The sequence below is a fragment of the Coturnix japonica genome, chromosome 1, assembly GCF_001577835.2.
Source record: "Coturnix japonica isolate 7356 chromosome 1, Coturnix japonica 2.1, whole genome shotgun sequence".
NCBI lineage: Eukaryota > Metazoa > Chordata > Aves > Galliformes > Phasianidae > Coturnix > Coturnix japonica.
In genome coordinates, this window is record NC_029516.1 from 34,465,358 (window position 1) to 34,609,536 (window position 144,179).

The window sequence follows — 144,179 nt, forward strand, 5'->3', positions numbered from 1 at the left end:
AACCATGTGTCCCATTTTGCAAGATTCATAACCTGGGCTGGAGCACCTTCCCTATGAAGATGGGCTGAGGGAGCTGGGCTTGTTCAGCCTCGAGAAGAGAAGGTTGCAGGGTGACCTCATTGCAGCCTTTCAATACCTGAAGAGAGCCTACAAACAGGAGAGGAGTCAACTCTTTGGAAGAGCAGACAACAGCAGGAAAAGGGGAAATGGTTCTAAGTTGAAGGAGTTAAGATTTAGGTTGGATGCCAGAGAGAAGTTCTTTACAGAGAGAGTGGTGCGGAGCTGACACAGGCTGCCCAGTGATGCTGTGAATGCCCCGTCCCTGGAGGTGTTCAAGGCCAGGTTGGATGGTGCCCTGAGCAGCCTGGTCCAGTATTAAATGTGGAGGTTGGTGGCCCTGCCTGTGACGGGGGGGGTTGGAGCTTTATGATCCTTGAGGTCCCTTCTAACCCAAGCCATTCTATGATTCAGTAAGTTTCAGAAGAACAAAAATGTTTTCTTTCTGGTGTGAGAAGCAAAGATCAAGGAGAGCAACTACAAGTGTTTGAGTTACAAGTGAAGTGAGACGTGATGGTGGAAGGAAAAGGTGGTGAAAGGGGTAGTACGTAGATGAATGAAGAAAATATAGATGAAAAGCCAGAAAACAATGTGAGGGTGAAAATAAAAGAGAAAACTGATATCTAGTTTATCTGGCTGGATTACAATTAATTCAAACATAGCGATAAACAAACAAACAAAAAAACAGATTCTGTCTTTAGTAGCTTAAATTTGGGCTTCTTAGAGGTTATACCTGGCTACTGAATAGCACTAAGCTGCTGATGAGCAAAAAATGGGGCCTGCTGTTGCCAGTGTAAAAGCTCTTTATGAGATCCACTTAGCCACTAGGCCTTGGTGCAGATGGGACTCCTGGTGGGGTGAGCCAGACAAGGTGTTGACTCTTGCTGGTGCAGGAAGGATCCTCAGTGCAAAGGTTTTATCTTCATTCCCAATTCAACAGCAGAGACACTCCAGGGGAATGCTCACACCACAAACCCTCTCTCCTCTGCCCAGAACAACACAGCTCTTTGGGAAGGGGTGTTCATGGCCTGAAGACTCTCTCAGCCCAAAGCCCCAGGGATCAGAGGGTCATTAGGAGTGAATCTCCCCCCAGGCATTCAAGGCAAACACATAACTTGTTTATGGGGAGTAGGAGGGAATGAGTTGCCTTCACTTTGAATTTAGATACTATTCAATGTGTTTTTTTAATTTAATATGATTTAAGCAGGGTTTGGAAAGCCAAGTCCCTAAATATTTCAGTTTTTAATTAAAAAACAGTTGACAGGAACGGGGGTTGTGGGAAGGAGATGTGGTACCTGCTTCTGCTCAAAGGAACATCCTATCCTGGAAAGGATGCAGAAATCAAAAGCCTCCTAATTATATAATGGAATTCATGGCCTTATGTGAGATCTAAAGAAAGGTAGGAAGAAGGATTTGCAATAGAACTATTCAAGAAAAAAACTGGAGCAACTGAAATAAAATGGGCATTCAGCCCTTAAAGTCAGGATATCATCACACTGAGCAGGTCCTTCCTTTAAACTCTCACAGGTCACTGCTTTTGCTATTCACTCATGTTTCTTCAGATCTTTTTCATACCTTGTCAATGGAAAAAAAGTTCTGTTACATAATTGTCCACAGCCACACAGTGTCTGAAAATTAAGTACAGAGAAAGCTATTGGATTTCAGGTTTTGTTTATGTTCCTTTTTTTACAGCTGCATATCCACATGTCCCCACATGAGAAACCACTTCCAGTGTGGGATCCTCAATGCAAGCGGCTTGCACAGTCTGTCCACTCTTATAGGAGGAAACTTCAACAAGATGAGCTGCAGGAGTAACATCTATCTGGAGAAACAACAAAGAACTAAGGAAGGAAGGAAGGAAGGAAGGAAGGAAGGAAGGAAGGAAGGAAGGAAGGAAGGAAGGATAGGAAAGGAGGGGAGAGGGGGAAGAGGAGAAGGAAAAGGAGCTATATGAAAGTACGTCATACAATCTCCTACGTGTGATATTCATGTCAGTTATTTTACATCTTCATTAGCAGGATCTCTAATGTTAGGGAAATTATCCAGACACCCTTAGCCTCTATTCTGTAGGAGCTCATACTTATGAGCTCATGCTTTTTGTCTGCCTTCCTACCAGTCTGTTTCTTGCCTGTGCCACTCCTCCCACTCCATGCTGTAAGCCACTGGTGGATTTCGGCTTAGTTGAAAGTAAAGAGGAGAACAAAAAATGCTGAATAGTTCCTACCAGCTTTGTAAACCAGACACAAGGGCACATAAGCAAGACCAGGGAAAGAGCCATCTCTCAGATCAGGTAAGGTAGCATCCCAAGTAGAAGAGAGCTTGGGAATGATTATGTTTTGAGACAACCTTCAGCGAGTGCCTGCAGTTACAGTGAGTCCATAGGAAACCAAGCTCCTCAAGGTCAGCGTTAACTTTACTGGTTCAGAAATCCTCCTTCAAATTCCTGTATAATATAGACAAAATTGTAATGTGTAGATTTGATATTGTAACTGTATTTTGATGGCAGTGACATGCATTGTTTTGATTTCCTTATCTGTCTCTTACTCCCTTCATTCTCTTCCCTCCTGTTTTCTCTGCTCGTGGCACATATCAGTTCACACACAAATACACCTCAAAACCATGGCAGATTTTAGTTGTGGAGTCTTAAAGCTGGGAGTAACAGAGCTTTAGCAGACAGGAAGACTAAGTGGGTATTTTAGCAATGGGATGGGACTCAAATAGTCAAGATTTAATTTTGCATGCTCTGCAACCTTCTGGGCTTTTTTTTTCCTTGTCTCTGTAATGGAGATGATTAAATTTCCCTTCTTCCACCTTTCCTTCATCTAGACTGTAATGGCTAAGATTTCTCAGACTCAGTAAGTCTTATGAGGTCTGATTCCAAGTAAACAGTGGGAAAAATCCTCTCTGGCAAGAAGGAGTAGAAAGGTGAGTCATTTGGCTCTGCTGTCCTTATCCAGGCAATGGTCAGACCCAGAGGAAACACAGCAGCAGGACTCCCAGGTAAGAACCCAACTCTTTTCCCCATGTACAAGCATCACATGCCTCTCCTTGTGCTAGTACACCATCACACATTGCATGCTGTTGCTATAAATTATTGCTATAAGTGAGCAAATTCTATCTTCCTTTTTTTTGCTTCATTTCATCCATTCAATGACCAGAATCGGATGGTGCATTAAAAAAACATGCTTCCAGCTCTGTGCAGGCAGCGCTTGCAGCAACCGTAGAGATCTTTGTGTCCCCATTCCCTCTTAGACTGCCACTTCTATACATACTCCCAAAGAAGAAAGAAACTGTTTGCAACACCATGATCTGTTTACTTATAACTTGCCAAACGTTTAGATGGAAGCATCCCAATCACATCTCACAAGATAAATAAAGAGAGAGAAAATATATTTGGAATGTTGTATTTGAATTCAATAGACATCCCAGAATTTCTTCACCAGGTTTTTTTTTTCTCTACTGAGAGAAAGAAAAACTCAAAAAGAACCTGATAAATTATTCTGTTAGTAACAACATACTTGTCTCTCATATTTGGAACTATTCTTGAATGGAAGTTCTTACTAAAAAGGGTTTAATTTTAGCATGTTGATGGGAAGTGAGGATACCAGTTCTGCACTTAGCTCTCCCACTCACCACCCCCATTTACATCCTCAGCAGAATTTAGAGCTCAGAAGAAGTGCCAGACTGGCAGCACTGGAAACTCTGTTTTTCTGAAGGCTGCTGCATTTTCATCACTACTGCATATGATTGTGTAGGGAAAGTTCATGGGTGGCAGGGCACCATAAGCATTAGACATTTACAAAGGGCATCTTGGATTAAGTGAGGACTGTTTCCCCCTGCCAAATCTCTGGCCAAAGAGGCACAGAATCATAGAATTACCCAGGTTGGAAAAGACCTCAAGGATCATCAAGTCCAACAACAACCCAACCATAGTACCCTAACTCTAACAACCCTCTGCTAAATCATATCCCTGAGCACCACATACAAACGGCTCTTTAAACACATCCCAGGAATGGCGATTCAACCACTCCCTGGGACTATTATGAATACTTGACTACCATAGTTTGTAAAGAAGTGTTCCTAAATTCATACTAAAACTTACCCTGGTGCAACTTTGATGGCGCATTTCCCTCCTGTTACTTAGTCACGAGTGATGAAGAGACTTGCCTCTCTCACTGTAACATCGACTTTCAGGTACTAGAAAGAGAGCAAATAAAGTTCTGCCCCTCAGCCCTCTTCCCAGACAACAGCCCCAGCCTCCTCGCCTCTCCTCATAGGGTGATTTTTCACAAGCCTTCAAAAGCTCGTTGCCTTCTCTTGGTCTGCTCCAGTACTCCGTCGTCCTTGTTTGTACTGAGGTGCCAAAACTGAACACAGTATGGAATCATGAGAATCCAAAGGTTGGATAAAGACCACTCCAAGATCATCCAGTCCAACCAATTCACCTATCCGCCAGTATTTCCCCACAAAACCATGTCCCTCAGTACTGTATATAAACATTTCTTGAACACTCTGGGGCAGAGGCAGAATGGGGAGGAGGCAAGAAAGCAATAATCCTTAGTGAAGCTCCACTGAATTTTGCCGCCTTGATGTGGCGGTGAGTTTCCAAAGTGAGAAGGCATTCAGAAGCACTCTTTTTTGTCCTGTCTCGGCTTTATATATAATGCATGCTTCTCAGCAGGACAAATTAATGTGATCCAAGTGCCATGTTGTAGTGGCTAGACTGCTTCCTGCCAGCTTGGTCTGCTGTAGCTCACCGAGCCCCACTGCTCTGTCCCCACATGTGCTGATACCTGATGGCATGACAGAACAGCTGTAGAAAAGATGGAGTTTTCTCCCCAGAAATTTGCATCTCAGAAGGACAAAGCTGTCAGAACCACCGCTGTTGTTTCTTATTCTGCACTCACACAAGAATTACGTCAGGAGCTATCTGTAGATGAGAATGAGAGAAACAAACTGCTCTGTGAGAAACTTGCAGAGGAGGAGACACTGAGGGGCACAGGAATATCAGACTGCACATATGGGACTAAAGTATTGGGCACTATTCCAACATATCTGATACGAGGCAGTTTGGTTTTAGAAATAGCCCACCTTTTTAGGTTTGTTTGTTCCTTTTTTCCTTATCATACCACATATGGAATCCATGCTGCAGCTTACAGTGCAACATACAAACATGAAAACAAAGGTAGGAATAGGAGATGGCAGTTCGTTTTGGTCAGTGTGGTGCAAACGTTTGCTTCGCTACAGATTTAAGTGACTATTGTTCAGAAATTGCTTTTTATCCCTGGGAGAAAAATACATTTTGACATTTCAGGAATGAGAAAGAGCACTGCTGTCCTGGGCAGCAGCATAGCGGGCACAGAAGGCCTCAGAGGCAAGGGCTTTTTAACAGCTAATACAACCTGGCAAGCAAGCAAATAGGAAAGGCAAAATGTGGGCTGCTCAAAGAAGTACAGCATGTGAACTAAAAGCCTTTTTATGAAAATATTCATCTCCTTGGACCTCAGTTCTAAACATCTCCTTTTCCCTGGGAGGCAAACCCCTACATTTCTTACACTGCTGGCTGACCTGCTCAGCGCTGCAGCCCTCAGCTCACAGGCAGAAGCATCAGGGCCCACCCAGACCTGCGAGCACACAGCTGAATGTGCTCCCTACAGAATTACCCTGGGAGTGGGGGGAAAGATAAATTGTCCTTGCTGGATAAATAGATGTTATATCTTTGCCTCACCCCAGGCGTGGATGAGTCAGCCAGGTGTCGTGTTCCTTGCCTGTATTTCCAAGAGCTGGACCTGACCTGTAAAGTCAGAATCCTGATCCTTATGTCCTCACTTGATCTTACCCAAACAAACTACCAGCCTCGTGCAGGGCTGTCTTGACACATTTTTTGTCTGGGCTGTTTTGAAGAGCCCAGTTCTAATACAGCTTCACTGTACAAAATACCTCACCTCATTGCTTATTTCTTTGTGTCACTGTATGGTTAACATTTTAACCTTTGGTGAGCAAACTTCAGTTTTAGTTCACACTGTGCCCTTGCCTCCCAGGATTTACTCTTCCATTTTTATGTCTCTGTATGAGTACAAAAATGCGAGACCCTCCAGGTCTTCCTTCCCACAGATATCTCAGAAGGCATTGCAGCAGCTCAGATAATAAACACTGCCTCTATCTTTGTATTGACAAAGTAAAATAGGCCAACGCTCTTTTAGTAGCTGCATAAACTGCAAAAGATGCTGACACTGGATAGAAGAAGGAAATAGGACCTAGAAGTGGAGAGGAGCCATAGGAACAATGTACGTGGATGATTCATTGAGGCCAACAGGCCTTGGCTAAAGCAGAGCCGTGACTGTACAGTATCAGAAGCAGCCACAGCACCTGGTGAGGGGCTGCGCTACAGCAGCTACAGGAAAGAAACACAGGGGGTCTGAGGTTACTGGGTGTACTGGGAAAAGCACCTGGGTCTCTGCATCCCCCTCTGTTGGGGTGGCTCCGAGCAGCAGTGCCTGTATAGGGCAGACCTTCCCCAGGTCTATGTGCTTTGCTGAGGACAGAGCGGGTGCTTTCTCTGGCTGCATATTCTGCCTCATTTTTACAAGCGCATTCTGGAAAAAGAAAAATAGTGCTTTTCCTGCAAAAGTGCTTTGCTTTTGATTCTGACCCAGATCTTTCCAAACCGTCGCAGCTCCAGAGATAAGTGGAATGGAGCAACATTCTCACCTAGCTCAGAGGAGGCTGGTGCCCACTGCACAAACAGGGAAGGTTCTGAGGTTGTGAAAGACATCCTTCAAAAATGCCACATTCTTCAATACCTAAATTTGCATTTATATATTACCTTCATGTGGGAATTTCCCTATACGAGCTGACCGTGCTAAAACCCAGCGATATGTTCTGAGCCAAAGATTCGCTGCAGGATACTGGTTGAAGGCAAAGATTGTCTTCATTCTCTCATGCATTGTCCAAACACGACTTGAGAAACACAACAGAATGGGAGGGGTGGAAAGAACCAGTGACCTTACCCAAGGACTGACCTCCCCTGCGCTGTGAGGCAAAGGTTTGGTACCAAAACGGGTATTTCAAAGAGACACCCAGGTGAAATCCTAACCCAGTTGAAATAGATAGGAGCTTTGATCAGTAGATTTCCATTTGTTTGTGTACTATCGCAGCTGAGGTGGAGCTATAGCATGTGTTCACATTTCAAAAGCTGCAGCCAAACAGTTAGCAAAGTCTAATAATAAATAAAAGCAGGACCTTGAGGACAGCACAATCAAGTTCTGTTTCCAGTTGTACTCGAGAGTGCTTGTACGACCTTGACAAAACTTGGCGTAGAAACTCTTTGAGGCTGCACCAGAGGGACAGAAGAGCAGAGCTGAAACTTGCAGGAGGCAGCTGCTGGGGGATGGAGGTGGAGGCAAAGGGTCCATGCAAGGGCAGGCAGTGGGAGGTGGAGAGGGGCTGCTTAGAGGTACTGATGGTTTGCGGAGCTTAGCAAGAAAACAGCAGGTAAAAACGGATAGATGAAAGGAGAGGAGGAATGTTCTCCTGCCCCAATCCAGCAAAATCTGTGCCTACTTTGACTTCAAATCCCTGCTGAATGCACAGAGCTCCACCAAGGCTAGTAAACAATATGTGGGTCTACAAGTAGGATTACACTATTATTATTTTATAGTGTTCCCAGTTGTGAGAGCAAAGGGAGGATCCTTCCTTGAGTAAGCACTGGTTTTATTCTATTTTTCTCAATCACAAAGAAACTTTCAGTAAAATCATTCCCATCTAAGTGTCTGATTTTATTAGGGCTGAATGTACTGAAGGAAAACCTCAAATTTACAGAAAACCATACTAAAATCAAGTGCTTCATCTGGTCACAAGAGAGAGAAGAGAAAGAAATAGCAGAGGTTTGTCCTTACTGAACACTGGAGAATCAGGAGTTGTTTGTTGAAATAGCTTTTCCTAGTGGTTATTATGCTCTCAGAATAGGGGGAAAAGCCAAAGTATTAAAAGAGGCTGAATAGAAAAGTGGCTATTTCCATTTCACTAACCGTGATGAATTTTGAGAAGACGTTTCATCTTCAGAGCAAGACTGAATTACAGGCAGGATGACAGATGGGTTCTGGGCTGAGCACAAGGCTGCAAATCACGTCAATGGCTCTGCTAACATCAGACTGCGGGGATGCTACCTGCTTAGAAACGTAGAGAAGCTACTATCAAAACATCATTTATTTATTAGTTTGCATAGAAAATGTAGTTTGATAAAATGCCCTTTCTCTATGGCTGAAGCGTGTGAGATCTCCTCATCAATGCTGAAAAGGGCTTAAATGAATGAAATGATTTAAACCTTGCCCTGGCAGTGCAGCTGCTCTGCCTCTCCTCCTGTGGTATCCCAGCTGTGCTCCCACCTGAACCCCTCACTCCTTGACATGCTGTTCTCTTCCATGCTGGAGAAAACCTTATGCTGGGCCATGCCATGAGCCCATCCTATGTAACATATTAAGTTCCTGGCTGAGGCCAGAGCACCAGGAGGAGCCTTCTTGCTGTGTTGAGCGTGAGGCTCTGAGGCCCAAAGCCGACGGCAGATCCCACAGGCAGCTGAGCCCGGTGTGTGGTGTTGTGGGCTGGGAGATGAAACCTGAGGACAGCACATGCTTCTGCTTCCACGGGACTCTGAGTCAAGAGATAACTATATGGGTGAACAGGACTGGAGAGTTTGGTGTCCCCCAGACAGCCTTAGTGCTATTTTCAGAAGGCCCTGTGCCAGACAGGTCCTGTCGTCATGTTGTTCTATCAGAGCTTGCTTCTCGCTGCCCCGTTTCCTGCTGTCCGTCTCTTTCCCACAATAAGGCCTGGAAATTACCTTGTTTTCCTGATTATTCTAACAACCCCACTGCCGTGAAACCTGAATGGTTCCTTCAAAGGAAGAAACCCGATGCTCCTTCCTGCTTTTGTATAGCAAGGCATCCTCAGTGCCCCAGCACAGAGAGCTGCAGGGCTGCCAGAGGCTGTTCCTCAGTGTGAGGTGAGATCACAGGCCCCGGTTACATTTGGGTAAACAAGGACCTGCTTCGTGTTTATCAAAAGCCTGCAGCATTTTGCTTCATCATCCATCAGTTATTCTATTCATAATAGAAACATGAATAGAGGACAGCGATACACAGCATGTTATCTAATGTTTTAATGGCACTAGACAGAAATCCGTCAGTGGTCCCTGCACCTTCAGCTCTGTCGCCATTCACCCTGAGGGTCTTTTTGTTTTCAGATGCTGGCAATTTCAGAGGAGCTCAGGGCACAAATAAAGAAGCTGAGTTAGTGTGGAAATGCTCTGCTTCTGAGGGACCGGTTTAAGAAATGCAGCCCGATGATGAAGACGTTATTTTAGGAAATCAATTCTGCGCCATGTTCAGGTTCATAGATATTCCAGATGAAAAAGACCTATTAGGTCATTTGTCTGTCATTCCTGCCAAGGAAGGATTATGGCAGCCATTGATAGCTGAATTTTTCTCAGTCTTTCCAGGTTCCCTCTATGCAGAAGCACGAATGTTGGCTGCAGGTCGTTCCTGCCTGTCAGCTTCTGAAGCACAATCCTGTTAGCAGTGCTTAGGATGCCCATGGAAGCAGGGATGCAGATTTCCAAGGATCAGGGCAAATCTGTGGGCAATAATTTTCATTCCTCCTAATGGGACTTTTATATTCCTGGAAGACAATGAGAAATGAGAATGGCCTAAGGGGTGACAGCTTTGTGCTTCATTATCTTCCTGGTGCCTGCAAGGCAAATCAGGTTTTTCCTGATGTTGGGAGGGGATGTGTTGGACTCAGTTCTTGATTTTCTTATCCAAGACTGATTTCCTGAACTTTTAATTCCATCCCTGCAATTTGACAGGGGAGCAGCTATCTTGCCTTCACACGCTTAAATATCATTGCCTCCTGGGTACTGGCAGTGCCTGTTGGATGATTCTTAAATTCAGTTCTGAAATTGCTTTCAGGAAGTACACAGGTAGAGCTCAAATTGCAGAACGAAGTGTTTGCTTTGTAATGCAAATACTCAGATTAGAACAGACAGAAGCAAGAAGATACTTGGAAGCTTCTTTACACCCCTGTACATGCTTCATTGGAGACTGTGAGGGTTAACCTGATGCAAGGCTGCTGGGCAGAAGACAAACAGGCCCCAGCAGCACACTGTTCTTCTCTTTCACTGCTGAGTCTCATTTCCTTGTGCCATTTTCTCCTTGCTGGTAGCTAACTTCTCTTCCAGATACTTCTAATGTTTCTCTAGCAAGAGAACCACTGGCTCCTGACAGAGGTCACTAGAAAGCTTATTGCAAGTGCGGCATCCTTCCTTCCCATTGAGGAGCTAAACTGGGTGTGGATCTACTCCCTTCAGCTAACAGTGGTGGGTTGTAAAGCTGCATAAAATATCCCAGTGCGAGGGACAGGAGGACATCCAGAGAGACCTGGAAAGGCTTGAGCACTGGGACTGCAAGAATCTCATGAGGTTCAACAAATCCAAGTGCAAGGTATTTCACCTGTGATATGACAATTCCCACTATTAGTATAAGCTGGGGGATGTAAGGATAGAGCGCAGCCATGCTGAAAGGGACCTGGGGGTACCGGTGGACGGGAAGCTGAACATGAGCCTGCAATGTGCCTTCACAGGCCAGAAAGCCAAATGTATGCTGGGCTGCATCAAAAGCGGGTTGAGGGAGGTGATCCTGCCCCTCTGCTCTGCTCTGGTTAGACCTCACCTGGAGTGTTGCATCCAGATGTGGAGTCCTCAGTAAATGAGAGACATGAAGCTGTTGGAGTGCATCCAGAGGAGGGCCACAAAAATGATGCAGGGGTTGGAAGACCTCCCTACAAGGACAGGCTGAGAGAGCTGGAAATGTTCAACTTGGAGAAGAAAAGGCTCTGGGAGACCTGAGAACGTCCTTTCAATATCTAAAGAGGGGCTGTCAGAGAGATGGGGACAAACCCTTTAGCAGGGACTGTTGTGACTGGACAAGGGGAAATGGTTTCAAACAAAAGGAGGGGAGATGTAGACTGGATATAAGGAAAAAGTTTTTTATGGTAAGGTTGCTGAGACCTGCGAACAGGTCACACAGAGAGGTGCTGGGTGCCCCATCCCTGGAGATACTCAAGGTCAGGCTTGACCAATCTCCGAACAGTTTGATCTAGCTGTAGGTGTCCCTGTTCATTGCAGGGGAGTTGGACTACATGATCTTTAAGTGTCCCATCTCATGATGCTAGCTCCTGTGCAGCACCGCCTCCACTGAGGTGAGCAGGGGTCAGCCATGCAGGTGTTTCTGGACAAGCATCTTGCAACGTGTTGCTGGGGTTATCAATAATGCTCTTGGACCAAAAAACAAGGGTGAGAGGAGCACAAAAAGCTGACCAATAGCATGGACTTTTCCCAAAAGGCAAAGGCTCCTTTCTTTAATGCAATATTCCTTTAAATTGTCGCTCGGTTTATTCAGCCAGCCAAACATGATAGCAGATGGAGTCCTTGTTTCTTCTCCCAGTGTGTTCACAGCTGGAATGTGCAAATCCTTCATCTCTATTTATAGGAATATTAGTAAATATATTTGCATTCTGTGATGACATGGAGTCTGAATGGTAAACAATGATGATCTCGATATATTAAGGTTGACGACACAGTGTGAGTAATCTGGGTTCCAATATCTTTCTGTAATGCTGTAATAGAGGGAGATTTCTTTAGGAAAAAACCCATTTGGTGCATCAATATCTATGACAAAATATAGCATTTCACCAGCATCGTCCTGCTATATAATCCTGAGTTCTTTTAAACAAGAACAGTTCATGATACGATCCTTTCAGCGTCACTGTTCCCAGGAAGATATTTCAGGAGGGAGCAGGGAAATGTGAGGCAGTGGCTATCTGCAGGTGCCATAATTGCTCAATACAAGGGATTATGAATACAATAAATATTGCAGATTATCAATGCACTGAGGTTGAATGTTGCCTCTAGAGAGTTGCTCCTGGCATGGCCATCACCGCAGCAGAGCACTGAGGTCAAAGGGCCTCCTCTTCCCATATGGGCTTTTCCTCACATGCCTTCAGGGACAACCCTGCACCATCACGGCCTGACCCCACCAGCTGAAAGGAGCAGGTGTTCGGGGAGCTGCAGTCCAGCTGATCCATGTCAGCCAGCTGCTCTGGGAGGAGACACAGCATGACCTGGAACTTCACACCAGCACCAGGCAGCCACATCTGCTCGGGTGGCTCCCAGCCTGCAGCTCAGCCATGCACACGTCGCTCCGCTGACTGCAGGAAGATTTTGCTCCACAGGCACATTCCCCTGCATGGATAATGGCTGGGATTCAATATAAAGAAGTATTTCAAAAATTCTATTTACTTTTTTGGGGGAGGAATTATTTACTTAGTTATATTTTTGTTCGGTGTTACTTGGTAGGTTTGAAGGGTGAATTTACCGTGTTTGGATCTTCAAACTGCAAATATCAGCTGAAATGCTGGTTCATTTAAATATTGTTGCAGGAAGCTCGTGGGGAACTGCATTTCTTTCAAAACAAACAAAACTATAGTGAAGGTTTTCATTGTTTGGTTGGTTTTTACACTTACTTGTAGAAAACTGAGAGTTAATAAAAGTAGTAGTAGTAATAATAATAATAATAATAATAATAATAATAATAATAATAATAATAATAATAATAATAATAATGAAGAGATTTGTAGCTCTGACCCAAATTAGCAAGCTGGATTGAAGTTTCTGAGAATCTCAGACTCAGATCTTGGATCTCACTTTATCATCAAATGGCCTGTGTTGAAAAGGACCACAATGATCATGGGGTTTCAACCCCCCTGCCATGTGCAGGGCCGCCAGCCACCAGACCAGGCTGCCCAGAGCCACATCCAGCCTGGCCTTGAATGTCTACAGGGATGGGGCATCCACAGCCTCCTTGAGCAACCTGTTCCAGTGCATCACCGCCCTCTGTGTGAAAAACTTCCTCCTAATATCTAACCTAAACCTCCCCTGTCTCAGTTTAAAACCATTCCCCCTTGCCCTATCACTGTCCACCCTCACTGTTTATACACTCCCTTCAAGTATTGGAAGACCACAATGAGTTCTCCCTGGAGCCTTCTCTTCTCCAAGCTAAACAAGCCCAACTTCCTCAACCTTTCTTCACAGGAGAGGTGCTCCAGCCCTCTGATCATCTTAGTGGTTCTCCTCTGGACCTGTTCCAAGAGCTCTGCATCTTTCTTGCCTGACATCTTCCTTGTCAGTATAGGTATGACTGGGGAAAAGCCAGATTTTTACATCAGGATTGGATTTCCATCAGTCTTGGATCCACACGAGCTACAGGAAATCTGGTTGCTGTTTCATCTGTCTCTTATAAGGGATGAAAATCCTGATTCTGACAGAAGGTTCAGTACCCATGTGCAGTGCTGAAGTGATGTTGCCCCTCAGTGAACTGGAAGTCAGGTTCTCACCTACAGGTAAATTCCCCATAGTAAGCAAATCTTATGCACTGATGGCAGTGTCCTCCTTCCCCCCCCCAATCAGAGCAGGTAGTCCCCTTTTGGCATAGGTAATCCCCAGGTGCTGGAGAAGTCCTGCTGACATGCATGGACTGTTTGTGCAATTGGGCAGATTGCTCTGGAAAATTTTGTTATCAAAAGAAAGGCAGCTCTCCGGATCCCTATTTTCCATATTCATGAAAGACAGTGGAGCTGCAGAAGAATGGAAGTAAACACCATGCATAATTTAACAAATATTCACTGCAGAAATATTTCAAAGATTACCTGAAGTAGTCCCAGAAAAGCATAAATAATGGATGTCATGAAGTGTGGAAACCAACGGAGCCCCTCACAGCATTCCTGTGCTGCCTGCCCAACAGAACTGCTCTCATGTCACTACAGTGGACACTGCTGCAGTGGTGATCTCAGTGTGATTGTGGTGACCAGGCTCACTAGCTGGCCTTCAGCAGTATCACAGACACCAGGATGCCGGCATTTCAGTCTGGTATGTCACTTGTTGGATGCTCCTAGGCTTTCAGGGTGGTGAAAACACGTGCTTGTTGTGAAATGAAGGCAAATAAAAGCAAGAAAACCAGGATCTAGCAGTGGGAGCACCACTCCACGCTGCAAGGGAAAGCTGTGCTGAGCAGCCATGGCAAGGCTGGGGGCACTGGGCAGACCTGGGGCCTGCTCCCCTCCTGCAGCACTGAGATACCTGAGCATAGTGGGGAAGTGTCAAAAGATGGAGACGAGCTTGTTTTGCTGGAAAGAGTCATCGATCCACAGCAAATAGAAGGTTGTTGTTGTGCTGACAGGACTGAACAACGTCCCTCTGGTGACACAGGAGGTGAAAGAACAGAGCTGTTGTACTCTTAGAGAGGTGCAGCCGTCCTGGGCTGATTCTCTCTTCCAAGAGAGACATTAGAAACATCGGTTACACTTAAGTGCTGAGGAGACCGGGCTTTTCTATTTGCTTTATTGAAGCACGGGGCACTCCAGTTGTCAGAAGAATGTGGAAGTAGCTGTGGGACTTGTAGGAAATTTGATCTTACAAGAGACTCCTTTCAGTAATGCTGACGGTAAATCCTCCTGAGCACCTTTAATGAAATGATCATAGCCAGGAATTATTTTGCACTGGATGCCAGATGCATTTAAAGGAGAGATGCTGAATCGCGAGGGCTCCACAGAACGGTGAACAAAAACTCCCTGATTACTTGAAAATCGCTTTGAGTTACACAGATGCAATTAGAATTTCATTTCAGTTAAAAAAAAAAAATCATTCTTCATTTCCAAAGAGCTATTTTGCTATTTTTTAATTAGAAAAATCCAGTTTCTGCTTAACGCATTTAAGAACTGGGCTGAGTAGAATGAAGTGTGACAGATTCCAAACATGAAATCTCTCCCTCCGGTGTTTCTGGGCTGTGTGGGCTCTGGATGCAGAAGGCAATGCCACACCTCCATGCACCTTCCTGCTGGGAGCTTGCAAGCCCTTTGCAGATGCAACTTGTTATCTGGGAGCATGATCCTCGGGTACTATTAGTGCTGCTGGCTTGCAAGTAGCACAGAGGACAAAAGGGTTCAGGGTTGAGTCCCACACCCCCTCTATGCTGTGCATAGGGCTCACAGAAACCCAGCTGCCAACCAAAGCACAGGACATTACCCACACAGATCAGAAGGGTAAAGGAGGACTCTTCCCTCCTAAAAATGTTTTGCTCTGAAGAAACCATTCCTGCTGCAAGTTTCTGTTGGGGAGATACACCTGAGCTCCCGATGGTGATGAGCAGAGCCCCTCTGGGAAAAGACATTTTCTGTAATTCCCACATCATCCTTGTTTTTCTTCCAGCCTCTATTCACAGTTAATTATTGTTTCAGGCTCTACCCAGCTCTCCTGTCTTTTTCCCCAGGCAATTGCTGCAAGGTACTTGAAGGTTAATGGGCTGGCGTGCTTATTTTTAGCTCCGCATCTCTTTAACACGGGAGAACCTGGCTGTTGGCAAAATAAGTTTCTCCAGCCAGCAAGAGCCATTTCTGCCCCCAGTGCCCTTCCAGATATTATTTCATGTTGTTTTTTTTCATTGAAGTGATGGCAAATACCCAGTGACCTGCTGTGTGAGGCAAAACACATTGGCTCTCATATGTCTCTGGCAGGAACTTCGAGGTACAGGCAGCCTGTGAGGAGCTGTGAGGAGCCCCTGCTGCAGGTATGCAGAAACAGCAGAAACTGGGGCTTCTTGAGGGGAAAATATTCCTAAAAAGAAACCATTTTGCTATAGAAACCAATTCATATGTAATCTATTGCTCTTCTGCCCACAGCAGGCTCTTCCATATAGCAGCTCTAGTTAAGCTATCAAGGAAAATACATGGAGTAGAGAGAGAAGGCTGGGAGAGCAAGGATGGCAGAGATGCCTCACGTGGGGAGCTGTGCCTTGGCCGGTGCAGGCAGAGACCCTGACATGCTGTACAGCTGAACTTCAACCACTGATCAAAACACACCTTTTGCAAATTCTTTGAGTGGCTTTTAAATGCACTGTGATATCAGGAGAAAAAGCAGCCCCCAGCACTCCCTCCTCCAGAGGCACAGGCTGTGAGGGTACGTGCTTTGGTGTCATAGGGGGTGGTAGGAAAAGGAGATCAAATCCCACCTGTGTGCTGCTGAATGGTGTCTTTTCCGTTCCAGAAGAACATCAGACATCACTGCACATCTCTGTGCACGGACAGCTTTGCCACGGGAGACAACATCTCTCCAATATAACTTTTATGTTGTTTTCAGCAGCCCAGGCCTCACCCAATGAACTGTTCTTATGCTTTAGTTTTTCTGTGATCCGTGATACTTTTGAGGGCAGTTATGGTAGCGTTGGTAACATTTTGAAAAGGGGAGCACAATTAGGGGCTCCCTGCTGATAGAGAGAGATGTGGTGGGCTGCAGTAATGCCAGGAATGCAATGTTGTATGATGAGACACGGGTCTGCAAAACATTGTTGCAGCGGTTACCAGTGAGTGGCTGAGATGGCACATTCCTTTTCCTGCTATGTGCATGGAAAGCTGTCAGTCCTAAAAGGGAGGTTTTTTGGAGGTATTTCGTTGTTCAAAGGAGCTACAAGAAAATATGTTACAGAGATTGAATCCATGCTGTGGGAAAGGCTGCACCAGCTGCTTGTTTTCCCCCAGCTGATAAAGGCAAGGTGTTTTGGCTGGGGCTACAGTGGGGGTGTCGCAGCCATGTCCTACACCTGCCCCTTCTGCTGGGGAGAGCTCCTGGCCACCTGCTTCATGGACACAGTGCAGAGATGGATGCTTCAGGTTGTTCAGGCAGCAGGGCTCAACCTGTGCTCTGTGGGCCTGAGGAATGGCCACAAGGAAAAGAGCTTTCTGGTGAGCTGCCACTTTGCTCAGCTGCTCCACAGCCTTATCTTCTGTTGTGAAGGACTCTGACAAGGAAAAACACCACCTGTGGCTGCAGTAATGCTGGCTCCCTGTTAGGTTCCCTCAGTCTCCCTTCAAACATCAAAGGCAGAGAAGGCGATGGCTGCCTCCCCTTTTTGATAGGTGTCAGTAGTGAAGGAGAGAGAGGATCAGGAGGCAGAGGATGGAGCCCAGGAAGAACTGGATCTGCAGAGGGCCCTTCCAACCTCAGCTGTTCTGTGATCTGTGATAGGAGAATGAACCCAGCCTTGCAGGGACTGGTTTCATCCACAGCAAAGGACCTGCCTGGGCTTTGCCCAGGGTTAGATCATGTGCAGTGTGCCCTTCTCAGCACATGTTTTGTCATGTAGCTATGCGAGTCCTCTCTGTGTAGGCATAGGCAGGACAGGCAGCATGGGTTTGTGCCCCCAGGGGTGCAGGTTTAGGCTCAGCTGGCACCTCTGGAGCCAGGTGGGTGGCAGGGACCAGGGCAGGGTGTTAGGAACATAGGCTGGGGTAGAGTTGCTGAGATGTAAAAATATGGAGATGCCAAGTGTGGTGATGTTAATATGCAGTGATGCAGGGATATGAAGATGCAGAGGTCCTGCCTGGGAGCTGGAAGAGGAGATGTGAACAATTCCCATCCGTTTTTGTTCCTTCAGATTTGGGGTTTTAATAATGCATGATGCAGGAAAGTGCTACAGTTATTACTCATAAACTCTGTCCAACTCATGGGCAAATGAAGACCTAAATATTAAATTTGCCCTTAGCCCTTAATAAGGAGCGAGTTAAGTCCCATTTGGATCATTGATTTCAAGTGAAAATTCAATAACAAAATGCTTTTGGCATATTTGCCAGCTCTGTAGTTTGCAGAAGTTATCTGCTGCCACTGCATTTCCAGCTTATTTTCTGACTCCAAGGGCAGAGTTGACAGGTGTGATCTCCAGGAGGGGCAGCTGGCCACTGAGGCAGGCCTCTGGGATGGCCAGGTCACACAGCCAGCTCCAAAAAGCCCAGGGACTCACAGGAGAGGGCAGGGATTTACCCACTCCTGTCAGCTCCACCCCATTTTGCCAGGAGCCCAGAGGACCTGAGTGTTCAGACTGCAGCTACACTGATAGAACGTGAGGTTGAACACAAAGCCTTTCTCTGCTGGGGGAGTTACTTCACAGAACTAGAAGGTTTTTGATCACAGTCTGGTCCATACGTCCCCATTAGCTTGTGGATCCTGAGCCCTTCCTAAGCTGGAAGCTCTTTCCTGGTGGAGACCAGCTCACTCTATGAAAGTTGCTTTGCAAATGTTCCAGTGTTTTATTCCTTTTTGCATTTTTTGAATCAGGAGAGCTCCACCACAGATGCTCCTCCATTTTACTGTTTCCTTTCCCTGCTGCTGACGGTGATACAGATCAACTGAGGTCGGAAAAACCACACAAGAATGTAGATTTTGAAACGTCATGGTTGGTAATTAAATGAAGGTAGCACGGATATTAGACAATTTCCTGTGATTAATACCACACTATAAGCTTTATTCATGAGCATTTCAACCAAGGAATGTATTTCCTAAATCCGCCCGCTTTTAGTTCCTTGTCCTATCCTCATCTGAATGTGTAAAAAGTCAGACTCCCTCCTCTCTATTAGCTTCCTCCAAGCACTGGAGGACCACAGTGAGGTCTCCTCAGAGGCTTCTCTTCTCCAGACCAAACAAGTCAGTTTCCCCATTGGCCTTTCTTCCTTTTCCCTTCCCCACAGCCCGGTTCTTTGCCACCCTTCCAGTAGAAACGAGTGTTACTTAAGCAGTCCGGAGGTGCTATAAGGTAATTCCCACAAAGCTGGGAGGCAGATGCTGAACAGCACTCACTGATGAATAAATGATGTGACAAAAAGGAACAGAGTGCGTCCCCATCTCTCACACACAGCACGCTTGCTTGCACAGCACAGCTTTTCCATGCCAGCTCTTCACGGCCTTGTTCTTCTTTACCCATTCTACTTTACACTCATGCAGCCCCCCTTGGTTCTCCTACAGCCCTTTACCAAAACACGTTGTGCAGGCTGACCCATCTTCCAGGCAATTCATTTGCGCTCTTTCTTTGAGTTCTGGTCCCAGCACTAATTACTCGGTGCCTGCTTTTCCACCGCTGCCACAACAGGAGGGGCCCAGCACTGCTCTGACAGCCCTCAGACACACAACTAATCCCGCTGCCTTTGTGTAAGTGAAAGCGGCAGGAGCAGGCTTTTAAGGGCTAGAAAGTATTCCACTCAGGGTAACGTTCATTCATTCTCATTTGGCAGCTGAGCTTGCCTGCTGAGAAATAACTGCTGGGGAAGAGCATAGGGGGAGTGGAGAATTCAGCCTTTATCAGTGTCAGTGTGCACACTTCGGGAAAACAGCCATGTGGACATCAGTGTCCCCATCTGATTTTCCTGCTCAGCTCACAGACTGCTTGGGGTCATTGCCTGGACACAGCTCTGTTATAGGCCTGGAGACAGCCCAGTACCAACTGGAGATCTTCGCTGTCCTTGTAGCTTGTTGCTGGATGCTCACCCTCTGGGTGAATCATTGCACATGGTCTCAGCATGGCTTTTTTTTACAGAATTCCTTCTTAAGTTCAGTTTTATATATATATATATATATATATATATATATATATATATATAATATATATATATAATATATATATATATATATATATATTTGGTTGTGGGTTTTTTTTTTGTTGTTGTTGTTGTTTTTTTTTGAGACAATCTGTAGAGAAAGAAGAGCTGAATGAATGTGTCACCAACTTGCCACTTTCCTATTTCTCTCCCTGTCTTTGCCCTTCCTTTAATAGTCTGAACCAATTTTAGAAGAGTCTCTGATGCCCCTGATGATGCATTGCCTTGGAGTCCCAGACAGCAGCCCACGTGGGCACGTTGCTCGCCGCAGGCACTGCCGATGGAAGAGTGATGCCAGCACAGGCAGCACCGGTGAGGGGCTGGGTCTGTGTTGTACAGCTGCTCAAGAAATCCCACTTTTAGTCCTTTTATTTTTATCCAGAATAAACTGACACCCCGCTGATGGATCCCACACCTTTCAAGAGACATTTCAGGCTACACCGAATGCAGCTGTCATGTACAGAAGTGCAGAATGCATGATGGGAGGAGGGTGCATTTCAAGTCCCCAGTGCTTGAAAGGAGAGCCGGGGGAAGTCCTCACCCAACCCCCTGCTGCGGCAGCATCGATGCCGATGGGAGGTCAGGTCAGTACTTTTGTCTCTTCCATCAGCTTCCATGAGAGCGCGGGATCAAAAGGGCAAATCCGCAAAATCCCAGGATTCAGTTTCCTGTGGATTACAGCCATGGAGGAGTCAAGAGCAAAAAAAACAGCACATGAAATTTAACAAGGACTGAAAGCTCGACACAAGCCCACAGTGTTCTCTTGCAGCCCAGACAGCCAACTGGGTCCTGAGCTGCATCAAAATAGGGGAGGCCAGCAGGGAGGTGGAGGGAATTGTCCCCATCTGCTCTGCCCTCTGAGGCCCCATCTGTAGTACTGCGTCCAGACCTGGGGCCCCCTGCAAGGAAGGATCCAGAGGAGGGGCACAGCCACAGTCAGAGGGCTGGGGTACCTCTCCTATGGAGACAGGCTGAGGGAGCTGGGCTTGTTCAGCCTGCAGGGCTCTGGGGAGACTTCTTTGTGGCCCTCCACAACCATGGCAGGAGAGAGGCATCACTTGGCTGCAGGCTGCTCTAGCACCGTGCTCAATATTGTCTGCTGTAAGCAGCTCATTTCCAAGATGCATACTGAGAGGTGTTTCTCGGGCCTCATCGCTGCAGGCTGCTATCAGGATGCAGCAGGAGAACCATGCAGTGCAAACCTTGCAGTAACATCACACCCTTTCTGGGGCGTTTCTACTAAAGCACCCACACAGAGCACTTCTGGCATGCAGGGCAGGAGATACTACTAGTGAAACTTTGTTTTTATATGAGAGATAAAATAGGTTGGTGGTGGCTAATAGAAAACAGTGAGGAAGCAGAGAGATGCTGTCAGTGTCACATCAGTGTTGTTCCTGCTGGTTTGTCAGGTCATTGATCCTCTGTATAACGCTCCTGCTTAGAGCTCGCTTGTTGTGTCAGGACAAAACGCTGCAAACCAAGCACTTCTGTTGGATGTTAATGCGATCTGAACATGACCAAACCCACCTTGTACAAGTATTTTAAGCAAACAGCTCCAACATTGTGCAAAGCTGATGTGGAGACACTTGTGGCAGCCATCAAGCTCCGTGCAAGAAATCTTAATGTATTCCACTTGGGGAATTTCACTGGCAGGATGACACAGCCCAATGCACTTTGTTCAAGTGTCCTTGAAAACACATTCTTTTTGCATCGCTTTCATGTCAGCAAAATGCTGAGAGTGCTGCTGGAACCATTCCAGCATCCAACCTGCTTCCCTGCCAGCGTACGGGAGTGCGGCAGAAACCTTGATTGTTGTTTTAATATTTGCATACAGATCCTCATCGGAAACCCTGATGGATGTGCTCAGACACACCGTGAGATCTGCACGGGCTGTGGTCAGCCAGCAGTTGTAAAATAATCCCTGTGAGCGGATATGCAGCATTTTAGCTCTGGGCTTGTGGATTTTACATCACCATGCCCCAACCTGGCCTAGGATTTGATATTAGCGGTGTTTTCCTACAGAAACATGCATCTTACTGCCTCATGGCAGCTCGCAAACACAACACTGCATCTCCAAGCAACAACAGTGTCTGCCGGGCATGGGGTGACTGCGGGTCTGTGCTGGTCCAAGAGAACAAAACAGGCTTGGATGGGGATGCTCCAGTTGTTCAGGCTTAACACTGCTCACTTCAGAGCAGGAACAGAGCCACTATCAGGGACAAAAATAAACACCAGTTGTTGTTCAAAGCCTTCAAAACAAGAGCAGGAGCAGAGCACAGTGGGTGCCCTTCTCTTTTGACAGCCATCTCCCCCAGGAAGCAGGAGAAAGGCAGAGGCATATTTGGGTTTTATTCCTTAATTTCACACAGTGGCGTTCCCCTCCGTCCCAGCCAGTCCTCTCCAGAGGGTGTTTGCCCACATTTTTGCTTCCCACTACAATTTCTGCCATGCAATGCCAAGTACAGCTTTGCTGCTGCCAGTCTAGGGATGTGGATACGTGATCTACATGAGAGCTCATCTCCTTTATTAGACCAAATGATGCACTTGGAAAGAATGGAAAAGCTTTGGCGTCCTGGAACTTGCCTGCCTGTTTCCCTGAGGCCACTCTCCTTGCCTACCTTTGTCTTCATCACCCAAAAAGGATGCAGGATGGCAGCTCCCCACACAGAGCACCTGCCCTGCCAGTCTGCAGCACCCACCTGCTCTGTACTAGAGCCACAAGACTGACAGTCTCCCTGTGGCCGTGCAGCCCTCCCCCCAGTGCTTAGTACCTGAGCTTTGCTTCCTGCCTGAAACAAGCCATTGTGTTAGCACAGATCTCACACAGCTTGTGTGCCTCATGAAGAACACCTTCCCCTAGTGATCTTCCACGTTTCCATCTCCACTGTGCCACCAGGGACCAGACTTCTCCCAGCCCCTGCCCCTGTGGCTGCTCATCATGACCGAGGACATGGAGTGCAGGAGCCCATCAGCTGTCACACACAGGTAGGTGTGCTTGCACACCATGCCCTTGTGCCACTGCTGTTGTACCAGTAAGAACACTGGCTGCTGTGAGGCCATTCTTGGGGGGGTTTCAGAGCAGGTGCTCCAGCTGGCTCTGCTCTCCTACAGCATTATTCCAAATTCACTTTCATAAGATGAAAAAATTATTACTGTGGATGAGTTCCCAGAGCATAACATCTGCTCACCATCCATGCCAAGAGAGATAAGGAGAAGAGAGAACAGGAGAGCCATGCGTACACAAGACAGAAAATAAAAGAGGGAAAAAAGCACAGAACTCAAAACGATGATGAAGCCAATGTGGCTCCTCTTCCCCAGCCTGTATGAGGGGAATGCCTGCTTTACAGGCATCTGAGATAGATAGCTCTAACAGTTGCTTCAGCCAGAAATGGGTGGTAAGATCTACACACCTCACTTTATTTTCTTCCTCATTTTCTTTTTATTCAATAGGGCCAAATGTTGCTCATCCCAAAACATTTCTTAAAGATGAGGGGGATAAAATCATGACAGCGATTCATTCACACAGAGCCAATTTAACCCGGAAGTCTCCGTTAATTTGCCACAAAAATAATTAATTTAAAACCAAATGGGAATGACTGAAAACAAAGAAGAACATCTCCAGAGACTTTCCCCTCCCTCAGAGCAAGACACCTGCCTGTCCACTCAGATTGCTGCTCTGCTTTAATGGCTGCAGCAGATTTACGCCTGCGTAAGGGAGCTATTAATTAGCCTCAAAGATTTATCTTCCCCAGGAAGAAGCCACTGACTGGCCCCACTCCAAAGGGACAAGCCTCCTTGCTGATGACCAGAGGCTGATTCCTGCGGGGTGAAATCAAGTGCATCATGGCAAAGGGGCAGGCCTGGGACACCATGCTTTTACATCAGGGTTTTATGAGGCTTCCTTACTGCAGCAAAGCAAATGAGCCAGACTAAGAGTGGGTGACAGTCAGGAGGAAACCAGAGTTAGGGACAAGGAGAAAAGGGTTTTGTATGAGAAAGACTACGATCTCCTGCCAGGGAATAAGAATTCAGAGGTATGAGGTCCACAAAATCCCTGAAGGACAGGGGTACACTGAGGGGCCTGGAAGTGCAGAGAAGATGGGCCTTCACTCAGCTGATGAACTTGTTACTTCAGGGGGCTGTGGAGGTGCAGAAGGAAGATGGTTCAGAAACCACATGGATGGACTGAACCAGGATAAGGCCAGGAAAAAGCCAGTGATAGTGATTAAATAATTAATGAAAGATAAACCCTTCTTCAGACCTGGTGAGGAAGTGGCTCTATAGGAGCCACTACTACTCAGGACAGACCTCGTTGCTTGAAATGAGGTTGTGGTGAGGTGGAGCTTGGCCTCTTCTCCCAGGTAACAATGATAGGATGAGAGGGAATGGAAAGTTGCACCAGGGGAGGTTCAGGTTGAGATACTAAGAATAATTTCTCCTCAGAAAGAGAGGTAATGCACTGGAACAGGCTGCCCAGGGAGCTGGAAGAGTCACCATCCCCAGAGGCGTTTACAGAAAGGGTAGGTGTGGTATTTAGGGACGTGGCTTATAATTGGGTCTTTTCCGGCCTTAATGAATCTATGATTCTGTGATTCTATGGTTCTATGAACAAAAGTATTTTTCCCAAATAGCTTGAAAAGAAAGGATGGGTTTTGGCTTTTCCAAAGTTGGTGCTTCTGCACTTGGCACACAAACCACACTAGAAGAGCTGCCTTTTCACTTTGCATTATCATCACAGGATCCAACAGATTAAAATGCTACAATCAACAAGGCAAATACACTTGACTGCATACATGGTTTGGATGGCTAACAGCTATTAAGGACGTATCTCTTTTTGTAGTGAAGAAAATGCCAGAGAGAGAAATACTTCCAGCCAGAAGTGGCTGTGTGTGACTCAGCGAACTGAAGAGCCCAATATATGCCTTGCTGCTCAGTACCAGCTCACTCTGAGCATCACAGCAGTGAGAGCTGCTTGCCAAACTGCTGCCAAATCTTGTGCCTGTAGCTCATACCTGGGATCTGGGAGTGTACCAGGCAGCAAATGGCTGCTGTGGCTGATATATACCTGAAGCAAAGCAGAGGCACGCAGCAAGGCTTGCAGCCACTGTTGCAAACCTGCACCAGTAATGAGTGGGGTTACTTCTGTGAGTGAACGGAAAGCAGCAAACAAATGCCTCCTCCTACACACAGCTACAGTGGGTGCAGCCGGAGCAGCTTTGCTTTTCCCAGAGCATTAGAAAAAGGCCCAGGTGAACAAACGCACAGAGGCAGGCTTACATATCAGGCTGTGCTCTAGGGGATGGGGAGAACAAAAAGAGGCTGCAATTAACAGAAGGGCCACTTTCTCCTTTCCAATCAGAAGATGTAACAGGCAATATTTTAAGACCGTGAGTAGGAGTCCTTTTGTTGGATAATTCACAGGGACCACTCATTACCTCTGCTGGAAAGCACAGCAAATCTTAGGCAAGGGACCGAGTCACTTTAGAGAAACACAGCAAAAAAGAATAAAACACAACAACAAAACCCAGGCTTGTGGTGTGCATCTCAAGAGCTGGAAGTACGCCCTTAGTCTGAAGGTTACTCAATAATGTGGGGACATTTGAAGCTCACCATTCATTTGCTGGTGCTGCAGGAGGGCTGCACCCATAGCACTGTGCAGAGGTGGCTGCAGCACAGTCCCCTTGCTCAGGGCACTGCTCTGCCCCCCTTCAGACCCCCTCCAGGGGCCCAGCTTATAGCAGGGGGGCATCCCTCCCAAAGGGAGCCCTGTGCCAAGCACTGAGGTCTAACTCACATAGAAGAGAAGGGTGTGGAAACAATCAGCTGTCGATAAATACCCCACACTCAAAGCACTTGCTCGTGGTGACCACCTACCACCTCTACTGCCTCTCAAAAAGGAACTCAAAACTCAGCAATCAGAAACAACCGAGGGTCTGGGGAGGACTTTTCTTCTTTCAGCAGATGACAGCTTTATTGCATAATATAAACGCATTTTCAACTCCAACTTTTAATACCTTGGAGCTTTTATTCATTACCCTTCTGCCTTTTAAAAATCACTTTATGGCTTAATTCTTAGCCATTATTCAGTATTTTCATCAGTGTTAACTAAATGCAGGGAGCACTTGCAGTTTTAGCCCAGATTAAACCTTTATTCCTCATTGTTTTAAATGCATGAAAGTCAATCGAGTTGTTTTGTTTGATCCTCTCCATGCCACAGTGAGCTCTGTGCTGTTAAGGCTGTAAATGGGCCACATCACTCATGAATTACTAATCCCCATCACTCACATTTTCTGGGGAACATACACTATATTTAGTCCTTCGACTTGGAAAAACAAAGCTGGAGAATGCTGTGGCTCTTTTTTCTCATGGAGTCTTTAAAATATTCCCTAAAAACCAGCAAGATAATTTAGCCACCGCGTATAAGTGCAATTCATTAACTGTGGTGGAAATTAGACCCTTGAATTGAGAGGCTAATTTAGACGTTTAGATATAGAGCCTGAAAGGAAACTACGCAGACATTTCTTACAGTCTCATTTACAGCTATGTAAATCTGGCCCAACTCCACTGTCATTTCTTGGATTTATACCCAAGTAATTGAAATCACTACCGAGCTCTTCTAAGCTCACCATATCAGCAAAAGGCATTGAAGTAAAACAATTAGCAGATAGGCTGTGCTTTTCACCATTGCTTCTAGAGGAACTCAGTAGCACAATGCTGGGACTTCAGGGGGAATTTGCCATTCTGATGGATTGTTTGTCTAAAATAAAAAGTGTGATGCATTTAGTGGGTCACCATTAATACAAGGAGCTGCCAACCCTACAGCATTAGCAAATGAAGAGAGCTGGAAAGCTTCAGCTTCTACTACTGCCCCTTCCAGGATGACCATTACTTTTAATTAGTGGCCCTAGCCACGTTTCTTTCCACCACCAGCTGCACCAGACTGCAGCTTGGAGCAAGTGAAAATACTGAATGAAACCTCTATACAAACCATGCAGAGAAGCAGACAAGTTCAGATGGGGGGACACAGCATATTTACACACAGCTATGGATTACAGCAGTGTGCTTCTTCTGTGCTGCTGACCTCTCTGTCCCTCCTGGGCCTGGCAAAGCAACCAGTCCCTTCCCTCCCAGTTCCATCAGCACTGTGACACTGAATGTCATCTGGTGACATACTGGTGTGGTCATGGTGCTCCAGGAAACCTCCTTAGCAACAGCAGAATTTTAACCAAGATCTGTTGATTGCCCTATGAGCAGCAATGTACATCAACCTTTTTTTTTTAACAGCACGCTGTGTTTTTGATTGCTAATGGCAGATGATTCAGTTCCCTCTGACTTTCCCACATTACCTCTGGGGTAATTAGTCAGCTTCTCAGTTCAGTCATAACTCTCTGTCCTTTCACTTGCTGTGAGGATGCTCTGGCAAGGCACCCGCAGAAATCAAAGTTCAAAGTCAGAGCATCACGGCAGCACAACTACACCTAAAATATTCCTTCCCATGAATAGATAGACTGGAAATAGGGAAGAAGATTTTTACAGAAAGGCTGGTGAAGCACTGGAAAACTGCAGATGATGATCCCCAGTAAGTATCTGGTATTACTCTGAACCAGAGGTATGGGTCAGACCTGTTATCAGTAAAAACAGTTTACTGTTTTCTCAATAAACATAATCTCCAAAAGGAGATTAGAGGAAAGAAGTGGAATTCCATCGATAAATGAGAAATATGGAGATGTTAGACTCATCCCGATGGCAGCTACATCCTCCAAAACGTAGGCTGTTTCATGAGGGTTATCCAAGTTGAGCAGTCAAAGCAGAATCTCAAGGTGTTTTTGCATTTGTCAATGACTAACACGAGCAGATCTAGGAATCACGTGACACATACAATCTAATAGAAGGTTCCTCACTGAATGCTCAGTTGCCACAGTCACACCGTGTTGCACAGATGCAGCTGGGACACACACAGCCTCTGTGCCTCTCCTGAAACAGGGAACAAGGAGACCAGAGTCCGGTGTCACTCTGTTTGCATTTCGTCGCTGAATGCAGCAGATGGGAGCGTTCCTCCCAAGGCGTGTTTGTGCCAGATACTGCGGTCACAGCGTGTTCCCAGTTGCTTGTGGTTCCAGCCACATTGGATGGCTCTGGGCTGCAGCAAGTGGAAGAGCTTGTCAAAAACACATCCCCACGCTGTGCACAGAAACCCTTCCTCTGTGAGTGAGGAGCGGTGTTACTAGCCTGCTTTGGCAGGGGGGTTGGACTCGATGATCTCTAGAGGTCCCTTCCAACCCCTACAATTCTGTGATTCTGTGGCACTGCAAAACAGTGTAAGGAAGGAGAGCTGGGTGGGGAAAACACGTCTGTCACAATATGGGTACTAAGGAAAGGCGCATAAATGCACACACGCCTTGCTACAGATGTGGGTGTTTCTGTACTTGGAACAGATTTATTGGAAGCTGAAAAGAAGAGCATTTAGAAAGCTCACGATGACAAGTGCGGTAACACTGGGAGCTGTAGAGGCAACATTTCAAAGAGGCAGCATTTATTCTACCTTCTGATGGTAACACCCACTCGCTCTGACAACTGCAATCCAGGGGGCATGACAATGAGAAATGTGTTTCTCTGCATTTCCACACAGATTCAGTCTCTGCTACAGAGCGGTAGCAAAATGTAAAGGTAAAGCTGTTTAAAAGCTTGACAGCTGCCAAGGTACTGAACACAGCATGCAGATGCTGCTGCTCTGCAACCCAATTCTGACCTCAGGCACACACTGCTATAAGACTCCAGGATACAGGATTCACTGAATGGTTCCTCATAACAGATTCCCAAGATATTCTGAGGTGTTTGCCACGTTTTTATTGCAATTTGATCTTTGCAGCTGAAATGATACAGTCGAAGTCAGCAGTTCTGAACCAAAACACAGTGTTAAACATGAGATATTAGTCATGTTTGTAATACCCTGCAGATGCCACAGAGCAAGAGGTTAGAACACAGATAAGTTTAATGTAAAACAAGATAACCATTTATGATCTTGTTAATAAACTTTTTAATCACCTTTCATTTTAATGTTGAAAACAACGTCAATTATTAATCAGAAACATATTGTCCAAATATATAATATAATAATACTGGGCAGCCTCATCTAGTGGTTGGCATCCCTATCCATGGCAGCAGGGTTAGAACCAGACAATCTTTGAGGTCCCTTCTAACCCAAGCCATTCTGTGATTCTATGATTCTGTGATAATAATAAGATAGATAACAAAAGTACACTGGTGTGCTGCCTCTAAGTTTGGTATCTTTGGCTTGAAGACACTTGAATACATTTAGATTAGAGTTTTGGGTCTGAATGTGCAGAGGTAGAACTCTGCTGTTCTCAGTGGGGATGAACCATTGGACTTCTTTTAATGATCCCGAGTGCCAGCTATTAAACAAACACTAGCAATAAGAGGGATTGGTTTATAAGTTCCCAGAAAACTCTGGTTTTCAGAATATTCTTTCCTCTCAAAACGTCTCACTCAAATAAGAACTCAGAATGTTATAAGAAAGCTGTTTTATGTCCTATAATTCTATAAGGAGACTTATAGAATAGAGCTCCTGTCATACTTCACTATGTACAATAAGCTTAAAGGACCTAGGTGTGCTTTCTACGCTTAACACAAGTAAATTTAGATTAATTATCTGAGGCGTAGCTGGTGGCAAAATCATCAGATGATTTATGACTACAATAAGAGTTTGTGTAATTATTTCCAATGCAATAAATCTAGCAGCTTCCATGCCTTCCCATGGCATCCCTGTGCTACTTGCTGCACTTCCCACAGTATGAGCCCACCCAGTGCCCCCAGCCACGCTCCAGGACCCCCTGCCACTGAGGTCAGGGAGCTACTGCTACTGATGGCCCCGGTGTGTGTCTGTAAGTGCCTAAGGATGGAGGACAAGCTGTTCTATCTCAACACATCTAACACACACACCCAGTCCCTTTGGCACCCACCCCGTGACTCCTTGAGCTTCAGTATCAGACCTCTGAATTGTTCTCGCAGGTTGTCACAAGTTTATGGCCCAGATAGGCAGGGTATGTGGGGACAGGCTGCCTGCAGGGCTCCTCCCAAGGCTTTCCAAGGTAGCTATTTGCATATTCCAGCACAGGAGAAAATGTATTTGGGGGATTTTTTTTCTATGTGCCACTCTTCCAAGAACACAGTGTCTTCCCCCTTCCTACCGCATACCCGGGGAAGGCTCTATGGAAGCTGTGGCTGCTTTCTCCTGTTTATATACACCAGACTCTATATTCTTGCTCCCAAAGGGCAGTTCATTCATCACTCACTTTTCATCTTTACCTCTCTCTTCCCTTTGAACTGGGTGTTACTATCTCCTGCCTTCTCTCATTCCGGTTCCTCCCTCTCCCCACCCACACATCCATGCAATTACCGCTGGATTACAATGTCTCATCACCTCTATAGTCAACCAGAGAGTAGAAGCAATGACCCAGCCATAAAGGAGGAGAAAAGTTCCCCCTTCCTGCTTGTTTACTGACTGGCTCCTTTTCACAGATCCAAGCCAGATATCTTCTGCAGCACTTAGGACTGCAGCCAAGGTGGCAAACATCTGAAATAGAGTCCTAAGATATAGTGATGCTGACAGCACTTCCTATTAACCATCAAGGCTTAGAAAGCGCCTCTAATTTTACAGGGTGATAAAAATACCTCAGATAACAGGGAATGCACCGCAAATTCTGATTGCCAACATTTGCTGTATTATTACAAGCACTGGTCATTTCCAAACCTCCCCACTTACCCACACGGCAGCATGTGAGATGGCCAAACTCACCCATAGGGATAAAGGCTACAGCAAGTTGGATGATACTGCATGTGACTTTGGCACAGTAGGACCCTTCCTGAATACGACTGAGCAGCTTTTGTGTTTTTCAGCCCCAAATGAAACAGGAGAGGAAACAGCTCAGCAACACCTGATATCAGACCCAGGACAGAAAGATCTTGGTTCACAATGTTTTTGCTGCTCGGCTCACATCTCTTTCCAGCTCCCCCAGCAGAGAAGAAACAGGAGAACTGTCTTCCCAGCAAGGGGACTGAAGAGAAGCTCAAATAAAGGACCAGACAAAATGAAGGCAAAGCAAAGTACTTTTCTAACTCCTTTTCCAAAAGAACTGAAGTGCTCGGCCAAAATTCTCCACGTGTCAGCAGGAAGCAGTCACTGCTTGTGCAGTGTGGGGAAACTTCAGCCAAAAAAGGTTATTCGGGCTGAATTACTAATGCTGAAAATCGACTTTCATTATGGGAAGTACCGGTACTTCTTACCAAGAACTGACCTTAAAGTATCACAGCTCTAAACCGTTCTTTTCAGATGTGTAAGTTATGAAGAAAGGTTTCACGCGTACAAAGTCATCAATCAGGAAGCTGAATAGGCTGCCCTCCGCTGTGTTCTGGCAGCTATAAATGCACTGCTCACAGGGCAGCTACAGGCTGTGTGCAGCCAGCTGCACCAGGAAAGCACATCATCCAGGCCGCAGCCATGCAGAGCTGCCTTCAGCACGCCAGGGAGGGCAGAGGCGTCCTGCAGCAGGGGCCCACAGCTGCCCCGCAAATTGAAAACTAATTATATTTGGCAACAAGGGTCAGCACTGATAACAGACTGTATTTTCTGCAGCACTACGTCATAACACTGTACTTTTTTCCTGTTTTACATCACTAATAAGAGTCTCAGAGTATTCCTAGTTTTAGGAGATGGCTTTGAATGGCTTATTTGCCTCATAAATACAATCCAGCGGTTTCTCCAATGGCTTTCATTGCTTCAAAAGTCTACATATAATCCTCACACATGCTGCCAGGCATGGCAAAATCTCAGCAGACAAACTCTCATTTGGAGCTGCCTTTTCCTGAGTGCCCAGAGAAATCCCTGCCATGTGTTCGCTCTGCATTTACATTTCAGGGTAGGATTTGATCAGATGCTCAGTCTGGAAAATGGAGACACCCACTGAAAGTAGGTCATGATAGTTCCAAAAAGCAACATCACCGCGCTGAATTGTTTTACTGCAAATCCAAAACACGACCAGGTTAGAAACTCTGTTCTGTTCAACAACACAACCTGCAAATACGTTAAGTGGAAATATTACCCCTTACGGTGAGTTCTGCTGGCGGTGGCTTACGACACAGCCGCACAGGAAGCAGTATTTCTGATGTCCCTTAATCCTGCACTGAATCAAAGCTTCAGCATAACGGTGCTTTTATGTGTTCATGATAAATAAACTGACTGCTGAACCAGCACTTGCTGCTCTTTTTGCCAGAAGTGTTTTTAAACAGAGGGCAGAGCTTTACCTCCCGCCTTCATATCTATTGCAGGCATAAGCACTGCTTCCGAAGTCTCGTCCTCCACTGCATCACGTCATAAAGAAGCTATTAACTGTATTACATATTCACTTTAATCATGTTTGGTTTTGGAATGCTAATATTACAGTTCTTACTCCTGAAAGCAGTTATTGGTTTGACGCTCCCACAGGGAAGCAATCTGTACCATCTCAGACCCAAGCGGCTGTTTCTAGCTTCACTCACAGGATACAAATGCTGCCTCACAAAATGCTGCTGCAAAGATTTAATTGTATTAATTGCAGCCAACACGTTTCCAAAGCTGCTGTTTGTGAATTCTGACACCAGTGCTTGATTTGTTCAGTCTTAATAGTGAGATAAATGACATAGTAAACAAAGCTCGTGCTTGATACCTGTTCTTAATGGTGATTGAAATATTTACCCGTTCTTTAGATGTAAAGAAATTCAATTGCAAACATCTCTTTGCTTTCATACTGAAGTAGTTCCTTGCTTGAGATGTAAAAGAACTCTGAAGAAAAAAGAGCCACAAGGAGACACATTAACCTAAGCACTGACAGAAACTAATTTAGCAATCAATAAATAGGAAATTTCTATGGCTAATAGCAGATCTGCTACATGGCAAAAAGCAAATCTAGTACAGGATGAAGTGAATCCAGTTCTAGCACAGTCACCGAGATGTGTGCGTGTGAAGAATATAATCTTCCTTAATCTCCTCATGTGGTACCATTAATCACCCACCTGTGTGCTCTGGAAGACTGTTACAAAGATAACAACTGAAACAATAGCAAGTTACCACAGTACAACAAATACCGCCTTGACATTTGGTACTGTTTAAGTTAACCTCAGAGCTTTTGGCTTAAAGCAGCATCTCACACTGGGCTCAGAGCCCAGGGCTGGGAATGAAACAGCCCCGTGCTGAGCACGTACCCATCACAGCAATGCAGAGCAAAGGCAGAACTCCTGACATCCTCTGAGGAAAAGGAGCGCCATTTGGGGAACTCTCTAGAAAAACTGAGGAAACTGTGATTCAGAAGTGAAAATGGATCATTCCCAAAACAGAAAACAGCAGGAAGTCAATGGAATACAGCACCCAAATCAAAGAGCCTTCAGATTTGAGAGCCTTCACCTCATTTTTACCTGTAAACGCAGCTCCCCAGCACCGGGCCTGTCTGAGCAGGGAGCTCTGTGGGCTCACCTTGGGTCGGCTGTTGCGTTACTGAGCTGTCAGGAGTGTGATTTTCTCCCCTCTCCTTTGTGTTTAGTCCACCCACTCTTCTGCGCATATCAGGAATGATTCTACTAGAAGAAAAAAATACTGTCTCTTGTCTCTTCCTTAAATAAAAGCTCGTTAGTGAACATGGAGGTGCTCCCTCATGCAGGATGGGGTAGAAAATGAGAACAGCACCATGGGGTGACAGGGAGGGAGCCTGCTCAGTAGTTACTGTCACATACAAAATAGACTTGGTCTGAGGATGATCAGCTTCAGCCTCAGCTCTGTTTCCCTCTGTGAGCAGTGCAGGGGATCAGGGCTGCAGTCAGTGCAGTCAGGTGTGGCTCCATACGGCCTCCCATAGGCCACAGCTCTCCAAGCTCTGCCCCATAACAACCTATGAAGAGATCTTTCAGCCTCCGGCACTGACATTTAAAACCATTTGAAAAGAAGACGCAGGGAAACGCATTATCAAAAACGTTTTTATTTACAATTTCAGAAATCATCATCTGAATCGTTATCCTCAATTTTCTGCAGTGGCCGCTTAACGCCAATGATTAAATCAATATTGAGAAGCTCTGTAACACAATGAAGAACTGACGTTACCAGCTGGTATTTGCAATAAACCGACTCCAAGCCTTCCTCACTCACAGACAGGGGCTCATTCCTCCTGAGTGCTTCTGTGGTTCTGAGATAAAACTTGGTAAAGCCGTTCCGTTCTGTTCCATACAAGGCCTTTGGAATACTTAACAAAGCATCAGCGACTACATTAGATATGACAGTAACCGCTGACTGCTGAACCTGCTTTGCATAATGCTGAATATAATAATGTAACAGGATTTCAAAGTAACCTCCTACTGGCAGAACTGATCCTGCTTCAATGATGGAGCAGGGATAACTCTGTGCAGCACCACAGCCAGCCTCCTCTGGGCCTTTACCGACACTTATGTGCTCACACAGGGTAGCAGCGCCGGCTACAGCAGTGCTGTCATTCCTGTGGCTGCACACTGCTGGGTGCCTTTGGTGGCTCTCATCCATCCCATCTGCACACTCACACTGTGTTTGTGGTTTGTGTGTCCCTGCTGAGCCAGCCCCATCGCTGCAGGCATTCGGCTCCTTGCTGTGTGGGCCAGGGGCTGAGGCTGGTGGTGCATGATCTGGATATCTGCTTCCCTGCAAAGCAAGATCTGAACTTTGTGCTGCTGTTTCACCCCTGCAGGCTCCCAGCTGATGCTCAGAAACCTGACTGCTGCCAGGAGCAATATGTCCTGTCACAACCTGCGTCTCAGTAGCTGGGGAATACCCGCTCCCAACACCGGAGGCACCATTGTGGCTCTCACCCTCAGCTCCACACTGCTGATCCACCGCTCTGAAGAGCTGCAGCAGCATGGTGAAGGCCCCGTGCAGAGCGGCAGCGTGCTGCTCGTTAACGGCATCGACTGGAGCGCACAGAACCAGGCAGTGGGGCTGGAAGGCGCCCGTGCTGCTGAAGCCGATGTGCACGTACCGCTGGGAGCCCAGCAGCAAGGGCTGGCAGAAGGTTACCACCGCAGCCTCCGTGATCTCCTTCTGTAGGCTGTCACCAGCAGGGTCATAGGGCGACATTCCCGTGATCTCAGAGATAAGGGACACGTCTTCCTCTGACAGACACTCCACCACAGACACCCCGTGTAACTTTGCATAGTAGATAACCTCCTCGTGCTGCTTCACTCCGGACAGCAGCAGCCTCACTCCGTTGTTCCGCAGATGTTCCATCACAGCCTCCGTTCTCCCGCTGCACCAGCGCAGCGCAGCCCGGTGCTGCCGCTCGGAGCTCAGGGCGCACTCCACACCTGGGGCTGTTAGCGCGGCCCGCAGGCAGCGCGTCACCAGCACTGCGAGCAGTTGTCCGCCGGCAGGGCAGTAGGCGGCGAAGTCCCTGCGGAGCAGGACGCCGGGCAGCACCATGGAGCGGCCGAGGGGCAGCCCGGACACGGCGGCGTGCAGCTGCGCGAAGCGGCCGCAGAGGACGCGCAGCTCGGTGTGGCGTCGTGCCCCGCATCGCGCACACAGCTCGCAGCCCAGCAGCGCCACGGCTCGGCGCTCCGCAGGCCCCAGCCGGCCCCGCAGATGGGCCGCCAGCAGCGCACAAAGCGACGCCGGCTCCAGCTCCGCCCCCGGGCCGCCCGCGGGGAACGCGCTGCGGAGGTGCGGCCTCAGGCCCCGCGCCACGGCTCGATCCAGCACCCGCCGCTCGAAGGACGGCAGCGCCCGCACCGCCCGCCGCGGGGAGCCGTCCCGTATGGCGCCCAGCACGGCGGCCAGCAGCAGCACGAACGTCTTGGCGCCGTCCCCCGTCGCGCTCTGGTGGCGGCAGGCGCAGGCCGCCATCACCCTGCGGGCACACGGGCCGTTATCAGGCGCTGCCCCCGCCCCGCCCGCCCTCCGCCCCGGCCCCGCCCGCCGTACCTGGCCGTGTGCGGCTGCAGGCTCAGCGCCTCCAGCAGGAGCCGCCCGTCCCGGCTCAGCACCGCCCGCCCGTCCGCTCGCACCACCATTGCCCGCCCGCCCCGCGGCCCCAGCGCGCCGCGAACCGCGCCCGACAGCGCTGCAGCCTCCTCATACAGCCGGGGCAGCGCCGCCATGGAAACAGAACGAGGAGCGGGGCGAGGCCGCGCTGTGAGAGCCCGCCTCAATGCCCGCCCCTCATAGCCCGCCTCAATGCCCGCCTCACAGCCCGCCCCTCAGTGCCCGCCTCAGTGCCCGCCCATCACGGCCCCGGCCCCAAGAAACGCTGTCCCAAGTGTGTTTTAGGTCTTTATTTGTAACCGGAGGGTCGGGCGCAGCAGGGGAGCTAGTTTCAAACACGCAAGCCTTGACGAAAGGTCGGGTGTTACATATGGCACAAAACTTGACAAACCGTGTCCGGGAACGTGTTGCACGAAACCCCTCGGGAAGGCACTGTTTTTACAAAGCTTCAACCCGCTCGGAGGGTACCCTTAAAACCCGATAAAACGTCCAGATGTACAGAACCCCTGTTATCCGTTATTTACATACACAGGTGAAGTAACAGCTTCTTAAGAAAACACTCTACACATGGAACCAAGAGTCCGCTCCATAAACACCAGGCTGGGAAAATAAGAAGTAAAGGAAATCCCAAAGGCACAGGAGGGCAGCAAACAAAGAGGAGAGCAAGAGGAACCACCATTATCACATTTGGAAGGAAGACCTATGAGATCATTTCTTGACCAGGTTAAACTGGAGGGGAAAGCAGGCTTTGCCCTCAGCAACGCCTCGTCTTTAAAAGACACCCAGCTGTGAAATGCACATCATCTGCTGTTGAAACAGTGCCCTATGGCACCTCACATTTGCTCTGTTAACCCAGGCCATGTGCACCTAGCTAGGGCTATCGGTACCTAATGGCAAATTAAAGGCTTAGAGTGTATCTGAAAACAACACAATAAAACCACATGGCAACAATTTCTGACCGTGTCTCCCGTACAAGAAAAAACAACCACCCCCTCCAGATCTCTAAATCAAATGTGAAAACAAGTGCTGTTTAATCATAAAAACTGGGAAGCTACAGCCCTCACACATCTGCAAGCTGTACAGTGTGTTCTACAACTCACACAGGGCTCAGCATTAGGTATTCCACATTCAACATCAGCCACACGCTGATTGCAGATATCGAACACTGGTTTAGTCTGATGTTGCCCGACACCGGCCGGGTCAAACCCATGAACAGTGCATGTAAAAATACATGCAGTCTGTGTTAGAGACTGATCTTAAACAGAAGGATTAAAGTCAAAACAAAAGAGCAGAAGGACATTTCCATTTACAAGGCAGATAAAAAGCTTGTCGCTGTCAGTCAAGAGTTTCAGCACCACGAATTTAGCAGAGCTATTTTAGGGGATTAAAGTTATTGCTCAAATTGTGATTTTATTTTTACCTCACTCGTTTCCTTTCATATTACTCCCACACACTGCGTATGCTTAGGAACCTGTAATGGATCATTAAGACAGATGAAGCTTTGACATTTGAACACTGTAACGAATGGCCCAATTCCATGCCGAGTGGATTAAATTAATACTATAGTATTCTGCTTTTCTCATGCCATTTTATATATGGCAAACAGCTTCTGTTGGAGACTTAACTCAGGGACACAAAACTTAACAGTAAGGAACTTTCCACCTCATCATATATCTCATGATAGAGTCCACATTGCAAAAACTGATTCCAGAACAACCTATGCTAATACAAAGCTGTAAGGAACAAGCTGAAGTGACTGCTTAAAGCAGTGAACTTCCATATAGCTGAGGTCCAAAGGGGCAAGATGAAACAGAGCGCTGTGAAGATGTCAGCCATGGGAACAAACGAGCCTGACTACCTTTAAGTAAATAGAATGTTCACCAAATGCTGGACAAGACTGATGCAGAACAGAAGGTGAGATCACCTGCACAGTTACTGAGGCTGCCCAAGGCCATGGCAGCTCCAAACTTTCCATTTGATTTCAGAGAGGATCCAGCGAAAACAAACTTGGCTATAGTTTAGTGTTGCATCTCCCATCTTCCTGCTGTCCTATCTGGGTTGCTGAAAGTAGCTTTACAATAAATACTACGGCTACTTTTTGGCTTGACATATACATGGAAAGGCTTGACTGCCGGGAGGACTTCATCAGATCAACACCGCTACCACTTTCCTAGCTGAAATTCTGTGAGTTCTGTACAAGCACGTTGTTCTTCCAACAAAACATCACAAGCCCTGGTTTTAACTCCAGATTTCAACTTCACATGACTTGGTGTGGCTGCAGATAATGAATAGTTGCTCTGATTACTCAGGTAGCATCTATATACTGTGAATGTAACAAACTACTTCATGATCATTTGTTCTTATTTTTGTTTCGTTAGCCATCCCACCATTTCTGAAGCCATTTCCCTTGTAAACACACATTTTCATTTGCAGGTGACCTGCTGACAGTGGCCAAATTCTGTCCCACATGGTCTCTCCTATGGGAAGCTCAGCTCATGCTATACACTAAGCCCAACTTTCCACCTTCATATTTTGTTCCTGAAGTAAGAAAGATCCCTGGCATTGGTAGCTGCCTTCGTACTGAGACGCAGCCGGACCCCAGTATAAACTCAGGACCGTCAGATTTATCAAGACTTAAAAAAACAAACCCTAAATCCTCAGTATTTGCAGTTCATGAGTGCGAGTGTACAAAGACAACACCTTCCCACGTGCCGCGCTATTAAAAACATGCTCTGTACAGCAGATGCAGGAATGTTTCTGTGAAGAACCTGAAGTTTTAAACTATACAATAAAATAAAACTGGCTCATAAGCCACTGTGGTAATTCAGGACATTAACTGTCATGCTGCCAAAACAAACCAAGGACAGAAAACTGCAGAATTCCCAGAGACTTCAGCTTTGTACTCGCCAGTTCCTACCAGCCCTGACCTTTGTATAACAGTGTTTTCATTTGACCTTAAATAAAAGCTCACATCCAAACACCCAACTCCATTTACAAAACAATGTCGGTGAGCCTGGCTACTTTAAAAGTTACTTTGTTACAAAAATGGTAAGTTTAAACGTAACAAAGTCTGCTTGTTTATTACATTACCAAAACGGGAATCAGGTCCAACCTACAGCGCCTGACCTCTGAACTGTGAATGTATCTATTCTGTGGTGAAGATTCATCAGAACAGCATGGTAATACAAAACACAAGGCTGATGCTGTATGTCTGAGACAGAGGCACACACCAGGAGCAAGAGTGTACTGGCACTTACACGATTCTTACTTCAACTGGGTAGACGGGAGGATGATTCTGAACCATGGACTCTGAGGCAAAAAGTTCTGCAAGTTGTTGCTACAAGGCTCTTTTAGATAATATTGCATCATTTAAAGTCCAACTTAAAATATGGTCCCCAGTAAGAGTCTGATCATTCCAGTTCAGAAAGGCCCTTGTTCATGCTTCCTATTTGAATAAGAAATTGATGATAAGCTGTAGCAGAACCAGGATTACAATGAAGATATAGTGCTTCAGCTGCAAAAACTGGTTGTCCGCAGGTGGGGAATTAGAAGTGACTCGATTTCTCAGAGCCATTATGTCCCTGTAAGACACAGAATAACATCGTGTAAATCACCATCCACACAATCTGACATTTCCAGTTTGCTGGGGCTCCCCACAGAGCACAAACTTTGAGGAAAATTATGTAATACTGATAAGTAATTAACATTTAGAAGGAGGAGAGCTGACCTGGTTTTCAAAGACAACATGGCATGAAAAGGAGGAAGATACGCATCAGCCCCCAAAGCAGCTGGGCAACCAGTATTCTCTTAATCACTTTAAACCATCTTGTATTTAGTACTACCTCTTAATGTCTTCTTGTGTTTCCTTTATAGATTCAATGGCACTCTGCAGTTCACCAAGGTCTGCTCCCTTTTTCCTTATTCTTGTATTGTGCTTCATAAGTTGCGCTAGAAAAATAGAAAAGATGTGTGTAATTCACTGAAGGAAGTCCTCAATCCAAAATGAACACAGTAGTAACGACAAACTTGCAAAAACAAGGTGGGAGTCTTCTAGGTGAGTTTCTATTGAAAACTAAAGTTTTATTACAAAGTTACTGGAGCACAGAAGGAAAGCAAGTTAAGCTTTAGGAATACCTTAAAACTCTCAAGGTATTTAATTCTTGCAGACGGTCTCAAACAACTAAAATCTGCCTCTACACACTTCATAGAGAACATGCTCCATACTGAAGCACTATCTAAAATGTGTCTTTGTAACGCAAACACCTGGAAATAATAATATGTGTGACCAAATAACTTAAGTAAATTTCTTATATCACATAGAGTCACAGTATCACAGTCTCGTGCAGGTTGGAAGGGACCTTAGAGATCATCGAGTCCAACCCCCGGGATTCGAGCCTCCTGGTAGCAAAGCAGCACTTCTACCACTTGCGCCACCGGAGGCACACAATTATGTTTGAATGTTAGCGTATCTTCTCCTACCTTCACTCCCAGAGGAATCCTGATTATCAGGCTCGGGGGATGAGAAACCACACTCCCCTTTCTTCTGGCTGGTTGGTTTTCGTTTGATTTTTGGAACACTAACCTGCAATTGAAAACCACATGGATTACTGCCGCAGAAGCAGACCTGCAGCAAAGCAGCGTGTCCTGTCAGTAACAGCTAACAGCACGGTACCTCACTAAATTCCAAATAAAGATTTTTATTGTTTTTGCACAAAAACAACCCAAAGTTTGCACATCTTCCCATTTAAGGGAAAACTGTGTACAACTGTTGAATTCAACTTTGTGTTATTTTACGTTCTTAGTCAATTAAGTGAACTCCACCATCGGGTTGCATCACAGAAGTGAAGGACTATGGACTGGGCAATCTACATTTTCGCAGGGTACCAACGGTATTCGTTAACCCTCCCCATGCTTAGAGGACTTTCATACATACAGCACAATAAACCCAAGTCCCCGGAGCTTGTCGCACCTACTAACAAAACCAGAACATACCATTGGTGTGCGATGACGAACTTTAGTTTGGATTGTGCCATCTTTTTCAAACTGAATCATATCATTCAAAGGGTCCCACGGCCTGGTACTAGACAAAATGAACACCGATTATTAGTATCACTGAGTTGAAGTATTTTATTGCTCAGAAACTATTCCGCATGGACAGGCTAACAATCTTTCTCCCTGTATAGAAATCAGACACTGAAAAAGCGATCCAAATGTCTACGTATAGCCTGAAAAGCTGTGAGATCCAGGAGCCTCAAAACTACTTTCATTCCAAAGTGGCTAATGGTAACCTGCAATGGTTTCAAGAGGCAGTAATGAGCAACGTACAGTTCGCTCCTTCAGATTTTTAACAGTGCTTTTCCAAATGCAAGTTGATCTGAAATGAAAAATACCAAGCAAAGGACATCTCTCATTAGAGAATGACAAGTTGCCAAAGGTAAAAACAGACATTCCCACTAAGCACAGCCTTGCCAAGACAGAAAGCACAAGTCAGCAGCATGAAGATCATTATTATGCACATCTTTAATGAGTGCAGATTAAGCATGGATTTTCTTTCATTTCTTCTGGCATGTCTTTTCTTAGAACATCCGTGGCTGTCTTGGATGTTGTGAACGTACACCTGCATTCACAGCTTAATGTGGCTTGAGTTAAATGCTGTCTAGGGTAACTGGATAAGAACAAGGCACTCCTCTCCCAAAGGTCTCGCAAAATCACAATCCAGGTATCTAATTCAGATACCTTAACATATGCTGTGGTTCACCAAGCACATTTTTCACAGTAAGTATAAAATCCTCTGCTCTTCATGCAGACCAGGTGGTGAGCTGGCCTCACATTCATAAAAGGAATCAGAAAGTCCTTCCAATGACTAACAACACAGACTGCTTTCTAACACACAGTAACACTTCTGTGGCACAAACTTGAATGGTAAAACTTCAAGGACACAGAAAATACACACACTGCATCCCAAAGTGCCATGTCTGAGAAAGCTCTGGAATAAAGTACAAATCTGCAGACACACATAACCACAAATAGGGAAAAAAAAAACAACCAAACAAACCAAAACACAGGAGAAGTCCATTGGAATAAGTGCTTGAAACATAGTTTCCTGCTTTAGTAATTCAACTAGCAGTTTTGTTATAAGCATTCTAGCACTCACTCGGCGTATCTGTAGTGCCATTCTCCCGTGACTGAATCCTGATCGAACAGCTTGCACGTCCACTCTTCACCCTTAAGTTTCCTCTCTTTGGCACTCTTCCTCTGAGCTTCCTCCAAAACGTATTTCTCTTGAGTAGCTTCTGTTTGGTCTTTATTATTTATTGCTTTAGTCACTTGTTGCCAAAGCCTGACAAACAAGCAATATCAAGAGTAGCAATCTGGTTACAAAAATGATTGAACACATTTCTCTAATTATAGGCTTAGTAAAGGTCATAAGGCCTCTAAGTGGTGAGCCTGTATTTAACAGTACCACTTTCTTGCCATACAGGTCAATATCAGCAAACACAGGAGGTAACAAAGCCATCAGCTACTGGCCAATGTCATAATTTGGAGAAGATAATGAGTTCTATTTTATCAGAATAATCATGTGTGCTTCTAATGGGCACTTACTTCTCTGACTCAAAGTCATCTTGCTCTTCAAACTTCACAGTGTATCTCGGCAATCTACGCTGCTTGATATCAGACGTTGGGTTCCAGAACGTCTCTGAAACATCAGTCTTCTTGTCCCTAATAGTAACTTCACTGTCCTGTAACACACATAATCTAGTGATCCTAACCATAATGTGGCGCAAACAATAATGCAAACGGAATGAATAACAACTACTTTTGTAAAAAATAATAATAAAAATATTTCAGATTCACAGTCAAGAATAACTACACATGCTAATTCCAAGATTCAATTTCTGCATTCTACGCTGGTTCTAACTCATTATAGGGAGGAAATGGGACCATCGCTGTCAAACAAGGGTGCCAGTGTCATCTCATCAGAACTACAACCAATTTAAGTGTTTTGTGCTGGAGCCACAACAATTCCTCAAAGTATTAACATATGTACTAGAACATTTTACAAAGCTAGTAGTATTCTCATCAGGAACTACCCGAACATAACAACAACAGTACGTTGACTCTATAGTCATTCGTGAGGACTGTTCAGCTACAAAAAGACACCTCGCTGAAAATGGCATTTACTCAACTCCTGTTTGTTAACAGCCTTTTTTGTAACTAGGTGCTATTTTCACCTCTTTTAACTCAGAATTTACTCAATACTCACTACTCACCCAGTGGCCCTCCAGAATAGCCAGAACTTCTTTGCCAAGCTTAATTTTCCCTGATATTTGATTAACGCTGTCGTTGTTACCTAAAAATGGCTGCAAAATAAAAAGAAAAGCTTCCATGTTTATTTTAATAACAAAATACATTTGCACATATGTTGAGTGTTACGAAATAAAATGCATTTATGAAATCTGATGTGAACAGCCCTGAATGCTTTCGGTATTACAGCCTCTGCCTAACAGTGCCACAAATAAATTGTTCTCTGTATTTTCTCAAGAGCTTTGCTGATCAAAATTATTACGATTGGCTAAGGAATCTGAAAAGGGCAAATAATGTAGAAAACATGATGATATGTGAGTGATATGATGGTATCTCGAAGGAAATTGTCCTCTGCTATGCTAATCTCACCACTTGGCCAAGGCCTCTGTTACTAGAGATTAACTCTTGTAAAAAACAACAAGAACTTTTCTTCAGCCTTTTCCATAGTCTACACATGTGCTGAAGAGGTGAAACTTCAGTTGATACAGCCTAACTTTTAATTTTCCCCTACAGTCTTAGCTGAATACAGTTTCTCTCCACACGCACAATTTTCCCTACTGACTCTTTAGCTTTAAATCAGTTTGTCTCAGAGACAGCAGGGACATTTTCAGCCATTTATACAGAATTGAGAAAGCTTTTGTTTAGCCTTTGCATCTGGTGAGTGCTTCTATAGCACAGACACCTGCAAAAAATAGTACACGTAACTGCTCTTCAATGCTGGACATTAAACCGACCTGAATGTTAGCTATAACCCTTCTATTACCTCTGTTTAAAGGTTCATTAAATACATCACATTAAATAAAAAAGGAATTATACTGTCCTCTGTTCCTATTTTTTGTTCTAATCACCAATTACTAGATTGTACCTATGGTATGATCTGATAATATACACATTTTAATATCAGAGCGCTCATTCTCAGGTCCGCTCACAGCACTGACTGACCTTTAGCTTGAATTCAATTGTAGCACTGTAGCCAGTTTTTTCACAGGTGATGTTGACCGTTCCCCCAAGCTCCAAGGTCATTGTGCCATAAAGAATTCCTGCAAGAAAGAGCAGCCAACATGAGAATTTATAACTGGACAAGACAAAAGAAAACCTAAACTCTTTTGGCGCAGTTCCTGGGGTAAACACATCTGTGCCGGAGAACAAAAAGAAAGCAATAGTGAGTGAAGTGTTCAACATTTACACCGATGGGACAGGTCTGAAGGTTGTATTGATCACTGGCCAGAAATCTTTTGCGAAGGAGCAGGAAATAGCTCCGCTTATTATCTCTTTAGATGACCTTTCCTAACCATGAACACGATTTTTCTGCCCAATAAGGTAACCTAAACCAAAACAAGAACATCCAAATGAATTACCTAAGCAGGAAATCTAGTATCAATAGGAAAACAACTTCACTCCAACAAGATACAGTGAAAACAATCATACAACCAATACATGACAACACTGATCACCTCTCTAAAGACTTTTGGAAGCAAAAAGGTTGATAACTCGTAATGTATTTCCCACAATCACAGTCTTTCCCCTGCAATCCACCATTTGAGACACTGAGTGTATTTCACATATAATGGATGCCTGTGGAAATATGTTTTCCAGCATGTACATTTTCCCTTCCATGCATATTCTTCCCTCTTTCTCTCTCTGTATCAGTATCACCAGTCATTCTAGTTCTTCTTCCTGCTTGTTTTGTATGTATACATGCTAGGTACTTTAATTACTTGTTAAGCCTTATTTCTGTCGCCAAAGTCACATAAAAAGTAACCACCAATGCTGCTTTGTTCAGAAACATACTCAGATATCAAGCTTAAATTCAACAACAGTATATTCAGAAGAATTAACTCTACCTTTGCAATGAGCATATGGCATAGTCATGACATAATCTTCTCCTCTGTTTAGGAATGTCAGCCGTCCTTCTCCATCCAGTATGGCAGATAATGAATTCCCTGGAATTCAAACACAGAGAAACACATTTCACAGCCTGCAAGACAACAGTCGACATCTCCTAATAACCAAGAAATGGAATGAAGATTATCACATCCAGCATTGAAATCTATTTTGCCTAACAAAGCCACTATAATCACAGCATCTCCAAACAAAAATTAAAGTGTACTGTACAAGAGACATTAAAATCTGAAGACCAGAAGTAAAAGCTTAATAAAACAACTGTGATACAATGATCCAAACCCTGATCCTTGTAGATCCATAGTTGTGTTTTTTCAAAACACAGCCCACTTGCACTGATTTTACACTCCTCAATAAAAGCACAGCCAAAAAATACAGCCCTCTGAGCTCCCGAAACGTCACTTACCATAGAATTTGGATTTGGCCAGAATGCTACCACTAAGGCAAAAACCGTCCTTGCGGTTGCTAACGTAGAAGGCAGATATTGGGGGATGATGGGATACCTATTGAAAAAACAAGCAATGTGAAATAATCCTTGCTCTAATAAAGACAGAATGCAAAATTCACGTTACGCAGAACAGAATACAATTAATCCATGAGATCACAGAATCTTAGGATATCCCACGTTAGAAGGAACCCACAGGGATCTGACTCCACACAGATCCACCCATAATTCAAACTGTACATCTGACAGCCCCGTCCAAACACAACTTTAATCCTCAGAGATAAAGATCAAACAAACATTTTCACTGAATTACACCAGTTAAGAAAACTTGCATCTGACTTTCACTGGAGGAAGGCAGAACAAAAATGCTGAGACACCTCTGTCTTTCTAAGAACTATTCTTAGGAGAATTCTCAGGATACCACACCTACATGCAAATACATTTTCTAGCACTGCCATATCGTTTATCTAGCACGTTTATTATTCTTAAAAACACTCATGCTGGTTATGGCAGGTACCTGTTCTGCAATGTAAAAAGTCTTGCTGTTTGTCCTTGGATGAATCCACATACAGCGGAAAGTCTCACCAAGTATAGGATTGTACGGCTTTTTTAGTCCCTGAATAGAAAGAAAACAGAAAGTAACCATACGGTGCATGTAGAGGACACAGCATATTTTATCAGTCTGTCACTGAAAGACAGAGGAGGGGAAAAAAAGCAATCAAGCATAATGCACATGCTAAAGCACATTGCCTCAATTTCATCACTTGAATATTATGCTCAAGAAGCAGTAAGCAATATCATCTTGAAATACTTTTTCCCATCGAACTGCTTGTAAAGAATATTGAGTTTAAAGCTAATGGAAGTAGTGGAAATTTTACTCCTCCAAATAGGTTAAGGTGTCACTGAAGAACAGTAAACAAAGATATTGCCCAACTTTGTGTAATGTTTAGTTACATTTCTACTTCAAGGGCAAAAAGCAGTTGTGCACTGCCTACTTTAAGCATGGCCAGGGACCATAAAGATCTACGATAGATTTATATAATTAATGAAAACTTAACCTTGCTTTAGAAAAAAAATGCGTAACAACATAATGAAACAAAAACTCCAGCACATTCCTAAGCCCCCAAACTAGACACAACTTCCAAAACAAAGACAAAATAATGAGTAAAAAGACACCTTTGGCTTTTTGTAGAATCCAGACAAATACCACTTCACTACTTTTTTCATGCGGTTGTAAGCATTCTCTTCAAGAGCAGCTCTGTGAAACAAGCAGAAAGCACAGACTGAATGTCAGCACTGTTTCGATTATAAGACGCTGCCAATTGTTGTTATATATCTTATATCTAGGAGCTGACTTACACAGAAGTTTTGTGATTCCCAGTATTGTAAAACTTTCTTTGTGTACTTTCTTTGAGCAGGTAAATACATTCTAAACCAAAACAGTATTTAATATTTTTTAAAAAAGCCTAACTCTTGCTCCTCTGCCATAATAAATACGCAGCCAAAAGAAGAGAAAGGTAAAAGCAAACTAGTTTTCTTACATCTTGAGAAGCCTTTTAACCATTTCCTAAAAGCTGCAACAGAAACGTTTGCAACACAATTGCTATTAAAGTATTAAGAGGGGACAGACTTTGAGACATACCAGTGAACTCTTAGGCTGATAATTTTCAGAAAGTAAGAATATTTGATGACTGATACGCAGTCAGACAAGCATTCTGACTATGCATTCTATTATGCTGTTCAAGAGAACCAGACCAAACAACAAAGACTTCAGTATCTTACTTATTTTAGCTTAAAAAATATAAGGAAAGAAAACCAGCGATAGGATTGACTCACTCGGATAGGAAGTCTGCATGGTAGTAGTAATCAGAGAGCTTGTCAAGGAAAGAACGAGGCTCCAAGATAAATGTAGGCAGTACAACCTTGGATAAGTCCATTCCTGGACGGACTTGCTTCAGAAGCGTCCAGATCAAACTTTTGTTTTCTTCAGACACTACTTCTGTCTGAGCAGCCTCCCCTGCCTGAGATAAATAACAAACTGCTTACAGAAAGGAGGAAGAAAATAAACCTTGAACTGTTTCAAAACATTCTGATGATGCCATAAAATGTATGCACAAAATGGAACACTCAGAGGAAGAGATATAAAACTTCTTTTAATATACTTACATTATATATTTAATATATGATACTATATCTACTATTCAGCATTAAAAACTGCAATTTTTTTTTTATCAACCCTAAAACAGAATAACACCTCAATGTGTTTCTTTTGGGCAAAGAAAAGCAGAGAGATTCTTCCTTATCATAATAAAATGCAATCTGAACACTGAAAACATATCAAGTCTTCCACAGAATTCTGCAAAGCCCAGCACTGCTTAACTTCTCTCTTGCAGTAGAAAAAGAGGTGCCAGATTGAACAAAAATCTTCAACTTGACAATTTTTACTTGAAGAAAAAAAAAAAACAAAAACAGAACAATTTAATAAAAAAACAGATTTAGTAACAAGAAGAAAGGCATTCATGGTCAACTTCTGCTGCAGGTGGTCCTTTTAGAGTAAGTGCCTTCTCTCTGAGAAATACCCCAAATAATCTTTAACAAAGTGATCATTCTCTTTATCAGCTTCTTTGCAGATGACACCAAGTTAGGAGGTGGTGTTGATCTGCCTGAGGGTAGGGAGGCCCTTCAGATGGATCAAGTTAAGCTGGATTGCTGGGCTGAGGTTAATGGGATGAGGTTCAACAAGGCCAAGTGCTGAGCTTGTACTCAAGTACTTTGACCACATGAACCCCATGCAACTCTACAGGCTTGGGGTGGAGTGGCTGGATTAATGTGAAGAGGAAAGGGACATGGGGGTATTGGCTGATGTTCAGCTGAACATGAGCCGACAGTGTGCCCAGGTGGCAAAGAAGGCCAATGGCTTCCTGGACTGTATTAGAAATAGTGTGGGCAGCAGGAGCAGGGAGGTAATCATCCCCCTGTACTCAGCTCTGGTGAGGCCATATCTCGAGTATTGTGTTCAGTTTTGGGACCCTCATTACAGGAAAGACATTGAGGCCCTGGAACACGTCCAGAGAAGGGCAATGAAACTGGTGAGGGGCCTGGAGCACAAGTCTTATGAGGAGCGGCTGGGGGAGCTGGGATTGTTTAGACTGGAGGAGGCTCAGGGGAGACCTCATTGTGTACTACAACTTCCTGAAGGGAGGCTGTGATGAGGAGGAGGTTTGGCCTCTTCTGCCAGGAAACAAAAAGGGCCCAAGGAAATGGCTGCAAGTTGTACCAGAGGGGCTCAGATTGGACATAAGGAAAAACTTTTTCTCTCAGAGTGTGGTCAGGCACTGGAATGGCTGCCCAGGGAGGTGGTGGAGTTGCTGTCCCCGGCAGTATTCAATGATAATGGGAGGATGGTTGGACTAGATGATCTTGTAGGTCTTTTCCAACCTTGTGATCCTATGAACTTATCTTTCAGAAGCACAGAAGTGGTGTAGCAGAGCAGAACATGGATGGACAATTTTTTTTCCCCCTCAACATTACTAATAATGTGAAAGTCAGTCCTGTAAGGCAGCTGTCTAACATAGTACATCCTCTGAAGTACCACCTTTACATTCAGCAAGTGACTCACTCACTACATAAAAAGTACTTTTACCTCTCCAAGTTCTTCATGACTTTGTTCTAAGTAAGTTGTTTCTTTGATATCAATTGGCTCTGGATCAATGTAAGAGTCATCTTGTCGCTCTGAAGTGTCGCTATCACTTTCTTCACTTTTCCCCAATCCGTCATTATCAGATTCATCATGTTCATGATCATTTTCCTTATCAGATTTATCAGAGTACATATCTTGGTCTTTAAAGTGATGCCTTTCGATTTCACTGTCATTTAACCTACAAAAGATAAAAGCTAAATGAATCTTCAGCTTCACACTACGATTTCACGTTTCCACACAAAATCCTCACAAAAAAACCCACAATAACCCTTAGAATTAAGTGCTGGTGTGAACCTTGCTCTGGCAGCAAAGTCGAACTTGCTTCAGTGGAAATATACAGGATGCGGTGTTGTTACTGAACTGTTAAGCGTACCAAATTTACTTTGCATTTATATTTAACTACTATATTCTCTAACCAAGGCTAATGAGGTAAGGAAGGGACCATACACCAAGGATGAAGAAAAAGAAAGTGAATTCTATAATGGAAGTGATACCTCACACAAGGTAACAATTAGTAGGTACAGAACATTACTTCCTCTCCCACATCAAGACAGTGTAAATAATACTGATTTTAAACTCCTTATTAACTCCCCAACATGCTTTCTTCTCCAGGTTACACAGTCGTACACATTTCCAGAAGGACCAAGGCACCCTCTGCTGTGATTCCATTGAGAAATGTACAAGGCCAGTTCTCAGCTGCAGTTAAAACTGCTTTCTTGTTTTCTCGCTCTTCTAACCCCTTTAAAACTGCGTCTGTAGTTTTAATTCCTAGATAAACACACTGAATACTCCTACAGTACTCTACATCCAAAGATTTACTTAATTAAACTATTACTCCTAATTAGACTTAACAGCAGTAGCTAATTGCTGTGACTGTAATCTGGGCCAGCTGATGATATTAAATTGTTATTCATGACCACAGATCTCCAGCTGAACTGTACGAAGCCATTTTACTGTTTCCTTAAGATTGTGGAAGGAGCAAAACTGCACCTGGACAGAATATCAGTCATCTGGATGGTGCCTTGAATCTGGACAGGAGGCAACAACCTGCTTTTTCTAAGTGGTTCTAAGTCAGTAAGAAATGCATTTCTCCCTGTGCAGGCCTGCACTTCTGTCTCAACTACAGCAGTATCAAAGCCCTGCCCATGCAGAATAGACATGGGCAGCTGTCTTCAAGTGTGTGAGGGATTATTCAAAATACTTTTATGTCAGCCTAAAAGTGTACTGAACTGGTAGAAGATTAGTGAGAAAAACTGTGCAAAGCTCAAGCCTCAGACCAAATTATTTCAAGCAAAGGACTAAATCTTTTATAGCTTTCTAATGCACTCTGATGCCACAACTGGGAGTGTTGGAAAGCACATTCATTTGCCATGCCTGTTTAATAATATATTTTCAGGAACGACCATGCTCACAAAAATTTGGACGAGAGCATTTACTGAAATGAACGAAGTGACTCAAGGGCCCTCAGACATTTTACACCTATTAGTAACTGTTTAATTTCATAGGCTGACGGAAGCATTACTCATTAATGCGATGATTCAAACTTGAGGCACATTAAAACCATTTAAATAGCTTTGGTGTTACTTATACCTCGACCAAAGAAAAGCAACTCATATTCACACCTGCCTACTTTTGTAACATGAACTAAACTTCTTTTCAGCTGAGACAAACAAAGGAGACCAACTTCAAGATCCAAAAAAAATAGTAAAAAATTAAACTTTAACAGTTTAACTGAGTGCTTAAACTTATTGGTTTAACACTCAACTTTGAGTTCCTTGGGTCAAGCTGCCCTATGTATCTGCTTTGAAGTGTGTATATATAAATATATATATACATACATACACACTTACATATACATACACTTATATACATATATATTATCCATGTATAAAAACAAAGTTCAAATAAGTCTTACATAGAGAATTTAGAAGCGAATAGAACTGCAATGAGAAATCCTCCCCCAATAACTTCAGAGAAGTTATTACTACATGGTTCTTCCAGAAAAAACAATCAGGTTTAAGTAATTAATTTACTTACGGTAAGTTGTCTCCACTGTTTAAGTTGTTAGCACGAAGCAGGCCATAGAGAGAGACATGAGCACTGTCGCTTGAAGAATTCAAGTCATGTTCTTTACCTTCTCTAATCATTGTACGTTTAAGAAGACTTGAACATTTCAAAGCCAGCTCCAAAGCATCCATCCAACACCTGCCTAAAGACACATTTATTATTAGACTAGAGACGTTGCTGTGTAGGGCGAGTGAGGTGGATGATTCATTTAGAGCATATTCCAGCATTTCTTCCTTAATACCAATATGGCTCCATCAAGGCTCTACCTACTGAATTCATCTCAAGGTGCTCATAGACATGCTCCACTTGTGAAGACCATGTAATTATATCACATGGCAGAATTTGCTCATGTTATACAATTACGATATGGAAATTACAGTATAAAAATCAGTTCAGAATTGGACATTACCATATTGTTTTCTACTATATTCTACTACTGTAACCTTGCAAAACTCCTGGATTTTATAATACACAAACACTTTCATTACAAAGAGTCTACATTAGCATTTAAGAAAGGAACGAGCTGCAAGGAGCTGAGTGACAATTTCTTCAATTCAGGATTATCCTTGAATATACATGAAAACCTGCTAGTACCAACACAACTGAAAGCACCAAGTTAAGGAAGAGCCTTTACAAGCATGGAACTGTAACCACAGGGCTGTAATAGACAGTAAGACAGCTGAAGCAATTTCTTTCTAATGACTGACTGATGTCACGGTGGAAAAAATACTTGAAATGCCTATTTACCATCTGATTCTGAAGCGGCCCGGATGATCAAGTAACTGCTGGGTAGTGGCTGAGTTATAGAACCAACTGCTTCACCTTTTGGACCCTTGAAATACACAAAACAAGCATCATATATTTTAATTCAGTTTTAGAGTTTACCATTCATGTAACAAGCAGACACACTGCCGGCTATTTACCGTCACTCAGCAACATCTAATGAAGATATGAATGGAAAGATGGACAGCCCTCTTTTACTGGATTTCTTCTTCAAAAACATCATTCTAAGTATAGCCCCCAATGCAACCCTCTTTATTTTAAGGAGAACAGTCTTTGGGATTCAAGTAATTTTTGCTGGGTTTTTTTGTTTGTTTTAGGGATTTTATGTCTTTATTTTTGCTTTTGGTAAATCAGATTTGGTGCAGTAGTTCAGAAATGCTCTGCTGATGCCACTCCAGGCAAAAAGACAAAAGCATCAAAAATGAATGTTACGAGGGGAGTCACCCTCGCCTTTTAAGGGACTGTAGATGGGAACTGAGACATCAGGAAGGATGAGTTGTTTCTCTTCAACTCCACGTTTGAGATAAATAGGTAAGTTTGAAAACAAAATATATACATGGGGGGCATTTTAAGAGGGTTGATTTACAACGACAGCTGTCTAGCAGAAGACTCCACATTTGTAAACAACTAACCCGCCCCCTCTGGTCCTCATCCTACTCTTGATGAGAGCAGATTCCTCTCAATTCCTAAGAAGATGCAATGGTTCAGAAACCCCAGAATGACAGCAGAGCAAGCCAGACCACTGGAGAGAGTGGGAAGCTCTCCTCAGTGATCCACTTCATACTCCTTTTACACAAGAACATGTTTGGTAGTTCAGCTGCATCCTACACTCCAGAACTGCATGGCATCTGCTGTCTTTGGAAGACACGACTTGATCAATGTTTAAAGAAAATGGAGGCAGTTGCTCCTACCTGAACACTAAGTCTTGCAATAGGAATCCACTCTTCTTGTCTCCCTCCTTCTCCCTTCAACCTATCACCCCCCCTTGCCCCCAGATTTTGGTGCCTAACTGTATTTATTTCCCTAACTAACTGTAGGCTTGGTGCTTAAAAAAGTAAATTAAAAAAATGGTAAGGATGGTAGCTAAGTAAATAAAAGACATTCAGATGCTTCAGTCTTTCTACAAAGAGAATCAGCAGGACACTAAGAATTCAGTTCAACCAAAAGAAACATACAGGACATTAAATGCCAAAGTTTAACTTTCATTACCAAGTTTGTTTTTTTTTTTTCCACAATTGTAATTTAAAACAAAACAAATCCAAAAGACCCTTCAATTTCTGCCAAGCTTTGCTTTGGAATAAAATACTAAGCAATCATTTTAAAGTCCCTTCAAACACATTTACCCACGGGAACATTCACGTAACTGATAGGCAAAGAGGGCTGTATAAAAACACACTTGAAGCTATTGTTGAAAGCTGAGTTAAGTCTGCCTGATTCATGAGTTATCACAGTTTGGTCCTGACTGATTTCCCCACAGAAGCCTGTATAAGGCTTATACCTCAGTATAAGGCTTGGAAGAGGGAATTTGAAAGCCAGCAGAAGTTTTGAGCAAAAGCAGATAATGGCAGATATTTTAGAAGCAAGCGTATGAAACAGCCAGAACATTTCTGAGGGTGAGAAGCAGGTAACCAGGAGTCTTAGTGGTGCTTAGATACCCACAGACACGAGCTCTAGCGCTGGTGTAAACAATCTTCAGAAACTTCTGAACAGATACAGAGTGGAAGTCATTTGGGTATTAAGATTCTATGTTACAGACTCCACTGCTGACTGGAGAGGCTCATCTGTGCAAGTTGTTTGATGAGGCGGCATGTAAGGATTGCAGCTAACGAGACCCATGAGAGACACTATGTAGAGCACTCCTGGTTTCGAGGGTGGATCACTAAGGGCCTGGCACACTGGGGGGACACAAGGGAGAGTTCATTGCACCCCTGGGGAGAGCAGGGCTGGGAGACATCACTGAGCACTGCACAAGGGGGATGGCAGTGCACTGTGGTACCATGGGCACACGTGTACTGAGCAAATGCCTTCACTATCCCAAGTGTTCAAAATTGCCAGATCACAGGATACAAAGGGCAGCACTCCTCTCTTGAGAACCTTAAGGTTATGCTGTGGGCATACACAATGCTCTACTTTGTACCAAACAGATATAATAAAGAAATGAGGGTTTGCTTTTCAGTGTGTGTGAAAGCTATACTTCCTTGGGTAGCTGCACAGTGTACTGACTAGCACAGAGTCACTCATTTGACTGAATATTAAGTAGGCTGATTTATCTTGAAATATTTGCTTGTGCATTTTTAATTGATCACTGTTCCAAAAGCGCTTGACATTTCTCTTCGCTATCAGCCATTATGACTTCAAAATCAAGTGTATTAGTGTCCAAGACAGACGTTAGTTAGTTTTCACTTGTTAGATGACTGCATTTAAACTGATGGTACAACTACTGAAACATGAGGTAACAGGCAAATTAAAAATTCCACTAGATAAAAACCATTGAAGTTTGCTTTCTACAGCATATTCATGCCAACTAAACTCCAGTGCTGCAAATACTCATAGAAAACAACAAAATCAGGCAGTCACGCTTCACTAAATCCTTTCATGAAAAGTTATTTGTGGTAACTTCCCTAGTTAACATCTTCAAAAACTGAGATGGCATCAGGATTGGGCACATGAGGAAGAAAGCACAAGGTTCAGTGCATTGAGTGCCTTAGAGTGCAGAAGGAACATCATAGACCACAACAAGACGCTTAAGGGAGCATGGTAAGTGACTGGCTGGAAACTACTGCAGATGAGAATTTGCAAGCTGTCGGAAGGACACACTGCAGAAGGTGCTTTCAAGCAAGAAAACATCACGCAGCATTTATCTCTGTGTAAATTTCTTGCAATGTCATCTTCCTACACTGATGGCCAATGCAACTCATTTTGTCTTAGACTTCAACCTGGTTCTGCATTATCTACTCTGTAAATCAGTCGATTGCCATTTATGCTCATGAAAGTTTACCTGACAGTAATAAATTCGTTACTAGGAAGTTATAATAGACAAGGAAAACAAGGCAGAAAATAGTTTCAAACTTCAAGGCCTCTCATCTAATTAAGTCCAGTAATTCCCAATTGCAAATAGCCATACCAAAATGAACAAATGCCACTCCAGCTCTCAGCACATTTAAAATGGACAATATCAACTTGTTCAGGTTCAAAATATGACCTACCTTAAAAAAGTAAAAATCTGGAGGGGCATGTCCTCTAAATTCTAAATATCTAGTTAGAAAAACAAACAAATCCATTTCTCATTGCCAAACAATAAGGAAATAAAAGATTGATTTGTGATCTTCTGCAGACAGGCCACTGCTTTGCAATGTACACTTACAAGTTCATAAACAATTAAATCATATCAACACCAAACTCTGTCATTTTGAACAAAGACACGACGTTTGCATTCCGCTAATGTGAGATCACAATTAATTAGTGAAAAGTCCTCCTAAGCAATATTGAAATTTCCTACATTAGAGTGATGTAGAATACAATATTATATACTCATTCCTTCCACTTACATAACTGCCAGTGATGGCATTGTTCTCTTCAGGGCATACTTCTGCACATTATAAGTTAAAATTTAAGTATATACAGCAGAAAAAAAAACAACAATTTTTTTTTTGCGATGAAGAAAACTACGTGCTGAAGTTTTACAATCAGAATAAACAAATCACTGAAAGTTATAACAGACAACGCAGTTTAACATTCTCTTATGGCTGTCTTAACTCACAGTTGGTCATCCTTAAGAACCATACGTGCTACCACTAACCTTTATAGCCCATATGGACTGCTCCAAAGGATGAAAAAGTTTGAAACAAAAGCCATCTTTTTTAGAAGGTCTCTCAATGAGTTCACAAGCGTTCAGGAGCACTGTGCCCACCCACTGGCCATTCTTGGGTGTTTTGTAAACAAGCAACACTCCTGGTTTCAGTACACACCACAGTTTGGTCCAGCTTTTCAAGGTTCCCCGAATCTAGAAGACAAACAGTTACAGTTACATCCCAGTGAACTCAGAACACAGATCATTCTCTTCAACAAAACAGAAATCAAAATTAGATGTGTCTGTGTTGTTTTTTTTTTAACTCCAAAAAACCAAAAAGTCTATTCAAGTTCATCCATGTTTATCAAATACAGTAAAAAGGCTTAATTTAAGTGCTCATTCTTTTACTCTGTCTTGACAAGTACTTATTTTACAGAAGAATATACACACAAGATATGTGAAATGTGGATAGTCATCTGAAACTTCGTGAATTGTTCTATTTGGAACATCCTATCACTAGCATGAAGGCAGGATGATCTTTGGAAAAACACTTCTGAAAACATGACAAACATCTGATAAGAAAAACAGGATATTCACAAAATAAATTATTCAAATCAGATCTGAATTTCTTTGATAAAATCTCTCACAAGGAACTGTTAATTTCAACCCATATCTGCTATATGTAAGACCCTTTCAAATCCCTGAATTCCACATATCTGATTAAACTGCTTGCATCATTTCATCACCTCTGGATTTAGGTCCTTCTGTCTGCAGGACCAAATGACAAAACAACTTGTAAGCAATGTTTAAACCTGTTTACATTCATTTTGCAAAACACTGAGAAAGTTATCCTAGACAAGCTATTGTTTGGAGCTAAATATAAAAACAGGATTTCTAAGTAATATGTTAAATGTTCAAGGCATTACGATACTGACTGCCATCTTCAATGAATTCATTTCTCACTTTCTGTACAAGTATTAGCGGACAGTTCATTCTTAAGAAAGGAAAATTACCAGAAAGAAACACAAATAAATATATTCATATACCTAATGTGACCAAACTACTCTCACAGCTGGCAACAAACATAACAGAGCTTCAATTCAAAGTGCAAAATAAAAAGGACAAGACTGGAATAATAAAGCCAACCCATGTGAAGCTAATGGCTACACACACGAGATGCATGTGACTACGGTGAGCGCAAAAAGTGGGTGGTACGTTCCTCCATTATTCCCCTAGGAAGTGAGCACAAAGTCGCTGGGATGCAATTAGTATCTGCTGTTGGTAGAAAAACATTAACAGCAACTTCAGTTGCTGAGCCTTTTCTATTCTGGTCAGAAAGCAGATGGCAGCTGCTAAATCTTCAACTTAGGTTTCACATTTAGATTCTGACCTTCAGCCAGTCAGCCATAACAATAACTGATGGGTCTGTGATTGTGCTGAGCAATTCTTTCGTGGCTCTTTTCTTTTCTTCTCTGTAATTTTTCTTTTGAACCTGTAAATAATAATAAAAATAATATATATATATATACATATAATATAAATATGTAGTAAAAATATTTATAATGCCAAAGACAAAAGCAAGTAATCACAGCACAAAAAGTCATATACTATTTCAAACTGGGTTAAAATCTGCTAAATTCAATTAGCAAGAAAGACGGAGATAAGAAGTTTTAAAACAGTATTTGAATCCAAGATCTAAACAACTATTCCATACTGTTTCAAAAGCTGCTACCAGCATAACAGCTTCACGCTCCTGTACAATATGGTTTAAATACCAAGAACTGTGAAATCCCTCTTAGAATCATGGAATGAGATGAGATGGAATGAACCAAAACAAAGAAAAATATCCTTCCTTTTTAGGTGCATGGTACAAAACCAAATTTAAAGCTAAATTCAGATTTTTACTGGTACTTTATATGATCAATTTTTATCCACCTCTCACTTTCCCTCCCAGCAAAAATTCACTGTAATATATATTCCTCTTTTAGTGACAAATAATGTTTTGTTTCCTCCTGAAATGGCATTTAACCAACAGAGGAAGTTTAGTCTTGTTATAACAGAGAGATAAAAAGTCAGTAAATAAAACAACACAGGGAAAGCATGCAAGCCACAGCTTTGTTATTTCACTTTGTCTTTTAATCACAGGTGTATGTCATGAGGTCCTTGCCAAGCTGAATTATCCTATAAGCTTCTAAGTTATCCTATAATCTTATGTATTCTCAAAGATTATATTATAAAAGCCCATACTCTGTAGCAATACAGTAAGACTTGAAAACTCAAGAGAACCAGCAACATTAATTCTCACAGAACATGGACATTCCACAGAAGTCTCCTCACTGATTGGCATTTCTCTTCTCACCAGAAGAATGCAATAAAACTTTGTGCATGTTTATAGTCCATGAGAAGTTACTGAGACAGATTCACCTTGAGAGATTCCTTTTTGGTAAGTTTGCTTGAAGATAGAGAGACATCTTTCTCAGAGCCATTGAAAAGCTTGGATTCAGACTGAAATTAACAAAGCACAGAAAAAATAAATGATAACAGATATGAAGCCATATTACTGCAATAGGGTTTGAAGTGTACTGCTGTTTCCAAACTCCCCACCCCCATTCTTTTTTCTGCTGTTTATACACTTAGTAAAACAAGGCTTGTAACAGTGACTATTCACCACCTATTAGAGTCTTTTCTTTCATAAGGGTTTTGTGGGGAACATGTAAGAGATTCCTCCAGAAGCTAAAGTAAATACAGTAAATATTTAGACTATGTATCCTGTTGCTTTATATGTCACAGTCTGGACTAGGTAGGCATTACTTGAGCAGAGAAAGAAGGTTTTAGGAGAACCCTGGCATTTAAACTCAGGAGTCATTTCTGTGTCTGACATGTGAATCTCAACATCTTCCTAACTTCACTGCTCCTCCAAATGGATTGTTATAGAGCCACTTACCCCATGACCCATAAGGAAAACTTGAGCCTCTTCAACCTAGAATTCAGTGCTCTGCAAGTTACCAGAATACAACTGACCACTGCTGGCACTTGTTCTGCTTCCTCCTTAATGCCACGCTCTCATTACTCTGCAAATAATCTCACCATGGCAATAGGCAGAAGACGACTCAGGTTTGTTTATAAAACCCAAGTCCTCATTCATGGCAGGACAATATGCTGCCTCAGCACCACGTGATTTCTGCCTCTCCCCCATCTCCTGTAAGGTTCAAAGTTTATTTCTTGGCATCTGCTGCCTACTAATTGTAAGGAAACGGGAACCACTGAAGATCCACCCTGGGTTACACAGCTCTTCTTGCAAAACAAGAAGAGTACACTGAGTTATCACACACCATTCCTATTCCAACTCAGAGAACACAGTATGGGCACCCCGCTGTATAAAAATATCAGATTAATTATATAGTTGTATTTCTCTGTGCAAGGAGGAAAGACAAACCAGATGGTCAAAACCACCTGTGCAGCAAAAGCAACTTTAAATCAAAATCATTTCAGCATTAAGTAAACTTTCCTTAACTTCCACGTACATCTTGCAAGAAGGAAGGTTATCTCTTCTTTTTATATTAAAGCTATGCTCCTAACTCTGAGAATATAAGACAAGCATGCACCTTGAAATTTAATTCCAGCCTAGAAGTTAAAGGAAAGATGGTACTTTAAATGTAATAACAAGAGAAGGGAAAAATGCTTATCACTGTCACATAAGAGGTAATGAAGTCATTATGCAGGGTATAATGGAGTAACACAAGTAAAACATTCATAAATATTCCAGTTGCTCACTAGCAGAAAGCTAATGTAATCTAAAGTCCACATGTATAAAACCCCAAACCAGTAAATATCCCAGGTTACCAAGACTCATTTTCTCAGTTGCAAAGTTCACTAACATGACACTGAGTGAAAGTCTGTATTTGCCCATCCAACAGATTATGGACAGAACACTGATGAGGATATTTTAATTTAATGACCTTTTCATCTGCATATGGGGGGATAGGATATAAATTTACAAGAAATTCTTTGGTTAGAAACGAGGATTGCTACTTCACCTCCATAGCTGGGACAGCCAGTAACCATCTTCTGCTGGCCTGAAGCTTATTGGTGGGGCATAAAGGAACGACTGGTCTTAACAAAATCCATTGCAAAAATAAGGACAGAGAACTAAATATGTTAAGAGAAGCAGAAATATCTGTCTCCTCTTAAATAGCAGAAAATCACAGGAGGAACAGTAAAGCATAAAAAGACCTGCGATTCTAGAAAAAATACAGAGCCCCTCCAAAAAAAAAAACAAAAAACAAAAACAAACTGGTTAGTCAAAGATCAATTATTAATAGAGTCACAAATTCATCTGTGTTAAAACAGACAGTGCTAAATTATTTCCAAGACAAAAAAGATTGAGGGGTTTCTGGACCAATAAAAAAATACTTTGACCAGAAATAATCCAGGTGATTAAATACGCTTCCTTGATCTCCCTGATCAGGAGACATTCAAGCTTACAAAAACAGTTCCGTGACTCCAGATTAGGTGGAAGGCAGTGACTCCAGGGGCTGCTCAGCTGTGACATCATGGAATTGTACCATGATCACAGAAAGTGACCTGCTGTTCCAGAATGCAATTCTAAATGTACTACTTAAGTAGGAGATGTTACCATAATCCTTATATCAGTTTGATTTTGTTCAGCACCTGGTTGATGTTTCTCTTTAAGACTCAGACATATGAAACACTGCAGAAAAACTTCTATGAAGGCCTGGAGGTCACTCCCCCTCTCCTCCGGCTGTGGCTGCCTGTGCCTGGGGCAGCTTGGGGATCCTTGGATCAGTGCTGAGAGCTGTGTGGGAGCTCGCTGAGAAGCAGACTTCTTCCTCACCTCACTCAGGAGATGGATGTATGGGAGCTTGGCTCCCAGCCTATAGTCCCAGCCCAAACCAGCTTACAGCTGTGCACCTAACTGACCCAGCAGCCGACCTATGCATTTCAGCTCCCAGCTTGGCTTAGTGTTGTCACCACAGATCGGTGCTGTAAGCTGAGCCTGGCCTGCACTACCAACCTCACTCTCCTCACCCTGTCCATTGCACTCCTGGCTGCTGCGCCACTACCCTCCCCACACAGCCATGTAATAGGATCACTTGAAGCCTTTGAAACATAGCCAGTAGTGATGCTCAAATAAGAAAAACAATTTAAAGTAGCTACTCAATTCAGCAATCAAACCATACAGAACTTTCTCCTCCACAAAATCAAATCTTTCTGCTCTCTAAAGCTTCAATGAGAAAAAGACATCTGTTTTATGAGACACCTAATTAAAAATTATTTTTCTGGAATTCCCCATTCAAAACATATATAGACCAATAGATGAAAACGTTGTGCTTTGACAAGCCAGCCACTCTGAGAGTTACAATAATACAGCGTTTAAAGAAAGTAGCATTAGAGCAGACTATACAGTGTCTTAAAATGTAAAGCTTCTATTACTGTTATGCACAGACTTAAAAGGATTTAGGAAAGGAATAAATAGATAAGGCAGATTTTTCTCTGCATTACTACAGTGACTTTTTACACAAATGATTTGCATTGTATCATTTTATTCTGAATGCTAAAGCTATTGCAAAGTGTTTGTGTAAATAAATTTGATTAGAACAAAACAAAACTCTGGAGATAAGAAAAAACGGGATCACTACACAACAGCCTTTTTGGTTGCTCGAGCAGTTCAAGTTTTCTTCCTCTTTAAACTTCAGCCATCTCAAGATGCTTTATTTTTGGTGACTGCTGTCTCCCAGCTCTGTGCGTTCTCATTTTTCACTGCATCTCAGTGAATCTTTTCACAGAGACAAAAAAGGCTCCGCCATCACTATAAGATGATGATTATGAATCTGCATGAAAGTCTAATAACGTTTGTTAAAGCAGGCACTCAGCTCCTTTGCATGCTGACATTTTTAAGCCAGACGGAGGCAGCTTTCCTTACCTTGCTTTTGGACATAGAATGTGCTGTATCCTCTTTGCTTTGTGAGGCATCATCCTTCCCTTTGTCAGAACCTTAAAGAAAAGACAGCATTGTTGCAAATGATTTGAACGCACCAAATTAACACAAGTTAGCCTTTGGAATAAACTTGCAAATAGTATTTACCACAGAAAAGTGCAAGCAAACCAGATTTTCAAACAGCTGACATATATTAGTTCATCATGTAAGTTGAAAACATATCAGTTACCACAGCACAGTCTGATTTAATACCTGCTAAGAAGTAAGAACAGCCCACTGCATGTGGATAGTGCTGCACCCAATTCAGAGAACTAAGAGCATCCAAAGAGCAAAACGAGCCAACATCTCAGTAATTTGCTTTCTTTGAAGAAGTTGGCTCTAGCATAGGCACTTGTATACAGGAATAAAATAGAGACCTCACTGCATTTATTTCAGTTACAGCGCTGTCACTGACAAGCCCTCCAGACATAAGAATCACAGAATTGTAGAGGTTGGAAGGGACCTCCAGAGATCATCAAGTCCAACCTCCCTGCCAAAGCAGGATCCCTACACCATGTCAAACAGGTAGGCTTCCAGCTGGGTCTTGAATATCTCCAGAGAAGGAGACTCCACCACCTCCCTGGGCAGCCTGTTCCAGTGCTCCGTCACCCTCACATGTAAAGAAGTTCTTTGTTCTTTGTATTTCACGAATGTGCGGAACTTCCTATGCTGTACTTTCATCCCATTACCCCTAGTCCTGTCCCCACGCACTACTGAAAAGAGGCTAAAGTGAATATCAGGAAAAAAGAAAACAGCAAAAAGCAACAGCAAGAAGTGTGTTCAAGAAACGTTTAACAAGTACCGTTGTACTGAGGGACACGGTTTAATGGGGAAATACTGGTGGTGGTTGGATGGTTGGACTGGATGATCTTGGTTGGTGACTGCGTGGTTCTATGACAAAGCCTTCAGCCCGGCCCAGCAGAGGGCACCAGGCCCACGGAGAAATGGCAGATGGATGGAAAGAAACGCGGCTTTGAGCCTCTGCTACAACTCAGCCCACTTCTCTGCCGCAGAAATGGGTACTTACATCCCCAACGTTACTTCATTGATCAGAGAAACAGTCTGACTTCAGGTTCTTCAGTTGAGTGCGTGCACGTGCGTGTAGGCTTTATAAGGTTTAAAAGAACTTTTATCAAGTCTCTGTTTCATGTGGGATTTTATTTTTTAGGAATAGTATTTTCACCTTTCCTCAACTTACGCTGAACCCTGTGGGTTAAGACAGCACTAATTCATCTATCACAAATACACATATTGGAAAGTCTCTCTGGGTTGTCAAAGACATTAGGACAATCTCCAGGTTCTGTGAGGAATCCAAGATGGCTGCTTTGCTTCAGTAGCCCTATTTTTACCTTCTTGTTTTCTAACTTATTACCTTTAGCAGAGATTGAGTTTGAAGATGAGAAGTTTCTTCAGCTAACAAAAAAAAGGTGTAATGCAGCAGGCTATTTGACCACAGAGAAGAAGCATCAAGACATGCAGTAGAACTGTAGCTCTCCAGCAAAAAAATAGTAATAATACAAATAGACACAGCAGAATCCAAAAGCTGGTAACCATATTTCATACTTAAGTCCAAATACTAAAGCATATTTTCTACAGGACCAGTGCTGTATGAAAACAAAGATGACCTCAAGTCTTGGAGGGCAGATCTAAGTCCAGTGAGAAGTTATTAGACTTGATGCCAGTCTTAGACAGTCAAACATGCACTACAATCACAGTAATGATGTCTTCTCATCCCACAGACAAGAGAAATCACCAGTTAGGAACTAAGTTCTGCTGAAAAGGTAGTGCAGGGATATTTTAATCACTTTCCATGTTTCATTTATCTAGTTAAACACAGACAGAAAAGTGATGAGAATTACCAAGGAAGTGCTACATCAGGGTTGGGATTACAGAAGAGAAGCCCTCTATCTGAAGCACAACAGCTTTAAGGACTTTGCACATTCTTATCTAACATGCACATTTTTCTTTTCATATAAAGCTCTGCATCGGTATCACCAAGCACAATTGAAACCAGAAGGAGCTGTGCTATACTCAGAGCATCAGACAAAGACCAAAGCTGTCTTCCTTAATTGCACCTTCTTGTTCCCAATGCTTCCTGCCTAAGAGGAGCACACATTTGCTCCTTTACAATATATCACTCCCTCTCTTAGCCACAGAACAGCAAAATGATGGCTGGGGCACTTGATAGTGAATCCAGCTGCTGAAATCTGCATCTTCATTAGATGAGGGGAATGCCTGTACAGTCAGTATCATGGAATGGTTTGACTTGGAAAGGAACTTAAAAGGCTACCCAGTTCCAACCCTTGCCATGGGCATCACTGCCAGCCACTGGACCATCCTACCCAGGGCCCCATCCAACCTGGCCTTGAATGCCTCCAGGGACAGGGCATCCATAGCTTCACCAGGCACCCCATGCCACTGCATTACCACCCTAACAGCCAAGAATTTCTTCCCTATATCTAAACCCAATCTGCCCTCTTTTAGTTTAAAATCATTACCGCTGGTCCTGTTCCTACATGCCCTTGTAAATGTCCCATCCCAGCTTCCCCATAAGCCCCTTTTTTAGGTCCTGAAAGGCCGTTTCCTCTCCAGGCTGAAGAAGGCGCTCCAGGCCCCACATAGTCCTGATTCTCCTGACATTAGTGTTAGACTAATACCTTCAGGGAGATTTGTACTGAAACATCACCAAAAGCCAGGTATGAGTCCTAACTGAAGACAACATACACTCTGCCATGGAAATATTTGGTCAACAACATCAAAACAATTATACTCATAAAATCAGAAATAAGATGCAGTTTTCCCCCCTCCTGATAACAGTTATGAACCTTGAGTTTCTCCACGGATTTCTATTTAATCTTATGAGACCCATCTTCAGACAAAACAGCCACAGGAAAGCAAGCAAGGGCAGTCTGATCAGCCCTCAGAGCTGCAGAATGAGCACCCAATATATTTCAAGGCACTTGCAGTTATATCTCTTTTAATTGTAAACTTTTCTGCTGTAGCCTCTAAAGCAGTTTTGGATAGTAGAAACTGTATCCAGAACTACACTATCTTAACAAATTCCTCCCATTGCAATCTTTGTTTTGTTAACGTCACAGGCCCCATACTCTGAAAGTTGATCCCAAATCGAGCAAGCTATGGATCATGATCTGATCTTAAGACCTCAAGGGAAACTTTCCAGGACTACATTCCTATTGAGGGCACATGACAAGTTCAGATGAAACCTCACAATGAACTTACAGGAAAACCTGAGAGGAGGCTGACAACTGCACACAGTCTGAACAACCAGAACTTCATTCACGTAAGCTGTCCTCGCAACAGAACCAATCAGTAATTGGCAGGGACATTGGAAATGGGTCATCTTTTAGCTTCCTGCTTGTCTGAACCATTCCATGATTCTGTAACTCTTCAGAAACTGAGCTACAGCACACTGACAACACTAAAAGAAAGATCTTCCAAAAGATCATCCTTGACAAAAAATAACGAGTAGGAATGATGTGAGATTAGTGTTCAAGAATCTATAGTATGAAGCCTGCAGTAGGGTGCATTTAAAACTAACATGTTTGTTTATGATATTTCAGTCTTGAAGCACAGCATGTGTTGGTTTTTTGAAGTCATACCTACGGTTTGTCCCTTAATCAATCTTGAGCAAAGCAGGAAAGAAAAAGCAGAACAACCATGCAACATCTTTGCATTTCACGTACTGGTATAGTACCTCCCAGTAGCTCTCATCTACAACTAGGATACGTCAGCGAGAAAGAAAAATAAATAAATGTTACTTTTTAACACTAACCTATTTCATTGAAAATCTAAGAAAAAGTAACTACTGACTGGAGGGTTGTTTGTTTGTTTGTTGTGATTCTTTTTTTATTCCCAACAGCCCCAAGAACAAGCAAAAAAAAGTAACGGAACACAAGAAAAGATCAGGAACAGCAAGCCAAGCAATAATATTACTGGCTTGCAAATGAAAAGCAAGAAACGGACTGATTTGATTACTGGTGTCAATGTGCAGTTCTGAACAAAAGTTGCTGAGCTGAAAATGGATATACTTCAAGGACAAAGCGAGTTACAATCTGTGGGAGACAGAAACACCAGCATTACTTAACAAACAGGGCAGGGAAAAAGGAAAGAATCTTTTAAGACTCATCCATCAGAGACAGCAGTGTTTTTGACTGAGTGATTTTCAGCAGCTTTGTGACAAATGCTTTTTTAAGAATACTATTCCATACTATCTAATTCATTTTGAAGGTAGGGAGGTTCTGCCTATTTGCCAACTTCAGGTTTGACATCTTCATCTCCTGAGCAGCTTTAACAAGGCTCCTGGTAGAAGACTGACCACTTCCTGATGCAGACAGAAAGGCTATTTTCTGTGGTAAAACAGGAGGGCTACCAGGAGGGCTAACAGAACACAGTGTGCTGAGGAAGCACCCAGCTGCCAGCAGCTGAGCATGCCGCTCCAGCAATTCTGCAAGCCAGTGTGAGCCAGTGGTGCGGAGAGCTCAGAAATCACCAGCCCACGGTATCCTGCTTACTCTGCACCCCAACTCTTTTTCATCACTTCAGAGGCAGAGCTTACAAACTGAGTGAGCTGTTCATCTGAAGGTACAGTAAGAAGAGAAAAAAGTACTTCTTTTCCCCCCCAACATTCCAGCCCCACAACAAAGCGCGCATTTGCGCAGGCTCAAGAGAAATCACACGTGCAGAATAATTCCACTAAGAATGTACAAATTTTGCAGCGTTGCTTCTAAGAAATAGGTGACCTTGTATTTCCAAGGATCAAAGTTTCATGAAGTAAACTACTGAAATTCAAGTACCTACATCAGCAGGACACGTGACGGACAACAAAGCTCTAGAAATTCACTTCAATATTCCATCACTAATTTTCAGGAGACAACAAATCTGAGGAAAAAGAGATTCAAGCCCTTTCTGGTACTAAATTGTTTAAAAGAAGTCTTGCAGTACAGACTTCAGCAAGGCTATGGTTTTAGCCTTAACTCATTCTATCTTGTCACTACATGTACTTCAAGAAAGGGATTTATAAATCACAGTACAGAACCTCAGTCATGAAAGCTCAACCAACCAAACCAAAATGCTCCACGAAGAATCAAGTAAACAAATTACTTTTAAACAGATACTTGCTGTAGGATAAGCTACCTTACTTGCTTGCCTGCGTACAACAGCTCTTGCTACTACAAAGAGCTCTTACTTCAGTGCACGCAACCAATATTCTTTCTGATTTCTGCTAACAATGTCTACCAACACCTCAGTAGACTACTTTCATTCAAGCTGAAAAATCTTATCAGAAATTATATTATCTTCTGTACATTTTAAGAACAACAAACCTGGTGAAGCAGGTGAGAGTTCATTATATCCTCCAAAGGAAGCATTCCGGACAAGTTTTCGGCCATCAGCTCTTGCAGAAAACACAGATGAAATCCCAGCACATGAGGAAAACCTACGTCGCAGTGCACCCTCTTCCTTCATGAGTTAAGATGTTTGTATAAGGATTATGTTCTCTGTGAAAGCTGGTTAGCATTAGCTGGCTGGAACAAGAGTGTTGCAGTAACAGCCTTCTACCTCATATTCTGATGAGTAAGATACAAAAGGAAAAAAACAAACGAAGGGCATACGTGAAAAATGCAGCAAAGAGACAGAAGCTGCCAAATCAGCAGCAAGCCAAGCAATATTATCCTGTTCTCGTCAACTCCATTAGAACATTTAAAGGTGAACAGCTGCGTTTCAGCTTTTCTTCTCCACAAATACATCTCCTACTCATCTCTGCTTTCTAAGAGCACTAAAACGACCATTATTCAGGTTGTAAGGGTTCATCAAATGAAATCTTTTTCGTGTTAGTCTTCCAAGTCCCAAACTTACACAGCACTTAAGAGCTAATGAGGCTTCAATGTTTGATATTTCAATACACAACGGGAACCGAAAAAGGAAGCCAGTGTTTGCTTTATGCTGCCATGATGAACTCCCCTGTTCGGGCACTTACCTATCTAGTTTTCACCAGCTGATTTATGTGGCTTCTACATCTTCACCCCTTAGTTCTATTTAAAAGGTGAGGTGACAGCATATTCTTCTCTAAGACTGAGCCACATTTATTTATGCAAACGGCCTGACTTCTGGATGAGCTGCACAAAATAAGCTCCACAAAAAGGTTCTCATTTTTATTTTCAATGGCCCAAATATGTTGTGCAATGAATGCAACACTTAAACCAATCGTCCTAAATTTTAAACACAAAAAAATAATTCCAGAAAATTATGCTTCAAGACCAGGAATCAAATGATCCAAACTGTTCATTGCCAGATAAGCTCTTCCTACCCTCCTTCATGCACTCCACATCTCATTGGCTGCTTCTCTGCCCCATTCCATATGTGCTTCCACTAATTCCATTCTTCCATCCCCTGGCTCTGATTGACTCACACCATATTTCTGACAAACTACATTTTGAAACCTGCTCTGTTAGCTGGAAAGCCTTGAAATAAAGTCTCGCGTGCTCCCTTACTTGGTACAGGAGGTCTTCTTAACAAAGTGAAATGCAAACCCTAAATCAAGTTAGTGGCAACGTGAATTTCACTAATTCTTAAATAATACTATTTAATCCAGATGTTTGTGTAAATAAATGTAGTATTTGCAGATAAGCAATTTCAGTCCACACTGGCTTAAAGGTAACACAGTAGACCAAAACACTCTTTAACTCCATGACAGGCTTAAACTGTGCAGAATGTTCATCTATGTGCACCTATGAATACATATACTAAAATACATACAGAAATCACTGAAAACTAACTCTTCTGATTATGAAGCATAGCAGCTTCCAGGATGCTATAAACTGCTAAGAATTTCTTCATGCCTCTTACCAGAAAAATGTTCCAATATGTTTCAAGCAATTTAAGAAAAACTAAACATGACATGTAACTTTCACTTATTTTGTATGAGAAGTAAAAAACTTATGGGCATGGTGAAGGGAGAAACTAGACATTTCTAGTTCCTAGACTAGTTCATTGTACTGAGAAGTAGCTAGATATGCAGGGGCTTGAGGAAACACTAAAATCTTGAAGGTTAATCCCTCATTTCCAGCCACATTTTCTCAGGCCCTTTGGCACTGTTTTGTGTTGCCAAGCTGTATCAGAGTACAGTCTAAAACCTTTCTCCTTATACCTTTTCCTCCATTTAGAAGGAAAAGTAAAATCCTTGGCTAGACTTCCAATTGTGATAATGTTGCAGCTGCATCACTCCTCTCTGAAGTTACCTCCCAGCCTAGGAAACTGCTACTTGCACCTCTTCCTTTACTCCAACGGCAGCACAGGAGCAGCAGACTATGAGCCTTTTGTCAACCATCTCATCACTACAAAGGAAAGGGGAAAAAGTAGTTTATCACCCTCTCACCAAATCATCCTCATATCTCACTTCCACATGCAGTGGTAGAGCAGTTCATAGCAGGCTTCGGCTGTAAAAATTCCACCTCTGGAGCAACTTGTGATTTCTAATACTTGTGCATGCACGGTCAGTTATTTTAATGCAGAAGCATCAGATAACTGACACATAACAGAAAGGCTGTTAGACCAAAAGAACTCTGTAACTTTCAATTAAAAATGAGCATTCTTCTCTATAGTGTGACTGCAAATGGAAGTTTATTATCACTCCCAGGAATCAGCCTGCGGTACTAAAAAAGTTTCTGCTCCCCACAGACTCAGCACTCTAAGTTTCCAGAAACCTTCTGCATTCTCCATAGCAAATTTTATTACTGAAACAGCCTGAAAAGATGTTTCAAGTAGCTTGGACACACTCTTATCTGCACATTCTGTACACAACAATGGAGAGGTGCACCTCATAAGGCACCATCTATTAAACAAAATCCTTTTTCTCCCTGTTTCCAACCTAAAAATAAATACAGAATGAGCCAATATATTGATAAAAATGGAATTAGCATCATTCATTAAACTAAGATCCCAGGCAGTCTTCTATTCTTTCGATGTATTCAGTGCATAGCGCCTTAATAAACGGTATACTAAGAAAATGCACTAACATACAAAGCTTGACATTTCACAGAGTTTCTAAATATTCCCAAATAGAACTACAGCCAATTGCAGATAGTAGATAACTATTAGTGTCTATAAAAAAAGGAAAATATTCTGGCCTCAGAAGGTATTCAGGTGCATGCCATAGTGCAACAGTTAAGTACTTCATAAAAGCAGACTTAAAGGGAGAAAATATCTTCTGTTTTCTGTTTCATGTAATAGCTACACCAGCAGAAAGAAGAGAAAGTCCATGACTGGAATACATCATTGATCTATCTCAAGGGAAAAGCAAACAACACAAAAAGTTCATTCCCATTTTTTGTCTTTTTATATATATATATTTATACTTTTATATATAAAGCGCCTATCACCTGATTGATAAACATTCTTTGGAACCATTCCATAAACTATTAAACTTCTCAGAGAAGGAAAAATTATGCGTTGTTCATGTTTTCTCAAGGACAGAATGTATTTCTCATACCAGCTACTCAACCACAGCTCCTATACTAATAAATGCTGTCTGAAAACTACACTGTAGTCTTGCGCTTAAGGCATTATTTCAGGATATTGCCTTACGTCTTTTCACACACACTCTAAAAAGTAAGCAGGCAATGCATGCAGTTCCACCATCACAGGAGCACTTTTGATACAGCATGGTTATAGTTTTAAAATATTTCTCCAAATAATAAATATTCAATGTTGAAATAAAGCACAGACTTATAAAAAACTTGGAGTTGTGCAGGTAGGAACTGCCAACCATGAAAACTGCATTCTAAAAATCAATTCATAAAAATCAACCATATTCTAAACTATCACACTGAGGAACTGTAAACAATTAATTTTACACAGACTTCAGTAATTTAAAATGATGAAGATTTTAAACAAATTGATATTACTATAGTAATACAGCTCTAAGTACACCTACTGATGCAAAGTAAAGAATATTTTCTCTTAAGAGAAGTGCTAGCAAAGCCCAAATGTCTTCTTAAAACCAAACTCTGTAAAACCTGAAGGGAGGAAAAAGAGAAAGGAAAACTGACAGCGTAGCAGAGAAGCTGGGAGCTTTTTACACTCACTCTTCAAGTCTGACAATAATCTGCTCTGACATCTCAACAACGTGAGTTTCCAGCCGGCTTCTCCTCCCCGTCCAGCAAATGAAAACATCATAAATCATTTTCTACACGTAGTATATACACATTCTGTACAGGAGTACAGGATGCAGAAAACAGTAAAAGCAAACTGCCAGGCTACCATACCTACAAACAAGTTCTATCCAACACACAATTTTTGCACGTTGATTTTAAGCAAGCGTTTTTCTTCTGTTTAAGAAGAAAAAAATAGTAAAGATGTACTTGCCTTCAGATACGAATATCTGATTCACAAAAATGACATCTGAACCATGAGACTACACGTTGTGGTGCCAGTTTACAATGGTAAATTTCTTCCACCAAATCTTCTTTTGTTCTCTACTATTTCCAGGTCAAATGCAGTCTCGCTGAGGAGTAATTCCAGAGGCATGCCTAAGAATGGCTCATGAAATAACACCAGGACTCCCAGCGCCTTGCTGGCAGCTGCACTTGCCTCCACCTCATCGCTTGCTAAGGCTCCTGCTACGCTCCTCCCACCCAAAGCAAACAGCCTTGCTCACTCACTGCTCAGGTTTCAGCGCTTTTCATCTCAGCACTTATAAAACTCAAGGTCACAGTTCAGGTTCAAGTACATCAGCTCTGCGGAGATTTACACGGAAAAAAAGAACTTCTTTGAGAAGTTTCGCAGTAATCAGCCCTATTGTGCCCTTCAAACCCAGCACCATTCTTTCACAAAGCTATAACTCGCAGAAAACGGAGCACATATAATTTACCCAAGCCACAAATGCTGGGTGGAGCAGCATTTCAGAAATGGCAAGTTTTAATAAATACACATTGACTTGCAGAGGAATGTGCCAGAGCGTGCATTACGGTAAGAAAGCAGGACATCAAGATAATACACTCAGAAGAGTAATCACACACAGCTAAACATATTCACCACCTTCACAAGAAACTCAGTTTGGCAACACAAACTGAAAACAAATTACATAGGGTCAAACTCCTTCCCTCTTTACTGTGAACAGAACCACATTAACATTCTCTCTGACAAAAGTATCGGTGAAGCTACTCCAAGTAATCAGCACAGTTCTGCACAGGCTTCACCTGCGTGATGCTATGCACAAAGCTGAAAAATGACCACTCGTGTCACTGAGGCCACTGACCTGTGCCTGCCTGCAGCAACACAACAGATATGAATCCAGAACTACCTGAAGAACCACCGTGTCCACGTGGTTTCTATACACTCCAGATTACAAAACACTTCTTCAGCATCAAAGGGCAAGGTAAGACAAAAATACTTTCCAAGTGCATGGCAAGAGAAACCAAGACTAAGGGTTGCAAGATTTTAGACAGAAATACCACATGGCAATAGAAAAAATGTAAGCTATACTTAGACGAAAGTGCTTGACTTCAGAAGTACCATTTAATGTTAATATGGAATTGCTAAAACAAATACAAACAAAACAAAACAAAAACACAAAAGAAGTCTCACCAAACCTTTAGCAGTTTTCTTGTGAGTGCTGAGTCAGTTTTAGGTGAGGATGAACTACGTTTAAATACAAATAAAAAACCTCACATGACATGCTTGGTAATAAGTTGCTCATACTATAATCAATTATTTAGTCATTCTTCGGTTTCTCTGTTCAAAGGATAGATACAGCAGAGTGAAACAGGAGACTGCATGAAGTTATTTGCATGATTAAGTTTGTCTGGATATACAGCAGAAAAGTCAAAGGAAACATTTAGAAGAAAACCAGAAATCATTATCAACCATAAGATATAACCCAGCCGCCCAGAAAACAATTTGACTTGGAACCAGACAGATGGGGAAGATCTATCACCTAAAAGCATCATAGTCAAAAAGCAATATTAACACCTTTAAAATGCTAGCTGAAAGAAAAGTAGGAGCTGGCATTTAATCAAAGATCAGAATTTACAGTCCTGGAGTGACAGAGGTTGAAAGGGAACCTCTGGAGGTTATTTGGTCCAATCCTTGTATTCTGACAACACTCAATGACTGGAGATACAGGCACGGAGGACCTTTCTCTCCAACTCCAGCAGACACAGCCTCAGCTGTTGCTTCAGCTCTGTGCACTCCCATGAACAGGCTCTCAACAACCTGCCCAAAGGTCCAAAGCAAAGTGTCCATCTCAGAAATAGATGCTAGTGAACTAAGAAGGCTCTACTCCAATAACACAGGGCTGAACTTTTCCCCTTCTACTGAATCACAATAACCCACGTGCTACATTTCAAGAGCCTCATGCATGCTACCTGCCAGTGAGACACAACAGTCATCCCAAATCTGGAGTGCCATGTATTTCTTGCCATGGAATCAAGCTGTCAACTGAGCCAACCTACCTCAAAACAAATAGTTTTAAAAGCTGCAAGTTGTATGGATTTACAGAGAACCACCTTTAACTTGTCAGTTGCTCAGGTAGACAGTAATTTGTGCAAGTCTTATGTTCTCTTGGTCAGCATAGCTACAAAGGCATCTCACCCCTCCAAGAGTTAGCAAGTGTCCTTCTGCAGCTAATCACACACAGAATCACAGAATCACAGAATTACCCGGGTTGGAAGGGACCTCAAGGATCATGTAGCTCCAACCCCCCTGCCTAGCAGGGCCACCAAACATACACCTTTACTAGATCAGGTTGCCCAGGGCCCCGTCCAACCTGGCCTTGAACACCTCCAAGGACGGGGCATCCACAACCTCACTGGGCAGCCTGTTCCAGGACCTGACCACTCTTCTAGTAAAGAACTTTCCCCTAACATCCAACCTAAATCTTCCCTCCTTCAACTTAAAACCATTTCCCCTAGTCCTGCTATTATCAGCACTTTCGAAGAGTTTACTCCCTTCCTGGGAGTAAGTTCCCTTCAGGTACTGAAAGGCTGCAATGAGGTCACCCCGCAACCTTCTCTTCTCCAGGCTGAACAAACCCAACTCCCTCAGCCTGTCCTCATAGGGGAGGTGCTCCAGCCCCCTGATCATCTTTGTGGCCCTCCTCTGGACCCTTTCCAAAATCTCCATATCTTTTTTGTACTGAGGGCTCCACACCTGGACACAGTACTCCAGATGGGGCCTCACAAGAGCAGAGTAGAGAGGGACGATCACCTCCCTATCCCTGCTGACCACCCCTCTCCTGATGGAGCCCAGGATCCCATTTGCTTTCCGGGCTGCCAGAGCGCACTGCTGGCTCATGTTAAATTTCTCATCTATCAGGACCCCTAGGTCTTTTTCTGCCGAGCTGCTCTCAAGGACAACTCCTCCCAGCCTGTACAGGTGCCTGGGGATGCTTGAAGACATTTATTTTTCACTCACCATCTTCTCTCTCACATAAAAAATAGTGAAATTTTCTCTCCAATTTGTTCTCCAAAGCTTCCTACAGATCCTGCTTCTTAGCTCAGCTCGAGCTCCTTCCGGACACCTTTGTCCAGGGCTTATCCTTATGTGACAAGCATCCACTTAATCATGCAGTACATCAGTTTAACACATTAAAACAACCAAGCCCTTAAAATCCAACACAAAGAGCTATCTCTCTCCCCTTGCTCCTAATCAACAAACTGAAACAACTTCTTTGCAATACAACATGCTCCAGGAAATAATGTAGGAGGCAGCAGACTTCAAAAAAGAGCAGGAAGCCATTAATCTAGCACAAAGATTTACATTACTTTAAAATACGTCCTCCCTAATCTTTATCATGGTAACACACTTTTCCCAGATACTACTCACATCTTCACTCATTGATGCCTTCTATAAATGTAGAAATACTGAGTTTTGATGCAATTAAATTAAGCCAGGAAGGTTGTCTGCGCAGGTCACTGTTCACCACAGGAAATAAAGAAATCAGAGCTCCAAAATCCTAATGCATCACCTGCTGAGTTGACAGCCTTAAAGTATAAGCCAGAATACCGTCAACACAAGCACCACTGGTATTTGCTCTTGATCAGGTCTGGATGATGCTCCCGTTACTGCAACCTACATGTTGTTTAAAGATGATCAACCTACAAGAGTTCAAGATGACAAAAATGCAGAATGGTAACATTTCCCAATAATGGATGCAGTGAATTTTGAATTCCTCTTGGTGGATTCTCACTGCCTCACACTTGAATTAAACTCAGAGACTATTTCCTGGGTAAATAAACACACACAAATGCTATCAGCATGATCAAAACCACAAAGCATTTCTTCTCTCCATATATGCTTTGTACCATACACTCAGTGGTATGCAGAAAACAACAGCACAGCACTCATTACATAAAGCCATAGAGAGGCAATACAAATACATGTAAAAAAAAAAGTGTGACATTTTCTCTTTATCACAAGAACAGAATATGACATATAACACAAGAATATGCTTCTCAGTTAAGCATATATTTTATTTTCATGTTTTATGTTTTAACTGCATATTTACAAGCTGGAAGGTGTCCCCTTCCTGAGCAGGCTTCTGATTTCTTCATATATTTGAAGAGATTGGTATTTCTACATGGATGCCCTTTATCAAACAGAAATAAAGGGGCACGCTGATGTAAGTCTGAGTTAACAAGATTTACAAAAATCCAATTTACGGGGATAATTTGTGTAACAACATAAACAGCTTACAACAGTGAGCACGTCTCTGATTCGCAGTTTTTGAGAATGCAGTCATGGGCTCAGTATTTTCAATGCTCATTTTTAACCGTAATAACACGGTTTTGTCAAAGGTTCCTTTCTATTGCACTGATGCTTCGATAAAAAAATAAAAGCAAAAAGCCCCAAATTTCCATATACAGCACTGACAAGTCAGAGACAGGGTTAACGTGGCAGGTATTAGGAAAGGATGAGTACACACACAGACTTCAAAAGTCACAGTTAAAGACTGTATAAGGAAAAAAGGATTTGCTTTAAAAAGTTTGGTTGTTCGTATCACTACCAAATCCTTATCTCTCTTTGATCACTTCCCACCTTGATTTAAGAAACAACGTAACCTTACTGAGTAAGCTGCCCAATGAAAGAATTTAGAAATGGCTGTTTAAACATATACGGACCGAGTGCCGGAAAAGGGAAGGGTGGAAATCAGTAAATGTCTTCAAGATCAACTAAGTATAGGGCTGCTCCAGCCACTACTTGCTCCCAAGCGGTTCTTGAGTCATGATGTTGAGAATGTCTGTAATCAGAACATTTTTACCTGTGCAGCTGAGCTTAGAGCTCCCAGAAAAAAAGTTGTATTGCTGGCTTTGCAGAATTAAACCATTTCTTGCACACTATGGAGGCAACAGGCAAGTTTCTATATTTGTTTTCATGTCACTTGAACCTCAGCACATGAGCGTCTCAGTTTTTGTACTAGATGGCACTTGGCTTTTGGGTACTATGCAACTTAAAGCCACGACATTTGGAGGTTCAGTACTTGCAGAACAAAATATAATTGCAGCCAAACAAGACTGGCTTATTCTGACTCTGTAAATAACAAAATGGGCACGGCAGAAAGAAACTGAATCCACATTAATTAAAATTACAAGCCAACCTTAGGACCAAGGCTGTATAGAGCTGACTTAACCTTTCAGCACTAAAACTCTGAAGTTTCTGTTTAAACTGATGAGGTTATGCAGGCATAACTCCCATGATCAGCTTAGCAAACCTGCACTGGAAAGGTACAAGGAAGGAAAAAGCATTTTACACTAAGAAACCAAGTGTAGGAAAACAGAGACTTTCTGATATCAAGAACTACATTCATATAAATTAAAACCCAGTATCTATACATGAGAGTACTTGAAATTATGAAGTATACACCACTTATAACTTTACAATTGTATGTTATAATGCTCATTCTTTGTTCCAGATGGGAGGTCAATGGATAAAAATAATTGAACATTTAAATCTTTATCTCTGCTCCCTTATATTAAGAAGGTTCAACATCTCATCTACTTTAGTTATACTTGTAGTCATTACCATTAGGATCTTAAGACATGAACAGAAGACACAAATTAAGCCAGTTCCAGTAGATATGCCAAGGACAGGCACCAAGTTACACCTCTCCCTGCAACATTGCTGGTTGGCCAAAGAATTTGACGTACATTGTTTTCATTGACTTATTCCTCTTTGCCCACTCACACCAGTAACTCCATTAGCTGCTTCAACTCATTCATTTTTAACCACAGGTTTTACAAAAAGCTGGATTTGCCATGAGAATTACTTTATTCAGGCAGCAGGAATTATAACTTAGGTAATGGTGGATAAACCATCCCACGGCAGAAGCCAAGATACTCGTGTCACAGTTTCCCTCCATATATATTCAACCAGAACCTTGCGGACTGTCACACATCTTTTTTCAGGTCTGATTCTTTTCTGTGCTGTGCCTAGTAAGCTTCTCAGACTGTTTGTTCAGATTGCCCATCTCCTAAGGGTGCATTCAGGAACCAGTGACTAGACGTGCCTCCATTTAGCTTGTAAGAAATGCCTGTAAATAACATATCTAATCATTTCCTAAATATTTCCTAAATATCTAAACGTTTCTGCATATCATCACACAGTACCATGGGTGCACTATACAGTAAAAGCACTTACCATAATATTTGAATAAATAACTGCATCACTTTTCAAGTAAAGGGATATGACACAGTACACAGAATAATACAACATTTATTTCAACAATCAGTGTTACAAAGAAGTTAAATACACATAAACTACAGAAAACATTTCCAGACTAAGCACAACGTAAGCCAGAAAACATCAAGCACTATTCCAGTGAGATAAGAGAAGCTTTTAGAAAATACATCAGGGCTAGCTATACATAACACAGAAAATACTACTGTAATTCTTAAAGCACAATGAAAGAACACTAGATTCAACACAGTAACAACTATATTTGATTTAAAAGTACTTCCCCTCTTATGTCAATGACACTAATGAGAAAACAACAAAATGATTCAGAGATGCCTTAGAACCTGGCTTTATTACTTTGACTAACATCATCACTTGGACAAATCACATTACAGGAGTTTGGGAGGCTTGTACCAAGTCAACTCAGAAACACGACTCGTGTTGAGAACTGGAGTAACCACAGCTGATCAGCACAGCTGACAAGATCGATAAAGAGTAACAATTAAAAAAAAAAAAAAAAGACTGCATCCACCACTACAAATACTAGCTAGAATATAATTATAAGTAAGACAAACAGGTTCAAATCCAAATAAGTACAAGGACAGCAACTGCAGCTTGTTTTTCATTTTTGCTTCTAAGCAACCCATCAGCGCATCAGGTCTACGGGTCTGTTTTGCTGTGGATCCAATCAGTCGCACAGATTTATTGAGAGTTTGTTTTTAGCAGGTTTAGTGGAGAATGGGTTGAAGACTGGAAGGCAGTGCTGAGATTTTTACCTTTCAAATGGAGAAGGATCTTATAGAAGTAATTGTTAATGAACAAGGGCTCCAGGCTTAGTCAGTGTATCGTAACACTTCTGCATACCAGAGACATTAACGTGACCATCAATTACAGGGTTATACACAGATAATGATTTTCCATCATGTGGGCTGTTCTTCTCACAAGACACAGCATACTCCATTAAAGTACTGCATCATGTGGTAATTTTTTTCTCTTTCAGATCAACGTGTAAGGACAAAAGAAATTACCTGCAATACTTCAATACACTTTCTTCCTTACTTTATTGTGGAGGGCTCTGGTTTTGAACTAATGTTTGAAATAGGCAATGTCAGCATTTAGAGTTCTTCAAAACCTCTGTAAAAAACAGGTTTGTCTTACCATGGCTGTGAGCAGTTGCTGGGCTGAGAGATGGCTGGAGTAACTCTTTGGTTGGAGTAAAATAAGCTTCTTTCCCTTGGCGCTGGCTCATTTTTCCTGGAGTTAAAAGCTGAGATTCATCGCTGTTTGTTACCACTGCTGAAATACAAAATGGATGCTCACTCAATCTTGTGTTCTTGTATATAGATTTATATCAACTTCAATGCTTTTTATGAAACATGGATTAAACGCTGCCTTGTGAAATACTTCTTTCTATAAAACGAAGATTTCAAACCAGAGATTTGCTTGGGAGGGGATGGAAGCAAGGAGCCAGAAAAACTGGTCTAAGATATGAATCAGAAGATGCAAACAAAAACTAGTAGATGTACGAAAGCTGCTACTGAATACAGACACAGCACTGAGCTGTTACTGAAGTGCTGAAATTAGGATTTCTTTGCCACTTTTTTTACTTGGTTTAACTAGTCACAGGAGAGTTGACCCAGGAAACAACTTGCTCAGTCAAGCTATACTAGCATCTCAGAAGGCTAAGATGAATGAATGTATACATAAACATCAAAGACATGCACCTTATTAATAAAGATCATGTAGGGAGTATATTAAGAAAAAGGTTCCTCTCCTTGAACTTTATCAGTTTGAAAAAGGACTTGTTTGATCTCTTTTAGCTATTCGTAGCTAGGCGGCCATCCTGTATATGATGTTCATACTTCATCCTTAAGCAGCATATATGAACTGTAAATTTTTTGATAGGGTAAGAATGGCTGACTCAGTAACATCTGCCCTTTGGAACTACATGTATGGATAAAAAGAGATTAAAAGAAAAACAGAAGATGCTTACTAAGTAACATTCTGCCTAAAAGACTGTAACTTATAATGCTGTTCACTTTAAAGAGTTCCCCGGCTTTCCCCAAAATAGTTTTAAAAGTTCAGTAGAACATCTAGTCAAAAAAATTTCTTAAATCACGTGGACTTTTCAGAAAATCAGTCTGTAAAATGGGCAAATAATTAGAAGTTTTTTAACATTCCTTTTAACTTTAATAAAAAGCATTATAAAAGTTCCAAACAAGTGGAAATAAATCAGTTAAGACCATGCATGTCTATGTGCACAGGAGCAGCAAACAAGAAAAAGTTATCTCCCTGCTTTCCAATGCCTCATCCTGATGCTCCAAGATATTTGCTGTAGGGCAAGGGGAAAGACAAGGACAGGCAGAACAAAAGCCTGGGATCATTCAGGCTGGAAAAAAGCTTTAAGATCATCAAGTCCAACCATCCACCCAGCGCTATTAGCCCACTGCTAAACCATGTCCCAAGTAACATACCTGTTAACCTGAAGGATGAAACAGTGAATAAGATTACTAAGAAGATTTCATCATTTTTACATAAGGGATCAACTAATGACTAATTTTTTAAGATGCCGTCCTGCGTGGAGCCAAGAGATGGACTCAATGATCCTTGTGGGTCCCTTCCAACTCAGGGTATTCTGTAATTCTAAGCTTGAACACCTACATAAACCTTATAAATCTAATGGCAGAAGCTCTGGTACCTTAGACAGAAACAAAGAAAACTATTTCAAAGAAAAGGAAAAAGTATTTGGGAATGAGAGGAGGAGAAGCTATGCATGTAATGAACCTCAGTTCTTAAGATGTCATCAAATTGAACACCTAACACTTGGAAGTAGGTCTTTTATTTAAGAGGTGATATTTAATTATTACATACTAATAAATAGCTCAGCAATTTGAAGAGGCTCTTTGGCTGCTGTCTATAGTTTCTGATAAATTGATTTTATGAACAGTAAAAAAAAAAAAAAAAAGAAGTGTGGCAAACACATAAATTATCCATTTACTGACTATTCCTGATGGTCCTATGGCTAATATCTAATTCATTTGAAGTCAGAGATGACTTTATCCTGGAATTTGGGTAAATTTGTGAATAAAGTAGGTTTTTCTTTCAGAAAAAGAGCAATGGTCATTTACTCTAGTGTCTTGTGCACTTGCAAAATCAAAGTTTAACATGAATGAAAAAATGATGTTCCTAGTCAATCGCATTAGTTCTCATTTGCCCAAAAATCCAAACTGAAGCTTCTAGTTTTAAACCTGGGTGTCCACATGGACCTATAGTAAAATCTTGACAAACTAATGAACAGTGTGGGTCTCAAAACCCACACACAAATTCTGGCTAATCTTCAAAGCACCCACACTTTCTAGAGAGTGAGGTCTTAGCTTCTTATTCAGGTCTTTATGGCATGGACATCCAAAATCTGGTTTTTCTAATGATCCCAGGGAACACGTCACTTCGGTTTCAGATGTCATCTCTGCAACTTGAGAAATGGATTCAGTAGAGACATAGTCAGCATGCACATCAAGTAAGATACAATAGCATTGCCAACCATTTCTTCCACTCAATGGCCTTGAAGTGGTTATGTATTTTTAGACTTTAGCTCAGGCTTCAGAGCACTCGCACAAGAGAGAAAATATCTTAGTTCATTCTTTACCTGAACATGTTTAAACTCATATAATCTACCTCCTTGAAGCTAAGCAGAACACTGTTTTCAGAAAGAAACATTAAGTAGTAAACATCAAAGCCTCTTTGTGAATCTTTGGAGGGCACATTTGAATACCAACAGAACTGTTAGAGATGATAATTTATACTTCTATTTCTCACTACTAGCAATCAAATTACTAATTATAGATTGTCAGTAAGATTTATGTATCAGAAGAAATACAAATTGAGGTCTTTACAGCCAATTTATTTCATCAGATTAGGTTGTGAAAAAAAATAACTGAAGTGGTAGATTGCCAATTCTTCTGTTCCATAATGAGCATATCAAAGCGCCTACACACTTAGTACAGCACAAGGACATGAGATATAGGAAAAGGTTTATTCAAATTCAGTTCTGCATTAGTTTTTACTGTCTAAGAAGCAACAGTAACTCCACTTACAGAAAATGAGGAAAATTATAAGTTGGTAAATTGGAAGTATTATTTAGGTAGTTATTTTAGCATTAAGCTTTTAGATAGTCTGTTTTCAGGGATTTTCTAGCACCTAGCATGGTTACTGCTTTCACTGAAAAAAAACCACCATGAAAAATAACTTCAAAATGTGGGAAAAAGAGGCTTCAGGAACAATCTGCAGACTTATGAGTACACTCTAGTAAATGCCAGATTTTCAAATCAAACATTTATACAGCACAGCCATCTCATATTTGTTTCAAGGAATCACAGAGTAGTTAAGGTTGGATGGGATCTCTGCAGCTCATCTTTTCTATACCCTTGCTCAAGCAGGTACACTTAGAGCAGGATGGCCATTTTTACATTAGATTGTGAGATTTTTTGCAATCAAAGTCCAGGAGACTTTTTGTACCTCCTGTCTACAGCTCAGAAGACACAGAAGCTGCGGATACCATTAACTATATATCATAAACTGAGACAAGAGAAGAGCAGCAGCCTGTACATTAATCTGCAATGCAGAGTTTAAAACTTTGAATAAATTTATTTTGTACATCTATTATTACAGAAAGTAGCAAAATATATTAACTTGAAAAATAAATGCTTGGATGCTAAAAGAATTCTATTGTAAGTATTTTCATGATTAAATATCATCTTTATATTAAGAATGTGCCTCATCAAAATGCATTCTTCATAAAGAGAAAACCTCTACCTGGTATGGGGTTAATGAACAGCCCACAAAAATTGATTAAAATCACAGCTTCTGCACAGATTTATAACAAAGAAGAAAGTTCATGCCTGCACCTGTCCCTCCCTCACATACACAAACTCTAAATCCAAGGCAAAATTACTCTGCCAATCATACAGTCACACTGATGCGCATGAAGCATTGGCACTAGTCAATCTTTGACTGCATGCTCATGAACACACATAAGCTTTCTCTATTGAAACAGCAGTCAATCTTTGAGTACTACAGTATATGCACCAGTGGATTTCTGATTATTTATTGAAATGACTTAGTGAAATTAAACCACACAGCGCCATAAACATAAAGTGCAAAAATGAATTTGTTTCTGAACCACTTTTCCTTGTCTTTATTATCTACACTATAGTAGCTTTCTAAGGATTGTTTTCTGTTTGTTTGTTTGTTTTCAAAACAGTAAATTTTCCACTGTATCTCAGCTTCTGGATTTGAAGACAGAAGAAAATGAAATATTTAGCATAGGGGCTCATTTACAAAGAAGGAGGCTACCTATGGTGCACATATGTCCGAAATACCATAGTAAAGATGAGTTCACTTACTTGATGGTCCATGAGAGTCTCTGTTATCACCATGATGCTGTGCACACATACAATTGAAGAACGGAGAACAGCAAACAAAAAGATCCAGGCCAGGAAGAAGCAAGTGCACAAAAGCAGCAGCAGCAGCAGCAGGAAAGAAGGACAATGAAAACAGAGTTAGTTCATGGCTAAAATACAACATGCACCTCAATACCAAAGGCAAGACCTCAAGAGACTTAGCTTAGAAAAGTTGAAGCAACAAAACTGACAAATATACTAATAAAGAAGCCATTAGAAGCCATCACAGTGTATGGTTAGCGTACATGATGAGCAACTAAGCTGCTAATTCTGAGTGGAATCTCCCACTGCTCCTATGACTTGATATATAACATACACTAAGCAATTTCCAGCTGAAATGTTTTCAGAAGGCCAAAGCTCCAAAGGTAGTTGAAATAACACAACATTTATTTCCAAAACTGGTCCACTTTCAGACGGGTGTTTCAGAAATAAAAAGGTTCTTAATCATTAGTGTGCAAACAAACACAAAAGTGCTAAAGAGATATCCAAGCCTAATGGCTTTGGCAGGCAAACATCAACTTAGAAGTCACATTTTGTATCAAAATATATCCAAAGAACTCATTTGCATTAATGAATTATCTTCCTCGCGTTGAGATATGTGAAATGTGGCCACCGCAGGACAACAATCACACACTAACAGTCTGGACACCTTGCTGACATTGGAATTGCTTGGAAGTCACTACTAGCAAAGCCACAATGGGCTTAAGATCCCACTGTGCTCATCAGTGTACAGACAAGGTAAGTCCCACCCACGTCTCAAAAGGTTTTTTGAGACACATACAAAAACAAAAGAGGTGAAAGCCAGCACATAGATCAGCATGAAATGCTATTTCCTTTCTAACACCAAAATAAATCCAAAAAAGCCGTACCTACTATACCTCAGACTAAAACCTTCTGCTCCTGTTCCATGTAGGAAAGAAACCTTCACCCTGCTTTACAGAGCATTCATTTTTGCCTCTCTGTTACCAGGACTAATTAAAAGCAAATCTGAAAAAAAGTAAAAATCTTTGCAAGCAGGAGACTCATCATTCCCCATCTTAAAATGCAGACTACTATCCCTCACAGCTGCCAAGGGGCATTAAATCATCAATGCAACGTGCAGTGACAAGCAAACCTAAAATAATGCAACAAGAATTATGGAATTGCAGGACAAATCATTGCAAAGATGAGGGAACACTTCTTTCATAATGTTGCACTTCATGGAAATAGATGTGATTGAACAAGAGAAGCTGAAATAAAGTGTGCTTGATATACAGCCTTCTGCCCCTTGTCAGACACTTCAGGTCAGAGGGAAACAATCCTAAAGGAACTCATGAACTTACCAGACAAGTACCAGCATATGAAGTGCATACAATAATTGAATAGTTTTCAAGGTACAGTTTTTTAGCGACATACGGCAGGAGAAAACTGCTGTTTGGATTGTAACCGTATTAGCCTATGCTGTTTACAGATTGAAGAGAATTACTGACAGGAGAGCAAGGAAAGAGTTTGCAGTAACAGATCCAGCAGCTGATGGAAGGACTTGAAGTGCCAACGCTCAGTGCTGGTCTGCTTTATTTTGCACTGCAAGTCGGAAAGCAAGAGAAGAGAACTGGAAAAATAAATTATTAACAGGCACACAGATCAGAAGTTTCTGATGCTCGGACAGCACGGATACTAACAGAGCATACTTACACATCGAAGAAACGGAGACAAAGCACAGCAGAGGGTTCTGTCTCACTGCCTGCTTCTCAAGCAGTTTGACCAAGATACAACATGACACCACAGTGCAGGGCAACTGGTCACCCGAGACGATGCAGGGACTTTTGCGTAAATATTTTAGCATTGCCTGGTTAATCCTATGCACTGGTACAAACAGCTCCCATGCCAGGGACTGAAATACAAGCCTGGCTAACTCTGTCCCCTCTGTCCCCAATCTTCCCCAAAAAAACATTCTGTTTACACACCAAACACGTTCCTTTGTGGCCTGTGCATTTACCTACAACCAAAGGAATATTCTGAACACGATGTGAGATGCTAAAATACTGAGATGAGATTATTTCAGTCAAGAAGACCTCTTCACTTTCCAATAGTCCATTGCACCTCAACGATTTGCAATTCCTATCCCTGCAGATCAGCAATTCAAACCCCTCAGGAAACAAAAAAAATGATCGTTTTACTACCTCAGTGACTGCTTTGAAAAGAATGCCCCCCTCAGGGCGTTCCTGTTCCTCATCTCCCACAGTTTTTATTTTGAATATAAAGAATTAAGAGAAATCAATGTAAACGTATTTCCAGATACACCGTCCACTGTATTATCACATTTATTGAACTGACGACAAGCTTCAGTTTCAGAGTAAATCTTCTGACAAGGGAAGCTCTCAACATCAAATAATTTATTTTCTGCTGAAGTGTATTCAGTTAAAAATGTTTCTACCAAACCACACAAAGCTCAGCACTCCTCCCAGTAACGTTTCAACTATTCAAGACCAAAGAATGAAGAACAGCGACACAGACAAACTCATGCTACAGTGGCAATAATACTGTTTTCATACAAAAGCTGCTGTGTGCTTCAGAGAAGTATTATTTTTAGACATTCATTTCTCAGGGATAAAGCTTATACTGCCACTAAGCCTAGAATTACATCTGCCAACTTGTCCTACAAAACAAAATCCTTTTCCTATCGAAGATTAGGCAAAAGCAAAAGTGAATGTCATGCTAGTGTGTCTCAGTCTCACTATAAGAGATCAATTTGTTAAAGATATTTACTAGACTTACAATCTAAACCTATCACTAAATTCTTAATGGAGTTTGAATACATATTTTAAAGCCAAATCAGAATTTTTAGCCTGATGAAGAGAGATATTTTTGGGAAGCCATTTTTATTACATATAAATCACTAATATTAGTCACGTTTCAATTAAGTTTAGGACCACTAACCCAGCCTGCAGAGCTAACCAGTAAAAAGGACCAATAAATTATGATTTGAGGGGGTAAAAAAAGAAGGTACTTTGCCATCTGCCAATGCATTTAAATAAAGACTGACCATACAACTTTATATCAAATGCAACATAAAATGCATACCTTGGTCAAAAGTAGTTGATTTCAAAGTTGTTAAAAATAGTAATTAAAAAACAATCTTTACAACAAATATTCACTTGAAATACCTTGCACTCTGTGCTACTTAAGCTTGTTTGAATTATTATTTTTCAGAAAAATAGGCAAAAACATTGGATCTGCCCAACTTCAGATTTCTATGTAGTAAGATGTACCCAGCCTCACTTCAAGACACCTTTTCAAAAGAAGATGCTTTTGTGAAGGTCTGTCACAAAAACAAAAGTAGCAAATTTCAATTACCTTCAACTTTACAGTGAAGTCCTTTTTAAGGTTAAGGAGCACAGCAATTGAACCGATGGTATTTATTTGTAAATAAAATATCCCATTAGAGAGTTGGCATATGACACTCAAAGTGCATTGTGCATGGGATATGCACGTATTTGTCCTGCACAACTCAAGGAACTTTTTAACTGTAGGAAAAAAAAAAACCACAATTTTTTTTTAAGTGCACTGTAAAACAATCTCGAATTGATTGTCTCAGAAGTATTTTATTACTGCCTTTATGTTATCAAATGAATAGCTTTGTGCGGTAGTTGAACCATCACAAAAAAAAAGTTTGTTGCTAATTAAGTGTTAAACTTCATATTCACCTCAATTTACAGACTCCGATTGTGCCTTCTGGAGGCAGCACTTTGTGCTGCAGCTCTGGAAGGAAAAAATCATTTCCTACTTCAGTAATTAGAGTGCTTTCACACAACACAGCTTGTGGAAATATTAAGTTCTTAAATAATTCTGACAGCCTGATGATGACTAAGTGTCACAGCACCCACTGTGCTCTTCCTGTTTTTAACTTGTGCTTAGAAAGAGAGCTGGGAGATTCACTACTTCAGTAAATTTATAATCTGCATAGATTGCCAATTTTTATACCTGAAATGAACCTGAAAATACATCATTACCTGTCGCTCTTCTGTTCCTGCCCCCATTCCATCGAGAAATAGTTTATTTTTCTTTTTGTCTATAGTAAGTAACTAGTGAAGTGTAACAAGTAAGACTGACAGGAATATTTTTCTTTTGGGATTCCGATGCATAAAGTATCAAATCCAAGAACCAGGCATTTCCTGACATCCAGCACTCCTGCCATTAGAGCCTACCAAATTATGGTTGGTAGGACATAATGTACCAAGTGCATATATAAGGAAAGCATTAGCTCCAGCAGAAACAATTCAAGCCTTTTAGCCCTTCTCCTTGGAAAAACATCTTTATGCTTTCATTTGAATACACGAAGCCACATTTAAGTTACTCACTGAATTTCTGTCAAGTTCCCCATCAACCAGAACAGTCTCCATGCTGAAAGAGCGCGCTGTGTCTCTCGTTCAGCTACAGTTCTTCCATCCTGCCACTCAGTGCCCTGGAGAGAAAACAAACAAACAAAAAATAATGTCCAGAGTCTGAAATCCATTAAAAATCTCTCATATTCTCTCTTAAAAGACCAAAGAATCTTCTGCTGTATACACTCTGCATTATGGTTCCTTGCAAAATGTGGATACTACCTATAAAACGCAACCTTTTAGGAGTTAAGGGAGAAGTTAGCTGCTGAATAAATGGCCAAAACAAAAGCTATTCCACATACACTCACAAAGGCAAGCCTTTACATTTAGGCACAATTGCCACAAACGACAAAGAGCTGAAAAAACATAAACGAAAGAGATAGCCAGATGGAGGGAAATCCTTCATTTTTCCCCTGTATTTTTCTTTCACTCCAGACATTAGCAGCACCACACCACTTCTGCCCTGCAAACACAAGCACACACACACACACGCTGCTTGGATATACAGAAGGTGCTCTGGAACAGTAGAGACAAAGAGCTTCTCAATTTAACTTTGGAAACAGACGTGTTTTATTTTGTGGAACCACAACAGAGAAATTAAATTATTCAAGGCAACCAGCCCCTCTGTGGCATGCCGGGGCATTCAGTTCATGGTCGCTGCCCTGGAATCTGGCAAACAATGCCTCATTCTCTTGATATTTCCTATTTACTTCTCTGATAGAGAACAAAAGCTATAAAAAAAAAAAACTTGATACTCACACCACATTTGAAGTCAACAGTGAGACAAGAAAAGGGTTTGGAAATGAAACAGTGGTAAGGTTTAACCATGTGTTTAGTGGGTTCAAAGAGGGAAGCAGATGAAGATGGGATGGGCACAGAGATGCCCCCAGCTCCACAGAAGCAGAAGTGAGGGCTGCAAGCCAGCCCATGCAGAATAGAGGAAGGCAGCAACCCACAGGACAACAACCAGCTGTCCCTGCAGCCTCCAACCACACTCACAGCGCCTGCCCTCTTGCCAGAGCAAGCAGTCAGCACAGTATTAGCCCATGGACGCTTTCTTCTCCCTTTCTAAGAAGGGCTGGGCAGGAGGAAGCTGAGTCAGAAGCCAGATACTGAACATTTGGGCAAGAAGAGGAGCATGAAGACGATGGCATTTTTTTTAAGCTACTGTATTAGCACACTGTGCTAGGGGTACACATGAAACTGCAGATTCAGCTCAAGCAACAGCAGAAAGAGTAACTGAGCAGAGAGAAAGGTGGTCCCACAGCCTTCTGGAGGACAGGGAGAGAGATGGGAAAAGAGAGGAGAGCACAGCAACCTGGCCATGCAGCTCCAAGCCTGCCTTGGGAAATACACACTCGTGGAAGAAAATCGTACTACAGAGAACAAGCATTTGTTCAGCTGTTCCATAATTGCCATAATTTTTGTTCTTGTATTACATAAAGCACATTAGAATTAAAACTCCCTTAGGCAGAACAAATAGAATTAACACACCGTAGCAAATTGAAATACTAAATTACCATAACATACGCCACTGAAACACAAAAGAAAGTGATAACTATTTTAAACAAAGTCATAGTCTGCCATTGTGCTTAAGAAATTGCAAAGGTTATTGTTCTCTATGACTCAGTTCAAGAACCAAGGACGAGCTTATTCATGTACCTCAGCAAGTACTGAGATGACACGTATCTGGGAAGTATATGTCTGGATGTTTTCATTTAAATTGGAAACACTATCCATTGGAAGGGAGGTTATAGGGGATTAATTGACATTACTGGGGTGAAAGGTAACGTTACCACAGGCAGAACTCATCCCTACCACTTTATATCCATGAGCAGCAGGCACAGCAGCACTGCCTCTCCAGGAGCAGATGGGGTGCAGACCACCAAGGCACAACTGCTTCACACTCCAGGCTGCTCCTTTTCATCCCTTCACCCCACACCCATTTGGGGCTCTATTATTAGCAGGCTATTCAGCAGCACCAGGATGGCTGTGCACACATTCAATTTACGGAAACACTAAGCACTCTTAAACAGGATGAAAAAGGAGTGACACCGCAAACAGATGCACACACTGATACCTAAAGCAGTCAGTCAGCTGTTGGCTTTGCACGAACTCGCTGCCACGCTCAGTTATCCAAACAAACAGATCTTTCCTGACACAGGAATATTCACCTTAAAGCTGTTTTAAACAGATCTCTATTTTTTATCAGATATCTTCAACTTACGGTTTTTATTGGTAACACTCCTGGTGCATTCAGGTTCTGTCTGTCCACAATACTACAGCCATTTCTTCATCTTCCCTTCTTTCAGTCACAAAGGTGGTACCCATGACACCTACCCCAATACCCACTTCTTGCCATTTCCTGCCTTATCTGCTGGCCAGGCAACAGACCATCCAGCACAGCCCAGTGCACCACAGAGGAGTTACAGGGGGCTTCCAAGAGTGAGTGCAGTCTTTTCTACTTCCAACCCAAACATCAGGTTGGAAAATACAGCCCCAGTTTTAAATCACCACCGTCTTAGCTTTTGGGAGGCCTTTAGGATGTGCTTTTGCTGTTCTTGTCACACACACCAGCACAGACAATCTGTTTGTCTGTCTGGTTGGTTGGCCTGGGTTTTTTTAATTTACAGACATTCCCATTCCATAATCACATCTCTTAAGAGCTCACAAACTGAAATTGTTTCAAGATAAATATATGATGATAACCCAGCTAATCCTGTTTCTTCTATAAACAACAGATACAAACAGGAACTTAGAAAGATATTGCTCATTTTAAAGCAGCTCCAACAGACAAATGATGCTATAAAATAAGCTATTTGTTTCCAACTGTGAAGTTAATCTAGGGTGATTAGCTCAGAAGCATACATTTCAAGCAAAACGAAGATGCCACTTCGCACACAGCCAACAACCTGTCATGCTAACAGCTCTATTTCATTTCCACTGCTGTTTCATCAATGGATCAAGATACTTGAATCTTGGCAGGCTACATATGATTTAGGTATGTTTTAGCTTTGTCCTTAAGCACCATCACCTGCAGTCATTAGATATCCCATTTGCACCACGCTGCTGTTTCCTGATCTGCTGTAGTATCACAGTTTACACTCCAACACAGTAACTGGTAGACAAGCACACAGCCCCATCTGTGACCCGCTAATGGGCTGCAGCGAGTGCTGGCTGAAATGGATACTGCGCGCTGCTCTGGCCTGCCCAAGGGGGAAACATCCTCCAGGGCTCTGACCTCAAAACAGACCTGCTAATCTGTTGGACACCTGCCTTCTTTCTTTAAGGTCTAGAATAAGTTACTGCACTTCAAACGCCCAAGATGGTTATCAGCTGACAGCATACTCTAAATTTTGTTACGATGACACGGGTGTAATTACTTGACTTCAAAGATCAGTGAGGCAACAAACACAGACAGGCACGCTAGCAAAAATGAAACCTTGCTGTTTGCATTGGCATCAGGAAGGGTAAGAATTGACCTAAGTCCTTTCTGCAGTCACAACAGCACCTGAGAAATACTCCACAGGGAACCACTGAATCATTTAGGTTGGCAGTGCCCCTGGGGTCCATCTGTTCCAACCCCTGCTCAGCAGGGACACCCAGAGAAGGGTGACCAGGCCCATGTCCATGTGGCTTCTGAAGATCTCTAAGGAAGAGACTCCACAGCCTCTCTGAGTAGCTTCTGCCAATGCTCTGTTTCTTGGTGCTAAGAAGGAACCTCCCGTGCTCCAGTTTGTGCCCACTGGCTCTTATCCTCGCACTGGGCACCCTGAGAAAAGCCTGCCTCCATCCTCTTTGCATCCTCCCCTCAGGATCACTAAGAGAGAAGGTCTTCTGGCTGAACACTTCTAGCTCTTCCCCCTCTGAGGCCCTTCACTGAATTCTCTCCAATATGTCTATGCCTCTTTTGTACCGAGGAACCCAGAACTGGACACAGCACTTCAAGCATGGCCTCAGTGCTGAGTGGTGGGGAATAATCACCTCTCTTGACCAGTTGGCAGTGCCCTATTGCAGCCCAGAGCATCACTCTCCTTTGTGTCAAGGGCACATTGCTCCCTCACAGTCAATTCAATGTCCACCGGGATCACCAGATGGGCCCATGTAAGCTCTCAGCTGTGGTTATCAGTGGGTTCAGCTCAGTAAAGCCTTTATGAAAGGTTAAAATATTACCCTTGAGAACAGTATAGGTGCTTATACTTATATAATATACTTATATAATTTCTTAAAAATTAAGAGCTAATAGGAACAGGATAAGTTTTAAGAAATTCATTAAGTCTAAATCCTAAATCTAACTGGGGTAATCAAACTAAGGCTTTCAAATAATTCAAGTATCTTTCAGCAGCCACATGACAGGGAGAAGGCACTTTCTCTCTGGTCCATGCAGTGGGAGACTCACAGGAAAAGTGAACTCTGAAGAAGATACACATCTCCCATCTGAGGCTGTTTGAATTCAGTGCACCAGAACAAATGCAGCACCCTGGATGCAGCACAAGACCACACACCAGCTCTTTCAGTTTATGAGTACACACGCACTGAGTACGCTCTATTAACAAGCAGCAGATCAGGTCAGCTTCTTGCACATAACACAATGTCACCACATGCCAAGGACCACGTGCTTGTTGAGAGCAGTTCCGAGAAAGCAGAAACTGAAGCTGAGTTACTGGTAAAAATGGCAACTGTCCAGAAAGGTCAAAAGTGAGTAGAAGACCTTATTGAAAAACATAAATCACGTTTTCTTCAGCTACTAAAAGTAAGTACGTAATGCATGCTAACAAGAATTTGTAAGAACTTGAGAGAAGCTTTACTCTGCAGTTCTGTAAGAGAGAAGTCTGAGAGGTGAACAAACCCTCTGGTTCCATCTCTCTTACTGCAAAGTCAGGTCAAATACAAATGCTTGACAAAACTAGTGATAATCTAGGGGAAGGTGTTCAACTGCATGGTGAGCTCTGAATCACAGCATTTAAATCCTCAAAGTTTAAACACCAAATTCAACAGATGCCCCCCCCCCCCCATATATTGTGGCCATTTAATGTTCTAAGTCAACAAACACACGCTTTTGAAATGCTTCCTTCCACTGTCAATTTCATCACCTGCCTTCTCATTTCCTGAACAAACAGCTCATGTGCAATGAAAGCTCTTTCCTCTGTTTCTCTATTGCTGTTTTCAGACGGAACAAAACAGGAAGGGTGAAACGCTTCAGAAAGACTTGACAAAGTTCTCACTTAGAAAAATTTTGGAAAGTAGATGCATAGCTCTGATAGTTCAGCTATACTTTGTTAGTGGTAGATGGCAATGAATGACAAGAAAGAGATACCAGGCTTCCAAACAGGCACTGCAACTTTAATGAATTGCTACCTTAAACAAGCATCCCACAGGAAAAATTGTGTTGGCAAAAAAAGGATGCTAACATCCCCTCAGAGCTTATGTCAGATATTCTGGAACCCTTCTGCCATTCAAGTACACTTCAAAGCTGCCCAGCCTGTCCCAGTCTTCATGATGCATATTTTGCATGACTGCTCCCACGATTCAAAGGAACCATTGGTCTCAGTGGTAAAAACGGCTATTTCTTTGCATAAGAACATCCAGTTATCAGAGCATTAGTCCCATTGCCTTCACAAGGCAGTTTTATCAAGGGTGAAATCTAGCTTTTGAACATAAGAATGAGAGGAGATATTATTAGTATTTTTGCATTTACTAAAATTGAAACAGAGAACATCTATGAAGCTTCATAAAACATTCAAAGGACTTGTCCTGCTTTGCTGTGATGCTGTAGGGAAAGAAGATTGAATGGCACATTTCACAGGCAAATCTAATATTTTATTTTTCTATCCCGAGATGCTGCAGTACCAACCAGCAAAATAACCAAGCAGACACCAAACCCACCTTACAGCAGATGCCGTTCTGTCACCACCAGCATTGTTTAAAAGAGACTACATTGCTCAAGGACAGCCTTTGTCTGAAGGAAAAAAAGACACACTCTGACAAAGTGGTTAGACACCTTTCATGCTGTTTTCCTTTCAGAACCGCCCAGCCCCACCCCCCGGGTCACACTGGCCTTATGTCTCTCCTGCCCAAAGATGATAAGCTAGAAAACGTTTTAGAAGAGTGCCAAGTTCAATCATTCTAATTTTAGGGAATCCTGCTTTTCTTCTAACAGTGTTGGAATTTCTCATTCCCAACTGTAAAGTTACTGCTAATGCCACACATGCATTAGCTACCCAGCTTGCATTCACCTCTTCAGAGGCTTGCATCAGAAGCCAAGACACTCCCAGTAATATCCCCTGTGCTGCGCTGAGAGGCAGGTTGGTACTTCTCATGTCTTCTTATCTCTCATTTTGACACCTGTATGAGGCTGCAGCAGGACGGCCCCTGTGCTCACAGCTGAACAAGTCTCCAACCTAACAGCCCTCCACGCTGGGCTGCTCTGGTGGCTGCTTCCAGAGTGGCCTGCACATACAGGATGTGCTCCCAGCCCACTTCAGCCACATTACGACACACTGCTTTAAACAGACACAGGCAGATAACTTGAACAGGGCTAGGACAAGTGACTTTTTACATGCCTCTCTGCTTGTACGTCCAGCATGGCAGTGACACAGAGCTTCAACCTCTGCCACATCACTTTGTGAAGACGTGGGCTATGCTTACAGCTATGGACCTATCCAACACTGGTTGGAAACCAATGAGGAAACAAAAGGAGTCAAACCACTGGAAAATGAAAGGTAGTGTTTTTGTGAAAGGTTTTTCTGAAATGAAAAAGAAAGGTAAGTCAGCAGAGATGTTTCCATTGACAAGATGGATAGGGGACAGAACATTTCCTTCCTGTTCCGATGCCAAAGTGGAGTCAGTCGCCATTCTGATAAACTGAGACAGATCTGAGTTTCCTTTGCATGGAACTTTCCAAAACAAATCCAACCTTGTTTCTCCTAAAACAATTTTTTTTGTTGGTTTTGTTTTCCCTTGACAGATATTACTGTCAGGTACAGAGCCAAAGCATAAAAAAAAAATGGACACCTACTATTTCAAGCCTAAGAAAACTACTTTAATCATATTAAGACTTGAAAAGCCTCAATAAGGGAATGCTGAGTCTATTTTAATACTTCAAAAGAAGCAGAATACTATTTTCAGTGATGAAACCCTCTAAACATCTAAGTTACTATCTACATCATAGATACTGAACTATTTTACATGTCATGTGAAAGTCAAGATTACCAATGACTTCATAAGGAATGAAGCTTCAAAGAAAGCTATTCTGGGTTTACATGCAGTTAATTGCAAAGAATCACATTACTGCAGAAGAGTGAATTGCCAGTCGCATGATGAGCAGTGACCAGATGAGGGCTGTTTACCTGGCAGAAATGAAGTACAACATGACAGCTTAAACTGAAGTTTCAGTACTTCTAAGTGGCAGTGACTTTGCTTGGACAAATAGTTGTTATTCCATTTCACAGAATCACAGAATGACCTGGGTTGGAAGGGACCTCAAGGATCATGTAGTTCCAACCCCCCTGCCTGGCAGGGCCACCAAACATACACATTTACTAGATCAGGTTGCCCAGGGCCCCGTCCAACCTGGTCTTGAACACCTCCAAGGACGGGGCATCCACAACCTCCCTGGGCAGCCTGTTCCAGGGCCTAACCACTCTCCTAGTGAAGAACTTCCCCCTAACATCCAACCTAAATCTTCCCTCTTTTAACTTAAAACCATTTCCCCATGTCCTAGGGAAAGGGGAATCATCCCCTTTTCTCACCCACAGTCTCTCATCCATCTTTGCAGGAGTTTCAGATACCTCAAAAAATAAGACAGCATTTTTCCTCCAAAGAAAACAAAGCCAGTCAAATCTATCTCAGGACACTCCTGACAATGGACATGGACCAAATGCAACTAAAGCAAATTCAGATTAACACTGCTGTCAAGAGCATCACCCAGCTGTAAAGGCCAAAGCTCAGAATATGCTAAACATAATCAACTTAAAAACTGACTAAAAAACCAAACACACAAACATCCTTTTCAGAGTGCAGAAATGCAAAAAGAATCATCTAGAAATGAATTACAGTATCGCATGTTCAGCTGTACATGAGGTCCTTCCCAGTAACTAGAGTGACTAACCAAAGAAGATACCAATCTTTACTTTTCTTACTGCATCACTTAACTAATAGCTGTCAGTGATTGACTGTAAGCTCCTTAGAGCACAAACTATTTCCTTGTTCTATATCCAGATGCTATCAAATTCAATTTGATCCAAACGCAACAAGGCTTCTCAAGTTCAAAGCAATATAAATGGAAATTGTTGACTAACAAGAGAGTTAAAGGAAAAGAATCCTCTTGATGCACATTACAGCAGAAAGAAGAAAACGAAATTCATCAAATGAATAACATTCCACCCCAACTGAGTCAGTGTAAAGTTTTAATCTTTCCCCTGCACTGCGTATTTTGCCACTTCTCAGAACTGAAAAGGATGACAAATCCAGTTTAAAACTTTTTAAAATAGATTTTTGTCCCTGTTAAAAGGGAACTAAGTTTCACAAAAAGGAGGTGAAGGGGTGGGTAGGTGGCTCCATGTAGTGAAAAAATCCTTAGAGTGATGCTTAGCTGACTCACTGACACATGCCCAACAAGAGTACAACGAGTGTAACTCAGAGCATGATGCCACTTAACTACGATCATTTAGAAATACCACTGGACTACAGGCTTCCAAAAGTCTAACAATGGTAAAGCTTCTCCCCTCCCCATTAGTAAGCACTGTTAAGGAATAGCATTCACATAAAGAGAATAAAACACCATCCATCTTTCCATATCCAGAGCTACCAATGTCCTACCAGCACAGAAGCACCTTTCTACACCCAAGGACTTAGTTCAACCACTTCCATAAACCATCTTCCAAGGGATTCTGTGAAGATCAGCTATGATCCCAACTTCAGATCTAAACTGAGACACACATCATAGAAAACCAGTGAAAGATGGAAACCCTCTTTCATGCTTTTAGCTTCAACACGGATCTCAGCTGAGCTGTGCACAGCTGCTGTACAGTTACATTGTGTCCAGGAGGTTTTCATGAGATGGATGATCGGCACTATTAAACATGGTGAGTATTTCCAACAGGAACCTAATGTTCTTTGGTATAATTTAGTTTTCCATATCTTAGCAGCCGTGTCCCTTCTTGATATTAAAATAGAGTCAGTGACATACGAGATGGCCTTCCTTTGGGTTTCTTTAGGCCAGTGCTAGATGGTAGTTCCTACAATAGAATTTAAGAGCAAAAGGTCACAGAAGTGCAGGGCAAAAGGAAAAACCTTGGAAATAGTAACTTAAAGTAGCAGCAGTTCAAACAAGCAGTGATAGCATCTCACACATCATGGTTTATTAAAAAGATTTTGAAAGTCTAATTTAGATTTCCACTGTTTATGCCAGTTTTTTGTTTTTTTCTTTGCTTAATTAAGATAAGTTGATGTATAATCTTCTGGGTTTTTCTGTGTCACTGCTATCCTACCTGTTTGTGGTTTGGGATCTGTCGCAGAGTTCTTCTGTTCTATTTTCCGTTGTGGGATCTCTCTTTATTATTAAGTTTTAAGTCATGAACAAACATTTCAAGTAGCCTGTGCAAAGGTTTAGCAAGGACTAATGCTTTTAGTGCCTGACATTCCAGTTTACCTTTCTGAAGCTACTGAGCAACTTTGATTTGGAAGTGCTTTGGGAGTTTCATCCATCTTTTAGTGACAGTCTGAAGTAATGGCACTTAAACAACATAAGCTGGCTTTGTGGTTTAAGCCAGCAGGCATCTCATTGCCACACAGCTGTTCACTGTGGGATGGGGGAGGGAGTCAGAAAAAGGCAGAACTGATGGACTTAGAAAAAACAGTTCAACAGGACAGAAATGGAAGAGTAAGCAACAGTGCTAACAATTGTATATACAAAATAAGAGGTGCAGTTGCTTAACGCACTGTGACATTCCAGACCTTGTCAAGTTACCCAGCTCTTACTTCTTGGACATATCTCCTGTTTCCCCATCCATTTCTATCCATTAAAGTGTCTGTTCCCCACAGGATTTCTTTAGGTGATTTGAAGTACTGAGTCTTCCACAAAAGCAGCAACGGAAGAGATACAAGCATAATCAAGTGACAATGTACCTGCGATTTACAGCCCTCAGAAATCAACTTGATATTCCTGTTGAATGCAAGTCAGGCAACTGCTCATATGCTTTACAACACATACGCAACTTGCATAAAAAGAGCTTTTGCCAAAGGTGAAGACAGAATGCAAGTCTTCCAGAGGTCAAAGCCAATCCTCAAGCAAGGAAGTAATAGCAACAAGTAGCAACAACATCACAACATGACCAGAATACATTCGATGTTCTCCCTTAGGGGCCTATGCAGAAGATATTAAATACATTCAAAGAAAGTATATGCCATGGCTGGGATAACAGAGTTCTGTTATTACAGTCTGAGTATGGTTACAAGGTTGCTTTGTGCTGCACAGCCAGGACAATGAAGCCTCAATAATTCCTTGGGAGTTCTTTGAGATGCTCCAGAGAATAAAACAAATAAAGGAAAGCTAGTATTCATTCAATTCAAGCCCAAGGAATCTTGAATGGACAAAGAACCTCCATCCTCCCTTCCATCTAGACTACTCACATAGTGGGAACGTGTTCTACCATAAAATGATTCAACGGAGTCATCACTAATTAATTAGCTAGTTAAGCAAAGTAATAACAGCATGGTGCGGGTTTTGAAAAGATATCTTTCTGTCTGGGAGGCCAGGGGCAGACTGAAGGCAAACACAAACACCCAGACAGACGGCTGCAATGCTTGTGAGCTCCAGTAAAATCTGTTTTCATCAGTTCTTAATCAGCTTCTAATAGCATGTCATTGTTTAGTTTTATGTAGAAAATTGCACCCGCTACTGAGATAACATTAGCTTAACTACCAAGATAATATTAGCGTAAAGCAATTCAACACCTGTATCCCTGCCACAGCCGCTAACTACACCTGGAAGTATCGCATTACACTTCATAGTTCCTCGAAGGGCACTCACATGTGTATTTTGAAGTCTAGCACATAGCAGTAGAATAAAACACTAATTTCCAGTCTTCATTATGCAGATTAATCTAGGTAGCAACAGCAAAGGTGTCAGCGACACAACTCAATGACAAACACGTGTCCTGAATTAGGCATTGAGAAGCTTCTATTTCCTTGGGTGTATACGATGGCTGACATTTATAGTCCAACACAGAACTGAGATGTCAGAAGGAAAATCAAATGTATCATTTTAGATCATATTAAGCTTTTGTTTCTCGTGTCCAGATTGTCTGCTACACACATGCAATATGGAATTACGATCAGGTAACTCTAGGAACGCTATTAACTTCATAAATTTCAGACTGCAACTGAATGGCCTTTTGGACATTTCAATGCTGTTTAAAAGCACTGACTGTAGAATAACCAAGTTGTTTACCTACCCAAACCACCTAACCAAGACAAACACACAAATATTCAGTAATAAAAGCCACTTGCCCCACACCACAAGTTCTGTGCCAATACTTCATATATAAGGAGACTGACTGTTTGCAAATGCTGATAAGTATAATTAACCTTCACAACCCTGTCTCTGGCCTTGAACATTGAAGCTGAATTCATCTTGAAAACCAATTAAAATGCTAAGTAGTCTACATGCTTTGGAGCTAGAAAATGGCACACTGCATTCAATAAAAGTATGAAAAGTACAATTGTCTCCTGAGCATCAAGGATTTGTTGGTTAAGTGAAGTCTTAACTACATCATGCTTTTAAATAATTGAAGAACTCTTCAAATCTCCCTTAAAACCCTGAAACATTTAAGATTTATGCAGGGATACAGATCTCCAATCTCAACAAAACTGAAAGTTTAACAAAAACAAAAACCAAAAACCAGGCAAAGAAACAAAGGAAAGGGTTAAGTGTGTCACAAGGTTTGATGCTGCCTTTCTGTGCTTATCTGTAAGGACAGACATCAGCTGTATCAATAAGGGCCAAAGGCTCATCCTCCCTCACAGAGCACACTCTGCATTTCATTCTGCCTTTAAGTTCATTCTACCCCAGCAGGGTGTCCTTACACATTCTGCCCTGCAGATAAAATCCTGACAAGGAAAGACACTTAAGATTTATGTTGCTGAAACGGCCTTTCTAGGGCTGACAGTTTTAAATGAGCAGAACAGCATGGCAGGCAAATGGATCCTGGAATTTTCATTTTTCTGACACTTCTTTCCTGAATGAAAAGCATGGCAAATATTGGGCTACAATGCTTCATTGCAAGGTAAGGCTTTGGACAGACCTCGCAGCCAAGTAAAAGCTGAATACATATTGAGAGCCTTATAGAAACATATTTTTAAAAACCCAGACATTTCAGAATAGTAGAGTCTCCTTGGAGATCACTTCTGCAATCCATCTAGCTTTAAGACAACAGAAACATCCCCAGATGACACACAATCATCCATTCTCAGGACTATTTCTGAATGTGGTAGCACTCCAGTTTAGCCATGTATGAAATTCTGCTCATTGAGTACATGCTCTTCGGTATAGGAGGCTGCCACATCATGACAACAAAGGTAAAATCTGTATATCTTTATAGTTGATTATTACATCTATTCCTTCTCATTAATCATTATTGTTATTCACTCTGTTACTACTTAAATTCACGGTGGTTGTTGTTTTTCCAGTTAAAACAGAAGGTAGATGCAAAACTTTCTTGGCAGAAGGAAAAGTAGGTAAGATGACTTCTAATTCTGCAATGAACCTGAGCTGTTTATTGCCATTTAAAAGTTACTACTCCGTTCTACCATCAGAATATTGTTTCCAGTGATCTATGTGTGTCTTTAAGTAGTGTTCAATGCTGTCACGTTAAACCTTGACAGCTAATGTACATAGCTGCACTGTAGATGGCAGCGTTTTATATAACTCACCACTTTACCTTGAGTTAAATTGTGCAATATAAAGGATATAAGTTGACTCTGGCCCATTGGCCACCTACTTGTTATGCAGAGCCTCCCAGAAGCAGTTGCTTTCTCCAGGTGACTTCACACACCTCACAACACAGACAGCATGAGCTTCACAAAAGTAAACTGTCACTGGAAGCAAAGAGCAGTTCAGTCCAAAAATCAAAAAAAAATCAACACGACAAAAAGAAACAAGCAAAGAAACAAGTCACTCTTTCCTTCCTTCCTTCCCTCTCTCCAAGACTTCATAAAGAGACAAATTTAACCATCACCTCAACGAAGACTCTGAGCTATATTCAGAGATTCATCTCATGAGTGGAGAGGTTGCTTCTACAACACTTCCCCCAGCATCTTAAAGAATTATGAACTACAACAGATGCTACTCATCCTCAGAGAGACAACCTAAGTATAACAAGTCTGAATTTAAGACAGAAATATCCACTAAGGCAACAGTTTACATTTCATTCGCCCACAAGAATCTAACATTTTTTTTATTATTTTTTTTAATCTCATGAAATTACATTGACTGTTAGTGCTGGAATTGTAAGCATTACTTTTGAAACCCTCCAAAATGCCTACAGTGAATAACAGTTGGGATTTGCGTGCCACGCCTCAGATGTTTCAGCTATCACTTCTGGGCACTGTACATTGGGAGTGATGTCAGTTCTCTGTCACTAGAGCTTCCTTTTCCTCTGCCGTGACTACGAGCACCAACGCTTTTGTACATACTGTTTGTACAAAAGGTCAGCAGCCAGACAACAACACTCAGATTTAAAAAGAATAAAAAACTCAGCCTGTAAGCCGTAGTTCTCAAGTATAACCACCGAGTTACCCTTTATACTATCAACTACAGATGCAGCAATGCCTTCCTGAAGTTTAGAACTAGAAGCTAAACTGAAAGACTCAAAGTTTCAGGAAGCAATAAGCCTCCCATGCCTACTCAGCAGTACCCAGCAATCAATGTTACAGACAAGTCACTGGTCTTTTGCTAAAATCAGAACGAGACACTCAGAAGTTTAATTTTTCAGCTGGATCTTCAGTAACCTAATGAGGAAATGTTCAGCCTGGAGAAGGGGAGGCTCAGGGGAGACCTCATTGCTCTCTCTAACTTCCTGAAGGGAGGTTGTAGTGAGATGGGAGTCGGCCTCTTCTCTCGTGTCATTAGTGATAGGACTAGAGGGAGTGGTTTCAAGCTACGTCAGGGGAGATTCAGGCTGGACATTAGGAAATATCACTTCTCAGAAAGGGTGGCCAGGCACTGGAATGGGCGGCCCAGGGAAGTGGTTGAGTCACCGACCTTGGGGTTGTTCAAGGAACAACTGGATGTTGTGTTGAGGGACATGGTTTAGTGGGAGCTATTGGTCATAGGTGAACGGTTGGACTGGATGATCTTTTAGGTCTTTTCCATCCTTGGTGATTCTATGATTCAAATCACTGATGCTTGCTCTGCTGATGAACTTGCAATTAAGTATTCACAGCATGAGAATTTCTGAGATGATACAAATTTCACAGATCTAAAGAATTCTGTGCATATACTAAGAAAAAGGAAGATTCTGAAATTTATTACATGGAACAATTAAGGAACAGAGTTAAAAAGATATGCCAAAACCTGAAAAAAGTACTGAACTTGAATTCAAAAACTCATGAAGCAGCACAATTTGTAACCTGAGAGCTGAAATGCTGGCAGTCCCCAAATAAGAGCTCCTCTACAAATGAGGAACAAACCAACCAACCTCACACACCACAAGCCTCACTGCCTTACACTTCCTTCTTTGTATAAAATAAAAGCATGCGCTCCCATTTCAACCTGAGAACCAGATGGAGCTGATGACAGGTGTGCCTGTATGCTCAGATCTATTTTCATCAGTTCTCTAATTTTATACAGCATCTTATTGCTTTTCATTCTGACTCTTTTTCAACCTTGCTTGGCAAGCAACAGATTGCTATGTGGAGCTCTTCAGTGAGGCTCTCCTTTTTAATGATAAGAGAATCCTTTTTTAAAGAAAAACATTATTTCTAGTTGATGATTTCGAAGATCAGTCTAAACCTCTTCCACAGTAGCTCTGTGAGTTATTCAAATAAATAGAAACTGCACTTTGCTTTGAAATATCATACACCTGAAACCTGTTTATTCCCCTGAAGAGTTTCTACTAGTGGCACTGTAACGTAGTTGTTTGTGCTAAGATTTATCCACTCTTATCACAGCAGCACAGTCAGGGCAGGTCTGTACTAATCCTATCTCAAATCACAGTACCATCTTTACATACACCAAGCAGCACATCCTCATTGGAAGGTATGCCTGGAGTCCCAAATTTAACTTACAAACATGCTTCAAGTGATACCAGCTTTTCTCCACAACCATAAAGACTGCATTTTTCTTACTGATGAGATATTCATTTGATCACAAAAGAAACATCACAATAACTGTAATTCCTGTACAGGAGAAATGTACTGCTTCACGAGTCTTTCAGCCTCTAATAGATCAAAGTGGTCAATCTAGTAACATTACAGCATAAATCTTGAAGCCAGAATTACTGCCTTTAGAATTACAACTTTGTGCATATTGTGCAAACTCAATCTAGATTTTTAAAGAGACACAAATCAAAGCAAAGAATTATCTGCAAAGTCTTCAATTTGCATCATAGAGGTTATACAAATTTGCTCTTCTTACCCACACAAAAGCTTCCTTTTTCCAAAGGAAGCTGCAAATAATATGAAGGACTTCAGGTGCAGCCTGCCCATACTGCTGTGCTTATTGAAAGGCAACAGCTTTGAACAGATGACTGTCCGTTCAGGGATAGGAATCTGTTTCTGATATATTACCAGTACTGCTCCTTTACACATGTAAATACATACACTCCTACATGCAGACTATGTTCTACAAGTTTAGCAAGTCCTTGTAGTGAAGCAGATGCTTCACAGGCACTGCCTGTTTCAGAGGCAGATAGCACATACCACTGTCTCCGCCTTAGAAAAACCAAAAACACAACAAAACCCACCCTCCCCCCAAACCAGTAGCCATCCACAGTGTCTGAGCTACCCAAAGGGAATACAAGGTTCTAAAACTATATAATTCTGAGAATAGTTAAGTCCATGATTAGTCATATGGTGTCCAGAGAAGCAAGAGATGAGATGGAAATCTCCCTGCAGCCATTTAACCACACTCTGTGTAGGAGACTGAGGCCGAAGAAAGATGAGAAGTAATGATGGAAATCAGAGCAGGCAGTTTAGATGAAACTGCAGGAGAGAGTAGACAGTACATACACCACAGGAATAGCCAGCAATCCCAGATGTCCCTTCCTAAATAAAACTAACACGCAGAAGGCACTCAGCATCCTACTCAGGCAGCAGGAAAGGAGAAGCAAAACAGACATCTCAATTCAGGCAGAGGGTTGTCCACCAGGTGTATGTGCAGCCACTGTATCAAGTGCAAGTCTTCACTGACAAATGCCATTCCTCCATTAGTGACATGCATACTAGATCCACCTCCAATATTCCACGTATCACAATAACAGGTTGTAACACAAGTGACAGAAACTTCATTCTTCACAAATTTTATTCATCTTTCCAGTAAAGACTTCCCAATACTTTATTTTCACCAAGAAACCTAAGCAACATGAATAACAACTATTATTTTAGCCAGACTCCCAAAATTGCCTTAACTGTGTTTTATTTGCTTGGGGGGGGAGGAGGGAGGGGTTGTTTTTCTCCCACAGAATCGCAGAACTGTGGGGTTGGAAGGGATCTCTGGAGATCATCTAATCCAACCCCCTGCTATGGCAGGTTCCCCACAGTAGGTTCGAAAAGAAAATGCCTAGGCAAGCTTTGAGTATCTCCAGAGAAGACAGCACCACAACTTCACTGGATTTTTCTCATGATGTGATGGAACTTCTGCGTTCCAGGGTTTAGGACCTGTTGCCTCCTTTCCTGTTGCTGAGCACCACTGAAAAGAGCCTGGCCCCATTCTCCAGGTATCCATTCTTCAGATATTTGCAACTGTTGATGAGAGGGGAGGATAATTTCCCTTAACCTGCTGATCACACTCTTTTTAATGGACCACAGGATACCATTGGCCTTCTTGGCTCTAAGAGCACACACTGCTGGCTCATGGCAAACCTGCTGTCTACTAGGACGCCCAACTCCTTCTCTGCAAAGCTCTTTTCCAGCAGGTCAGCCCCAACCTCTACCGATACATGCATTTACTTTTCCCCAGATGTAGGTAGGACACTATATTTTGCCCTAATGAAACTTCATCGGCTTCCTCTCCAGCCAGTCCAGGTCTCCTGACTGACAGCACAGCCTTCCGGTCAGTCACCCTTCCTTTGCTGAGAGCCCCTTCTACGAGCCTGGAGGCACACTGCTATGCTGTATACAAGGGGCAGAAGCACAAAGAGAACCCAGAAAGTAAATGAGTTGCCTCTATTCCATGATATATGTGAGAGTGGGAATGAGTAGAAAGTAAAAGTTAAACGACTAGCAATCAGAGCCAGGCCCCAGTGCATATATCATGTGTTAGTCATGGCATGACAATGTATTTATTTCAACCAGTATCTTTTCTCTGTATTATTAGTATGCATCCCCAATAGCTGATTACACTATTCCAAACATTTATCTAAACCATCTCCGCTCTCAGCAGAGCACAGATAAACTAGCTCTTATGATGGCTTCCCACTGGAAAAGCACAGAGAGAAACATCACAAGAGCTCTTGACAATGCAAAAAGAAACTTACATTGAAGGCCTTACAATGGAGCTCTTATCGGACAAAGGTAATGTCACATGAGGAGGGAGACTGGTGATCTTCTAGGCCACATTAAATATTTGCCTTTAGGCCTCACGCACTCAGAGCAGTCCTTCAACAACAAACAATGGTAAACCCATTCCCCTGGTACAATACAGCACTGCAGTTTTGACCCCCCACAGCTACAAAACAAAGACCTGTAGTTTATCTGGCCCAAATGTTTCCATGTCTACACAGTATCCTAGCCGTGCTTCCCATGTTTAAGTACAGTGTTTGCTTTACAAAGGGTAATGGTTTGCAGGCCATGCTGAAAGAGCCGCATTGCTCTGCTCTCTGCAGCACATCCCACACACAGAACAGACCTGCTGCCCAGCTACCCACCACACAGCAGCCCTTCAGGGCTCCAGCAGTGCGATGTGTCAGCTCTGTGGCTCAGTAAGGGGACCAGTCCTACAGCACTGATATCACTGCAGATGGTGCACCATGCAGAGCTCTCTAATTGCTGCTTGTCCCAAATTGATCAGAGACCTGCAAGCAGCTATTTGCACTGGACAGAGCTTAACATGCAGGAATAATGAGAAAAAATATGCTATTCAGCACTGCAACTGTCTTCTATCCATCACTGAATCTCCATTCTGAGTGATCTTCCCCATTACTTCACAGCTGGAAGAGGGAAGCTGAGCTCTCAAGTGAACGTTTCTTAATTCAGCACCACTTGATGAGTATCTAGTCACACACGGCATCATCACGTACTTCTGTAAACTTGCAAAGACTGCAAGAATGTACAATCTGAGCATATTAACCAAAAAAAGCAAGAAAGAATCCTCAGATCACTGCCTGAACAAATGCTTTGCCCAGGAGAATGCCCACTTTGCTGGTAGAAGTATCTGGATTACTACATGTCATAACAGTAATGAGAAAAAATATTCCACAGAAAACCTCATGCAGAGGAACCTGCTGTGTACCTGCCAAAAAGTGTTCATGTCTCTTACAGTGAATCATATTTCTCCTTCAGGATGCTGCCAAGAACCTTCAATAATTCATGAATTAGACAGCAGCTGAACCTACATTCACTGCCCTTCACAGAATCACAGAATTGTAGGGGTTGGAAGGGACCTCTAGAGATCATCGAGTCCAACCCCCTGCCAAAGCAGGCTCCCTACACCACATCACACAGGTAGGCGGTCCAGGTGGGTCTTGAATATCTACAGAGAAGGAGACTCCACCACCTCCTAGCTTTAAGTAACATGCTGTTTGCCTTAACTCTCCAATTCATCTATATCAGTTAAGAATATCCTTCTGAGGAAAATATGCCAGTTGCTGAGAAGAGGCAATCCATAGGTATTTATAGGAAATCCCAGTGTTGGAATCATAGTTCTTCCATTCATCATTTGAGGAGTCAAGTAAATCATCCATGAGTATTGTTACTTTTGCAGGGGGGAAGAGGGGAAACATACTGCAGAACTTAAAGTTATTGCTAAGGAAAGACAAATAAAGACCAACCCCAATCAAGTATCCTCTTCAGTACACTGGGCACCAGCTTAATATCAGCTTCAAGCCAGCGTGCATTAAAACCAGCTTATCTTCTGATGCACAGTTCCTTCAAGCAAACACACTTCCTTAAGTTGTATAATAATACTTTTATTAAAGAAAAAAATAAATAGATTCATGAGTTTAAATGAGGAGTAACACACAGCTGCCCTCTGAATTCCAAGTCTCTTAAAAAACAATCAGCTGATCTTCAGAATAGCACGGCTTCTGTTTGCAGGCAAAGAAAAGGTAACAGAAAGAAACAAGCTGCCTTCCCCTGCCTCAACTGAACAGTCATATCAACATCTTCTGCATTACTTCAATACAAATGCTGGGTGACAGGATTACAGCACTGGAAAATACATGAACGTAGAGATAGTGCGTGAACGTACTCAAGCCTAGATGCTGTGAGAACATAAAATGAGATACGGTGCAGGGAAACGGTCGAATTAAAAATAAAAAGAGAGGAAGGTCAGCTACACGCATTTCAGTTCTGTGTCAAAGTCACCGCAAATTCAGGAGCTTTCAAAGAGACAGATGGAACATTTTCACTGGACAATCAATGCTGCACACTGAGGGAAAAGGCAAACCAAGATAAAGCTCACATCTACCACTAACAGTGTGAAGAAAATGAGGCTTATTTCTTCATCCTGTACCAGAAGTCCACGTTACTTCCTCAGAATGAAAATCTCACTTTCCAAATGCCACTTACCATCTGTCAAACACTTCTAGTTCTCTAGGCTTTTTTTTATGCTACCATATACGTTACATCTGCAACAGATTTCCCTGTTGTAGAGTACAGATGGAATAAAAGATTGTTTTATAACAAACACAGCAAAATACTGCAGAATTCAAACTGTGTACAATCCAGAACAAGCTACTCTAAGCAGAACACATCTGACTAATGTATCTGCTGTTAATCAGCACCCTATTGCAAGAACTGTTTCCTAAACATCCCTCAGTTTATAAGGTTCAGTGCTGCACATATACCTTCCTCTTAGAGGTGAAGGTCAGTCCCTGAAACACCTTCAAGTCTACAGTATGAAATGACCATATAATGAATTAACAGAGACAAACTACTGGAAATATATGCAACTTGCTATTACCATGAGCTGGCCAAGTGCTTCTTTTAGATAAAGCCACAAGCAGCTGCTTCTACAGAGTTTAAATTGACTTTTTAGGTAGAGAATCCATTTCCTTGACCAGAAATTGAATTATAGAAAACATCTCTGAAATGATGCAGATTGTTTAAGTCAGGGCTCCAAAGCAAGTGTATGAAGTAACGACATCTTTTCCCTTTAATTCCAAAGATTGTGAAAACAAATACTAATTTTTCATAGGAAATAACCTTTCTTGTACTGTCTGATTGCAATTAGACCTTCTGACATCTGAAAAACCTGTAAAAGCCACACTAGCCTCAATATCTGCTCATACCTTTTCAAGGAAAGCAAGAGGCCCTTCAAGTGGCTCCAGCTGTAAACCCTTCACTCTGTATTAGTGGAAGAGCTGTAGCAGCAGAGGGAAGGAAGGAAATAAACCTACTGGCAGTAAACAGAGAGGTTATCAACTTTATCCACAACACAACAGCAAAAGAAATCACTCGAGCAAATCCAGACGCAGCCCTCTGAAAGGAAACAAAGCCTTCAGGAAAAATCTTCCTTATCCCTCGGACTCTAAAAGACAGACTGCTGACACACACAACAAACAACTATGTGTTGTTAACTATTACTACTATTGACTGTAACTATCTCTACATGCCTTGTAATAAAAGTTAACTAGAAAGGCAGCCTAACAAAATAGAGAAGTTTTACTAATTCAATATCAGCATGAGCATAGAATAAAGGAAGGGGGCCCATTTGGAATAGTTAACTATATGATGTCATGTGTTCCCCATATCAAGTTTATTTTCTGTTCCAAAACAAAAGCCCACGAGACTAACATGAGAAATGATTTGGCAGATAGCCTGACATGACAGAGATTTCATAGCACATGGGGGACGAGGGAGAAACCCCCTCTGAAAGTTACACAAGAGGTGTCAGAGAACAGTTGTGTGTAACGCAATAGGGAGGCAGGTGGTGGGACAGCCACCGGGGAAGAGAGCCAAACCAGCAGCACAGTTGATTAAATGTTGGCAAAGTGCTCCACACAAAGATTTACCAGAGGCAGAGGGAGCTGGAGCACAGCTCCATAGGGCACAAGCATGCATCGGTTCTTGTACTGGGTGGCAGCATGAGCATTTCCTTCAAAGAATGATAACAGGCAAAATAAAAAGCTGGATGCTTACATGTACTGCATTCCTTCATGCTTTTATCCATCAGTTCAACACAATATTTATCGCCTCCAAAACACAGCAATCCTAAAACTTCAATTTTCTACTAATTCCAGCACTTCGGCTCCATTAGGAGTAAACCCCTGAGGTAATACGGTAAGATACAATGAAAAACAACAAGCATATCAGCCTGCCTTTCCCCCCGGTTCACTTCCCAGTAAGAAGTACACAAGCCCAATAGTTTTTCCCTCAGCCTCAGTAAATTGTTCCTTACACAGTAAAAGTTAACAAGTTCAAACAAACATTGATGACAATTCAAGCACAGAACACAAAGTACACGCAGAAGTTCAGTGCTGTGCATAGACACGAGAGCTGCACGGTCACTTTCTGAGTTCATTGTACAGTAATTTGACAGGAAAGCGTGTTTAAACAGGGCCCTTTCCCTTAACCAGAGGAAAAGATAAACATATATCGCTTGTTGTATTCTAAGTTACACCTCTTTCAGCAGCTCACTATACTTACAGCACCCACACAACTCCCCACCAACAGTTAAACCAGCGCCCACAACTGAGCAGCTCTGTGCTTCAGTTTTGAAACAGACTGCGTTAAGTTAGCGCTCAGAAAGGAGCTCTAAGAAAGTTGTTTGCTCACAAAGCAAACTGCTTCAAAGCTCAGGAGCTGTGATGCAAAACCAACACGATACCCAAGCAGCAAACAGCCTCAGCAGCTGGCAGGGAACTCTGAAATGGAGCAGAATGGAGGTACCAGGTGTCAGCAGCACCAGGCGCTCTGTAAGGCAGATGTGTCCGGAGCTGCGCTCTGTGCCCAGTCCCACCTCTGACATCGGCCGTGAGCTTCAATTCAGCACCCACGGCTCTTACCACAATTTCCACCGTCAGGTAAACACCGAACGAGCACCAGCAGCGACCCAACTGCGTACCGGCGATCAATAGATCCGTATTGCCCGTACTTCGGATTAAATGACTGAAGTTAGGAAAACTTCCAGGTGCACCCTGTGGGGCACCCTGTGGTGGGGCACCCTGCGGGACCCGCAGCCCGGCGGCAGCCGCCACCCCCGGCCGATCGGGCGGCACCGCGGTGCCACGCAGGCGGCCCCACCGCCCGCCGACGGCCCCTCCGCCGCGCAGCCCCGGCGGAGCGCTGCCTCACCTTGTCCCCAGAGCCGGGTCCGGACGGGAGACACAGCTCGGCCCAGCCGGGAGCGGGAGAGGCACCGGGACCCCTCCCCGCCCCCGCGCCGTCCCCGCCCCTCTCGCTCCGCTGCAGCCCCGCCCTGTCGCCGCTTGATCCGCTCATCCGCAGCCGCCGCCATGGCGAGAGCGCAGGCGCCGCCTTGTCATGAGGGTGTCGGTGGTGGCTCGGGGCGGGGGTGGGAGCTGCTCGTCACCATGGGGACGGGAGGGAAATGGCCGCTAACGGGGAGAGGATGGAGCGTTTTGGGGCAGCGGGGGTTGGAAGGGAGCTCTGGAGATAATCGAGTCCTTGCTCAAGTGGATCCCCTGCAGTCGCATGGCGAGGCCTCCCATAGCCCGTACTAGGCTCTCCGTACTAGGAGAGTGGTTAGGCCCTGGAACAGGCTGCCCAGGGAGGTTGTGGATGCCCCGTCCTTGGAGGTGTTCAAGACCAGGTTGGACGGGGCCCTGGGCAACCTGATCTAGTAAAGGTGTATGTTTGGTGGCCCTGCCAGGCAGGGGGGTTGGAACTACATGATCCTTGAGGTCCCTTCCAACCCGGGTCATTCTGTGATAGCAGGATTCTCCACAGTCTGTCTGGGCAGCCTGTTCCACTGCTCCATCACCTTCACGGTGAGGGAGTTCTTCATGTGGAATTTCCTGAGTTCAGTGTCCTCTTGTAGCAGTTTTAGCCATGTATGTGTTGGTAATATAAACCCACAGCGCATAGATCACGTTGTCATGTTTAAAATAAAACAAATGCACACCCCAGGTTTTCATCGCCTGCCAGTTGCTATAACTGGGAGCGGCTGCAAACTGCTGAGCAACTTTGGAAATGCTGAGCATCCTCTTTCCACTTATGTCAAGAGGGATGGCTGTCAGTACAGACAGAAGACATGTGGTGCCTCCAGTGCTGCCCAGCTGACCAGTGGCACAGAAACTGCCAAAGGATGAATGCCTCCAGCCCGGAAAGTACAACTTCAGCTCCATGTATTTTTCAGTGTTATTACGTGTCAGTGTCTCCAGGAGCCCATTATCTCCGGCCCATGTTCCACTCACGGTCTTTTCATTCTGCTCCTCAAATAGGCAGAGTTAATTAAAAGGCTGAGTATCCTTCCAGCAGCTCTTCTTTTTCTTTCAGGTACATCTGTAGCAATATCTCCAGCTGCAGAAGGTTGCTTTTCCCCTCAGCTGTTAGGTACAAAATGCCAAAGAGAAAAAACAAACAAACAAAACAACAACAAAGTGCCTGAAATCTCACAGAACAACCATGGGCAAGTCACGGTGTCGGATGTGTGAGGAACATGACACCGGGCAGTCATGGCAGCTAGGAACTGCTATGTGTAGCAAGCATACCAGCTGAATCCATGCTGCACTCTTTGCCTCTCCTGGAGGTCACCAGTAAACTCCTCTTACTCATCTCTTAGAGTGCCTTCTTAGCATTACACGTCTTGTATTTCAATCTGCACTAGGAGGGGAGGCTGACAGCATGCCAAAACAACAATCCTTTATGGAGAAGCCCAGTTCTCTGATCACATGGTGTCAGCTGAATTGAGTAAATGCCAACATGGGTTTCACTAGGTTGTGCAAACCTGGGTTGCATCACAGAAATTGTGTTCACACACCTCTTATAGCAAGGGGATAATGACCACGCACTATTATATCTTCATGTTTGAGGACCTAGAATGCTGATGGATAATAGGAGTTTGTAGTTCAGTCATTAGGGCTTCAAGTGGAAGAAATACATGACTGTTACCACTGATATGTTGAGTGGTGAAAGCATTTGCTACCAACTCTCTTAGCTGGGGGCAGAGGAAAGAAGAAATGGAAACAGCTGTATAAAATTGGACAAGCTCAGTTCAATCTACGATACCAGGCTTTGATTAGGGCACGTTTTCCTTTGAAATTGAAAGGATGCAGAGAATTTAAGGGTGGACCTAGTGTTTGGAGTAGTCGGGAACAGTACATGCAGGTTGCTCCCCATGAAAATGTGAGCTGGGAGCCCAAAGGGATAACATGGTTGGCAGGGTAGGGGCTTTGCCAGCCAGGGCCCAGTTTCATAGAATAAAATACAGGGACAGAAGCCCCCACCTGAGAGTGGGAGCTTAGGACAGCACTGCCACCACACAGCTCCTTCCTAGGTTTGTGTATCCTCTGCTGTTGCTCAGAAAACAAGATAAAGAACTTCACAGTGTAAAGGGAACAGTAGGAGGGCAGAGTGCTTTGTTTTGTGGTTGGGCTATGATTAGGAATGGTAGATGGCAGAGGAAAACAAATGGGTTTTGTAAAGAAAAGAAGATAAGAAGCTGTGTGTTATTCTCAGATAACACACTCGCAGAGTCACCAGAGGATAATTCATTGTAATCCTGTTAAGGGTTATCATATTATCTAGTGGCAACACGTACCACAAGGGGCTTCACTGGTAAAGTAAAACAGAGGAAGTCTAAAAGCAGCAGCAGAGTCTGAAGTAAAGTGAGATTTTTGCAGTCTTAACAAGAGAGCTTTTGGCACACTGACTTCTTTATTTCTCAAGAATATATTACAGCTTCCTGACACACCCATAGGGGTGGACATCTCTCAAAGTTACAAGGAAAAAAATCCCACCGAGAAATGATATAAAAATCTTGTATTAAGAACCATTAATATGAGGGATAAGAATGGGTTTGTGTTTTCAGGGAACCTATTTCTTCCTTGCTCTTCCTAGAAATTCCAGCTTCCCAACACTTTCAAAGAGAATAAACACGTAGCAAAGGTTGATATAATTGATTATAGTTATAAAAAAGCTTGGCTATAACTGAACAGCAGCTGGGGTTGGACATGGGCAGGACAGCAAAAGACTTGCAGCTTGATGTCCACCGAAAACGTTCTCAGCCTCCGGGTTACGAGGACTTTCATCGAGCCTCCGTTGCCCTCTAGGGGAGAGCCTCAGCATCGCTTATAGAGCTCAGTTCTGCCGCCTCTCAGCACTTCTTGCCCCGCTGCGTTTTCCTTTGTATCTTCTCTATCACACTGTTTGGTAATGCCTGGTCATTTCTGAATAAGTACTTCGAAATTTTAAAATTACTTTGATTGCTAACAATGGTTTGGTTTTCTGATTGCAAGTCAGCATGGTTGTATTCATTGAAATTAGAAGTAAGACAGCAGAAAAAGAGATTTATTGCAACTATCAGATATTTCTGTTTTGCATTATGGTAATTCTTGTTTCCAGTTGGTTCATAGTCATGCCTGCTAACCTTATGAAGTGAATTTTGTCCTCAGTAATCCATAAGTTTCCCCACTCACTCATAATATAACAATCCATGTTTATTTTTTTCCTCTCTCAGATCACTTGTTCCTTTTCTAAGCTCCTAAAACTGCTCATTCTGTCACAGGCATCAGCACTCCATAGTGCCATTACATATGTTCTTCCTTTCTTTTGATCTAAGCTTGTCTCTATAAAATATGTCAGTCCTGCTCTGCTGCGTTATATTTAGTTATTTAGGACATGATGTTATAGCATTTTTTTTTAATTTATTTTTTAATTCAACCCAGGCATTTTGTCAAGTAACAGAATATTTTTATTCTCTTGCATCCCAAGTGTTCGAGTATTCTTAACCCTCGTCTGGTTTTTGGTATATTTTTTTTTTTGCAGTTTTCAGTATGCTCATGTCTGACAAGTCCTCCTCAAACATCTGCTCTATCATCTCCTCCGCTATCTTGGCAAAGCTCCTTCTCTCCACACGTCTCCGTGGCTTCCATTTTCTTGCTGAGCACTGTTATCTTTTTAGCCTTCAACTTCCATGTTGAGAACCTCTCATTTCTCACGCACACTGAACCGAGCTTGATAAGATTATATTTATCTGTATGAGTAGGACTCAAATCCAGTAATCCTGCTGAGAAGTTGTTCTTGTCAGCAAGGAGACCTAAAGCACATTTTACCTCCCGTGTAATTTGCATGCCTTTGTACTCAGCCTCCTCAAAACCCTTTGTATTAATGTTTGTTAGTGTGAAAAAAAATGGTTAAAGGAAGATGCAAAGGTAGCTTTCATGCAGAAAATCAGCTCTTTCCTGGGTTTGAAATAATCCTTTCCAGTAATGACCTTCTCAAGTCTTCTGTAAGACTCTCTGCAAACACCAGATGCATCAGACCTAAGTGGCACTGACAGGCTAAATGCTCCCCAGGTTTCAAACCTTTATTTGTTTGTTCTGGAAACTCTGTACTGGGGAGATTCTTGGAGAGGAGGAGAACGAAGAGGGGGAAGGTGAAAAGTACCAATGCAATTACCAATTACTGTACAACTGTATCTTGGTGGTGGCAGTATTCACCTGTTCTGGCCAAGGGTACACAGTCATTAATGAAGTAATTAATGAATCCAGATCAGAACTTTGCAGTTGGAGAGTGTAGAGCTTGTTCTGCGCTGTCACATATCCTTGTCAGTTGTTCCTAGGTGGAATTCTTCATCTGCCTAAAAGTAGCTACATGATTAGTATAATCTTCCCAGGCAATAAGCTGGTAGCCAGAACCAGACCTGGGTGGCTGTGCAGTCCTCATCTTCTGCACAGGGCATCCCTGTCATTCACATGTTCCATCCATCTCAGGTGGTTTCTCCTGGCAAGGAGTCCTAATATTTGCTCTTTCCAAGCTTATCACATAGACCCTCACTTACTCGCTACATTCTTAGTCCAAATCTTTGGAATGTTAGAGTGGGAGGAATGTAAATCCAGTACTCACTGCATACTTGTATGTTTTGTTAAGGGTATGAAGCAGCAATTCCTACACAGATCAGTAGGGTTACTGGAGCTGTGTTGTCATAATTCCTCCATCTCCTGCCAGTTTTGCAGGAAAGGAGAAAGATGCGCATACATTTTAATAAAGGAGCTCCAGGTGAAGCTTTTTTTTCACGAACTTCTCCCTTTTGTTTTCTTCTTTAGTGTAAAAGCTTGTACAGAACATTGAGAAGACGTACTCAAAGTCACGAGTCTGTCTTCCAAAAGGAGATTATCTGCTTGTATGGAAAGGGAAGGGCCTCCAGAGCTGTGAGAATGTTCTGGTCTCTCACCGGGTCAGCAGGCAATATCTGCTTTGCACTCAATAACAGGATTTTTACCAAGGCTTTTTGGTGTCCTGTGATTTTTTTTCTTTCCCCTGTTCTTCCAGTGGATGTCTACTGTACTGGATGGAATACCATCTGCAGCCTATTCAGTAACTCAGAGTGAGTCAAGGCCCTCCCTGCTCTTAAACCTGTTAGCAAATGCTGGATAAGCAATTCCATTCAGCTAGATCATGGCAGCTACAAATATAGTCCCCTTGTGACCAGCTGCTGAGATTTTTGCTTAGGTGAAGTAGCGACTTCAATTGATCCTTGGCATATTGCAAATGAAATCTCCTGTCTTGCTACAAGCCTCTGTCCTAACCTTTGATTGCTAACTGAATTCGTGCCCATAATGTATTACTATTTATGTCTTTATCCTTTATATCCTTAATACATAATCCTCAAAGCATATTCTGTTTCCAGGCCTCCTCCTAATCCTGGCCACATCTCAGCTCCTTCATCTTCTTGGTAGATAGCTAAATTCACTTATCTTGTAAATGCTTGGTCTCTAGCACATCATTACTAAAAACATATTCTCTGCACTAAGAATATCTCAGTTGTTCAGGGTAGTTATTTAGTCAGTGCTTGGGGAATTTGGTCAAAAAAGACCTACTGTCACATTTGATTTTTCTTTCACAGTCAAGAATTCATTAATCCAGAGCAAACCACTGGTATTTGGGATGATCCATTCTATGATTTTATGATTCTATTATTTCTCACAGTCTTGTTGAGATTGTTATTTAGCATTAGGGCAATTGAATAAAGACTCCATCCACCTCTGCAAATGTGTGTTGTGATTATGTGGTCTCCAGGCTGTCAGAAACATTTTCTAATCAAAGGAAGGCAACTCAAGCAGTTTTTCTCTTTTCAGTTCTTGTACCACTGAGCTCCTCCATTATTTGACTCTTATTTTTTGTCTTAAGAAGGGCTAATATATAAAAATCTATGCCAAAGTAAATCATCCCATGTGTTTCTAGGTCCTTTCCACATTATACAATACTACTTTTTATTGTTCACCGTATTTTTGTTACTTTCTTATATATTAAAGGCCATTGTCTCACATCTGGACCTTGACAAGCCTGACTGTGGTAACCTGAGAGTTATGGGCTCCATTTTGGCATGTATTTTATAACTATAAACAAATGAAATACAGTGCGTGAAGCTCATCATTACCCCAACTAATGGAAACTTCTTGTCAATCCTCTCTGCAGAAGCCTTGTGATCTACAAATTTAGCTGGAAGTTTCCAAGTTGGTTCTGCATTTCCAACTCACAAAATATCTGAATATCTGAAATGTCATTTCATTTTACCTGTTATATATATTACAGTCGTCATGAACCTTGACAATGAAGCACATTCTAGAAGACGTGATCAGCCTCCCCACCCTCCTTCTCTATAGGGATCTTTGTGAGGGAGAGAGTGAACTGGCCTTCCTATCAACAACAGTGTGTGCATAGTTGTGACAGCACTGCTGGAGCCAGTATTTATATATATATTGCAGAGTTCCAGTGAGGAATCAATAGAAAGAATGCAAAGGAAAACTGGGAGTATCAGCTGGGTAGGTGGAGCTATGAAATTCCACACGACATAGGCACACTGTTCCTATAGTTCAAGTTTTGAACAAACTTGACTATATTCAGTAAAAATGTTTAAAACATTCATTTCAACAAGTGCTAAAAGCATTCTGCAGTGTGTGTATCTCACCTGATTCCTCTCTGTATCCTCCTGTATCACAGAAATTGAACCACCCCTATCAAGTGAGTTGCAAGTGGGTCCGAATTCCAGCTTACTGCATTCAGAAAACTGAAAACCACAATGTCATGGTTTGATTCTTTTTATTTTTCGTGAAGGTTTTAACTGAGCAAATAGTTCAACTTAATAATGAAAATCATCACTAACAAATGCTGATTCTGAGTGTAGCTGATTATTTCCAGCAAACTGCAACCTGTGCCTTCACTGAAATGTAACTGTGGGCAGAGTGAAAAAAGACCACCCCTTCCCCAGTACTTTCCATGCTCCTTCACTGGGAGAATGCGCTCTGCTCTGTCAGCTCTGCAATACTTCATATGAATGGCACAGCTGTGAGGCACAGGATGAAAAGCAACAGCAGAGGGAGGCATACGAATAGGCACAGGACAAGATCTGCAGAAAGGAGATCTGAAAGCAAATGCAAGGAAAAGAGAAAGCCTTGCCCGACAGAGGGTCAGAGGAGGGTAGGACTGCACAAGTGGAATGGATGATCTTTAAGGTCTTTTCCAACCTGAGCAATTCTATGATTCTATGACAGAAAGGGACCACACTTTGAGTCTCAGTGAAACCTGTCCATTACTGGCATTAACTAAAGGCAGGGTATGGAGCAACTTTGAACTTCCAGGAACTGCAGGGAGGAGGTGAGGGAGTTAGGTCTGGAGATTTTTGTTTGGGTTTCACTGCAGGTAAAACGTTCCACTCAGGGGATTTTAACACTAACTTCTGCTCACTGATCTGGGCACTGGGAGAGAAAAAAAGTCATTACAAACACTTTGGGAGACATCTTTCCCTTGCTCAACTCTCCTTGCCATGTACAGCCTCTCATTTTGCTTCAGGCTACACTCAGTCATCCTAGGTGGGAGGCAGGAGTCTAAGTGTGGTGGCTGCTTTCTGCCCTCCTCAGTAGTCACCCTTCATCCTCCTTGGTGCCACGTGGCCCCAGAGATATCTTCCTTGTCGATCCCAAAGGCTCAGACATCTCCCTTCAGCTGGAGAGGGAGCCCTGGCACTCTCTGAGGCTGGCGACTGGCTGCCAAAATTTCCTGCCTTTGGAAGCATAGGAAAACTGCCCCAATAAGCATGTCCAAGTCATATACTGGGGCATCTTCCGCAGGACTTTCCTCTTTCAGCAGAAAACTGAGGTGTGCTATGCTTCCCAGGGAACTTCATTACTACTGACATTATTACATCTCTGCTCACTGCCACTTGTGTACTAAGAATCCTCTGGCTGGTGTGAAGTAGAGATATAATGAATAGACTATAGGATCAGCTCATAAAGCTTGCAGATGGCTCCTATAAACACTCTCACTTATCTTCTGTTCCTGACTATGCATAAATCACTAGTTCCATCTGTCTGCTGTTTCCTTCTGCATCTTGGGCATTATAACTCATTAGGAGGTAGCAAAGAAACTCATCTCAGGCTGCAACGTTTTTTTGCCAAAAACCACAAGGCACTGAACTCAACCCTCAGGAAAACACACACATCAGCATTTTGCTGATGATTCCCTTGCAGAAAGAAATGCCCTGTTTTATTTTAAACTCCTTTCAAGGTAGAGAACAGACTATTTGAGAGCCTGAGGTATCAGGCAAGAAATCCTCACTCTCTATTTTGCTGCTCTTCACAGTGGGAGAGAATGATGGCAAGCACAGAAATCCTGACAGATTTCACCATCATTCTGCTTGGCCCAGAGTCACTTACAGTCCCCAGTGCTTGCCTGCTTACTATAAATAACATCCTGTCAGGAGAAAAAGAAAAGGAAAAAAAAAGGGGGGGGGGGGGGAGGGGGAAGGGAAGGGAAAAGGGAAGGGAAGGGAAAGGAAGGGGAAGGGAAGGGAGGGAAGGGAAGGGAAGGGAAGGGAAGGGAAGGGAAGGAAGGAAGGGAAGGGAAGGGAAGGGAAGGGAAGGGAAGGGAAGGGAAGGGAGGGAAGGGAAGGGAAGAGAAAGGGAGAAAAGGGAGAAAGAGAGAGAGAGGGAGGGAGGTTGGGGAGGGAGGAAGGAGAGAAAAGATAAGAAAGAAAGGAAAGAAAGAAAAAAGAAAGAAAGAAAAAAGAAAGAAAGAAAGAAAGAAAAGAAAGAAAGACAAGAAAGAAAGAAGAAAGAAGAAGAAAGAAAGGAAAGAAGGGAAGAAAAAGAAGAAGAAAAAAAGAAAAAGTAAAGAAAGAAAAGAAAGAAAGAAAGAAAGAAAGAAAGAAAGAAAGAAAGAAAGAAAGAAAGAAAGAAAGAAAGAAAGAAAGAAAGAAAGAAAGAAAGAAAAGGATTTGCAGCTTCTTAGTTGCTGGCAATAGGAAGGTATTTTCATGCTGTCTGTCAAGTATTTGAGGCTCTGCCTTAGCTTTCTGTAATAATGAGTATAATAAAAACAAATTGGTTGTGGGCTTTGCAAGATATCAGGTGAGGGAAGCACTCAGACAGGCTCAGCTGCAGAAAGAGAGCAATATGGGCTGATGCAGTCTGAGAGAGAAAAGACTACAGGAAAAAAAAGTGAGAGTTAACCAGAAACCCTGAGGGCTTGGGAGGAAAAGAGCCTGTGAGTGAGAGGAAGACATCTTTTGATGGAGCACAGCCAAGCACAGTGCCCATCGGCAACGGTGACCCCAGTGAAGTGGTGAGCAAGCTCTCAGGTGAGAATTCTCATTTCTGCTTATGGGTATATTTCCTATTTAAAAAGCTTTACACATTTTTTACTGACATTGACATTTTGAAATTGATTTGGAAACTGAAAGTTTCCAGTTTCAGAATGTCACTACTACAATATGTAGCTCATGAAGATACCCTTGTTTTGACCCTTAAACTTGCTGTTGCTCACTGCTAGTTTATAAGAGAGCAGGTATGTCCTCTTTGCTGTGTCAGGCACAAATCCTGATCTGAAATTGCACAATTTAGAGGCTGTGTCCTGCCACACACGTGTGTGTTCTTCTGTTTGGCCCTGTGTGCAGAAGTGCAAGATTCCAGGTCAACTGGTTAAATAATGTGGGTGTCTGTAGAGGAGTGTTACACTGGATAAATCATTTTACATCACAGTTTAACTGAACTGATAGGGATGTTTCAGCAGGCAAGATTCTAGTGTGAATTTTCTATCCTTCCTCAAACATCATAAGAATTATGTGTTATAATTCTTCCAAACATTTTTTGTTTTATTTTGCTTTTCCTGCATCTCTCACACATCCTCCTGCGTACACAACAGCTTCTCATAACTAGGGATGTGCCATTTAAATTATTTATCACTCTGGTACTTTCTGATGCTCCCTGACAAGATCTATGATGCTCTTGTTTAGCCCACCTTGCGCATCCTGAGGGACTAATTTTGGTGCAAACAAATATTTTTCTAGCAGTTTTTTCATCCCTGTGTCTTGCTTCACATCAAAAGAGCCCATTTCCACTAGAACATTAAGCATCACAGGATTCCAGCATTACAATCCTTTTTGGATGTATGGAGCAAAAATAATTATAATCTACAGCAGAAGGAACAAACTGATAGCAAGAATGTTCTGTCTAATGCCCAATACGTTTCAGTCAGGCTGAAGTTTGTGCTAACTGCTGGATGGCTGCTACCATGTATCAGGAGTGCCCTATAACCACTGCTCCAGGCTGCAGACTCATAAAACCACCTAGAGACTTCGCTTTCAGGCAGCTCATACTTCCTTTGTTTAGCAAATACCCTGTGAACTCCACAACCTGCCAAATTATGCAGCCTTTGGGTACACCGTAGAGCTGATCTTGCCTTGCCTATTTCCCTACCTGTCCAGGAAGGAACAAGCTGCTGCTAATTTTCATAAAAAGGATGTGGGATTGTTCGACGCGGGTCCTTTCTCATGATTCGGTAGTTTTATTGCAGCTATAAGATGCACAGAATCCAGAGCAAAGCCTACTGTTTTACTTTATGTACTCTAAGAGGTAAATAATATATGAGATCAAAGATATTTTTGCTGCCTTCCTGGCTTTTTGTTTTACTGTTCCATTATGCAGACAGCTACTTATTTAGGCTTTATATCATTCTGTTTCTTTTGATGGTGTTGCAGCCTATATCCAAAGCAGAAGAATAGTGTTCAAAATATAGGTCACTATTCTTTTGTTTTCTTTACTTATGCAAGGTAGAATGAACAATATATAAATATATATTTTAAACCTGTGACTTACAGGGGCTTATATACAGTATATTGATTATGAATAGCACTTAAAAACTGTGAGTCTAAATAATTATGTATCAGACTTCAGGGTTATATATGTTTTTTGAAAGTTGTTTTTTTATATATGTTTTTATGTTCCTACCAGTGAATCCATCAAAGCCCTGTCAGGAGCCATGGTGTACAGACAAGCTTAGAGGCATAGGTGTACACTTGCACATGAGAATCATGCCCATGTCTAACGTAGTATGTGACCACCATGACTAAAGCAGGCAAATATGCTGGTCTTCTGCTATGTATAATCAGTTTATGAAATCTGATGTCCTAAGGTAGAAAGTGGGATTGCCACTGTGTGTTCTTTGTTCTCATTTTATGAACTATGTTGAGGCACCAGGCAGGCAGGCCTGGCTTAGCATGACCATCACCTGTTCCAGCCAGTGCAACACTCTGGATCAAGTCCCTTTATATCTCCAGAAGCAATAAGAATATAATGAATTCAGCTTTTTCTCCCCACGTGAAGCTCCTAGTTAGTATGAATGAGATGAGGCTGTGTCTGCCACGCTGTGAAACAGCAGCGAGAGTTGAAGAGTAGAGTGAGTATCTGAGACACCAACACAGAATGACACAGACAAATTGCTGCTCACATATGATAATGAAACAAAGGAGAACCAAAGCAAAAATGAAGCAAGGGCACATGAGACACAGTAAGAGGAAATTACAGCTATGGAAACTGTGGAGCAGGTTTTCTTTTCTCCAGCAGATGGTAGGATTTTCTCAGCTACAGTCAGGCAACAGCAAGAAAAATCACCCAAATCTTTATCTCTGAAAAGCCATCTCCAGCCTCTTTTGGCTTGTAGATTCCTACAATTCTAGGGGAATTAGGATAATAAGATTAAGCTGCTGGAAGAAATGTGCAAGGTACCTGGCATTTCTGCTAGCACTAGTCCATGTAGCTGAGGTTTAAGCTACATGTCATATCTTTTCCATAATACATGCAAAAGCCCACAGACAGCGTCTTCCCACCCAGGTCTAACATGCAGTTTAGGGATATCAGATAAGAAAATGTGCCTGATAGAAGGCTATTTCAGCTTCTGAGTCTGAGCTTTGCTGAAACTGCAATGAGAGGCAAAGCTTCTGTCTGTGCTCTCTCAATGCAAGCAGAATTTAAAATAGATGGAAATTCAAGAAGGTTTTCCCACTCTTCAAGAAGGCAGAGAGGACTGAACAAGGCGGTGCAGTTTCTGCATGAGCACATGCATTCTTTTCAAAATCAAGGTCAGTGGAGCAGAGTTAAAGTTGCTTAAAGTTGGCTCCCTCATTTTTCTTGTTGTTCTTCTGAGCCGTTTGTGGTGAGGGTAAGGAAAAACTAATTTGTCTCTACAGATGTAGAGGTTTTATTCATGCTCCTTTGTTTCCGGGTGAGCCTTACTCTCCTATCTTTTATATGTGCTTAGAACTTGCAAATTAGCAGAATTCAGGTTTTGCCATACTCTTCCCTATATTAACAGCTTCTGAGTGGATAGGTATTCAACCATCTGCCAGGCGTAATGTGTAGGAGGTGGCCAAGTCACTCTGTCAGCTCTAGGAAGGTAAAGAGGCCCTGAATAATTTTCTTGCTGCTTTTACTGTAAACATTTGCAGCTATCTGCAATCCCTGGAGCATCACAGACGTCCGCAGAGCTTCCAAACCTATTTTCCATCTGTTGCCTCTGCAACCTACAACAGCAATAATGTGCCCCAGAAGATTTTGCTGCTTTCCCCAACAGCAAGAGCAACATTTGGATCCTTCTGCTGTGTGCTGGTGTTGATGGGAGCTGGCAAATAGCAGGAGCTAACAGCTTCAGAGCCCTGCAGATAGGGTTAGATGCAGAGCTGGCCTGTGACTGAAGCCATATACTGACTGTGCTGGGAAGTGTGAAGCTCACGTATGATCTGATGGACAGTGCCGTGACCTGACACTTGCATGCCCAGAGCTGTTAATGTGATTGCCTCCACCTCTGCAGATGGCAGAGCCTTGGCTCCGCTTGGATCTCCTTTCTGGCCAGAGCAGCTAACCCAACAAATGAAAACCAGTCTGCTGCTCTTCACCAGGAGGAGGAAGGGTGAAAGTGGGTTTGTTGTGTCCTCTGGGCATAACCCACCGGTGGGATAGTTCACTGTTTGGGGATACAGCTGGAGGCAGGAAGAAGGAAGGAGCTCCCAGAGCTATTAGAGGGAGTGACTTGGGAAGAATATCTCCAAAAAGAAATAATATCTATTTATTCTGTGACCATTGCTATGCCGTGATATACTGAATTGATTTCTCTTTGTCATGGATGCACTTCAGTAGTGTATAATTCCCATCCAGGCACTCCTTCCCTCAGTGCTTCACCTTTGTATGGCCTATGCCAGCCGTGTGGTGGGATGCTGGAGGAAGCTGCCATTCTTCTCTTTCAGATTTTCTTTGCCACAGCTGGATTCACAGATCCATGCACAGAAAGAACAATTTGAGAGCTCGCTTTTATTTTCCCTAGGTATTAAGGTACATCACTAAACCACCAAACAGTTATTTCCTAATGGTACTTTTTTTTCCTGTAAATGAGGTGAAGATGAGATTTTATGTGACTGTGATGCGAAGATGGGAAAGCATCAGGGAGAGTGTTTCTGAGAAGGGGAGAGATTGAGTAAGAAGACAACAAGTCTACTGGAAGAAAGAAAAGAGAGATAAATGGAGGTGGAGATACCTCTTCCCCTGTTTCAGGAACCAAAAAGTGGAAGAAATAAAAGCATCTACTTAACAGAGCAGAACTGAAACAGTGTGATGAAACTTGTGCTGTGATGACACAGCTGTGACTGTTGCCACCACTGTTTGTTTTCATGTCACTTGGAGAAATAACCCAGTTCTCGACTGTGATCCTCCCTTGGTAAGTACTAACAACCTGGTTAACCTTTTCTCCACTTCCCTGAGCTCAGAACAGCAGTAGCCGGCACTGATGAGGCCTGGAGGCTACCAAGCCACCCCCAACAGGCAGACAGGAGCTCCCTCCCATCCTGGCAGCTTTGCTTAATGCTGGTGCCAGTGCTGCTCTGGGCCTGCTGTCCTTCTGCCTCTCTAGTGACTGCAGTAGCACTCCCCACAATGATGTGAGACAGGCTGAGAGTGAAGACAGCACGGAGGTGCTGCAGGCCTAGAGAGCATCCTGTCGGAAAGGTGAATTCAGACAGAGCCTTCATCTGTGCTTTCTTCATGTGTCCTATGAGTGCCTGCTGTATTAAGGATGAGATTCCCAGACAGGGCCTGCTTGGAAACTTGGGTACTGCTGGTGTCACTGGGGGCCACAAAATGTGTCAGAGATCATCTACAGCAATGCACAGCAAGCACTGGACATACTGAGAGCTCCAATGGGGTCACTTCCATCTCCCTGAGCACGGTTTCCATGTCCATGAGCAGCTTATAGCAGCTTATATTAGGTGGGTTGGCAAAGCCTCAAGAAACTAGTATGAGCCAGCCAGGGGCTAGAAATGATGGCAGAGCACTTAGCGTGGCCAGACTGGAACACAGAGACCGGTTCTATGCTGCCTAAAGATCTGGGGAGGTCACAAGCAGCCAGTTATATACCTCTGCTGTCAAAGCAGAGCAAATGTGTAAACAGTTTCAACAGTACCTTAGAAATCAGCAAAACACATTTCTGAGAACAAGAATAATGGAAAATACGGTTTTGGTCCATACTAAAAATGAAAACCTCTCTAGTGCCCTCCTGCTTCAGAGATGGAAGTTGATATTTGGCAGGGGGGTGACCTCATGTCAGAAATGTGCCATTTTCACGTCTCCTGACAATAGCTCATTTTGAAAAGGCTATAAATCTCTGTGATAGTTCAGCTAATATGCACTCCATAAAGACTTGTCAGAGCTTGGTACCCATATTCCCAGGAAATGTGATCTGCAGCAAGCACATATGTTGCCCAAGCTGTAGCATGGGGACTAAGAGCCCTGCAGCAGCTGCTTCTGGTTGATGCAGGCTTTGTGGTACTTGACACCAGGGCTGAGAGCAACAAGCCTGTCCCACAGGGATTTCCTGTGTTCCTTCTCCTGGAGCAATCCCAGCAGCAGGACAAGAACTGGAGAACAGCCAGGAGTTACGAGGAGGTGGCAGAGAGGATTGAAAAGGAGCAGCACTGAGATAAAAGACTGGAGCCATGGGAAGAAGGCCAACACTTTCACATGATGGAAAAAGATAAGCAATTTGGCTCTTTCAGGTGCTTTGAGAAGAGACTGGAATGCTAGAAAACAGATTTTTCTAAGGAAAATTAACTGTAATTGTGTCATAAAGAAAGACCAAAAAGCACTTTTAAAACTGGAAGGAAGCAAAATTCCTAATAATTGTAATGGAAATTAAAGAGTAGAGGATATGAGAAACAGAATTCAGAATAGCAAGAAATGAGAGCTGTAAAGATGTTGCTCAAGGCATGTGGATACTGAGAGGCAGAGCAGGGAGCGGGGAATAAGAAAGTAATTTAAAATATTAGACCAGTCAGGGCTAGTAAAAATAAACACAGAGATGACAAGTGCTCTCAGGGGCCCTTAACAGGCCTGCTTTACAACCAGAAACAGCAAACTCCTCCACACCTACAGGAGTGTACTACATAAGAATCTTCTTGTGTACAACTGTTCTTTCTAGAAGAATTTGCCCTCCACCTTCCCACATTAATTGTTGTTGTAGGACAGTTATGCCTGCGATTTCTTTTATAGTGTTAACAATAAAATCATCAGATTTCTCCCATCACTTCAGAGTGCTGCAGGCACAATGAACAAAGGGAGTTTAATTATCAGGGTATCAGTAGTTTCATTACTCCTTCTGTGCAGAGCTCTTTGCAGAAAGGCTAAACAAAATTAACTGCTCAGATGGAGGAGGAAGTGGAGAATGAAAAGGGAAGAACAAAGAGAGAAGCGACAATGGACTCTAGCATGTAGTGATCTGATTTGGCACTCTGTTGTACCCTGTGTGAGACCACAAGAAGATTCATCCTTGCCGCTAGGTTAAACTGGAGACAAAGTCAAGCTGAATAGAGCCCCCCAGTGTTCTCAAGTACACATTCTCTTCACAGTGCACGTCTAAGCTAATTGTGCCTATGTGGGATATGTGGAAGAAAAATGAGGTTCTGCTACTGACTTGCCAAAACAGTACTGTTTATGTGGTTAACTTATAAGTGAGATTGCCTTCTGCTCAGGCTTTGTTCCTTGTGCCCAACTCAGCTTTGGATGCAGGGAATCCAACACTGTCCCATACAGCAGAGAGTAGGGAAGGAGCAATACAGCCCAAGGTCAAGACTGAGGTTTCAAAATCAGCAGTGTTCCTGTTGTGAAAGTATATCAGAGCATGGCACCTTTTACTGCAACTGCTGTGTTTTGTTTGCTGCTGATAAAAAGCCTCTGTGAGAAACGGCACATGGACCTGCAGATCCAGCACACCTCACAGTGAAAGCAGGAGCTCAAAGTGGGCCTGCTCATCATTGCTTCTGCACCTCACCTTTCCTTCATTCCCCCTGCCAGAGGAATACTGTCAGGTCTCACCCATGAGTGACTCTGAGGCTCTTTGATTTCTGGAGGAAAGGCTTTACAATGACAACCATGAGGCTGCCATTCAATATTAATCTCTGGATGTTCAGTACAGATAGGACAATAATTTGTGTACACATTTAATTTAATAATGAGCATCGTGGTGCTCTTGGTAGATCCCTGAGTGACCTCTCCAGGCCTTAACAAACAATACGCATAGATTTGTTAAGGCCTGGCAGCAACACCTTCTGCTAATGTTTTCTTCTTGTCTGGAAACTAAAGACTACATTATTGTGTTAGAGGAAGTTGTGTTTGTTTGTTTAATATTGCCAGTTCTGTCCTGTCCAGCTCTTACACCTTAATTAGTATTTCAATTTGTTTTCTTTTCTTCCTTCTTACCTCCTTTCCTTTCCTTTCCTTTCCTTTCCTTTCCTTTCCTTTCCTTTCCTTTCCTTTCCTTTCCTTTCCTTTCCTTTCCTTTCCTTTCCTTTCCTTTCATTTCCTTTCCTTTCCTTTCCTTTCCTTCCTTTCCTTTCCTTTCCTTTCCTCTCCCTCCCTCCTCTCCTCTCCTCTCCTCTCCTCTCCTCTCCTCTCCCTCCTCTCCTCTCTCTCTCTCCTCTCCTCTCCTCTCCTCTCCTCTCCTCTCCTCTCCTCTCCTCTCCTCTCCTCTCCTCTCCTCTCCTCTCCTCTCCTCTCCTCTCCTCTCCTTCCTCCTTCCTCTCCTCTCCTCTCCTCTCCTCTCCCTCCTTCCTCTCCTCTCCTTTTTCCTTCCTTCCTTCCTTCCTTCCTTCCTTCCTTCCCTTCCTTCCTTCCTTCCTTCCTTCCTTCCTTCCTTCCTTCCTTCTTCCTTCCTTCCTTCCTTCCTTCCTTCCTTCCTTCCTTCCTTCCTTCCTTCCTTCCTTCCTTCCTTCCTTCCTTCCTTCCTTCTTCCTTCCTTCCTTCCTTCCTTCCTTCCTTCCTTCCTTCCTCCTTCCTTCCTTCTTCCTCCTCCCTTCCTTCCTCCCTTCCTTCCTCCTTCCTCTCTTCCTCTCTTCCTCCCTCCCTCCCTCCCTCCCTCCCTTCCTCCCTTCCATTCCATTATGCCCATACAATTTCCTTGTCACTAAACATTTTGCAACAACCCAAAGCATCTACCATGTTCCATCTACCACAGAAACCAGCTTAAATCATCACCATCTCCTAGATGCAGGGGTTATTCTACTCTCTAAAGAGAGAATGTGCCTTTAGTCTATCTCCAAATCTACATGTACATATTCAGTTACATGCCTACATAGGTTTCAAGGATTAAGAAAGATGTGATACTGTGGAAAGATAAACTAGAGACACATATGCCTGAAAGGAACAATTATTGCTAAATTAGCAGCAAGTTTTTGCCAAGGCACAGTCAGTAAAGAAAAGCTGCATCTGCCAAAAGGACACCTCCCTGGAGCACATTTGGCTGAGTGATAATGAGATCCATAAGCAAATGTGACACTGATGGATAGCTCAGTTACACCAGTGATGTGAGTAAGGACAGGTATCATGTATTCAAGTGCAGATACAAGACTAAAACCGATATGCCCAGAAGACTGTAGTATAAGTACAGAAAATCAATGAATGACTTAATATGGTCTACAAATTGGTTACTTTTAACCCATTCTGAATTTGGGGGTGTTTCTGTAGACAGACAAAAGACTTAAAAAAGGAAAGCCAAGCTAGAAGACACTTCAAGTTGTAGTCTAACTAAGGTCTGTGGTTTTTAGTCTTTTTGTTGCCTCATATTTGACATTAAGTCTTTACCTGGGTGGTGGGGGAGGTTCTCATCTCCCATTCTCTCTTTGTTGTGTCAACTTTTTGAGCCCAGGGCCAAAGCCTTTCTTCTCTGCAGACAGAGAGCAGCGTCCATGCCATGCGGACTCCCCACAGCAGAGCAAGGGAAGCAAGCACCTGGGTTGAGTCCTACATGTGACAGGGAGCAAGGATGACTTCATTATATGGTGAAGGAAGCTGGGGAGTGATTAGCTGATGTGATGGATTTGTTTGACTCTTTCTGGAGAATAGTGCATGGTTGGGTCAGAACTGCTGGGGAGAGAGATATTAATTCACAGGAGCTTTCTGTGAACTCAGCAGGTAGTGGGATACTGTTGGGCATGTGAGAGAAAATTAGGAGAACATCTGTAATTGGCACCAGTGAAGTACTGTTGTTTGAAAGTATCGATAGTCACAGCAGAGACTGGAGCAGTTTCATGCTAATCATCTGACCCTCTCAGCTCATTATAAAGCAAAACTCAAGGCAGAGAGCAGGCAATATGCTGAGTAAGGCTGCTCATTACTCAAGTCAGTGGAAGCTGAGTGAGGAGCTGAAATGTATTCCAGAGAAGTGACGAAGAGAAGGCAATTTGCATGAGGGCAGATGCACTATGCACTCACCTCCCTTAATAGGAGAAAATTCTTATCGCTCAAAGGATTGCAGGAAATACAGCAGTCAGTCCGCAGCGGTCTGAGATGATTCTCTGCTCTCACATGGGTAAGAGCTGCTTTCATCAGTTACACGTTATTAAGGCCTTTGTGCAGTGTTACGTGTGGCAGGATGGCCAAAGAGGATGAAAGTTGCTTCTAATATGGCTCCTGATACTCTCATAAGTAAGTAGCCTGTCATTTTTATGTATTTCTTCTTACTTCAAAGGCCTTGAATCCACAAAACGCAATTATTGGAAGCAGATCTTCAAATCCATGCCTGCACTATGGAACATGTACCCTCAACTGGAGCAGGAAATTCAGAAATGGAATAAGGAAAAGGCTGGGTGCCGAGAAGATGGACTGAAGAAAAGACAGCCACCAGTTTACACAGCCTGTTCAGAAAAGAGACCCGAGTGCAGCTGCCTAAGTCCCAGTCTGTCACTCCAGCAGCTCAATTGTCAACCTCTGTCATTGAAAGTCAATGGGAAGTCATTGAAATGGCACCTAATGTGTGACACACCTAGTGGGTCTGTATTAACACACATTGGTGTCTTCATACCTAGCTTGATTCTATTCTTTTCTTGGGAGGAATCACACTTACACTGCTTAGTTATTCATTCATTTTAGTGGGACCTCTAGCAATAAAATCAGCCATGCATGTTTCATGAAGCTGTAATTAGACTTTTTGTCCTGGCTTTAGAAACTGAACTTGTGAAGTAGTAGCATAGAGAATTGACAGTGGGGAACAACAGAAAGGAGGAATTCATGTATTTTTACTTCACATCAAGTCCATTCTGTGATAAGGATTCCAAAGCCTAATTTTAGTTTGTTCTGACTGCTCACAGCATTTCTCAGCACGACAAACAGAGGCACACTTGAGCTTTCGGTGATGTGCACATTAAGCTGCAGGAGACCTTCTTGTCCTCTTCTTTGGGAAATGCCTCAAGCAGCAGATGCTGGGCTAGAGTGATACAAGCTTTGATTAGAAGGAAGACTCTCTTTGGAACACATAATAGTGGCATAATGATGTACAAACAGTAGCCACTGTGTGTATGCCAGTGGCTGGCAGGTGAATACCGCTCCCATAGCCTCCATCTATCGCAGTGTCACTGCAGCAGGCTCACATTGGCTTCCCTCTCAGTTAGCAGCACTGATGCTGTTGGTTAGCCGGAGAGGCAGCTCAGCATGCACAAGCACATACGGCTCCAAGAGGAGCTCTGGAGGTCATTGGCTCACATTTCAGGCTCCCTGGCAGGCTGCCTGACAGCAGTCTTTTGATTTCTTTGTGCAGGAAAGCACTGCAACTTGGCTTTGCAACCCTGGGTTAAGGCAGATGTGGCCTGGTGCAGGCAGTGCTCAGCTAATATGCTGGGCACCTCCACTGTGCTGCAGAGAGGCTTCTGCACACCTCTGGACCAATGGATCCAGCATAAGCAGTGGGAGAACTACTTCAGAGTGCTTACAGGGCTCAGCCTGGCACACAACGGAGCATGGTTTGCTTACTGATAGGAAAGATCTGCTTGCTACCTCCAGGGCAAGCTGCTTATCCTTGCATTGCTCTGCAAGAAATGTGGGCATGCACCTGAGCTCTCCCATTGCCCCACCAACTGAGAGCATCCAGCTACAGAAAGGCCACTGCCAGTAAAGTTGATTTCCAGCACCACTTCTTATGTGGAGAGGAGATTTTTGATGTCAGCAAAGGTGAAACGTTTGTCTTCTGAAACAGAAGCACGACGTATCTGTTACACATCCACATTAAGCACCTGTTGGTCTCATTGCAGTAAGGCAGAGCTCCGCACCATGAGATGAAACTTTTCCCACGTGCAGCTCCCATAGTTTGTCTGCTTTCCATTCTCCAGCACTTACTGTGTGTTTGTCTTTTCGATAACTCTAACCAAAAGTTGGCAAGTGACTTCAGTGCCAGAGTTAAATAAAATCTCTCTTTTTTACCCAATCTTTTAAAGTAGAACCCTTTGCAGTGACTCCAACAGAGTACTTATCTAAGGTTTGTTTCACTGGACATCTCTGACAGGTGAGACAGACTTGAAATGACAGGTAAAGGCACACAAATGAGAGCAACACGCGGAGCGCTCAGGAATATCCACACACATTTGATGTTGGCATCCTCTAACAGGACTGTCAGGTGCCTGTCAAAATTCAGATGTTTTTGTTGTGAGGCTTGGCAGTACCTATGAGCACTGCTGACAGCTGTTAAAAATAACCCCAGAAATGCATCCTTTCTAGGTCAAAACCAACTATGAAGCTGAGTGCACTGTAATTACAGTGCACTAAATGAGCTACAGCTTGAGCTAATCACACCCCACTGCACTAAAAGCTGTAATTACGCAGAGATGGTGTGAGTTTGGCAGCATCTCCTATGGCAGTCCATAGCTCAAGTGAAGTCTGGCACTCAGGTTGCTGCCACTGCTGGCTGAGCCTCTGCTGGGCCAACACATGGCTCAACAGGTGGAATGAGCTGATGTGTGTGCTCAACAGAGTAAAGCACGCTGGTATTTAACTAGCAAAGAGGTATAAAGAAAAGCCAAATGGCAAAGTTACTTGAAAACATGCAGCTAATGAAGGACAGTTCTCAAGCCCACCAGGGCTGTGCTGGTTTTATGGCAGCAAAATGCTGCCAGGAGCTTTTCTAATTTATTGGTGTGACCATGTAGGGAACTGGGGCTTCTGTATTTTTCATGCATTTCATATTCTCCCCTTATGTCAAAGTTGGTATCTGGATAACTTACTGAATTTAGGGTTTGACCCTTCCTTTTTGATTTCTTGGTTCTCTGACATGTTCGCTTTCACAATACTGTGCAAAAGTTCATTTCTGGAAGGGTACAAAATACTATTTTTGGCAGTTTAGCCTTGTGCCATCCAAGCTTTTCATCACTGACTGATAAATGGATTTGAGTTATTTGTGCATTTTGACCCATATCATAGAATCATAGAATGGCTTGGGTTGGAAGGACCACAAGGATCATCATCAAGTCCCAGTTCCCCAGCCACAGGCAGGGTTGACAGCCAGTAGATCAAGCACTAGAGCACATTGCCCAGGTCCCCATCCATCATATTTGTTAAAAACCTCATTGTCATCCATTCTCTACAGAAGATTAAAGCTGCAATAAAGGTAAATAAGAGTGGAGGAGTTAAATTAACGTTAAACAAAGAGAAAAAGAAGACAGATTGGAGAAAAATATTAGACAGATAAACTTGCAGAGAAATGACATATAGTGTGTAGGTCTGGGCCCCCAGTACAAGAGAGACATGAACGTACTGGAGAGAGACCAGTGGAAGGTCACCAAGATGATCAAGGGACTGGAGCGCTGGCAAAAGCTTTCCAGAGAGGCTGCAATGACTCCTCCTTGGAGATCTTCAGACATCACACGGTCATGGGTCTGGGCATTGTGCTGTGGGAGTCCCTGCTGGGCAGCGGTTGGAGCAGATGGACACAGAGGGCTCTGCCAACCCTGGGATTCTGTGGTATTATGCTGCATGAGGTGACTCCTGGGCTGAATTTAAGAGATGAATTTAAACTTTGTATTCATTCAAGCAGTATCAAGTGCAAACTGCCACTACAACAGTAGCTACAGAAACTGCCTGACTACAGCAGATACCGTTGTTGCTGTTAAACACAGTCTGATAGCGCAGTCAACTGAAAGCCAGCTGTAAGCATGGTGCCAGAAGGCACTTCTGTTCACTGGGGAATGTCTGTGTCACGTTTCAGCTGCACCCTCCATGCCTTTGGCTGTTAGATCTGTGCAAAAAATATTGCTTTAATTTTCTGGAACATGTGACCCACAAATGATGGTGACCAGACGATCCCTTATGCCAAGGAGAGCAGATTTTTCTGTGGCAGGATTCCACAGCTGTGAGGATGTGACAGTTACTGAGATTCTGATGATGCCTCAGTGTACATTAGTGCCCTCGCACTCCCATCCTTAGCAGTAATGATCGATTATAAGTTTGGTTCACTTAGTTAAGGTTTTCCTGGTCTAGCATTAAATGTAGAGGTTGGTGGCCCTGCCAACTGCCCCTCCTGTGGTGGAGAGGGGTTGGAGCTTTATGATCCTTGAGGTCCCTTCCAACCCAGGTCATTCTATGATTATGTGAAGAGACATCCAAGACCTAGTGCCACCACAAGCAGCCTGCTCTAACACTACTTCCCTAAGCCAGCAATCACACCAAGTGACCTCTAGAGGTCTTGTATGACTTGGGATGTACTTCCATTTTACCATCCTGTAAGAAAGTCCCTCACTGCTGGATCCTCTTGAACATGCACACAGATTTAAATTACCAGTGAATAGATAAAGAACAATGCTTTTATTGCCTTATTTGTTGGAAGTATCCTTGGTTTCTTGTAACTCTCAATAAGAGATTAATTTTGTCTAGGCCTGCTTACAGGGCCTAAATACAGCACCAGGATAGATCATTTAATTTCACCCCCGTACTTTAAATCTTCTGTAAGGTGGTTCTGGCTCTTACAGTTTTTTTCCTTTACCAAGGCTTGTGCTTATGTTCCATCCACCTTATACAATAAATAAAGCAGCAGGTGAGATTTTGAAGAAATTCTTGTCATTTTAACAGCAGTAGTCAGACTGGAAATGCTTTAAGGCATGCAGCAGAAATTATCTGGAGTCAGGCCATTATGAGAAGCAGTGGCATGGCTTTGAAAGCATAGCTTTTTGTTTTGTTTGACTTGCGTATTCTATATATTAATTTCAATAAATGACTTTCAATTTCCTTAAAAGCATGAAAAGCTAAGATATTTGTGGTTTTATTGCCTTAGTGGGGTTTCATCTAGGGTAATGCTGACCCTATTTTACTGTCAGCTGGGGAACTTGTCAAACCAAGACCCAAGTTAAGTACACAGTTGTATGGAACCTCTGATTGACCACCTGAGGCAGCACTGAGTCAGATGCAGGACCACAGGTGAAAGTAATTCAGCTGTGTGACCAGAAGGGGTGGAGCCTGGCTGCAGCTCTCCTAGACCCCGTTTAAGGGCTGACTGCAACTGAGCAAGGATGTCTTTCTGGAGGTCACTCCTTATGGAGTTTCTTGTGAGCACTTTCATTTATCTCTGACTATCTTCTTCAACTTGATAACCTTACCAGCCTCACATCTCTGTATTCTGTACAACATCTGTATACTCATTGATCATACAACAGTGTTTAAGAGCAATGTCTCCATTGTTTACAGAATTGCATTTCATAAATAAACACAGCATTGTATTCCATGGTTAATGACATTTAACATAATAACCAATACTTGGGTAGATAATTGCTTCTGAGCTATAACAGAAAGTTACTCTGCAATTTGAGATAATGGAATAGTGCTCTTTTATTGTTTTTTCGCTGATTTACATTAAGTACGTTTTTTGTTTTAATACTGGGGGAAAAAAAGTGAATCAGCTATTAACAAAAGGTGCTTTTGTATCACTGTAAGGAACAGCTAGCTTTGCAATGGCCAGGGGCTGCCCTCTTCTCACCCAGGTTCTGCTCTCTGTGTATGCACAGCACAGAGCCACCTCACTTACCCAATCTCATCAGAGCTACCCATGTGATTAAACTTCAGTTGTCAGATGATTCTCAAACCGCATGCATTCACATTTGATTTTAGATGCTGAGGTCTAAAGTTTACTCAATATTTCCATGGCTTATTTCAGTTTACAAAATATATGATCTATCCTAAAGCCCATTTCACATCCTTCCAGCAGAAATAAATCTTTACGTGCCCCTAGTTTCTCCCTGTTCCAAGGAAGCAATCCTTAATCTGAGATCCTTAAAACTAGTATAAGCAGTAAGCCAAAGCCAGAAGTAGAAGTTCTAGGTACATTTTTCATATTCTTTGCTGGAGATTCAGGCTACGTTCCCCTTTTTGCTTTAGTCAGCATGGGGCTTACTTAGGGATGATTCATGGTTTGTTTTCAGAATGACAAACTGAAATCTTTCATCCCTTGTTTATACACAGTCACTACAGCTTGTCATGAGCAGTTTGGATGTTTCCCAATCCTTGCAATGAAATGCTATGATTTCTTTTTGAATGAAAAATATTTACCGTGTACAAATAATGACGTGTTAATTACATATAGGTTCCAAGAAGTTTGCTCATTTTGATTCCATTATTTTTTCCTCAGATTAAGGATGCGGTTTTGTTTTAATTATTATTTACATTTCAGATATGTAATTGTTTATTTGTTAACTGTTACACTATAATGCAATGGAAAGGACAGCAATGTCAGTAAAGTAGCAAAGTTCTAGGCTGTAACAAGTGAAGACTTACTTAAATGCAATAGCCATAGACACAGAAACAAAGAAAAGCCTCTTCTCACCATTAGAAGACCTCAGGTACACAGAGATCTCCAGCAAGATACCCTTGCCTCCACTGCCAGCCCTTAAATGAGGTCTGGGAAGGGGTGGATCCTGGTTCTACTATCTTTTAGTTTTCTTGTCACATCACTTGGGGTGTTCGTAATGGCAACCAGCAAGAGAGAGGGGAAAAAGCATAGTCTACTTTGCTCACATTTTTGCTGTAGGTACTTCATGAGGAAATAGTGAAAAACAAACAACAAAACAAATCAACCTCCCCAAAAAGCAACATTTCAGTTTGGAGAAGAAGAGGTCCAGTGCAAATTGGTGGGTTTGGGAATAATTAGCACAGAGACAATATTCAGAATGTGTTTTCATTGGTAGCTGCTAAAACTGCATGTGCAAGCAAAGGGTAGGAGCTTTTATTGCCTAGGGAAAAAACACACTATGCTTAGGTGTTAGAAGCACTGTCTCTGTGGTATGGTGCTGTTTGCTTGGGTTTAATGCATCTGTTTCCTCAGCAGAGCTAATTAGCCTGTGAGAACTCAGGATGTGCTCTGTGCAGCTGGATCCAAGTTCACAGCAGTACAGCAGGCACCATTGCGCTGCTCAGGAACAAGAGGTATCTGAAGGAGCATCTGAGGGGATCTCTGGCTGAAAGCTAGTGCTATAAGAGATGATGCTCCACCAAAGGAGAAAATGCAGGAATCATCTGGAAGGAAAACACAGAGCTCGTATGGGGCAAAACAGCAGCCCTCCACATAGTTTTGGAGGCAAGGTTATGTTTAGTGTCTCTGATGGGTGCTACTTGCTAATTAGGGCTGGATACAAATACCTAATGTCTGTATATTCCAATTCAGAAGAGAATAAGAGGAGAAACAAGCTGAAAAATGTTCACTCCCAGAGTGAAACAGGCAGTTGTTTCATCCGCTGAGTATCCTATTGGTGCTGAAAAGGCTCTTGTGTGACCAAGAGTATCCATGGAGAATGGAGGGGCCATTAGGAAAGCACCGTGCTTTTTGGCAAGGAGGGCAGCAAGATGATGGAGGTCTGTGATCCAGAAATTTGCCATTACAGACAATAATACACCTGAGAGGGAGAGAAGGAGTGAGGTTACGAGGGTTGTATTGTATCCTAACTTCCCTAAACTGAGGGAAACAAGGCCTACCAAAAATTCAGTGTGGAAGTTGTACTGAGTGGTGCTCCCAGTATGTGCTCTTCCTGGTGAGGGAGAGGTACTTCAAGCAAGCTATAACTCTTCCAGCCTGATTATTCATCCTTTGACAGGAAAAGTACAGGCACAAAGACATCAGTCCTGTACACAGTTAAGAACAGAGATATGGATACTGCTTTCTTAGTTGCTGTTTTGCACCAGAAGATGTTTTTTTATGAATCCAATAAGAAAGGCACTCTGACTTTGCACTGTTTTAAATACTCTCTGTTAGTGTTAACAGTATAAAGAGAGCGAAGATAGTGTAGCTGACCATGTGTCCCTTCAGATGCTGGGAGCCCCATATTGTGCAGTAACAAATAGGACTCTGATCTGCCATACAGACCCCAACCACCATTTTCAGCCGTCAGTCCCTTACATGATATTCTTAAAAGGAAACAACCCTATTTATCATTTCTGTATTTTCATGCATATGAGAGCTTGTTGCTGCAGTTTTAGATAAAGGAAAAGACATGTGGGTGGTGCAATTCTGGGTATAGTGGGGGAACTGCCTGTAGGGTCACCTGCCTTCAGCTTGCCCTGCAGCCAAGAGATGAGTGCAGTGTGGCACATGCCACTGCCTGCTCAGGCAAACTCTTACATGGACCCCCAGCTCCTTGGTATGCACTGGTCTGGTCAGGAGCACTTTGGCTGACTGCATCTAATTTCCCTATCTCAACAGCTACGTTAAACACTTCTGTTTCCATACCTTTATTTAACTTGGTAACTTTTATGAGCAAACTAAATAAACCCATGACCACAAATAAAAAATATTGCATGTTAAATAGAGAAGGTATTTACCTAAGTCAAGCGTGCATTTCGCTCAGTAGGATGATGTAATCCACATGCATGGAGAGAGAACTTCAACTGAACCATTAAGGCTGGAGAGGTTAAACCTCTGAAACATGGTTGCTGGTGGGTTTGGATACTTTTCTCCAGAGACCCTTTAGTAAAATGTTTCATCGAGGTCTTCTTGTGCAGTGTCAGCCATAAATATGCCAACTGAAATGCAGTTAATTAGAAAGCACTTATTCTACTTCTCCAGAGTGTATTAAAATAGAGAGTTTCACTTTCAGGCTACAGTTTCTCCTTTCGTTTCCAGCTCCATTCTTTTGCTTTTTAATTTCTGAGTTTTTCTTCTCCATTCAGTGACAGGGCAGTGCATCTAGCAGGCTTTCCAATGGAGATTTCCTTCTGTGCTGAGTAGAAAAGGTCATTGTTTGGGGAAGCAGATTGCAAAAGTCCTTCGGGGAGTGCAACACTGGTTTCTTCATCTACCCTGTCAATTTCTTCTAGGTTCCTTTCCTTTAACAAAACATATATATCTCCTTAACATTCAGAACTGGTAGAAACAGGCTACCTCAAAGTATGGCTACAGGACTCCTCAGACTCAGAACTGACATTAATTGTCTGCTAGCATTATAAACTGCTCCCCATTGGGAGCTCAACTCCCCTATTTGCTTGGTGCGCTTGGTAAATTTGAGCAGTGAATTTGCTGAAGAAAACAATCTGGAGAGACCGGATAAATGTGTTTAATGACAAGAAACAGGATGGCAAAATTGTTTGAAACAGAGCAGAGTGTCACAGAATTACACCATATCTTGGCATTCTTTGACATTTTTGAGATAAAAATGGATTTTTCAAGTTCTTATAATAAAACCACCTCTTCTACAGCATCATCCCTGTCTGTATTTCAGTTACTGGAGTGATAATTCCCCTTGGGTTGTGATCACAGCTTAAGTCTAAGACAGACTTGCTTGAGCTATACCCTACAAGTGAGATCTTGGCTCCACTGAAGAGAGCTGGCCTTTTACTTCAGCCAGAATATTGTTGGTGTACTGATTTTATTTCTATCCACCTGTACTTGTAACCAACAACTCATCTTTCTTGTCCTCATTGGAATACCACAATTTAGAGAAGAAAAACATAGGCTGGTCTGTTTGATTCTCAAACTTTCATATTTTCAGATCTGGGGATCTGGAAAGGACTCTGGCCTTTTTCGCTACTCTGAGAAGTTATGTGGCTAGAATGTGTTTGCCATTGGAATTGGAGCTGTTGGATGGAGAATGTCACCAGTAAGAGAGGGGAGCAGCCTTGGGCTGGACAGTTTTCAGACTGGATTAAAAGGTGAGCACTGGAATATGTTTATCGGACAGATGTGATGGGCAGGGAATGATGGCCTAAGATGGATGCTGAAGACAGATGTTGAGTTTCTGGTTTCAGTTTTGCAAGTTGAGGACCAAAGGCTGTGACTGCACGTAAAAGAAGTATGGGCTGGTTTTATTTCATTGGGTTGCTTGGGCTGGCTGGGGTTGGTGTGCAAGGTAGATTTTGATATCTGAATTAGAAGACTCCTGGGTAAGTGTTACCGTAATTTAGTCTCAAGAGAATCACAGAATTACAAGGTTGGGAAGGACCTACAAGATCATCTAGTCCAACCACCCTCCCATTACAGTTGCTACCACAAGCCACTAAACCAGACCTCATAGCTCCCCATCCAGACACCTCTTGGACACTGCCAGGGATTGCGACTCCACCACCTCCCCAGGCAGGCCATTCCAGTGCCTAAGAGAACCCTGGCAGGAAGTTTTCTTGCTCCCAAATGACCAATTGGGTGATGAGGAAAGGGATACAGACTCTGTCTCAGCTGTAGTGTTGGTGCAGCAGTCACTGCATTGATCATTTCACCAGGGCAAGATTTTGGGGCCAAGGCACAAATCTCCCACTCCCCTGCCAGCCTTCTTAGAGAGCTGCAGCTCACAGTTCAGATCTTGAATGGGAGAGAAGGAGGCAAACAAGGGGAAACAGTGTCTTGTATATGTCACAGAATTTGAGCTCGGTAATTGCTAATATCCTCTATTACAAGGCGCATCAGGCAGTTGCACAGAGAGAAAGGTCTGTGGATCTGCTTTCTTTGACATGTCATAGACTGGCCACAACTAGAACTAAGCCAGGGCAACAATCTGACAGACTTCTCAGGTTGCTGGTTGCCATATCCTGTTCATAATCCTTGGGCTAAGCAACTTGACAGATTTGGGGTTAATGTAAAGATTAATCTTTTCCTTGGTGTCAGATTGGCAGAGACTGAACAGCTTTTACTTTCCTGTTGGGCACGATGCAGGGTCCATCTGCTAGAAATTCTCCAGGGATGTTTCAGCTAATGGCCGTGCTGTGCGTGTCTTCTGATTGCTTTCTGTGCAATGGTGAATTTTTGAGGCATTTTGCTGCAGTTTTTACACACTATCAGAGACTACTCTGTGGTATGCGATACAGGTGGAGCAGCTGATAGTCAGAGGACCCACCTGAGCCAAATGTCAACACCATTACAGCATGGCTGCGGTGAGCTGTATTCAGGGACCCTGGAGTTTCTCTCCAGCCCAACACTCTGCCTCACACCAGGTGAGCTCAGACAGATATTTGTCACCTTTTGAAGTCTTATTTTCCTGTCTCTTTGCTACTCTTTAGTTGTCTCCTATGTGGAAATATCTTCTATCTGCTTATGAGACAACCTAATAATATAAAGCATTTCCTGAATAACAGAACATAGTAAATGATATCATCCTTTGAAGCATTACTGTTCTGATAATTCTTACACGTATCTTTCAGTTCCTGCATTAGCTTTGGAGGCAGCATTTCCACAAACAGGTGGAGTTGGGTTTGAAAACTCCCGTGCACTGTGGAAGTTGTGATTAAAGGTTTTCAGATGAAAAATGTCATTGTTTCAATCATAAATCAGTTCATAGGCAGTAGCCATTAAAAATGGGTCTGAGTCGAAGTGAATCAATGTGAGCAGAGAGGACGTTAACAAAAGTAATGTTATTTTTATCTTCAAAATCTCATGAAGCACTTGGCCTAGAAAACAAACTGCTCTACATCTTTGGAGGGGTGGGATGGATGATTAGCCTTCTTGTGGCATGGAGCATTGATTTCCATTCCTGGAGATCCCAAATCAACAATCAGTGACTTTTTAAATTAGAAAAACTTTCAGGCCTTTATCTGGTTGGGGGAGGATGTTTTCAGCATCTCACGTACCTTCAAACCACTTACCTGACATTACCCACATGAAGTAAATCTACTCCATGGGAGTAAATAGAATGTAAAGGAAATATTTTTTTTGTTCTCCTAATGTGGGAGAGGAAAAAACGCAGACGTAGTTGTATAAGAGGAACTGTCTGCATGAGGCCTTCTTCTGAAAGGCTCACACGTGGAGAGTAAAGCTCTTCTTAATCACACACTTCTCAGGCAATGGTACAAACCGCACACTGTGCATACAGCCTTCAGTTGTGGTAGCATCAAGCATGGGTAAAAAGGAGGATCTGCTGCCTGATTTTCTAATTCTGTCTGCATTGTTTTGGGAAACATTATTTCTGCACAGAGTTTTGGGGAAGAAAGGCAATTATTTTCTATTTTTTGAGTGCCGGGACTTGTGAACGCTAGAAACAGACCAAAACCTCCATGCTGTTTTTGACATTCCGAAGTCAGAAAAGCTCAAAGACTGCTTAGTCACAAAAAGAATGAGACCCCATTGCTTCCTCACTCCCTCGCCCCAGCCTATAGGCTGTATGCATTGTGTGGGAGAAGATGGAGCACAATCCAAAAATCGGATTAAATACCAGCAACTTTACAATTAACCAACACTCCATGAAATTAAACATGTTTCAAGAGATAATGAGTAAGAAATGCCCCCTTTTTTTTCTCCACTTACCTTATGCTTCTTTAATAACCTCCTTTCTTTTTCTTTTACTGCCTGCTTTGGGCAGTAAATTGTCCCTCTGCCTGCCATTCTCTCTCTGTTCTATATATCATCACTGACTCATGTTCTTTCCTTTCTACTCAGAGCTTTTTTTCTGTTTTTTCACATGTTCCCAGTTGCCTACTCCTTCATTCTGAACCTTGGCTTACCCTGTTCCTATTTCTACATCTCCACCTCTATGTCAAGGCTGCTGCCAACTTAAGACAAGAATATCAGTAAAGGGCAGAGTCTGGCTTCAGTCCACAGATGAACTCTTGAAGGAATGAACAGTCTGGGGAGTCAGTAGGCTTCAGAAATCTGCACTATGCCCTTTCAGACAAGGAGCTGAAGTTCTTTTGTGTCTAATGCAATAAGCACAAATACAGAGTGATAACACCACTGGAGGAAGATGGGGGAACAGACTGTTCATACTGTAAGGAGTAATTGAAATTTTCAACAATCCTATTGCTATTCATGAACTCATACTGTCTACTTCGGTGCTTGCAAAGGTACCAACAGTACTCACTGCTTCTTTCTCTTAAGAGGTGATTCCTGCAAATACTGAACCTGATTCACAGCTATTTTTGCTGAAATTTTGCTCCAGCATAACCTCACTGATTTCATTGGAGACAGGCCAAGCTTAGCAATATAAATGAGATCAGGAGGAGTAAGTCTAGCCCGATATTTCCTTCTGAGTGCCTTCGAAAGTATTCTATTGTATTTTGAGAGTCTCTGCATTTCCACTCAAATTCAATTATTCATGTATGACAGAACTTGCTCCAGCATTTACTGTGCTTTAAAAACCAGAAACTCCTCCAAGGTATAACAGAAAATATAAACCCCCCTATTGTCCTTGAAGGGAACTCTGGAAGGTTGTTGGTTCTGTTCTTTCAAGCAGACTGATAGATTTTTGTGCTATTGTGTCAGTTCATGGTTGCTGAATGTATTCTAAAACATCTCAATTACTTTCTACTTTACAGACATTTTTATTAGATCTATAATCTCATGCCTCATATCCTTAGAGCGTCCTCAGTGTTCTGCCATTGCTAAGCAATTACCAAGAGGATGTATTTTCTTCCCTGATGGATTCTAAGCTTTTCTTCCAGAGGCTGAATTTTATTGCAGATTTTATGTCAGGACAGCAGAGGCTTATTGTTTCTTCTTAATTTTTCCCACTAGACGTCAAAAACATAAATACAGAACGAAGAGCCAGAGTGATAATCCAGGCAAGAGATAGAGCTGTTTTAGATGTCCAATCTTCTCATAAAAATTCATTTCATGTTCCTGCTGACCTTCGTCTTGTTAACTCATGACAGATAACTGAATGCTTCTCTCATTTTTCTGCTGTTGTGATGCATCACAGAAGCCAAGCTCATTTCTTACCCCGTCTCTTTACTACAGAAAAACAAGCTACAGGATGGCAGAGTTTTGTATGCCTTCACACTTTGTTCTTTCTGCCCCTATCTCTATTAATTCATCCCCTTCATATCCTGAAAAACTTCATCTGTATTGAACTTAGGTGCAAAGAAACATGCAAATAATTGCCAGTCTTACAAACATGGACATCACGTATGTTTATCACCTTTCTAATTAACCTTCAATTCCAGACTTTGCCTCCTATTTTGCTTCGGGCCTCGAAAATGAGGGTGCCAAAAAATGGTAGGAGAAATTTTGTCAGGAATACAGCGCATGTCATTCCGTGCACATAGTGGACATTCTCAGGTGTTTTAAAGAATACACGCATTAATGAGTTGAACAGCAGCAATCGAAGGGATGAGTCTAGACTCATTGGTCTCATTATTATGGGAGATATCTTGCCAGCTGGCAGCTTTGTGTAACTAACTCACTGTAACTGCAGGCTGCTGCTTTGGTCTCAAAGGAGAAGGAGATTTTGGAGAAGAATGACAGAGAAATTCAGCAGCAAGGCTGAAAACAGACTTGCTCAGTGCAGCTCCTAAAGTCGGCAGACTCAAACATTTAAGAGAACAGAGTTAGAGATTAGCATTTAGTGAGAAAACTACCACAGCTTCTCTTGTTTTGGCAAAAAACATTCAGAGATCTACAGAATTTTCACAGTCTGAAGCAATCGCTACCAATTTATTCATTTGATTATCAGTCATTCGGAGTGTTTTCTTCCCCACGCACTTTGACAAGCACTTGAAATCCCACCACTAAATAAATGCACCTGAATTCAAGCCAGCATCCTTTCGCATAAATGCAGTACTTCAGAAGATCCTGTATTATTTTGAAGCTAAGGCAAGTTTTGAAATGGATCCTAGATTCCCAAGTGAATCAGATGCCTTGGAAAATGAATTCTAGGCTGGATCAATGATAACGTCCACAAAAATTTCTTATAAGCACAAAACCTGGACAGAGGTAACCTTCAGCTTTAGACAACTGCAGGTGTGTTGTGCTTCTTCCAGCTCTGCTACCTTTTCGGAACAAAGCAGATGCAGCTGAGTCCTTTCACTGTATTGTGCACTTCTGCTTGGCTTTCTGTGTGGATTTACCCACAGCTGAGGACAGGAAATGAACGTTTGCAAAGGGTAAGCTATGAGCACGGTGTGACACTCCAATTAAACAGCACTATGCCTATCAATACAGCTCCCCACTGGTCATTACTGTGTGCAGTGACTCTGGATTCCAGTCTGCAAAGTCTCTTCATTTTCTTCTTTATATCAAAGACCTGTTTTGATTTGTTGTCTCTATCTACAGTAATCATGTAAAGCCAGTTTTGTACAATTCTTCAGGGCTTGGCTTTAACATACAACTCTGACCACAGACAGCCAGCTCCGCATGTTTCCATCCCCACCTGGGAGGTGTCTGGATGCACAGGTTGTGTGCACTGACTCTGATCACCCCAGAGCCTTAGGATGCTACCCAGCCTGTGCCTGCACAAGTACCAGGGGGCACTTGTCCCCAGGCCCATATGTCAGCCATAAGGAAGCAATAGGGCTCCCCAGGGCCCTGCCCAGCAAGCAGCAGCTCTGTTCCTCTGCTACAGTGTGCAGAAGCTCTGATGCACAGTGCTAAGAAGCATTACTTGGTTGAAAACTAAGAACACCAGACACAGGCAGTCAGGAAAAAAAAAGACATATCTAAGAAACTAAGCATATGGTGCGGTGCTCTGCATTATTTTTCATTTCATCATTAGCAAACAATGCTGCGTTTCTCTC

At 42.6% G+C, this 144,179-nt stretch overlaps 2 protein-coding genes and 2 long non-coding RNA genes across 11 annotated transcripts in view; 2 read left to right on the plus strand and 2 right to left on the minus strand.

The window, feature by feature from the left end:
* Positions 1–33,592: 33,592 nt before the first annotated feature.
* Positions 33,593–35,801, minus strand: BBS10 (Bardet-Biedl syndrome 10). The gene is made up of 2 exons (XM_015856894.2): positions 35,576–35,801; positions 33,593–35,501 (listed from the first exon to the last, which is right to left on the minus strand). The coding sequence occupies exons 1-2, from the start codon at positions 35,749–35,751 to the stop codon at positions 33,623–33,625; spliced, it is 2,055 nt and encodes a 684-aa protein (XP_015712380.1). The 5' UTR covers positions 35,752–35,801; the 3' UTR covers positions 33,593–33,622.
* Positions 35,802–35,910: 109 nt separating this feature from the next.
* Positions 35,911–109,935, minus strand: OSBPL8 (oxysterol binding protein like 8). Of its 7 annotated transcripts, none has more exons than XM_015856915.2 (24): positions 109,810–109,935; positions 87,112–87,215; positions 82,715–82,751; positions 78,471–78,605; positions 61,572–61,642; positions 58,052–58,132; positions 57,018–57,119; positions 55,637–55,840; positions 51,802–51,886; positions 51,025–51,196; positions 48,931–49,165; positions 47,124–47,308; positions 46,464–46,545; positions 45,805–45,903; positions 45,249–45,345; positions 44,785–44,883; positions 43,883–43,980; positions 42,907–42,996; positions 42,239–42,375; positions 41,790–41,975; positions 40,628–40,715; positions 40,115–40,217; positions 39,478–39,583; positions 35,911–39,216 (listed from the first exon to the last, which is right to left on the minus strand). In XM_015856915.2, the coding sequence occupies exons 2-24, from the start codon at positions 87,151–87,153 to the stop codon at positions 39,081–39,083; spliced, it is 2,670 nt and encodes an 889-aa protein (XP_015712401.1). In that variant the 5' UTR covers positions 87,154–87,215; positions 109,810–109,935; the 3' UTR covers positions 35,911–39,080. The 7 variants fall into 7 exon arrangements, with proteins under 7 accessions (XP_015712401.1, XP_015712389.1, XP_015712419.1 ...); XM_015856903.2 differs by having other exon boundaries at positions 78,471–78,608; XM_015856933.1 differs by lacking the exons at positions 82,715–82,751; positions 109,810–109,935.
* Positions 109,936–118,885: 8,950 nt separating this feature from the next.
* The window catches only part of LOC107310900, a 27,812-nt gene continuing 2,518 nt past the window's right edge, over positions 118,886–144,179 (plus strand). Inside the window, exons 1-3 of one of the 2 annotated variants that reach the window (XR_004306642.1) lie at positions 118,886–119,275; positions 138,239–138,398; positions 139,545–139,672. This is a non-coding gene — a long non-coding RNA (uncharacterized LOC107310900). Of the gene's footprint in view, positions 119,276–138,238; positions 138,399–139,544; positions 139,673–144,179 lie in introns of those variants that run through there. The other variant, XR_004306641.1, reaches the window with a different exon arrangement.
* LOC116653181 lies at positions 119,291–130,707 on the plus strand. Its single transcript, XR_004306643.1, has 2 exons — positions 119,291–123,681; positions 128,980–130,707. It is a non-coding gene; the product is annotated as an uncharacterized LOC116653181 (long non-coding RNA).

What these genes read in the sequence shown, in the direction of transcription:
- BBS10 (XM_015856894.2), bottom strand. Translation starts at nt 35,751, where the DNA reads ATGGCGGCGCTGCCCCGGCTGTATGAGGAGGCTGCAGCGCTGTCGGGC. An exon ending in CTGCAGCCGCACACGGCCAG is followed by an intron (nt 35,502 to 35,575) that starts GTACGGCGGGCG and finishes GTGTGCCCGCAG; the next exon opens with GGTGATGGCGGCCTGCGCCT.
- OSBPL8 (XM_015856903.2), bottom strand. Translation starts at nt 87,153, where the DNA reads ATGGAGACTGTTCTGGTTGATGGGGAACTTGACAGAAATTCA. An exon ending in TGGCACTACAGATACGCCGA is followed by an intron (nt 40,716 to 41,789) that starts GTGAGTGCTAGA and finishes CATTTTGTCTAG; the next exon opens with TACCAGGCCGTGGGACCCTT. An exon ending in TTCGTCATCGCACACCAATG is followed by an intron (nt 40,218 to 40,627) that starts GTATGTTCTGGT and finishes TTTCAATTGCAG; the next exon opens with GTTAGTGTTCCAAAAATCAA.